This window comes from Ranitomeya variabilis, chromosome 6 (assembly GCF_051348905.1).
Source record: "Ranitomeya variabilis isolate aRanVar5 chromosome 6, aRanVar5.hap1, whole genome shotgun sequence".
In the NCBI taxonomy this organism is placed as follows: Eukaryota; Metazoa; Chordata; class Amphibia; order Anura; family Dendrobatidae; genus Ranitomeya; species Ranitomeya variabilis.
Genome location: NC_135237.1, coordinates 500,532,002 through 500,676,180, shown reverse-complemented (window position 1 = coordinate 500,676,180; position 144,179 = coordinate 500,532,002). Strand labels below are relative to the sequence as shown.

At 43.0% G+C, this 144,179-nt stretch overlaps 1 protein-coding gene and 1 long non-coding RNA gene across 2 annotated transcripts; one reads left to right on the top strand and one right to left on the bottom strand.

Annotated features, from left to right (window-relative positions):
• Positions 1 to 31,247: 31,247 nt before the first annotated feature.
• Positions 31,248 to 114,769, top strand: CALB1 (calbindin 1). The gene is made up of 11 exons (XM_077270806.1): positions 31,248 to 31,416; positions 31,648 to 31,724; positions 38,595 to 38,669; positions 70,520 to 70,600; positions 87,306 to 87,362; positions 88,400 to 88,477; positions 99,086 to 99,141; positions 104,568 to 104,607; positions 105,033 to 105,086; positions 107,641 to 107,712; positions 111,832 to 114,769. The coding sequence occupies exons 1-11, from the start codon at positions 31,338 to 31,340 to the stop codon at positions 111,943 to 111,945; spliced, it is 783 nt and encodes a 260-aa protein (XP_077126921.1). The 5' UTR covers positions 31,248 to 31,337; the 3' UTR covers positions 111,946 to 114,769.
• A 45-nt stretch (positions 114,770 to 114,814) lies between these two features.
• LOC143782877 (uncharacterized) lies at positions 114,815 to 115,606 on the bottom strand. The gene is made up of 3 exons (XR_013217062.1): positions 115,502 to 115,606; positions 115,181 to 115,395; positions 114,815 to 115,013 (listed from the first exon to the last, which is right to left on the bottom strand). It is a non-coding gene; the product is annotated as an uncharacterized LOC143782877 (long non-coding RNA).
• Positions 115,607 to 144,179: the final 28,573 nt, after the last annotated feature.

The window sequence follows — 144,179 nt, the reverse complement described above, 5'->3', positions numbered from 1 at the left end:
TTCAGAAAACCCAATCCCCAGGTACAGACATGCAAAATGACGGAGACATATCCAGTGTTGATCCTACTGTTGTAACAAACTCTGCAATGAAAGTCTGTACGTTTGTGAAAAAATCAAACAATACTCGGAGGCCATCTGAGTGCTGTCCGCTTTTCATGGACTGATAGGAGAACGAGGAAATACCGTATTTTTCAGATTATAAGACGCACTTTTATGATCCCAAAAATTAGGGGGAAATGGGGGTACGTCTTATAAACCGAACACTGTTCTTACCGAGGGGTCAATGATGCGGGCCCAGAGCTGGGGGTGTTGCGGTGGTCCTGCGGTGTGCAGTGGTGGTACAGTGGAGAGCGATGATCCTACGGTGGTGGTACGGCGGCCACCTCCCCCGGTAAGCAATAAGATGCCTGGATTGTAAGAAGCACCACCATTTAATTTAAAGAAAAGGGTTCTTTCCTATTTTTCTCTTCAAAATTTGGGATGCGTCTTATAATCCAGTGCGTCTTATAAACTGCAAGATACGGGTACTTTTTTACCTTCTCATCAGAGATAAACTGATGAAACTCTGACAAAGCTTTGACTATACTCTGATGAAAATCTGAAGAAACTCTGAGCAAATACACTGATGTAACTCAGATCAACTTTCTAGTATGAGGAAAATCACTGATGTGTATATTAGCCCTAAGACTGTTGATGCCAATCTTGGGGTAAGTTCACACTTGGCTTTTTTTTTCAGCGTTTTTTTTTCTGCAGGAAAATAGCATGTTTTCCTTAGTTTTTCTTGCGTTTTTCTTTGCATTTTTGGTGCGTTTTTGCTGCGGTTTTGCCACCCTAGATCTGTCTCTTGTACATGCTGATAAAGTTTAGTGTTGAAAAAATAAAGTCCTATTCTATAGAATCAGGTTTTGGCACAAAAAAATCAGCAAAACCTGATACCTGCGTTTTGGTGCGTTTTTTCAGCGTTTTTTCACCACCCATTCAAGTCAATGGGTGACAAACGCTGAAAAAAAAACACTGAAAGAAATAACATGCTCTATGTCCAAAAAACCATGCAAAACACAAAATCATGATGACAAAAAAAACAATGTGTGTCCATGAGGTTTCTGAAATCTCATAGTCTTTGCTGGTACTGTAAAAAGCAGCTGAAAATTAGCATAAAGCAGCAAAAACGCCCAGTGTGAACCTAGCCTTAAAGGGATTCTGTCAGCACAGAATGACTGTTCATACGAAGTCCCGCCGCTTGGTGATTCATGGTGGGCCAATCATATATACACACCGTCCCACCGGCTTGTTGTTCCTCTATCTCTTCCCTTCTTTTCTGTGATTGACAGCTCTGGCTTCATAGAGTCAGAGAAGGGTGGAGATCGATTGAAGCCAAGCAGGTGGGAAGGTGTATATAAATGGTTGGCCACCGAGCGCCTGTACTTGGTTTGAACAGTCATTCTGTGCTGACGGAGAGCCTTTAATAAATTCTCCCCAACAACTGCGTCTGCTGCTCATTGCTCAGTGATGCTGATGTAGACGGCACGAGCCTCCGAATCCAATGATTGGTTGCAGTGGTCACTTGCGCTGTGATTGAGACATCACCAGTGCAGCCTGTCAACAGAAACCAGGAGTCAGCGGCAGAAAGCAAACAGCTGGGCAGGAATAAATGTAACCTATCAAAAACCCTTTAATGTTGCATTAATGTTTAGGTAAATGAACCCATCTAATGTATATGGCTTACCATGAACCTTTCCCCACTTTGCGTCTAATTTTCCTTTTTCCATTACTTGTAGTTTATGGAGACTACAATCATGTTATTAAGTTGCTTTTTTCAATCACACATTATATCCTCCAGGTATTATAAAGTCCCCGGGAATGAGAGCACCTTGTTTTATCACCGGCAGAAACTGATCGTTATATGATGTACTCACCCCATAAACAGGCTGTAATGAATGCGTTCCCAAACGATAATTATTGTAGCCTTTCTTCATATAAAATGTGAACTCACCACGTCAATGTTCTTTCCGAGGTCTGAGCATATTGTGGTGGAAAGTCTTGATGATAACGTTGCTTTACATATTCCATAACGGTGGTTTCCAGGTATAGGATGATTTTCCATCCAAAGTGTATGTCCTTGTGTCCTTGGAATAAACTGTTGATATTTTTTGGATGAGCTAATCAGACATGTGAAAAATAGTGATTAATGGTGAGGGTCTGGTAGAAGACCCCGGCTGATCCCAAGGACAAGATGGTGAACAAGGTGGTGCCAAAGGGGCCTGAGAAGTGACACTGAGAAGAGGAAAACTCCGTTTTTGCTTGGGTTTAGGGTAAATCTTATTTTTGGGGACCTCTACAATTTCTTGCTGATTGCATCCATTAGTGTGTATATATATATCTCTAGAATGGTTACGTTTAACCTTAATAGTGACCTTGTTGGACACTGTCACCAGATTTCCCAATACAAACTGTACGCATTATTAAATAGATCTCAAGGTCCTGATGAGACTGGTGTATTTATTTTTAAAATCCGTGTCAGAATGACTGAATAATTTTAATATTGGCGTGATCATTTTATGAGCTTGAGGGCTCGTACAGACTCACCGCATTTTCGGTCTGAGTAAACACGACATTGGATGTTATTCAATGAGTGGCCCAAGTCAAGAAAATCGCAGCCTGCAGGATAATCACTGGCCCTTGTCTATTCATGTCTATGGGTCGGATGTCATTAGGAGTGCAGACAGACTGAATGGAGAAACCTTTTTTTTAAAAAAAAATTCTCCACATCCTAGAAAAATGGATCCCACACTAATCAAAGTTTGATTGCAGTTTGACTAGCATAATGGAGAACATACGGTCCTTAGAATGAGGGAGCTCATGAGTACAAGTGTATTCAATGTCAGCCTGACTGGCAGCAGCTTGTACTGAGCAGTGTGAGATCTAAGCAGCCGGAGAGACACTAAGGAGCTGTCCAACCGCTTGGATGAGCAGAGAATTAGTTACATTTTCACAATGGATTCTAAAGCCATTCTGTCAGGGATTATCAAAGTAAGTACACCAGCCTCATAAGATCCTTTTTGTAGATCTACATTTTTCCAAAGTGAAAGACTACAAACCCTATGCAGCAATGTCTTAAAGGGGAAATTTGGCCCCACTCACATCTGAATTTGGAGGTGATTGAGCCTGATGACTCTACAGAATCTGCCCGATAGTATGCATGAGGGGCAAGTATCACAAAACTGTCCTATTCATTAGCATGAGGAATTTTATTTTAGGCATATTAATGTGCTAGGGAGATGTTTGTACTCTATTACGTCTTCACACCCTTTCTTTTGATTGGTGACCTTGCACTTCTCCCTACTCAGGTGAAGTTTATGCAGCGCTTTGGTAAAAGAGCTTAGGTACAGTATGTGCTCAATCGATAGGCATTAAGAATAAAGTCCGAATTGCTAACAACATGTAATAGAATCCAAACTGTATCATAGCCAATATCCCAATAACACAATGCTTCTTAATGAATAGCCGCATCCAAACGGTGCAGTGGGGTTAATATCTCTCATTGTCAGTGGCTGTAGCCATCTGGGATCTCTTGGGTTTAGGACACAACACTTTTTGGCTAAATGTAAAATGGTAGGTCAGTTTTAGTAATAATGTGCTTTACAGGTGCTCATATCAGATATCCTAAAGAACCAAAGCCCTACACGCACAAATGGCGCTAACAATTTCCAATTCACTGTGAACGCTGATGATCAAGAGCGAGGCTGATAGTTATAGTCATGTGTTTGCTTGGAGAGGCGAGAGCGGTCCTTACTAGTGATGAGCAACCGTGCTAAGATAAAGTGTTATCTGAGCATGCTCGAGTGCTATCCGAGTGAGTTCCCCGCGGCTGCATGTCTCACGGCTGTTAGACAACACCTGCAGGGATTGCCTAACAAGCATGTGCTGCAGCTGTCGAACAGCCATGAGACGAGCAGCTGCAGGGACTAGAACATGAAGGAAGACATGTAGTAGAAGGGACACAAATGCGATGCCCACCAGGGCCGTGGGGTACTCGGAACCGGGTTGGACAGTTCTTTTGGGAAGTCACGGGGCTGTGACACGACTCCGTGGCCCTGGGTGTGCAATAAAAAAAAGTTATAAGGTATTGATGCGTGAAGCCACCCGTGGTGTTCGGCAAGGGATGGCCGACGTTGCAGTTCAGGTCCACTGGGGCCGGTGGTGACGCAGCAAACATGGTACAGCTCCCCATGGGTAGAGCTAGGCCCCAGGCATATAACGATTATTTGATGATGGTAGCTGTTGTAGTATTGGACAGGTGAGGCAGTAAATAATTCTGAGGACACAGCGGGGTGCAGTCTTCACACTTTACTCACAGTCTCAAGGTTACAATCACCAGCTGGGTGCTGTGTTCTTCGGGTCGGTGGTCCAGCCAGCTCTCTGGTAGTTTGGATGCACTTTTCCAGGATTCCCTTCCTGTGTACCTTTTCTGACTGTCTCTCTGCACTGGCTCTCGTCCTTCCTGCCCTGCGCCTTACACACAGAGTTTCCCAAGCCAGCAGCCTCCAGTCCTGTCAGGCGACGTCCTCTTGGTCCCCTTGACCCTATGTGGCTGCCTTTTTAGTGATTATGTGTAGATTTGGCCATGGCACATACAGACACCACAGCCTCCGGTTCGCTAGCTGAGTCCTACAGTGTCTCCAGTAGTCTGGGGCCGGTCCCCACTGTGACCTGGTCCCTCCACCCAACTATGGTCGGCATGGATTCGGGCGCCACGGGTGGATTCTTCACTTCCCTGGCCCCTAGGACCCCTTTTCTCTGGAGCTCTTCTCCAACTCTCCTCTCCTCACCGACTCCCTGCCTGCCTGCCTCCGCCTCCTCCCGTTTCCATGACAACACTTCACTCCCAACTGTCACTCTACCTCCAGGTCTCCTACACTTATCTACTTCCTCCACCCACACCCTCTACCTAGTTCCCCCTCCAGCCTGAGATGGGGCCCTTCCTAAATAGGGTCTGCCCAGATCCCCTGGCCTCGAGTGGTGTGGTGTTGGATGCTAGTGTGCGGGTACCAGGTGGTGCCCCCCTCCTTATCTGAGAGTGGGGTACCACACCTCTGGCTGAGGTGCAGTACCTCTGTGGCGATTGGACCCTCAGGGGCACCACACAAACATATTTTCCGAGCATGCCGAAGACACTCGGATAGCACCTGAGCATGCTGACCTTATCCTAGCGTGTTCGCTCATCACTACTCCTCACATAATAATAATAATAATAATTTTTATTTGTATAGCGCCAACGTATTCCGCAGCACTTTACAATTAAGCGGGGACATGTGCAGATAATAAATTCAATACAAGTTAAGACAATTTAAACAGTGACATTAGGAGTGAGGTCCCTGCTCGCAAGCTTACAATCTACAAGGAAATGGGGGGGACACAATAGGTGAAAAGTGCTTGTTATTTCAGGTCTGGCAATTATAATACATAGGGATTTTCATACAAAGCTGCATGATCCGGTCATCAGCCCGTGTGTTTAAGTGCAATAGTCAAGTATCAAGTGCAATGAATAGTAGGGTGCAGATTGAGAATAATATTTGGAGGGAGGGAACAGGGCAAAGTTAGTTTACTGAGTAGTTGATGTGGTAGGCTTGTTTGAAGAGATGGGTTTTCAAAGCTCGCTTGAATAGGTCGGGGCTAGGTATCAGTCTGATCATCTGGGGAAGTGCATTCCAGAGAGCTGGCACAGCACGAGAGAAGTCTTGGAGACGGAGGTGTGAGGTTCGGATTACGGGGGATGTTAGTCTTAGATACATAAAATCATTATAAGAAACTCTGCCCTTTCAGCTATGAGGAAATACATGACTACAAACCCTCTGGTTTACTCCTGAGCTCCTGGAGTCCTCAAATCACTAATAAGGACGACAATTCATTTTACCAACATGTAAAAGACTGTGGAGAACGAAATGGTTCACACTTTGCAAACAATCCACTTTTCCTAACAGCAATTTATCCTGATAGATTTCCCAACAATATTTTCTAACACATAACTAAGTAAAAAGAAAATCTCACAGTAATGTATTGAATTTAGTATTAATTATTGTGCGATTCTGTAGAAGAGGAGCAATGTGTTGTTCTTTGTTGTGTAGGACTCCAGCATTACACAACAACCCTCTCCTGACCTTGCCTCAGTCTACACAGCAAAGCTGACAAGTGATCTGCGGGAAACAGATCAATGTGAAAACTGCAATGTTTAAGGTTTTAAGTTTTCTTTGTTTATTTACAGAATTAAAACAATAACACCGATTTGTTTAGAAGAAACTGTCATTTGCTGATGATACATTACTACCCTATAAATAATTGAGAGATAATCAAATATTCTTCTTTCCTCACATTTTGCTGGATAGTCTTGAGTCAGACGGATAAACATTACTAGAACCTTCTGCACTATATACACCATTTTGTACAAACTTATCCCTTTTAGGGTAAGGTCACTCTATCGATTTCTCTCCACCTGAGAAAAAGGGTGCTATTATTCGGATCAGACTCTTTCCAAAGTTTGATTAGAGTGGCATCAGTTTTTCTCTGAGGTGGAGAAGAAAAAAAGTTTCTCAGTCTTGTCCATGAAAATCTGTGAAAATCAATGTTTTTCAAAGACCCATAGATTTGCATTGCCGGTTTTGATCTGACACTCTGAGAGTCGGACATGTGCACATACCCATATAATGTGATAGGTATGACGTGTCCAAGAATAACACTCATCCGATATAATCAGTCCTTATCTACAGATGTGCTCGTATCACAATGGGTGGAGGACACAGTGATGCCACCACATTTTCTTCTGGTGGAATCTGCCCGGTACCTATCGGAAAAAGCACTAAAAGAACATCTAAATGAATGAACATATGTACGGTAATGTCTAAAGACTTGCTGTGCACACGTTCCGCCTTTTGTAACTTATTTTAACTGCTTCATCCAGAAAAAAAATGTCTCAAGAGACGTCCAGAGAGACATCAGAAAAGATGCTTCAGGATAAAAATCGCCAGAATTTTCTTGAAGCATCTTCTTAATTCAAAAATGATACAGTTATGCCAGCATCTAAAAGACGCGGTGTGAACATGCTGTAATACTGCGCACAGTTTCTAAGTCTCTCCTAGGCCTCATTCATTCATCTATTTTTCACATTCATGTTCTATCGGTGATTATCACAAATTGAACAAATACCCATTTTCTATGTGTATGAAGTCTCTGGGTGGGAAACTACTGAACAAAATGTAACCCGGCGTGCAACAAATAACACCGTCCACTCTGCAAAGATGGCAACAGGTGGTGCTCAGTATGCAAAAAAGACAGTCCAGTAAAAAATAAGGAAGAAAGGAAAAGCGGTTCTCATCATAAATATCTTGTAACTTTATTCTGTATAAAAAATGTAGTAGCTACAATGCAGCGGGAGGATGCTGGTGCATTTAGGCAATGGCTGTTTCCAAGCCTGCGACAAGGGGTAGGCAGGGTAGTCACCCTCCTAGGGCGCTACCTTCTGCCTCCCTGAGGGGGGGGAGATCTTTGGGGAGAAAAAAAAACTGACATGGCTGAATGCATGCAGCTGCCCGGCGCCTTCCTCCGGACACTCAGCACAGTAATGGCCGGGGCGTGGGCATACATGGGAGCCGTGTCAGTCACTCGCACTGCTCACCCCCTTTCTCTCTGCCTGAATCCCGGCTGTCCCTCCATCCCTGCACTTAATTGTGCTTGCTTCTGTAAGATGCGAATACAATTGATATCAGTGCTGCCTGGGACAGGAGCAGAGGAGCTGTAATCAGCCCTGCAGGGAAGTCCAGCAGAATGCAGGTCACTTCTGACCTGTGCTCTGCTGGAGACAGCGCACGTAAGAGACATCGGATGGCGCGATACAGTGACATCATTGCGCCATCCAGCATCCACTGCTGTACGGGAAAGAAGAGGAGACGGCGACCGCGGTGTACAGTGAGCCTGGATTAGGTGACTATATGCCTTTTTGTTTTTTAGATATTTTGCCAATGAATGGGGGATATAAGAAGGGCTGGCTATGGGGCACATAAGAGGGTCTGGATGTGGGGGACATAGGAGGGGCTGGCTATGGTGGACATAAGAGGGTCTGGCTATGGGGGACATATGAGGGGCTGGCTGTGGGGGACATATGAGGGGCTGGCTGTGAGGGACATATGAGGGGCTGGCTGTGGGGGACATATGAGAGGCTGGGTGTGGTAATAAAAGAATAGTAGGGAATATAAACGGACACTCCCAATAATATTGATCCTACAAAAAACATGGAGTTTAGGTCCACAGTATAATAATTAAAATGATTTTATTAAGTAATGAAGCATACAAAATATAATACAAAACCTGTATGTTTGGATAGCCCCCGTAGGGCCGTGGGGTACTCGGTACCGGGTCCTTCAGTTCTGAAGGGGGATGTCACACTGGCTGACCCGGTCCGTGGCCCTCGGGAGGTCCGTTGATAAAAGGGAAAGGTCTTTAAAGGGGAAATGTTCGTGACGCCACCTGTGGTATTCGGGCAGGGTGACCGACGCTGCTTAGGGGTCCGCTGGGGTGATGTTATGGCAGCTGGATGGTATACCTTCCCACAGGTGAAGTGTATCCCCAGGGCTTCCCAGAGTGTAGATGGTGGATGGTGTGAGGCCCAGTGAAGAACGAGGACACAAGGTTGCAGTCTATTTACCTTTTTACTGAAGGCTTCAGCATCCACAGTCCAGAGCACCAGATCACAGGGCAGGCAGAGTCTGGCCGGTCTGAAGGCAAATCCAGAGTCCCCTTATCCAGGTGGAAATCAGTAACCTTCCTCTAGCGCCTGGGTGCTGTAGTACCTTACTGCTGAGCTTCTCATAAGGTCCTCACAACTGTTGTAGATGTTCTAGATGTTAAGTCTCTTTCTCTGTCCCCCAGATGGATAGGAACAAACCCGTATGACTGATGGCCTGAGGCTTTTTACAGGGACTCTAGCACGCCCCGGCCCCCACAAGTTGCCACCGTGCCTCCTGGGTATAGGGCGGATCAGTAACTTGAAATTAGCTGTCCTGCCGGTCTCTGAAGCAAGGCATAAAGGACTGTTGCTCCCTTGGTGTTCCGGCTACCGGATCCTGCACCTCAGAAGGAGGCAGCCTGTGCAGGGCAGAACTCCTTCTGGTTTCCTCTCCTTTTGCTATGACTTCGTTTCTCACCCTCTACAATACAGTTCTCTGTTCGTGTCTCTTTCTTAGGATGCTGCCGCACGTGGGGCAGGTGCAGCTCCGTGGCCTTCTGTCTAGGCCTCTGACAGGATCCCACCCCTGTCAGGGACCAACTACCTGAGCGGAGCTCAGATAGCAGCTAACTGGGTGAAGCCCAGCCAGCTTCTGCCTAACTCCCTATCCAGACCACCAGTTTTACCTAATTGTGAAGAGTGCCCTAATAAATAGGAGCATAGCTCCCCCCGGTGGGCTGGAGTATGAACTGTGTTGTATGTTTGTGATACCTGGTAAAGAAATCTCCTTTATTGCCTTCAAACGTAACATCACTCCCCCCTAGAGGAGAATTATATTATTGCAATGACCAGGACCCTGGGGCGCTGCACTCCCCCCCCCCCCCCGTTAAATCCAGTACTCCACGACTGGGAAAAAACAGCAACAATACATTAGCAAGAAGACATGCAATTTTAAAAATGCTATAGAACAAGTTAATTTTACTAAGCTTCCCTTTATGGGAGGTGAGGACACTTGAACGTTACAAACAAGAACATATTTACATTGCCGACCTACTTCTATAGATGGAACACTTTAATAACAGGTGTACTTACTAACTTTGAAATGTCACTCATTACCTTTACAGGTATACTAGCTATTAAGTGCAAAGGCAGACATTTTATTTTTATTCAAGGGCAAAACAATTATTCTTTTCTAAATGCAAAACTTTTTAACTACCTAACTAACCCCCACGGGTTTACTTTATTTAAATGCAGAACAGTCTATCAACCCCCACGGGCTCACTGCATTTTCTTCAGTTTATTCAAAGTACATCATCTCAGACTATCTAACTTTTAAGTCTATAATGTTGACTACATTCTATTGACCATGTAAACACAATTGTATCTAACTACTCAACACTTTCAAACATTATCACTTTTAGGCAAAGTGCAACAAGTAAACATTCCCTTTAAGGGCAAAGTCAAGTCTTTTCTGAGGTAGTGTAACACATTAATCACATCATCAATATTCAAATCAGTTTAGCAATAAAGGTGAAGTGATGCGAGGGACCCGTTACGAACCCCCAACGTTGGTCTTGGACGGGCTACAAGACGTGTATCCTGACCTGGAAATTCTGCCACACCAACGGGTTTTTCTTCAGGTCTGAAAAGCAAAGCAATTTTTACAACAAGATTAACAGCAGTTTCTGTTAGTCAGTCTATGTAAAAGCCTCCTTTGTAAAACCAGTAGGAAGCACCCTTAGAAGGTTCCAACTATTTACAAGGACAGTTTGTGATCATGTGCAGTTCATGATTCTGCAGTTCTTTGAAACAATGATGAAACTTGTGCAAACTGAGGATCCCTTTAAGCATGGGATCACTTTAAGAAATAACCCTGGACGGGTTTAAAGTAGAAAAAAGGAAAGTTTAGTAACTTTTTACAATTTTGTCAGTGTTCTTTTATTGCAATTCTGGAAGTACAGTCATGGCCAAAAGTATTGACACCCCTGCAATTCTGTCAGATAATACTCAGTTTCTTCCTGAAAATGATTGCAAACACAAATTCTTTGGTATTATTATCTTCATTTAATTTGTCTTAAATGAAGAAACACAAAAAGAATTGGATATAATTCCACACCAAACATAAAAAAGGGGTGGACAAAAGTATTGGCACCGTTCGAAAAATCATGTGATGCTTCTCTAATTTGTGTAATTAACAGCACCTGTAACTTACCTGTGGCACCTAACAGGTGTTGGCAATAACTAAATCACTGTGTCCTTGTGTGTACCACATTGAGCATGGAGAAAAGAAAGAAGACCAAAGAACTGTCTGAGGACTTGAGAAACCAAATTGTGAGGAAGCATGAGCAATCTCAAGGCTACAAGTCCATCTCCAAAGACCTGAATGTTCCTGTGTCTACCGTGCGCAGTGTCATCAAGAAGTTTAAAGCCCATGGCACTGTGGCTACCCTCCCTAGATGTGGACGGAAAAGAAAAATTGACAAGAGATTTCAAGGCAAGATTGTGCGGATGTTGGATAAAGAACCTCGACTAACATCCAAACAAGTTCAGGCTGCCCTGCAGTCTGAGGGTACAACAGTGTCAACCCGTACTATCCGTCGGCGTCTGAATGAAAAGGGACTGTATGGTAGGAGACCCAGGAAGACCCCACTTCTTACCCCGAGACATAAAAAAGCCAGGCTGGAGTTTGCCAAAACTTACCTGAAAAAGCCTAAAACGTTTTGGAAGAATGTTCTCTGGTCAGATGAGACAACAGTAGAGCTTTTTGGGCAAGGGCATCAACATAGAGTTTACAGGAGAAAAAAAGAGGCATTCAAAGAAAAGAACACGGTCCCTACAGTGAAACATGGCGGAAGTTCCCTGATGTTTTGGGGTTGCTTTGCTGCCTCTGGCACTGGACTGCTTGACCGTGTGCATGGCATTATGAAGTCTGAAGACTACCAGCAAATTTTGCAGCATAATGTAGGGCCCAGTGTGAGAAAGCTGGGTCTCCCTCAGAGGTCATGGGTCTTTCAGCAGGACAATGACCCAAAACACACTTCAAAAAACACTAGAAAATGGTTTGAGAGAAAGCACGGGAGACTTCTAAGGTGGCCAGCAATGAGTCCAGACCTGAATCCCATAGAACACCTGTGGAGAGACCCAAAAATGGCAGTTTGGAGAAGGCACCCTTCAAATATCAGGGACCTGGAGCAGTTTGGCAAAGAAGAATGGTCTAAAATTCCAGCAGAGCATTGTAAGAAACTCATTGATGGTTACCAGAAGTGGTTCGTCGCAGTTATTTTGGCTAAAGGTTGTGCAACCAAGTATTAGGCTGAGGGTGCCAATACTTTTGTCTGGCCCATTTTTGGAGTTTTGTGTGAAATGATCAATGTTTTGCTTTTTGCTTCATTCTCTTTTGTGTTTTTTCATTTAAGACAAATTAAATGAAGATAATAATACCAAAGAATTTGTGTTTGCAATCATTTTCAGGAAGAAACTGAGTATTATCTGACAGAATTGCAGGGGTGTCAATACTTTTGGCCATGACTGTAGCACCGGTGGAGGTAGTCTTTTTGGGTACTGGCGGCTACCAGGTCCTACATATGGGGCTCCCTCACTCCAGATGGGGGTCTGAGTGCCCACTGAGTTCTGTTCAGGGGTAACCTTAGCACAGGTTACCATTGGAGTTGGTTCCGTGGCCACAACAGTTTCTGTGGTAGTAACAGTGCACACTGTGGTCCTTGTGAAGGTGCAGGTAGGAGTGACGGTAGTAGTGGTTGTAGTAGCAGTTGTCTTGACACATGGCAGTGCTGTTGTCACAAGAGATGGCATAGCATGGGTTTTAGCGTGGTGTGTCATAGTGCTTCTTTGCTTGTGTACATTCAGGGCAAACCATCCTTTTTCACCAAAGTGCCTGGTGTAGGTGACATGGTCTCCTGGATACAAGTCTCTATCTGGATGTCCTTCCCAGAGATGAGATTCTACGTCTCTGCGGTTAACAAATATTTTGGCATACAGTCCTTGTTCTTTTATGAAACCCCAAACTCCTTGTAGCTTAAAGGTGATGACTGAGCCCTGCTTACGCGGGGCCTGGTTAGCGGTGTGGTCCTTGCGGGCCTGGGCTTTGACCTGTAGATCACGTTTGTCGAAGGCTCTGCGTTGGGCTTGATGTCTTTCCTCCGTTTTTTCCCACTTGCGGGCAAGCTGGGACTGGTAGTCCTCCCTACTTAGAACTTCTACAGTCTCTCCCTTCTACTTCTCCACCCCAGGGAACCCCATGAATTTTGATCCGGGATTCACCCGGCGGTACACAGTCCGCTCTGCATATAACTAACCTGGCAGGGTGGTGGGCGCAATTGGGGCCTTCATGAATTGCACCATTCCCGGGGCCTGGTCCCAAGGCTCAAGACACTGGAGCTGGTGGGTACCGCGAGGAGGTGCCGCTGCTACAGGGCCTATCAGCAGTCCCTCGGTCACCGGGGCAGGGTCGGCGTCCTTACCTGCCACAGCGGTGTCTTCGGTGCCGGGTGGTTCCACTGGCGGCGGCGTCTGCAGCGGTGCTGGCTGTGACTCTGGAAGCGAAGCCAGGAGCGGTGTTGGAGGCGGTGTTGGTGGATCCTCCGCAGGTGTCGTCCGGCATAGGGCCTTAGCGCTCAGCCACAGTTGTAGGAGCTGGTCTATGAGTTCCTCCACGCCGGTCTGCAGGAAGTCAGGGCCAACAGGTGATGCCTGGCCGCGGTGTCTCTCCAGGTGGCTGGGGGAGTCCTCTGCTCCGACCCCACGCTCTGGTTCCGGGCGGCTGGCCATGGCGTCGTCCACGTGGCTTGCTTCTCCCTCATCCTTTTCCCGCTCTCTTCTCCATGGGTGGTTTCTTGTTCTTTGTCTCCGCCCTCCATTGAGGATCAGGAGGCGGATCTCGGCTGCTGACGGACACTTCCTCAAGGTACAGAGATATTTGGACTGGGCAGCCATTATTTTTCGCGCTTCTCAGTTCGTTCACGCCCACGACGACACGCCCTCCTTCTTCTTCTGCGCTCCTCGTAGCGCTGTAATGGTGGCAGTTTTGGCAGGAATTTTTGGCGGTCTTTTGCAATATACAGTTTTTTGGCAAATCACAGTTCAAGTACAATTCTGGCACAGTTCTTAGGTGCACATAACCCGATTTTCAGGCTTTAGTAGATCCTGTTCATGACGCCAAAGTTTGAATCACACCGTAGGGCCGTGGGGTACTTTGTACCGGGTCCTTCGGTTCTCAATGGGGATGTCACGGTGGCTGACCCGGTCCGTGGCCCTCGGGAGGTCCGTTGATAAAAGGGAAAGGTCTTTAAAGGGGAAATGTTCGTGACGCCACCTGTGGTATTCGGGCAGGGTGACCGACGCTGCTTAGGGGTCCGCTGGGGTGATGTTATGGCAGCTAGATGGTATACCTTCCCACAGGTGAAGTGTGTTCCCATGACTTCCCAATGTGTACATGGTGGATGGTGTGAGGCCCAGTGAAGAACGAGGACACAAGGTTGCAGTCTCTTTACCTTTTTACTGAAGGCTTCAGCATCCACAGTCCAGAGCACCAGATCACAGGGCAGGTAGAGTCCGGCTGGTTTGGAGGCAAATCCAGAGTCCCTTATCCAGGTGGAAATCAATAGCCTTCCTCTAGCGCCTGGGTGTTGTAGTACCTTACTGCTGAGCCTCTGATAAGGTCCTCACAACTGTTGTAGATGTTCTAGATGTTATGTCTCTTTCTCTGTTCCCCAGATGGATAGGAACAAACCCGTATGACTGATGGCCTGAGGCGTTTTACCGGGACTCTAGCACGCCCCGGCCCCCACAAGTTGCCACTGTGCCTCCTGGGTATAGGGCAGATCAGTAACTTGAAATTAGCTGTCCTGCCAGTCTCTGGAGCAAGGCATAAAGGACTGTTGCTCCATCGGTGTTCCGGCTACCGGATCCTGCGCCTCAGAAGGAGGCAGCCTGTGCAGGGCAGAACTCCTTCTGGTTTCCTCTCCTTTTGCTATGACTTCATTTCTCACCCTCTACAATACAGTTCTCTGTTCGTGTCTGTTTCTTAGGATGCTGCAGCACGTGGGGCAGGTACAGCTCCGTGGCCTTCTGTCTAGGCCTCTGACAGGATTCCACCCCTGTCAGGGACCAACTACCTGAGCGGAGCTCAGATAGCAGCTAACTGGGTGAAGCCCAGCCAGCTTCTGCCTAACTTCCTATCCAGACCACCAGTTTTACCTAATTGTGAAGAGTGCCCTAATAAATAGGAGCATAGCTCCCCCTGGTGGACTGGAGTATGAATTGTGTTGTATGTTTGTGATACCTGGTAAAGAGATCTCCTTTATTGCCTTCAAATGTAACATCACTCCCCCCCTAGAGGAGAATGATATTACTGCAACGACCAGGACCCTGGCGCGCTGCATAAGCAAAGTAAAAAAAAAAACAGAAATAGGCTCAGGTATGAAGGAGATATACAAATCACAAAATAAACCACTGGAGCACTAAGCAGAGGATGACATGATTTTGGGAGGGGGGGACCTTTAACTCTTGCAGTTTTGTTTGTATAGCGGTGTAGATTTTAAGCAAGAGTGATGTTGCTTTAAGATGAAGGACCACAGTATGTCTGTGCCTGGTGTGTTACTGTGAGGAGGGTGATGCTTATGTAGAGGAGGTAACTCTGTCTCTCTCCCTCTTTCTCTCACCAGATGAATGAAGGAAACATCACCCACTCTCCCGCCCTGTTATGATCACTGTCCTAAAACATTTTAATTATTGCTTGTATAATGATGAATGCTTTATTGTATTTTTTGAACTTGCCATTGTATATCTTGTACCAGGTCCAATTTTATCATGGCTATAAAGAGTTAACATTAGCACTAACCTCTAAGCCCAAGGGAAGGGCAATCCTTCAGCCATGGTTCCCTAGAGGTTTCCTCCACAGGGGGTTTTCCCTCTCCTGAGTGCTGTAGGATGACTCTTTGTGAGTCGGAGGTTTGCCAAGTTTAGTACCCTTAATGCTTTTGCAGGGGCTTCTAGTTTAGAAGTTTACAAAAGTGATTTATTAAAAAAAAAGGCTAATAGTGTCTTGGAGTTTATAACCCGTCACAGCTTTGAGGTTTAGGAGTCAGGTGGAAGTTGCAGACAAGTTAAGGTGGACTCATTTTAACTAATAGAAGGTGTAAAACCTCATGGTGGTGAACAAGCTCGGATATGGTGGCCAGCCTCAAGGACGTTGTAATGGCAACATCAATCAGGGGCGGTCATGGTGGTTAAGCACAGTAGTTAGGATATTAGGGTCATTGGTGCCCTGAAAGTTTACTGGCTCTGCTTGAATGGCAAGGCAGTGCGTGCCGCAGCTTTATGGCTGTCTGTCTTGGTGCTGTATGTCAGACAACTGGAGATATCACAGGACGTGTGAATCCCAATATGCTAGCACTTCACCTGACTCCTAGAGTGATTGTTTTAATCCTGAGATTTAACCCCTTAACGACCATCAATATGCCTTTTAACAGTTAAGGGTATATGTGCCCAAACAGTGGCTTTCCCCCATATACGGGGTATTGGCTTACTCAGGAGAAATTGCACAACAAATTTTGTGGACTATTTTCTCCTGATACCGTTGTGAAAATAAAAAAAATGGTTCCAAATTAACCCCTTCCCAACCTGTGACGCCACGTAGGCATCATGAAAGTCGGTGCCAATCCGACCTGTGACGCCTATGTGGCATCATGGAGGGATTGCGTCCCTGCAGATCGGGTCAAAGGGTTAACTCCAATTTCACCCGATCTGCAGGGACAGGGGGAGTGGTACTTCAGCCCGGGGGGGTGGCTTTGCCCCCACGTGGCTACAATCGCTCTTATTGGCTGTTGAAAGTGCAACAGCCAATCAGAGCAATTTGTAATATTTCACCATTGAAAAGTGGTGAAATATTACAATCCAGCCATGGCCGATGCTGCAATATCATCGGCCATGGCTGGAAACCCTGATCTGCCCCCTGCCACCGCCACCGATCTCCTCCCCAGTCCTCCTTTCTGCCCCGTACTGTGGCCGCTCCCCTCCGTCCTCCTGTCCGCTCCCCCGTCCTCCTGTCCGCTCCCCCCGTGCTCCGATCCACCCCCCTGTGCTCTGATCCCCCCCGTGTTCCGATCTCCCCCCTCATACTTACCGAGCCTCCCGGTGTCCGTCCGTCTTCTTCATGGATGCCGCCATCTTCCAAAATGGCGGGCGCATGAGCAGTGCGCCCGCCGAATCTGCCGGCCGGCAGATTCGTTCCAGGTACATTTTGATCACTGTGATAAAACCTATCACAGTGATCTAAATAAAAAAATAGTAAACGAACCCCCCCCTTTATCACCCCCATAGGTAGGGACAATAATAAAATAAAGAAAATATTTTTTTTTTCTTCCCCCACTAGGGTTAGGGTTTAGGGTTAGGGTTAGGGTTAGGGCTAGAATTAGGGTTAGAACTAGAGTTAGGGTTAGAATTAGGCTATGTGCACACGGTGCGGATTTGGCTGCGGATCCACAGCGGATTGGCCGCTGCAGATTCGTAGCAGTTTTCCATCAGGTTTACAGTACTATGTAAACCTATGGAAAACCAAATCCGCAGTGTCCATGGTGCTGAAAATACCACGCGGAAACGCTGTGTTGTATTTTCCGCAGCATGTCAATTCTTTGTGCGGATTCCGTTTTACACCTGTTCCTCAATAGGAATCCGCAGGTGAAATCCGCACAAAAAACACTGGAAATCCGCGGTAAATCCGCAGGTAAAATGCAGTGCCTTTTACCTGCGGATTTTTCAAAAATCGTGCTGAAAAATCTCACACAAATCCGCAATGTGGGCACATAGCCTTAGGGTTAGGGTTGGAATTAGAGTTAGGGTTGGAATTAGGGCTATGGTTGGAAATAGGGTTAAGATTAGGCTTGTGGTTAGGGTTAGGGGTGTGTTGGGGTGAGGGTTGTGGTTAGGGTTGGCATTAGGGTTAGGATTAGGGTTAGGGTTGGGATTAGGGTTGTGGCTAGGGGTGTGTTGGGGTTAGGGTTGTGATTAGGGTTATATCTAGAGTTGGGATTAGGGTTTGGGGTGTGTTGGGCTTAGTGTTGGAGTTAGAATTGAGGGGTTTCCACTGTTTAGGCACATCAGGGGTCTCCAAATGCAACATGGCGCCACCATTGATTCCAGCCAATCTTGCGTTCAAAAAGTCAAATGGTGCTCCCTCCCTTCCGAGCCCCAACGTGCGCCCAAACAGTCGTTTACCCCCACATATGGGGTACCAACATACTCAGGACAAACTGGGCAACAATTATTGGGGTACAATTTCTCCTGTTACCCTTGAGAAAATAAAAAATAGCTTGCTAAAACATCATTTTCTAAATCGTCTCAATCGCTGGCAACAAAAGTGAGTACACCGTTATACAAGCTGTACAGTGACTACTTTACTTTGTGTCAAAGTTTCTCATCTTCAGTGTTGTCCCATGAAAAGATATAATAAAATATTTACAAAAATGTGAGGGGTGTACTCACTTTCGTGATATACTGTTTGTGCCCATATCCTTAATCTCACTTTTGCAAGACTTTTATTGGATTTTGTCTTTCACCGCATGGATGAAACAAAACTGTTCGGTCAGAAAAAGCTGATTTCTGTGATATAGTGAGAGGGGAGTTACTGTAGCGCTGCAGGACCGCGTCCGGGCTGCTTTTCTCTGCTGTCTTTCTGACAGTATGTCTGACTGTATCGTTGCTCGAGAATGGGCTGTTCAACAACTAAGGTCTTGTCAATAGTATCGGGCAACATATCTCTAGCAGCCTGTCCACCAGCGAACACTTTGGTCTTCAAGATATCTGCATCTGTTACACATTAAGAAACATTGTGATGCCAATTATCAGAAAATAATGAAGACATGAACAATAGTAGTAACATGAAGTAGAATCCCGGCAGCGAGATAGGGGATTATCTATACATAAACTGGTTGTCTGCTTTGACTAATCACTTTAATTGTTACAGTCTAATACAATAAGATGAATAATGTGAGGTTATGTCCTGTTGCTGACAACTCCAAGGAGCTGTAACCTCTAAGGAAAGTGTTTAATATATTCTACAGTGCCAACTGAGGGCAAAAGAAGCATTACATGTGCCCCATTTAGGGTGGATGGGCTGACTGGGTAATACATAGATGTTTGGGGTACTAAGAGCAAGACGCTCCCCTTGTAGACGCTCTAATACATGAAGGTCCTGATTGTTCTATTAGCTGAGAATTTCTGAACCAGATAATCCATTTAAGGGCATCTGACACCAGGTTCTCGATACCCCATGTGAAGGGTTAAACGAAGAAAAATTAAAGCAGGCTTCATTTTGTGCTTTTCGACTATATCTTGCTGTTTTAAGATAAATTTTGCTACTGGGCTAAAGTTCACAGCTGTTATGAGACCTTGATTGTTCCAGCCTGAACAAGATATGACACTGAGGGTGTATTGTTCTACAGGACCTTGACGTACAGGCTGTTCCTGCATTCTTATAGGTTAAGAACTGTGAGAGTGTTCTTATGTTGATTGGTTGAAATGTAACTTGTTAAGATTATGAAAAGTGTGACACAATAAACGGGGTTCAGAGATCTGCTCCATCCCCCCAAACAGAGACACACATCTCCATCTGGTCATTTTAAGTTGCCGGCAACGCCCTGTGGATCAATTTGAAAATCACTGTGTCAACCGGGAAGGGTCACTTCAGATCCTCCCTCAACACCCATATGAGAGCAGCATAATGTAGGGGCAGAGACCCTGATTCCAGCGATACAGCGATGTATCACTTACTAGTCAGCTTGCTGCAGTTTTGATAAAATCCCTGTTTTTATCTACCAGTTCTCTAAATGTTGAGCTCTGTATAACCCCACCCACACCACTGATTGACAGCTTGTGTAGACTGTGCATAGACAGAAAGCGGTCAATCAGTGATTAAGGGGCGGGGTTAAACAGAAATCACGAACCGAGCAGCAGGTTTACTAATCTTCTAATTTTAATCTCATTCTGAAAAAAACTGTTATTTTATCAAAACTACATCAAGCAGCCCAGTAAGTGACACATCACTGGAATCAAGGTCTCTGTCTCTACATTATGCTGCTCACAGTTTCATTGGTAAATAGACAGCACTAACATCTTTTATAGTTAAATGAGAAATTTCACTGTGATTTTCAGTGATTCCTGATGTACCTAATGGGCCTGATCGCAACCGTTCCAGCAACAGAACATGTTGAGCAAAGAGAACACAGCAAGAAATGCCGAGCATTCTAAAGTTCAATATTGAAATTCCACGTTGGAATCCGCCATAACTGACAATCTACTGTATTCGTTTTCTTCAGTGTCACACTGAGAGCAGCCTGCTTCATGCGGGGATGATACGCCACTTTATCGCTTTCCTACAGTTGTAGCATAATTGGGAGTGATCAGTGCATCTTAAATACATTGTTAATAGAATGCTAAAGCGATGTTCACGGGACGTTTTCACCACGTCAGTGAATTTGCAGGGGTTTCCGCTTGAAACACAGAAAAGCTGGATTATTTTTCATCAATGTCCACATATGTGAGATAGGCAAAAAAAAAACACAGCCGACCACCTTTTTTGTGCCCACCTCAAAAAGGGAGACACTGCTGAAAATGAGGTCCGAGAAGTTAAAGTGACTCTGTCTGCTTCATTCTACTCAATGCTATCCATTTTTGATTATCAACTCAGTCAATCTCTTGAATGGGCAAATTCTACGCCCGAAATGGACTAAAATAGGGTATGTCTGTTTTTTAGGTTTTTTTGAGGACCACCGGTTATCAATAAAAATAACATTTTTATAATATACTGTGTCAGGTGCTGTCAATGAAAGATATGGACAACACAGGTCCCGCAAACATTGCTGAGTGATTAAGGTCTTGCATGTGGTTTGAGCTCAGCATGAGAAGTCAAATGTTAGAAATGACTGAGCACAAAAACACAGGAGACGCTGAGACCTTGTGCTGTTCAGATTATGGGATTTGCAAGGCTATTGAATTAGTGTGTAATCCATTAGTAACATGAGCAGTCACTGCAGATAACTGGATATATTGCAGCATGCTCTTACATGGGTGTTCCCACCTATGAGTATTAATGCATATCACTAGTATATTATTATTATCATTATTATTATTTATGAATAATACATTGAATACACAGGATTCGGCCAACCACGACCACTTAGCGAAGCGTGGTTGAAATCCCGCGCCAATTCACGGCCAGACTGCGCCTGTCGCTGATTGTTCGCGGCTGGCCACGTAGTAAATAGCACAGCCACGTAGTATAAAACAGCCACGTAGTATATTGCACAGCCACGTAGTATATAGCACAGCCACATAGTATATAGCACAGCCCACAGAGTATATAGCACAGCCCACAGAGTATATAACACAGCCCACGAAGTGTATAACAGCCCACATAGCATATAACACAGCCACTTAGTTTATAACAGCCCACGTAGCATATAACACAGCTCACGTAGTATATAACAGCCCACGCACGCAGTATATAACACAGCCCACGTAGTGTATAACACAGCCCACATAGTGTATAACACAGCCCATATAGTGTATAACACAGCCCATGTAGTGTATAACACAGCCCAAGTAGTATATAACAGCCCACATAGTATATAGCACAGCCCACGTAGTATATAACAGCCCATGTAGTGTATAACACAGCCACGTAGTATGTAGCACAGCCCACGAAGTATATAGCACAGCCACATAGTATATTGCATAGCCACGTAGTATATTGCACAGCCCACATAGTATATTGCACAGCCCACGTAGTATATTGTACAGCCCATGTAGTATATTGCACAGTCCACGTAGTATATTGCACAGCCCACGTAGTATATTGCACAGCCACGTAGTATATTGCACAGCCACGTAGTATATTGCACAGACCACGTAGTATATTATAGCACAGCCACGCAGTATATTGCACAGCCGACGTTGTATATTGCACAGCCCACATAGTATATAGCAATGTGGGCATCATATCCCTGTTTAAAAAAAATAATTAAAATAAAAAATCGTTTATCGATGCTCCTCGCGCGCTCCGATCCCAAGAGTGCATTGCAGTCTCGCGAGATGATGATGTAGCGGTCTCGCGAGACCGCTACGTCATCATCTCGCGAGATCGCAATGCATGGAGCGGTCACCTGAGCGTTGCGAGGAGCGGGAAAGGCCTGTTCTGGATCCGACGGGCGACGGACGGTGAGTATATAATGATTTTTTTTATTATTATTTTTAACATTAGATCTTTTTACTATTGATGCTGCATAGGCAGCATCAATAGTAAAAAGTTGGTCACACAGGGTTAATAGCAGCGTTAACGTAGTGCGTTGCACCGCGGCATAACGTGGTCTGTTAACGCTGCCATTAACCCTGTGTGAGTGCTGACTGGAGGGGAGTATGGAGCGGGCACTGACTGCGGGGAGGAAGGAGTGGCCATTTTGCCGCCGGACTGTGCCCGTCGCTGATTGGTCGTGGCTGTTTTGCCGTGACCAATCAGCGACTTGGGATTTCCGTTACAGACAGACAGAAAGACAGACAGACAGAAAGACAGACAGACAGAAAGACGGACGTGACCCTTAGACAATTATATAGTAGATTATTATAGCGCCATTTATTCCATGACGCTTTACATGTGAGGAGGGGTATACATAATAAAAACAAGTACAATAATGTTAAACAATACAAGTCATGACTGGTACAGGAGGAGAGAGGACCCTGCCTGCGAGGGTTCAAAATCTACAAGGGATGGGTGAGGATACAGTAGGTAAGGATAGAGCTGGTCGTGCAGTGGTTTGGTCAATCGGTGGTTACTGCAGGTTGTAGGCTTGCCGGAAGAGGTAGGTCTGCAGGTTCTTTTTGAAGGTTTCGATGGTAAGTGAGAGTCTGATATGTTGTGGTAGAGAGTTCCAGAGTAGGGGTGATGTGCGAGAGAAATCTTGTATACGATTGTGGGAAGAGGAGATAAGAGGGGAGTAGAGAAGGAGATCTTGTGAGGATCGGAGGTTACGTGCAGGAAAGTACCAGGTCACAGATGTATGGAGGAGACAGGTTGTGGATGGCTTTGTATGTCATGGTTAGAGTTTTGTACTGGAGTCTCTGGGTAATGGAGAGCCAGTGAAGGGATTGACAGACGGGAGAGGCCAGAGAATAGCGGGGGGACAGGTGGATTAGTCGGACAGCAGAGTTTAGAATAGATTGGAGGGGTGCGAGAGTGTTCGAGGGGAGGCCACAGAGCAGGATGTTGCTGTAGTCAAGGTGAGAGATGATGAGGGCATGGACTAGGGTTTTTGCAGATTCTTGGTTTAGGAATGTACGGATCCGGGAAATATTTTTGAGCTGAAGGTGGCAGGAAGTGGAAAGGGCTTGGATATGTGGTTTGAAGGAGAGATCAGTGTCAAGTATTACCCCGAGGCAGCAAGCTTGTGGGACTGGGGAGAGTGGGCAGCCGTTTACTGTAATGGATAGGTTAATTGGGGGGGATCGCGTGAGATGGGGGAAAGATGATGAATTCTGTTTTGTCCATATTAAGTTTTAGAAATCTAGCGGAGAAGAAGGATGAAATAGCGGACAGACATTGAGGGATTCTGGTTAGTAGGGAGGTGATATCTGATCCAGAGATGTAGATCTGTGTGTCATCAATATAGAGATGATACTGAAAGCCGTGAGATTCTATGAGCTGTCCCAGGCCAAAGGTGTAAATGGAGAAGAGCAGGGGCCCTAGGACTGAACCTTGCGGGACTCCGACAGATGGGGGCGAGGTGAGGAGGTGGTGTGTGAGTATATATGGGTCTGACAACTTATCAGCATGTAGTGTAGCATGCTCTTACATGGGTGTTCCCACCTATGAATATTATTGCACTACCCAAACTGTATGGGCAACATAATACTAGAGCTCAGACTCTAATGCCAGAAATAACGATGCCTCAAAAGTAATAGTACTCAAGCTCGGACTGGCCATAGGGTAACAGGGGAATTCCCCGGTGGGCCCCTGTGCAGATCTGGGCCCCAACACTAGACATGAGCAAATTTGCTCAGGTTCCCTCTTATTCAGCAAGCTATAGCGCTTGCCAAATAAGCTGCAGCAGGAACCCGGCTTCCTGGATCAGCTGATTGGCGCCGCAGCTGCATATGTCACAGCTATGTGATGAAAAATGGTGAAGTCGCCGAAAGGTGAGTATATGACCAGGGGCATGGGACTTGTATTTAAAGTGCCACTCCAGCGGTGAAAAAAACAAAACAAAACGCTGGAGTGGTGCTTTAAAAAAAAATTGAAAATCGGAGTGCACTCGGATGTCATCTAAATGCCGACCAATGTTTTCCACAGACCCATATACACGAATGAGCGAGTGTTATCCGCTTATCGGACAGAACTTGTGTATGCTGCGAAAATCGAATATATGCTCAGCTCTGCAAAATAACATGGCGGCGAGTGCCATCCGTCAAAACAATGGATAGCCTCATCCAGTTATCATGGTCGTGTGTACGAGCCCTAACAGCGATATTGTAATGTCAGGGGGGCACGAACAAGCAGATTCACTTTGTTCAGGTGTTTAGATACAGGGCTAGGGGCAACAAGCTGACCCTTCTCCCCTGCTGCACTTTGCTAGTGCCAATCATGGGGATGCCCATGTAACAGTACCAGTCACAAGTGTGCCCAGATATTAATTTCCAACCTTGTATTGTCTTGTCAGCCATGGTGGTGCTAAGGGGTATTGTTATATATAGCAGATCCTTAGCAGCATTGCTAACTATAGCCACGTCCATTTTGTAGTAAGTAATTGTATTATGGAGGCATTAGGATTCAGCGAGATGGTAATAAGGAGAGGAGGCCATGTCAAACTTGGTAAACTAATACATTGGAGAGCAAGCTGCAGACCTAATGAGGGTCTCACAAAGTATAGACCCACCTAGGACATAATGGTGCAGCCACACATGGGTCCAATACCTAAGGGGGTCACTTCTACCCCCAACGCTGCAAGCAGCTTCCATCACAAACACTATTGGACTACAAAGGGCCCATATATGTTTTTTGCGCAGGGGTCCTCTACTGTCAGTGTCCACCCCTGTCTACAATAGACTACTGTCTACATCCTGGCACATACATAAGAACAGGACACAAGGATGTGACTAAAAATGGAGGCAATCTTTATTATACCAGCTATGAGTATTTCTGTTATCGAGTTGGTCTCATCATAAGTTGCTCAATATCTGACTAATAATACGCTATTGGCACACAGGGCCTCATTAATGGAAAGTGTCTAAAAGGAACATTGGCTTTGTTGCCCATAGCAACCAATCACAGCGCAGCTTTCATTTCATAAACTGATCTGGTAACATGACAGCTGCTCTGTGATTGGTTGCTATGCAAAGTGTAACAAAGAGTTTTCCATTTAGAGAGAAAAAAAAGAGAAAGGGAGCGTTCTCTGTGTAAAACCGCAGGGCGATTGGGGAGGTGATAGGATGTGAACGGTTCCCCTGGCGGAGTTCTGTGCCACCAGCTCTGATATGTGTGCGAGACCAAACAATGGAAGGCTGCTGCTCCGGCTGCTGTAATCGCACCCAGCCGGTGGCGAGAAAGATCGAGGTTATAGAGAAGAAACTGTGGTAGTGTCCGGGCGCTGCCGAGGATGTCACAATGAACCAGATGTTGAAGAAATTTGTTTTAAAAACAACGCGTTTCGGGCAACCTGAAGATGGAGTTGATTCAACTCCGAAACGCGTTGTTTTTAAAACAAATTTCTTCAACATCTGGTTCATTGTGACAACCCCGGCAGCACCCGGACACTACCACAGTTTCTTCTCTATAACCTCACTGTTCCATTTACACACTGTTGTAATAGTGAAAAACCTATAGGGCAGATTTATCAAAAAGTGCAATTTTTAATTGATTGCTTTTTTTTACCATGATTTAGGGGCCTCTCTTCTACACCTTCCTATCTTCCTACATTACTGTCTTTTTGCGATATTTACATTTATTATTTATCTACACTTTTATTTTTATTGCTATTTTTGTTACACAGTTTGTATATAAGACCAAAATGTTATTAATTATTGAACTGTACAATTAATAAAAATTGTCACGGCAATCAGCGCCATACTGAATATCAGATTCCTCCTCTACAATAAATGGGGCAGGACCCTGCATGAACCCCATTGCCCAGGAGTGCCCTGGTCATCCCGAGAATGACTACAAATGAAGACTTTGCGTTATCTGTATTTCCATCAAAGTGTCTACTGTTATCACAGAAATCATCAGAGGTAGATGTAGGTTGTGCAGTTATAAAGATTAATGAGACAAGGATGTAAAGTCACTGGTGATATGTTCATGGAAAAACAATAAAACGAAGAGGTTAAAGTTTGTGGTATAATTACTTTTTTCCAGACAGTCAGCAACCTTCACATGACAGTCAGCGATCCAGGAAAATAAGAGTAGCCCAACCTGCAATATACAGGATCATTCATTCATAACTCTGCGCTCACAAGTTCATGTTGAAGAACAGGTTTTTCCAGCACTGTGTATTTTACTGCAATGTGCCGGCATGGAAATACTCAGTGCTGCAAGCGTCCGTGCACTGCCAGCATCCACTGGAGACATATATACGCTATATACTCAGCTTTATGTGTAATATCGCTCTTTCTAACAGAGGGAGGCATTTGGTATCAGGGCTACGTTTCTGGGGTTTCATTTACAATAAAGGGAAACTGTCAGGGGATTTACTCCTGTAAAGTACTAGGACTAGAGATGGGAGGATCGATCTGGGGAAAATTAAGCTGAAGTCGGATTTCCTGGAATTCGCGGTTTTATGCAAATTTAAACATTTTGAGATTTGATGCGCAGTTCGCAAAAAATGAAAAAACTTGCGCGACACCATTTCCCACACTGCTGAAGCTTCAGAGAGCGGGCTGTTTGCATTGCCACGCGTGCCTCCCTATAATGCCCTGCAGGTATGACATCCATGATTATTATACCCTGTACAGTGGTGGTCAGTGCCTGGGACGTCACAGATCAGCGGCTCCCAGTAAAGTCCAGTTTGTATGGCAGAGTCGCTTTCCATCTCCAGAGTCACTGGGTAAATCTCTCTCACTTCTGTAGAGTGTAAGCTCTTACGGTCAACACAGCCCTCTCTCTCCTGCAGAGTGTAAGCGCTCGGGATCTATTTCCTGTAGAGTGTAAGCTCTTATGATCAGTGAGGTTCTCCCTCTCTGTCTCCTATAGAGTGTAAGCTTGTATGGTCAGTAAGATTCTCTCTCTCCTGTAGAGTGTAAGCATTTATTGTCAATGGAGTACTCTCTCTCGTTTGCAAAATGTAAGCCAGTGGGATCCTCTCTGTGTCGTCTGTAGAGTGTAACTTCTCATGGTCAGTGGGGTACTCTCCTTCTCGTGTGTAGAGTGTAAGCACTTGTGGTCAGCTTAGTCATCTCTCACTCTCGTCCTTAAAGTGTAAGCTCTTATGGTCAGCAGAGTCCTGTCTCACTGTTATTCTGTAATTTCTATTATTGATTTTTTTGATGATATTCTAATTTTGTGAGATGCACATATATAAATTATATATATATATATATATATATATATATATATATATACACTACTGTTCAAAAGTGTAATGTCATTCAGACAATTTTGTGTTTTCCATGAAAACTCATACTTTTACTAATCAAATGAGTTGCCAAATGAATTGAAAATCTAGTCCAGACATTGACAAGGTTCAAAAAAATATTTGTATTTGAAATAATAATTTTCTCCTGCAAACTTTGCTTTCATCAAAGATTGCTCCCTTTGCAGCAATTACAGCATTACAGACCTTTGGCATTCTAGCAGTTAATTTGCTGAGGTAATCTTGAGAAATTTCACCCCATGCCTCCAGAAGCCCCTCCCACAAGTTGGTTTGGCTTGATGGGCACTTTTTGCACCATGCGGTCAAGCTGCTCCCACAACAGCTCAATGGGGCTGAGATCTGGTTACTGCTCTGGCCACTCCATTACAGATAGAACACCAGCTGCCGGCTTCTTCCCTAAATAGTTCTGGCACAATTTGGAGGTGTGATTTGGGTCATTGTCCTGTTGTAGGATGAAATTGGCTCCAATCAAGCGCTGTCCACAGGGTATGGCATGGCTTTGCAAAATGGAGTGATAGCCTTCCTTATTCAAAATCCCTTTTACCTTGTACAAATCTCCCACTTTACCAGCACCAAAGCAACCCCAGACCATCACATTACCTCCACCATGCTTGACAGATGGCGTCAGGCACTCTTCCAGCATCTTTTCAGTTGTTCTGCACCTCACAAATGTTCTTCTGTGTGATCCAAACATCTCAAACTTGGATTCGTCTGTCCATAGCACTTTTTTCCAATCTTCCTCTGTCCAATGTCTGTGATCTTTTGCCCATATTAATCTTTTCCTTTTATTAGCCAGTCTCAGATATGGCTTTGCCACTCTGCCCTGAAGGCCGGCATCCCCGAGTCGCCTCTTCACTGTAGACATTGACACTTTCATTTTACGTGTACTATTTAATGAAGCTGCCAGTTGAGGACCTGTGAGGCGTCGATTTCTCAAACTACAGACTCTAATGTACTTGTCTTGTTGCTCAGTTGTACAGCGGGGCCTCCCACTACTCTTTCTACTCTGGTTAGAGCCTGTTTGTGCTCTCCTCTGAAGGGAGTAGTACACACCATTGTAGGAAATCTTCAGTTTCTTGGCAATTTCTTGCATAGAATAGCCTTCATTTCTAAGAACAAGAAGAGACTGTCGAGTTTCACATGAAAGTTCTTTTTTTCTGGCCATTTTGAGAGTATAATGGAACCAACAAATGTAATGCTCCAGATTCTCAACTAGCTCAAAGGAAGGTCAGGTTTATAGGTTCTCTAATCAGCCAAACTGTTTTCAGCTGTGCTAACATACTTGCACAAGGATTTTCAAGGGTATTCTAACCATCCATTAGCCTTCTTACACAGTTAGCAAACACAAAGTACCATAAGAACACTGAAGTGATGGTTGGTGGAAATGGGCCTCTATACACCCACCTATGAAGATATTGCATTACAAACCAGTCGTTTGCAGCTAGAACAGTCATTTACCACATTAACAATGTATAGAGTATATTTCTGAATCATTTAAAGTTAGCTTCATTGGAAAAAACTGTGCTTTTCTTTAAAAAATAAGGAAATGTCTAAGTGACCCTAAACTTTTGAACGGTAGTGTATACACACAGTTAACTGGAAATATATAGAATGTTATATATAACGTATGTGTGTGTGCTGTATAGAGAGACACACACATTATATTTATCATTCTATATATTTTCAATCTTGTGTGTATTGTGTTTATCTATACACACATGCACACACTGTTCACTTTATGTATGTTCATGTATATTTATATATATATATATTTATGCATCTATATACACACACATTAGCATTATATGTACCACTCTATATATCTCCAGTTAACCATGTGTGCATGTGTATGTATATAAATATATATATACAGTTAGGTCCATATATATTTGGACAGAGACAACATTTTTCTAGTTTTGGTTATAGACAATACCACAATGAATTTTAAACAAAACAATTCCGATGCAGTTGAAGTTCAGACTTTCAGCTTTCATTTGAGGGTATCCACATTAAAATCGGATGAAGGGTTTAAGAGTTTCAGCTCCTTAACATGTGCCACCCTGTTTTTAAAAGGACCAAAAGTAATTGGACAGATTCAATAATTTTAAATAAAATGTTCATTTTTAGTACTTGGTTGAAAACCCTTGGCTGGCAATGACTGCCTGAAGTCTTGAACTCATGGACATCACCAGACGCTGTGTTTCCTCCTTTTTGATGCTCTGTCAGGCCTTCACTGCGGTGGTTTTCAGTTGCTGTTTGTTTGTGGGACTTTCTGTCTGAAGTTTAGTCTTTAACAAGTGAAATGCATGCTCAATTTGGTTGAGATCAGGTGACTGACTTGGCCATTCAAGAATATTCCACTTCTTTGATTTAATTAACTCCTGGGTTGCTTTGGCTTCATGTTTTGGGTCATTGTCTATCTGTAGGATGAAACGACGACCAATCAGTTTGGCTGCATTTGGCTGGATCTGAGCACACAGTGTGGCTCTGAATACCTCAGAATTCATTCGGCTGCTTCTGTCCTGTGTCACATCATCAATAAACACTAGTGACCCAGTGTCACTGGCAGCCATGCATGCCCAAGCCATCACACTGCCTCCGCCGTGTTTTACAGATGATGTGGTATGCTTTGGATCATGAGCTGTACCACGCCTTCGCCATACATTTCTCTTTCCATCATTCTGGTAGAGGTTGATCATGGTTTCATCTGTCCAAAGAATGTTCTTCCAGAACTGTGCTGGCTTTTTTAGATGTTTTATAGCAAAGTCCAGTATAGCCTTTTTCTTATTGATGCTTATGAGTGGCTTGCACCGTGCAGTGAACCCTCTGTATTTACTTTCATGCAGTCTTCTCTTTATGGTAGATTTGGATATTGATACGCCGACCTCCTGGAGAGTGTTGGTCACTTGGTTGGCTGTTGTGAAGGGGTTTCTCTTCACCATGGAGATTATTCTTCTATCCTCCACCACTGTTGTCTTCCGTGGACGCCCAGGTCTTTTTGCATTGATGAGTTCACCAGTGCTTTCTTTCTTTATCAGGATGTACCAAACTGTAGATTTTGCCACTCCTAATATTGTAGCAATTTCTCGGCTTGTTTTTTTCTGTTTTCGCAGCTTAAGGATGGCTTGTTTCACTTGCATGGAGAGCTCCTTTGACCGCATGTTTACTTCACAGCAAAACCTTCCAAATGCAAGCACCACATCTCAAATCAACTCCAGGCCTTTTTTCTGCTTAATTGAGAATGACATAACGAAGGGATTGCCCACACCTGTTCATGAAATAGCCTTGGAGTCAATTGTCCAATTACTTTTGTTCCCTTTAAAAACAGGGTCGCACATGTAAAGGAGCTGAAACTCCTAAACCCTTCATCCAATTTTATTGTGGATACCCTCAAATGAAAGCTGAAAGTCTGAACTTCAACTGCATCTGAATTGTTTTGTTTAAAATTCATTGTGGTAATGTCTATAACCAAAATTAGAAAAATGTTGTCTCTGTCCAAATATATATGGACCTAACTGTATATATATATATATATATATATATATATATATATATATATATATAAATATAATAAGCATTTCTTTTATTTGCAATTATGACTATCACTGATCAGATAGCCAATAAGTGTCAGAACTGCATAGCAATTAATGTGAATGAGCTTGATTCTATAAATTCTATATGATTTGTAATTTTCCATGAAGTTGTGAAAAGTTTCTCTTAGGTGAACCTTCCCTTTAGGGTCACCACAGGCAGGCAGGGAAGGTGGAGACTGGAGAGGAAAGGTGAGGTAGACATAAAGCTGTCAGAGGAGTGGAATGAGGGAGTTTGGGGCGTTGCAGGAGGAGGGTTTCCTTTGGAGCCAGTCCTATATACAGTGCTGGGTGCAGCTCCAGCCACGAGTCCCTCAGCCTGCACCCTCAGCACCAAGGACAGCAGCCTCCTCAGCCTCCTCAGCAGCAGCACAGTGCACTATGGCAGAGACTCACCTCCAAGGAGTGGAAATCTCAGCCACACAGTTCCTGGAAATCTGGCATCACTATGATAAAGATGGTGAATATCTCCTACTCTTTACATGATATCCTCTGCCTTTATAACCATTTCACTGCCAGAGTGATCCAAAGCCCTGGCAAAGAAAAGGTTAAAGCTCTTTTTCTTCTCACTGCTGTCATTTCCAGGCTGACTTCTGCCTACTGGACTACTAACATCTAGTTAATATTTTTTTTTTCTATCCCTCTCAGTGCACAGGAGTGGATTTCATTGTGTGTTGGTATCTGTTTGCAGGCAATGGGTTCATTGAAGGGAAAGAGCTGCAGAACTTTATTCAGGAGCTCCAGCAAGCCAGGAAGAAGGCTGGACTGGTATGTGTCTGCATAATATACATTCATGTAGCTGTGCTGAAATGTGGATCCTTCCTTCTGATTAGTCTTTCAGGAATGTTATAAAGTGTTAGGGCACACAGGGATGGCAGGAGCAGCAGATGCCCTGATGCCTAATGTCACCCTCCAAAACTGTCTACATCGATTTAAGTTTAACTGCAGGATCTACTTAAAGTATCACTTATCACTAGAATCCATCCTCCAGAGCCCGGGGCTGGTGGCGGTGACACAGGAGCAGCCTGGAAATGTAATGGTCTGGTGTAAAAAAAAAAAATTTACTTTGCTCTGAAATGATTATTAGTTGGCCTACAAGGACACTCACTGGTGATGATAATATTTCGTTACCAAAGAATTTCTTTTAATTACTGACTGTAGACACAGATACTATTAGGGCGAGGAGGGCGAGGAGGGCTCAGGAGCCTGATCCCTGTGACATGGTATTTTTAGCTGTGGCTTTTGATGCATTGTAAATCTGCAGAGGGAATGGCATGACTTTCAGGACTGCTCTGTGTACCCAAGTCACCCGTGTGTCCATGGGCTAGAGACGATGTTTGCGCTAAGTTACATTATTAAACTTATTTTATGTAGCTTGGGATAATTCTTTTGATTCGTTTTGTAGGTTTAAAGAGATTTAGTCACTATTAGTAAATGAATTACATTATATGTTGTTAACTGATACAGACAGAGAGACAGATGGGAAAGAAAGAAAGAAAGAAAGAAAGAAAGAAAGAAAGAAAGAAAGAAAGAAAGAAAGAAAGAAAGAAAGAAAGAAAGAAAGAAAGAAAGAAAAATATGTGATATAGAAATAGATACATAGAAGAAAAATTTGTATTGAATATTAGGTGGAATGCAATGAGCACCAATTAGATGTGTCAATACAGTACTCCCACTTTTTTTGTACACTTTATTTGGACTGCTGCCTGCATTTTAAATAGATAGATAATATAGCTATATAGACACTATAGATATATAATATAGATATATAGATAATATAGATGGATAAATAATATAGATATATAGATAATATAGTTAGATAATATAGATAGGTGATAGATAGAGAGATAGATAATAGATAGATAGATAGATAGATAGATAGACAGACAGATAGATAGATAGATAGATAAATAGATAGATGATAGATAGATAGATAGATAGATAGATAGATAGATAGATAGATAGATAGATAGATGTGGATAGATTCAGAGAGAGAGAGAGATGTTATATATTATAGAAAATGTAACATTTTATCAGTCGGTGTTTGTTTCCGGAGTCTTTTATTTGATACAAGTTATAATCTGTTGTTGTGAAAACATTCCACATTCTTTGTAAATTCTACATTCTTTCCTTTATCATAATGTGATCTTGGGAATTGCTGCTGGGGGAAGACAAGATTTAGTTTTTGTCCTACAGGTTGGCGCGTCTTCATACAGAATAGTAGGTGTCCTCTGCCAATTGAGCCCTCTGTATACTTATGTATAAATACAATATTCCTCCTGTCTGCTGCCATGTCAATGAGAATATCACTTAGAAGGGGATGGGAGGCTCCGCTGTAGCGTATATTATTAATAAAACTGAAAATTCTCAATGACAGTGTTTCAGTTGACATGAGTTCTAGCACATGTAATGCAGCATTTAGAAATGACGGACACATATGGACACTTTCATGTTTCTCGTCTTCTAACTCTTCTCCTGGGACTTCCACCAAATATTACAATGACTAAGGAATATTTGTAATGAAAGTTACTTCCTCAAACTTTTGCTAAATCATTTGTGTAGCTCGTGTGGAGGATTTTGTACGTTGAGGACCATTAAACTGTTCTTTTAGATTCTAGGACTGTGACTGATACATATAGATCAGACATATTCAAGCACCAGATATGTACGGTAGATGGGTGGCCTTGGTTTTCAGGGTGTTCAGTCTTTATTCTTTAGGCTCCCTTATTTGCTTGTTTTTGCTCATTTCTACTCTTGTAGGGGATCCATTTCAGATTAACTTTATTTAAAGCTGACTAGCAAAAAGGAATTGGGAGCCTTTTTTCTTTAGGAATGTAATTCAATTGTCTATTTCTGGTCATTAAGTCAACCATTCCAATCTCCTGATCCTCTCACTCGTTCTTTCTTTACCTGTTCGTCTTTGATGAGGATCTACTCATCAAGAAGTCTTTCTCATTTCATCACACTATCATGTTTTCTGCTTGTACTATTTCCTTCCAGTCTTTTACTTTTCCCTTCCCCATGTCTTTCCTATCCCATTCTACTCACAATATATTCCTCTCTCAGTTTTCGACTCCTACCCAGTATCCCCTCTTGCCTCCTTCTTGTCTTTCATTTTTTATTTTCCGTCTCTTCTTTTTCTTCTTCTCATTTATCCTTCTTCTTTCCTCGCCCCTCCCTTACATACTATACTCTCCGCTCTCTTATCCATGTTGTAGTCTCTCATCTACACCCCACCTTCCTCTTATTTGCCCTTCCTTCTTCAATGTATTCCCCTTCCCCCATGCATCCCTCTGTTTGTTTTCCAGGCCATCTCTTTTCTTCTCTCCCTTTCGTTTCCCACATGTATCTCCCTTATGATTCCTGCTGCTCTCCGTTTCCTCACCTCTACTTTCCTTCTATTATCTCATTTCTTTACCGTTTCTCCTCTCCTTTTCCCTGCCTTTCCACTAACTCCGATCAATCCTCCTTTCATCCTTTACTATATTATCTCCATCCCCTTTTCTTCTCCCAGCCTTCCTTCTTTCTCCTCCTCTTTAATATATTTTTCCATTTTTTTTATTTCCTACGTCCTGTCCCATTTCCACTTTGCTTTCTACTTCTGTCTTTTAATTGTGTCCTGCTCTCCATTTGCCGTCTCTTTTTCTAGTTGATGCTTCCTCTCCACGCCTTTCCTTCATTATGTTTCCCATTCCTTCTTCATTCATCACCACTATACATTCATCCATTCTAGTTCTCTATGTTCATCCTTTTTCAAAGTCTTTTTAATATTGCCATTCCTTCCCTGTAATTTCTCCTTTCATCCCTATTCTACTTTTTTTTTTCATTTTTTCCTACCTTTGACCCCATTCCTCATTTTTCCACTGCTGCATCCATCATCACATATTCATCGTAAACTGTTATTCAGCATTTAGATAGAGGCCAATACAATGACCACAAAACATTGTTACACATTATCTGGTAACTATAACCAGTGCCCTAATTGGAAATTGCTGAGACATTTATGCAAAAACTGGATAAACTGAATCTAGCATCTCATAACAAATAATCCACGAAGAAATGAATGCTAAATCAACAGTGCAAAAATACAGAATTCAAGGTAGAACTGAGGCTCGTTTCCATCATCTTATAATGAGAACCAACATGACTATCCATCTCATCTTGAAATCTCCTGCTCTGTACATGTCTCGTACAATTGTTCCTGCACTTAGAAGTTCTTCAGAACATTGGCCGTTACAGGAAGCAATCTTGAGCTTTCTTCTGTCCATGAGTTACTTTTTTTTTTGTCTTTATGGTTTGGCTTTGACAATTTCCTGACCTTGTAGAAGAAAAGTTTGCTGCATTGAAAGTTTCTTGGCGATTTCTCTTATAAAATGAAAGTCATAAAATACAGTCACAATCCTGCAATACTTTCCAGTCTAAAAATGGACTGCCCGAGGGGACCGAAAATACTCCATGCATTAAAGATCACAACCCCGATATTACGTTTGATAGCCAATGCCATTATATACTTGACTTCAGTTAAACATTGTAATATACAGGGTGGGCCATGTATATGGATACACCTAAATAAAATAGGAATGGTTGGTGATATCAACTTCCTGTTTCCTGTATGGGAGGAGGAAAACTTTTCAAGATGGGTGGTGACCATGGTGGCCAATTTGAAGTCAGCCATTTTGAATCCAACTTTATTTTCTCCAATGGGAAGAGGGTCATGCGACACATCAAACTTATTGAGAATTTTTGTTTTGCCCATTCTGCAAATTCAGCGTGCCGATCTGGGTCATCCTCGTTGAGATGCAGCAGCTGGATTTCGTAAGGGTGCCATTTGTAAATAGCTAATATCCGCTGAAGGGATGTTTGACTGATGCCGAATGGGCAAAGCAAAAATTGGAACAGGACCCTCAGTTTACACAGAACATTATGTTCAGTGATGAGGCAAACTTTTTTGGGTTGGCCATTTATATGGATACACCTAAATAACATGGGAATGGTGACAGTTTCTTGCGTAGGGTGTCTTGCTTTGAAATCTGCTGCAATGACCTGGGTACTGCGTTCACCAGACATCAACACAATTTCTATCCGCTCCTCACGTGTTAACCTCTGTGACATGTCAATGGCTGTAAACAAAGAGAAACTTGTAAATAACTCATGGAAGAATAAAGTTACGTCAAAGCCAAGCACACCATTCTTTTTCTTGTGAAATTCTCTATAAGTTTGATCTTTCACATGACCCTCTTCCCATTGGAGAAAATAAAGTTGGATCCAAAATGGTCAACTTCAAAATGACCGCCATGGTCACCACCCATCTTGAAAAGTTTCCCCCCTCCCATATACTAATGTGCCACAAACAGGAAGTTGATATCACCAACCATTCCGATTTTGTTTAGGTGTATCCATAGAAACGGCCCACCCTGTACATGTAAATACAAGTATAAAATAAAGGAGGTCATCATCTGCTATTATACCGGTCACATGGCAATATTCTTGAACAGGAAATGCCATGATAAGAGTAAATGATAGCCAGTGTCCAGGATGTGAGTAAAACCATTCTGGCATAATTTTCAAAGATACCAGGATAGAATAAAACAGCTTCACCGCTGACACATTTCAAGCCTTAATCGTACAATAAGGGTAACTAGTAAAGATACGTAAATCATTTCTAAATGATTCCAATTAACTGGAAATCTCCCACAAAATTTTTGACTTGTGCAAATCCAAATTTTGAGGGATTTGACTTGAACAAATGCTGGCTGCCATTTTACCATACTCTAAGAGCTGGGAAAGCGTTAAAAAAGTCTGCCACTACCACTCCTATTTCTTTTTCCAATAGTCTCCTCGTCCTTCTTCTATGGTCCGGTCGTCCTTCGCTTTGGAATTCCGAGAGGCGTTGTTGAGACTGACAAGGCCCCAACAGTCATGTTGGTCATGATGCTCATTAATTATGCATCCCATTTGACTATGTGGGGCACAGCACATATCACTGATGGTATCATGCCCCATGTGACTGCTTGGACCTAGATAGCTGTAGCAACTACCGGAAACCTGGAGCGCAGTCTCCCACTTAAATTAGGCTAATCTGCTGGAATCAGATTTCAGGACAGTTGATATCTATAGTGAATAAACAATCGTAAACTTATGAACTGAGTAACCGGCAGGACTTTGCTTATTTTTTCCTAAGTGACTAAGAACTTACAGACAGGTAGGTGCTGACTATCTACCTGTTCTGCCCAGCTACTATACCTGCCAACTCAGATTAGTCACAAATAGCTCCCGCTGGCTATTCTGTTGCTTTATTTGGCCTCAAGTCAACAGAGCAGCTCTTCCTCTTCTAGTCTTCTCTGTCAATGGGGCGTCACTGCCGACGTCATGCTGATTAACAACTGGCTCCCCGCAGCTAGCCAGCAGGGAGCTGACTGTCAATCAGTATGACATTGGCAGTGACACCCTAGTGACAGGTGATTAACTGATCTCTCTGTATGGAATAGACCTATCGACCTGGATCGGTGCTGGGAGAAGCCGGCTGGTGGTGGTGCTGGATTAGTCTCTGGCTATGGTCCTTGACTGGATTCTTTGCCTATATGTTCTCTGAGACGCTGGAGCATTTCAGAGATAAATACACCGGGCTGCATTTGTGCATTCAGGCTCTGACTAGTGCTGGCCATGGTTCGAGTAGCATGAATTAGATGTCAGGTTACCTTTAAATAAGGTTATCTCTGATATAAAGCAAGATATATTGTGGACTCACTGGGTCCCTTCAAATTTGCAGGTCTAAGCCAAAGAGTTTAAGGATTTGAACTCCCCATCACAGTCCACAGAGAATCCCCAGCACAGTTCCACCATCAGTCTCTAGCAGACAAATGGTTGCACACAATAGACCATTTCACGGTCCCCTTGTAGCATATTGAACTCATAGTTGGACAGGCAGAGATCAAGTTTGGGAAGTTTTTGTACACAGGCACAAAGTCTACACTAGCAGGAAAAAAAATGGATGAGGTGAAAACTAAGGTATACTGAATAGTTGATCACCTCAGCAAAGTGTACCTTAAGTAGGAACCTTAAGAACTCAAGAAATGGGGGATAAAGAAAGGTTCTCAATAAGCTTATGACAGCTAGGCATTTGTGTCATATGGTCCTTTAAGAATCCATTAGCATGCAAGCGCCTGTTACAAACTGGCTTAGGAACTAATAGGACGACAGTGGTGCCAATCTGGATTTTGGGCACATATGCCCCAAGCAGAGGAGCAGCAGAGGAGAGCAGAGTGGTGGGCACAGAGGTTCAGAGCTGGAATGTGGTAGTGGTTGGGTATCAAGAACATCAGTTAGAAGCCCAAGTGAATCTAAAGTAAATAACCCAAAATCAGCTGACAGTTAAAGTAAAGAACTCCCTAACAGTTACCATAGTACTCATCAATGGGCAGCAAACATTATTTATTCAGTAAATAATTTGTAGTAATATTCATTGGGAAAAGTTTTTTTCTGGGGCAGACTGAGGATTTCATGGCATACTCATGTTGACTTGGCATGACTAGTGATTTAGAAACTACATTTATTGTACACTAACATCAGAGATCCTCTACTATATCAGTGCAGTTGACTTGCACTTCATTGAATTCACAATAATTTTTTGCTTTATAGGAATTATCAGATGAAATGAAAGCCTTTGTGGAGCAATATGGGCACAACAGTGATGGGAAGATCGGCATAGTAGAGGTAAGTTCTCACTTTTTCCACTTTTTTCCACATACACCATGGACTAAGCAGCTGTAAATGTACAGGAAGGGACCCCAAATAAAAGAGCCACCTTGACAGAATGCAGCATTAGTGTTGCACAAGGTGGCTCTTTTAGTTAAAGTTTAGTTAAAAACACCGGGGGGGGGGGAGGCAGGTTCCCTGTAAGCAAATGCTTGGAAATATCATACACTAAGAAAGAAGGGCTCAATAAGAAATTCTTACAATTGCCCCTCTCTCTCTCCTAATATAATACTGAATCTTGTGCAGCCATGACCAAGTGAAATGCCCCAGTCCTTACTTCAGATTGAATTAATGAGCTTTCTGCATTGCAAGACAAAGAAGTCCACTTCCAGAATGTACACGAGGGGGAATTTCTGCCTGGAATACTCATATCACGAGTCTAAGGCAGTTGCACGTACTGCCCCTATAGTTGGCCAAGAGTGCCATGGACGGTTCCGCAACATTGTACATGCCCATACAACTGCTATGTCTCTTATCAATTTCAATGGTGTATTTAGGCAAAACCATGACCTCAAGGTTTAGAATATGCTTTTGTATGGTACTGCAGCAGGAAAAATGTCGTATTTAATGGTGCACATTAAAACATATTTAGAACCATGTAAACTTGATCTCAATGAGTGCTCCAGCCCTGAAGTCCTCCATGTTGCCATTGAATCCTCTACCTCTTTCCACTATGGCTTTTATTTTTATAACTTCCATATGCTTCATAGAATTTATGGATAAGGGTTATTAAAGGGTACCTATTGATTTTAACAATTTGTTATAAGTTTTGATCAGTAGGGGTCTGGACTTTAAAACTCCCACTGTAAGGGTGCACTGTACGTGTAAACTTGGCAGCTTTTGATAGGGCCTCCACAGACAAACTTTGTGAAAGCCACTCCACTTACCAAGTCCCAGAGGAACCTGAACCTTCAACCTTTAACCCCAATATAAGGGTTTTTACTTACAATAGGGTCTCCTGGGTTGTGTCAATGGAATAGCTGCCAGTCGATTAAATGAGCTGGCAGAGGAAGGTGAAAAACCAGAAAGGGATGATACAGGACAAAATTTGGTGAAAGGGACGAGATCAGAGAAGTAGCCAGAGACAGAATGCTCAGGCAGGCACATTCAATCCAATGTTAGCAATGCTAATCAAGCAACCAAGGACAGGTATCAGGGCAACAGGAGAATTAACCAGTGTAAGTATGTACTAAAAACTGGCAACTCTCAGCAGTATCTGGGAGGTTAAGTAGGGTGTGGTACTGCTCGGCCACAACAGGGAGCTAATTACTCCTGCTGAGTTGCTGGACAGTACACTAAAGCCCCCGTCACACTAAGCGAGGTCTCTAGCGAGATCGCTGCTGAGTCACAAGTTTTGTGACGCAACAGCGATCTCAGTAGCGATCTCGCTATGTTTGACACGTAGCAGCGACCAGGCCCCTGCTGTGAGATCGCTGGTCGTGTCGGAATGGCCTGGACCTTTTTTTGATCGTTGAGGTCCCGCTGGGTAGCACACATCGCTGTGTTTGACACCTTACCAACGACCTCGTTGACTACAACGTCACACAGGACGTCCTTCATCGAGGTCTGAATCGTCATAATAGCTGCCATGTGACAGGGTCACAACGACCAACGACATCGTTGCACAGGTCGCTACAGGTCGCCGCCATTGCTGCTGCGTCGTTGGGAAGATCTCACTGTTTGACATCTCACTAGCAACCACATAGCGACGCAGCAACGATCCCTGACAGGTCGTATCGTTGTCAGGATCGCTTTAGCTTCGCTAAGTGTGACGGGGCCTTAAGGCAGGCTTCACACTAGCGTTCGGCAGGGCTGCAGATGAAAGCCTTCTTCCTCCGTGAAGCCCCGCCCACTGCCGCTCCTCTTCCTTTAGCTCCGCCTATGTCTGCATGCGTTCTGCGTACCTTATCTTTAACATTGGGTACGCAGGCCATGCAGATGTATGCGGCCGCAAGCGTCGTCTTGATGCTGCGCTGACCTGCGTCAAACACAACATGTTAGGATTTTGTTGCGGTCGGCGCAGCTTCAAAATGATGCATGCAGAGGCATCCGCATACATTCGCATGGCCTGCGTACCCAATGTTAAAGATAGGGTATGCTGAACGCATGGAGACGTAGGCGGAGCTGAATGAAGAGGCAGTGGGTGGGGCTTCACGGAGGAAGAAGGCTGCCGTCCGCAGCCCTGCTGAAGGCTAGTGTGAAACTAGCCTAAGTGGCACCACTGGACTCAACTACACACAATCTCTGACCAGACAAAGCCTGCCCAGCCTAGTGGTATTGGCCATGATATCTCCTCCATTACCCGAATGAACAAGACAGCGCCGAATGACAGAAGCAGACCTAGCAGGAGAAGGTCCAGGTGTAGATGTGACTCCCACTACGCACTAAAATACGAAGGTAGAAGGGCTCAAGCGGAGCATTGTGCAGCTTCATTTGTGATCAGCTCTATTCAACTCTCCTCAGAGAGACGATTTGCATGGATCCATGAAAAAGCTTAAGAGAAATGAGGGGACTCAGTTGAGTGGTTCTGTTTCTTCATTTTAGAGATTGTCACGGTCTCGTCACCCTGACCTCCACCCATCAAAACTTCCTACGTTTCACTATAACATGGTAAAAGTATTTTAAAATGATAAGTATACTGTACTTCCACATATGTGAAGTGGCTGAAGCTGTTAGGTACATGCTAGCCAGGCCATATAGATATTCACATGGCCTCATAGCACTAAATGGAGGCACATAATAGGATTTGTCACCTGCAGTTACCTTATCTATTCATGGCTTCCAAGTCACAATAGGAAATAGTCTACACACATTGCACACAGAGAAAGGGGCATGAAAAGTGAGATAATTCAGATTTAATATAAAGATGCTGAACCGTGCTGTAGATTTGTGAATGTACAGGACCGGACTGGCCCACCAGAGTAGACGAGAGTCCTCCGTTGGGTTCAGGTTCTGAATACATTAGTGGGCAATGAATACAATAGTGAACTACAGGTCCAGCAGAAGATAACCCCATTATTAGTTGACTTTGAGGTTAATTAATGTCCATAAGATCTATTTGTCTATTTTGTATGTGATGATTCAGAAATAACCCATGGACATTATTGATATGTCCTGTGACGGATGGAGGACATATATACAGTATATGTATACCGTGGTGGGGGTTCTGGTCCAAATCTTGCATCGGAGTCCATCGGACTCTATTAACGCCACTGCCTGTGTGTAATGATATTAGAAGAAAAAAGTCATAGGCGTGGAGCTGAATGCCAAACGCTGCCGAGGGAAGGATGAATGGGTAAAAAATAAAAAGGATGATGTACTGCTAAAATATATGAAACAACAAGTTTCGGTGCAATGATAACGATCATAAAGAAATAAAACTGGAAGTTCACTGCGCAGCTCAGAAAACCATGAAAGTATACAGTTAGGGGCTTGTAATAACTGGATGCAGTGAAATAATAGATAACACTGTATAACAACTATGTATATGAATGTAAATAGCAATCATCAGCCAGACTACATAGCAAGCACTAATTCTACCCAGAACCCAATGACAGATACTTCTCTTCTCTGGAATTGTACCTCTTATTTAGAATCATATGTATACATTTAAAAATAGTCTTAAAAGGATTTTCCATTAAAAAAAATGATAAAATAATGAAAGAAGCAGCTCATACATGTTTGATACTATAACATTCCAATGTCACTTTTCTGGTGCTTCCTTTGCTGCTCCAATTCCCTATTTATTTATAACCAATGACATGCCATCCAAACATGTGACCACTGCAGCCAATCACTTGTGTCATACACCACCAAAGCCTGTAACTGGCTACAGTGGTCATGTTCATCTGGTCAAAGGCAGATCTAGGTTTTCCAGCACCACGGGCAAAAATTACGTTTCACGCTGCCTCCTTCTTTTCCCGCTCAAGCAGTTCGAGTAGTCATCATGTGACCGTCCTTATGCGATTTGCACACTTACAGTCACGTGCCGACGAGCTGCTGTTCCTAATTCTCTCAGTGTTCAGAGAGAAACTACAGTCCCTGCTTCATTAAGGAAAGCAGGAAAAAAAGCTACTTGACACATGAACATAAGTATGAGAATCGCATGTGATTGGCCATGTGATAACTGCTCAAACCAGCGAGCAGAGCTGAATCCTCACAGTGAATATATTACATGCTGTTTAGGATTAGGCATACTACAGTGCTTAATTTTTATAATGAAAGGGGTTGTCCAGGTTTGTGATGAAAGTCTGCAGTCACTCTAAGTGACTGCACACTTCTGAATTCTCATAGTGCACGCACTGCAAGAAGTGACAATTTGCTGGTGTCAGGACCGGGAACATATGACTACTCCCCACCAGAATCCAACTAGACTGTTTCTGGCCTCACATAATACATTTGTGGCGGCAAGAGTGGACAGTCATGTGAGTGCAAGTATGTGATTTCCACACTTCCGGCAACATTCCAATATGACGTATCAGCGTCGCTCAATTCACTTGCATTGAGTGAGGCCACACATGTCAGCACATGACACTTTGCATGCAAATAGCATACTTGCAGTTTCGTGACCTTTCACTTTCATCAAAGAATAATGATAGCCTGCAGTGCACAAGTTGTGAGAATTCAAAGTCTGCTGTCATTTCATCATTGGACAACACCTTTATGTACTTAACATAACTTTATTAATATAGCCATGTATCACGTAATCTTGAAGGTTATGGATTGTTACATGTGTTCAGGATCAGAACTAATAACATCACAAGAATTCATCACCAGTACCACCATCAGTACAGAAATACATCACCAGAGACACCAGCAATTCGGAAACACAACATAACAACCCTCATCTGTTTAGAAATACATCGCCAGAAACATCAGCAGTACATAAATACATCATTAGAACCCCCATCAGTGCATAAATACATCACCAGAACCACCATCAGTACATGAATATATCACCACTACAGAACAGTAATAAATCACTAGAACCCCCATCTGTGCAGAAACACTGCATCACAATTGTCATCACTACAGTACTGAATAAACAGAACTACCAGCAGTACAGAAATAAATCACAAGAACCACCATCAGTACATGAATAAATCACCATAACCACCATCAGTACATGAATATATCACCATAACCACCAGCAGTACAGAAATAGATAACCAGAACCACCAGCAGTACATGAATACATCACCAGAACGACCATCAGTACATCATGAGGACCACCACTCGTATAATACTTCAGCACCATAACCACAATCAGTATAAAAATACATCACCAGAATAACCGTCATTACATGAATAAATCACCTGAACAACAATCAGTTTATGAATGCATCACCAGAATCACCATTTGTGCATTAATTGTAATGTCAGGTCAGCCATACATACATTTGTATCACATGAACCTACAACTCCCAGTATGTCCCCTGAATGACGTGAGAACAGTTGATTGTTGGGAGTTGGCACACTACTTCTTCTGTGAGTCAGCTGTCAGCTTGATAGCCGGCTCAGAGAATGACTGAACCCCATTACAGGGGAGTGGCAAAATTCAGTTGTTGGGGAGACACCTTGGACTGCTGCATTATACTATCCAATGGTGGCCCCCTGATGACTGCGCCCCAGGCAAGTGCCCCGCGTGTAACCCCCAGATATAACCCAGATGTGGCAAAAATGCAGAGTGGCAGTATTGGAGTATCAGGAGATTATTTAGTAAATACTGAATCTTTTCTTATTTTATCACACATCACCATCCATTTTTTTTTTTTTTTAAGTTTTTTTGTTGTTATGAAAATACAATGCAAATCGTAATTATTTGACGTTCATTTCCTTTTGAAGGTGTCCCAGAGTAGCTGAAGGGGATTCATGATGGGGGCTGTAGCTTACTGTTTACAGAGAATGCAAATTTAATGTTGGGGATCGAACAACTTTGATTTAGAAGAAATCCAAATTCTGCCCCATTAAGTCCTGTGCGACTTTCCCAATGTTAGGTGTGTGTGATGCTTTAGCACAACTCTTACTGAAAACACATCGATATGTTTTTAATGAACTGAATCTGCAGCAAAGCACAGAGCCGCAATGACTTTGAGCAATGTAGGGCATATATGGATTCTACATACCCTATGTAAAAACAATTCTAGGAATAATACAGGAAAATATAGGCGCATCGCCAAATGTATTCTCGAAATTCTATTATTATATCACACAGCAATATCAGATGTAAAATCCATCCATATCCTGCGCTGTAACTACAGCATGCTTGACAAGGTGCATCAATATTGCATATACATGTACATTGCAGGTCTCATGCATAATGTATGAGCTCATATTAAGGCAATGCGTCTGTATTTACATGACGTCCATCTCTCCTAATGAGCACTATAATATATAACGATTTTTATTATTTAACATACAATGCCTGCAAGCTAGTTTATACAATCCGGTTTTCTGTGGAGCCCTTACATTTAATGTAAATGTATACAAAAAATAAAATATTACAGGACCACAATATTTCAGATTGAGGGTACCCTTCTCAGTGGTCAAGTGCAAATCACCTCCGTACTGGGGCTGGGGGTGTAACATGAAGGATTCCCACCCAGCATTCACCATTTATATTAATTCTGTCTTATTATATGTTAGAGGGCACTTCAAGCCCCCTCAGGTATTAGCGACTAGTGATGAGCGAATATATTTGTTGCGCGAGTTTTCCCGAGCACGCTCGGGTGGTCTCCGTGTATTTATTAGTGCTCGGAGATTTAGTTTTTGTTGACGCAGCTGTATGATTTACGGCTGCTAGCCAGCCTGAGTACATGTGGGGGTTGCCTGGTTGCTAGGCAATCCCCACATGTAATCAAGCTGTCTAACAGTTGCAAATCATGCTGCTGCAACAAGGAAAACTAAATCTCCGAGCAGTCACAAATACTCGGAGATCACCGAAGCAACGAGTATACTCGCTCATCACTATTAGTGACCTTTTGCAACTACACCTTTACCTATACTTTTGACTGGGACCCCTGATAAGCTCATTGTAAGAAAGAAACGAAGATTCAGGGCCTGATTCTTCATTTCTGTTTTTTTTTTAAGTGAATCTGTCAACAGGATTTCTCTCTCCAAACTATTTATATCTGCATGTAGGCTTTCAAAGACAAGTCCAGCAATACCTTCCCATGATCAGACCATTCCTCCATTACTGAGAAATCACTGTTTGTATTGAAATGCAAATTAACCTGAAGTGCTATGGTAGCTCTAAAGCCTCTGTCACTCCAGCTCTATTCCTTCCCTACTACTTGACTGACGTCTCGTTTGCCTGAAGTCACGCAGCATAGAGGCAGCAGCTGTGGGCTGAGAATAGAGCTGGAGTGACAGAGGCTTCAGATCTGCAAATAGTCTTTCAGCCTCTTTTACATATCAGTTCAAACGTATCTTGGGGTATTTGTTGATGTTTTTTGTGCCACATTTTTCAAAATGGTTCAGGAATTTGGTGCAAAATAAAAATGTTCCTGTTCTACTAAAATGGTGCAAACTTTGAGCAAAAAAATAACTAAATTAGACATAAATAAAATGAATCCGTGAGGGAATTGAGTACATTTGCATACCTTTTAAAAAGTCACAATTGGTGAATCAAACAGAAAGATGATATTAAGAGATGTGAAATTACAAATGAAGAAGAGGAAAAATAACAGGAAAACACATACTGTGTAATGTGCAAGTCTTAAGCAGGAGGCAAAATAGAGAGGAAACAAGTGGAGAGTGCTACCTGAACGCGGGAAGTATGATAGTGGAGAGCCAACACGAGCCCGGGAAGTATGATAGTGGAAAGATCGACCTGAATGCAGGGAGTATGATAGTGGAGAGCCAACACGAGCCCGGGAAGTATGATAGTGGAGAGACTGACCTGTGAACGCAGGGAGTATGATAGTGGAGCGCGCAACCCGAGCCCGGGAAGTATGATAGTGGAGAGACCGACCTGAATGCAGGGAGTATGATAGTGGAGAGCACAACCCGAGCCCAGGAAGTATGATAGTGGAGAGACCGACCTGAACGCAGGGAGTATGATAGTGGAGAGCGCAACCCGAGCCCGGGAAGTATGATAGTGGAGAGACCGACCTGAACGCAGGGAGTATGATAGTGGAGAGCGCAACCCGAGCCCGGGAAGTATGATAGTGGAGAGACCGACCTGAACGCAGGGAGTATGATAGTGGAGAGAGCAACCCGAGCCCGGGAAGTATGATAGTGGAGAGCGACCTGAATGCGGGGAGTATGATAGTGGAGAGCGCAACCCGAGCGCGGGAAGTATGATAGTGGAGAGAGCAACCCGAGCCCGGGAAGTATGATAGTGGAGAGACCGACCTGAACGCGGGAAGTATGATAGTGGAGAGACCGACCTGAACGCAGGGAGTATGATAGTGGAGAGCGCAACCCGAGCCCGGGAAGTATGATAGTGGAGAGACTGACCTGAACGCAGGGAGTATGATAGTGGAGAGCACAACCCGAGCCCGGGAAGTATGATAGTGGAGAGACCGACCTGAACGCAGGGAGTATGATAGTGGAGAGCACAACCCGAGCCCGGGAAGTATGATAGTGGAGAGACCGACCTGAACGCAGGGAGTTTGATAGTGTAGAGCACAACCCAAGCCCGGGAAGTATGATAGTGGAGAGACTGACCTGAACGCAGGGAGTATGATAGTGGAGAGCACAACCCGAGCCCGGGAAGTATGATAGTGGAGAGACCGACCTGAACGCAGGGAGTATGATAGTGGAGCGCGCAACCCGAGCCCGGGAAGTATGATAGTGGAGAGACCGACCTGAACGCAGGGAGTATGATAGTGGAGAGCACAACCCGAGCCCGGGAAGTATGATAGTGGAGAGACCGACCTGAACGCAGGGAGTATGATAGTGGAGAGCACAACCCGAGCCCGGGAAGTATGATAGTGGAGAGACTGACGTGAACGCAGGGAGTATGATAGTGGAGCACGCAACCCGAGCCCGGGAAGTATGATAGTGGAGAGAGCAACCTGAACGCGGGGAGTATGATAGTGGAGAACGCAACCCGAGCCCGGGAAGTATGATAGTGGAGAGACCGACCTGAATGCAGGGAGTATGATAGTGGAGAGCGCAACCCGAGCCCGGGAAGTATGATAGTGGAGAGACTGACGTGAACACAGGGAGTATGATAGTGGAGCACGCAACCCGAGCCCGGGAAGTATGATAGTGGAGAGAGCAACCTGAACGCGGGGAGTATGATAGTGGAGAGCGCAACCCGAGCCCGGGAAGTATGATAGTGGAGAGACTGATGTGAACGCAGGGAGTATGATAGTGGAGAGAGCAACCTGAACGTGGGGAGTATGATAGTGGAGAGCGCAACCCGAGCCCGGGAAGTATGATAGTGGAGAGAGCAACCTGAACGCGGGGAGTATGATAGTGGAGAGCGCAACCCGAGCCCGGGAAGTATGATAGTGGAGAGCGTGACCTGAATGCGGGAAATATGATAGTGGAGAGCGCAACCCGAGCCTGGGAAGTATGATAGTGGAGAGAGCAACCTGAATGCAGGGAGTATGATAGTGGAGAGCGCAACCCGAGCCCGAGAAGTATGATAGTGGAGAGAGCGACCTGAACGTGGGAAGTATGATAATGGAGAGCACAACCCGAGCCCAGGAAGTATGATAGTGGAGAGAGCGACCTGAATGCGGGGAGTATGATAGTGGAGAGCGCAACCCGAGCGCGGGAAGTATGATAGTGGAGAGCGCAACCCGAGTGCGGGAAGTATGGTAGTGGAGAGACCGACCTGAATGCGGGAAGTATGATAGTGGAGAGCACAACCTGAATGTGGGAAGTATGATAGTGTAAAGCGCAACTCGAGCGCGGGAAGTATGATAGTGGAGAGCGCGACCTGAATGTGGGAAGTATGATAGTGGAGAGCGCAACCTGAATGCGGGAAGTATGATAGTGGAGAGCGCGACCTGAATGCAAGAAGTATGATAGTGGAGAGCACAACCTGAATGCGGGAAGTATGATAGTGAAGAGCGTGACCTGAATGCGGGAAGAAGTATGACAGTGGAGAGCGCGCCCTGAACGCGGGAAGTATGATAGTGTTAATACAAGTGAGATCGCTTACATGGGCTGGTTGTGCTAAGTAGGCACAACACTAGTAGAAACTTTGCTGGTAGATGGGATCCTTGTCTACGGTTTGTCGCTCGCCCGAGACGCATGGAGATATGCTTGACTGGCGCAACCACGCATCCATGTTGATGAAAAGAAAGGTGGAGATTCCGGAGGCGCTTCCTACTAGCAGGCAGGATCCCAATGTCTCATGTCATGTGCAGACAGTACCTCCAACCATGCACTGATTTAGACCACGGTGGATCAAAAATGTTAGAACTGTTTATTCCAAAAGGTTTCAGACACCAAAGATATACTGGATACCTAAAGAGATTACATGAATAGAATATTAATAAAATTATAAAAACTAAACACTAAGGGAATCTTGTGAGAAGCGATTATATCTAGGAAGTAGGCTGGCTAGCCACTGTTGGGGATCTTTTTTTTTATAGGGCTAAATATAGATTATTTTTGCAATTGGGTTTCATTAAAAAAAATTGTGCCATTTGGTTTTTACAGGCTCTTTGTTTCCTTGATGCTGTCTGTGGTCAAATCTCAGCTGAGAGGAGCTGAGGAAAAGGGAGATAAGAATTAGGCTACTTTCACACTAGCGTCGTACTCGGCCCGTCGCAGTGCGTCGGGCCGATGTACCGACGCTAGCGTTGTTTGCGCTGCACAACGGGTCCAGCGGATGCTGATTTTCAGCGCATCCGCTTCCCCATTGTGAGGTGCGGGGAGGAGGGGGCGGAGTTCCGGCCGCGCATGCGCGGTCGGAAAAGACATTCTCGACGTAGCAAAAAACGTTGCAAGCAACGCTTTTTGCTGCCGACGGTCCACCACAACACGACGCAACCGTCGCATGACGGTTGCGACGTGTGTCAATGCGTCGCTAATGTTAGTCAATGGGGAAAAACGCATCCTGCAGACAACTTTGCAGGATGCGTTTTTTCGACAAAACGACGCATTGCAACGTATTGCAAAAAACGCTAGTGTGAAAGTACCCTTACAAGCTCTCCTTTCAGACTGAGCTCACTGATGGATTCAAAGTTAACTTATTTTGTAACCAGTAGTGTGAGCGAGTATACTCGTTGCTCGGGTTTTCCTCCGAATATTTTGGCGTGCTCAGAGATTTAATTTTTGTCGACGTAGCTGCATGATTTGCGGCTGCTAAACAGCCTGAAGACATGTGGGGATTGCCTGTTTGTTAGGGAATTCCCACATGTATTCAGGCTGTCTAGCAGCCGCAAATCATGCAGCTGCGTCGACCAAAACTACATCTCTGAGCACTACAAAATACTCAAAGACCACCCGAGCGTGCTTGGGAAAACCCGAGCAACGAGTATACTCGCTCATCACTAGTATCCAGCAATAGACAGTGTAACACAAAGGCAGTAGAATAAAAAAAATACAAAAATATTGAAAAAATTTTTTTTAACCCAAAATACATTAATTTACACACACACAAAAAAGAAAAATTGTTATCAAAGGAGGACAGTCCCTTTAATTTGGAGATGTACGCAGGGATCAGTTTATGCATGGCCTTCTAAGTTGTTGTTAGTAATATTATGTAGAGCATTATAATAAAGAGCTCATGATTTAATACTACAACGCCTGATAATACATGCACACATTCATTCGTACTTAATACTTGACAGTTCTTATTGTGCAGACTTATCAAGCTATTAATCATTTTGACATGCCAACTTTCCTATCGATTGTTACTGAGGAGCCTGTAATTGGACTGCTGCGGGGAGCGTGATGGAGCCCTAGCAGAACATGTTATCTCTTCCCCATGGTCTATTATTATTATTATTATTGTTTATTTATATAGCACCATTAATTCCATGGTGCTGTACATGAGAAGGGGTTACATCAAAATACAAATATCACTTACAGTAAACAAAACTAACAATGACAGACTGGTACAGCGGGAAGAGGACCCTGCCCTTGCGGGCTTACAATCTACAGATCTACAAATCTATGAATCTTGTACTAGGGAAGATGCTTCACCCTGTGCCAGATCTGCTTAACAGCATTGATGGAGACATCTGAATATCACATTTGTATCTGTCGGCTAAATGTTTCATTCATTTTAAGAAGGTCACGTATAGAAAGATCCAGCTGCTCGTCCAGAGAGCCAAGTGATCAGATCTATGTCCATTTTGTAGCTCATTTGTTTAGGCAGGATGCTAAAGCGGCATGGAATCTGTATAGTGGCACCTGGGCTTCTGGGTCCACTGTGAGTGCTATGTTGTGGGTCTGTACAAATTGGAACATCTGCATAAGAGCCACAGTACAGGCCCCATGCACTTTGTCGCAGTAACCCCTTCCAAGAAGAGCGGTTTTGGGTTGAGATACAAACGGTCTCCAGATCTGCCATTATTTGTCCAAATGAAATAAATACGATCCATCAGAGATAAGAAAATAAGACACAGCCAGTATCTATCAGTGTGCAATTCTTGTCTGGTTCTCAGATGCCCATTCACAATGTATTACAACCACAAAGATAAGGAAAGTAGGAATGGCTTCTTACATTACATTACCTATGAAAGAAGATATTTGAGTTGGGAATAACAAAGTCGTAAATTATGGATTCTGCCAAACCTACAGTTCTTACTGTTGTTATATGAATATAATATGTTCTGGCCATGTATGTAGGGTCATCTATAGAAGAGCATCCATGTTAGCAAAAAAAATTGTCACTTAGCCTTCTCATTGCCTCCAAATATCGGGGTACATGGTTAAAAAAAAAAAAAATTCCATTATAGGTCCAACTTTTGTTAAATGTTCTGATTTGTAACAATGGGGAAAATGTTTGCCAACTCTATAGGGGAGAGTAATTATCATATGTGTGACTATATCAGTTGTAACACCGACGACATGGTCTTTGTGTCTAAGGGCATTGAGTGCCAAGATCTTGTATATGAGAAAGGTTTTGAAAGGGTTGTCTAGCAGTTTAAAATTGAAGACCAGGATAGGTGATTAAAGAGATTTTCCAAATTAAAAAATATGACCCCAAGCACATTGCACAAATATAAAATAACAAACAGCAGTTACTCACCTTATTCCAGGTGTTGTTTCTTTTTACAGGCTGCAGCTGTGACATAATGACTACAGGTCACATTGCTCATTGCTGCTGCAGCCAATCCACTGAGCTGAATGAGTGGCTGCAGCAGTGATGTGACTTGTAGTTGTGATATTACTTCTGCACAGTGCACAAAGACTAAAGCAATGTGAAATACTCAGCACTGGACCCAGGGAAGGTGAACACCTTTTTAGGATATGTGCACATGATGTCTTGACGAAGGCGTGCTACTGCTGGAGCTTCGCTAGGCGAAACTAGTTCAAGAAAAAGCTGGCAGTCTTCAGTTCTGCAGTCTTTTTTCCTGCTATTTAGATTTTAACTAGTAACAAAAGACTGAATGCGTGTATGGCAAGTCATTTTTACATTGCAGCATTTTCATTTTTTCCAGCAGTTTTGAGGCGCTTTTTCAGGTGGATGCCACACAGTCATGTGCACATACCTTTTCTCTCGGTGATCTGATCAGTGTAAACAGTGTTTGTAGCAGAAGAGCCCAGTGCAGCCAACAAAGGAATAGTGAAGAATAGTGCAGTTTCTCTCTGTACAGATGTTGCATTAAAAATATAGTTTGCATGGTTGTTCCTGATGCTGGTCTACTCTTAGTATTTCAATTCTCCAAGTTATTTTTTAATAAAGTTGGCTTCACATGACCTAGATTCTCGGTCCCTGTACAGAGCACCATTCCTGGAATGATCATGGGTCTCCTGACCTACTGAAAGCCTCATAGGGATATATAAGGCTCTTGAGTTCAGGTCAGGAAACCAAGTGGAAATCACAGTCTGTACAGGGAGCATGAGACTTGGATGTAGCCGGCCTTAGAGTTATGTTATAGAATCATAGAATGTTAGAGATGGAAGGGTCCTCCAGGCTCATCGTGTCCAACCCCCTGCTCAGTACAGGAGTCACTAAACCATCTCAAACAGATGTCTGTCCAGCCTCTGTCTGAAGACCTCCATTGAAGGAGAACTCGCCACCTCTTGTGGCAGCCTGTTCCACACATTGATCACCCTTCCCTTCAAAAAGTTTTTTCTAATATCTAACCGGCATCTTCTCCCTTTCAGTTTCATTCCATTACACTGACAGCCCTTCAGATATTTGTAGACAGCTATTACATCCCCTCTTAGCCTTCTTTTTTGCAAGCTAAACATTCCCAGATCCTTTAACCATTCCTTGTAGAACATTGTTTACAGTCCGCTCACTTTCCTGGTAGCTCTTCTCTGAACTTGCTCCAGTTAATTGTTTTAGTATTCTGATAATCCTCTTTATCCCACTAGTTTAGTAGTCTGTAGATATAATTATTCTCTTACTGCTGTAATATAAATCAGTTCTCCGTGCACTGAGCCTGTGATCGACTTATATTTCTAGAAAGTGAACGATCGGGGGACGCAGAGCTTCTGGGTGAGGGAGGGGTCAGCAGTCTAAACCAATGATAAGACAGGGCTGTGTCTCAGATCTCAGATTCCTTGTAAACACTGGATCTAAAGTCTAGGCACAGATCACACCATTATCCTCATTTATTTCAAGAAAAGCTGTAGGCAAACCTAAAGTTACCTATTTCTATCCCCTGAATGTTGAAAGGGAACGTGTCATCAGAAATGACCTATTGTTTAAATCGGGTTTATGTGTTAAATGTATAGTTAAAATATTTTGGCAATCCCCTGTTTTTTATATTAAAGCATCTACTGAGCACATGTGAAGGGAGAGGGAGCAGGTGAGCTGTGACATCGCCTATTGTGATTGGTGGATCCTGTGTTATCAGCTGTGTATAGAGGTGTTACCTGTCTGTGTATTCTCTGTTTTAAATGATTAAATCAGACTTCTTCAAAACTCTTTCAGTGTCCAGTGTGAGAATTGCAAGATTTTATTTTTATTTAGTTTTTACTTATTTTTTTTTAATAAAGATCATAAAGTGAAATAAAAAAAAACCTCAAAATTTAAAGATAATATACATTTAAGCAAAAAAACCTGATTAAAACCATAGGTCATTGTTAATGACACATACACTCTACTTGTCCTGCCTATTAGGTGTGTAAACTGTGGAAATAAAAAGGATCCTCTCTACTTACCTCTACCTTCTCTATCCCATGAGAAACCATGCTTGGACAATTATCTGTCATCAAAACTGTGTATTATAGTGCACCCCCTGTGCCGTCCAGTGGATAAGTGTCAGTAATACATGTTTCCTGTGTGTAGTAAAATACTTACGAGTGGCCATCTTCTACCGATTCTGTGCCGCACCGGTCCCTTGTGACGGTAGTTTTGGCTGGAAGTCACAGCTAACGATTCGATCTCTCTTGATGTATCTCTGAGATTCTTGCTCTGACTCTCATAGAGTTACATTGAAAAGTGACTTCAGGTCTTGACCGCCCAGCAAACACTGGAGTGATTAGACCAGTTACGATGCCAGTCACTAGTGATGAGCAAGTGTACTCGTTGATCGGGTTTTCCCAAGTATGCTCGGGTGACCTCCGAGTATTTTACCGTGCTTGGACTCAGAGATTTAGTTTTCGTCACCTCAGCTGCATGATTTACGGCTGCTAGACAGGCTGAATACATGTGAGGAATGCCTATTTGTTACGGAATTCCCACATGTATTCAGGCTGTCCAGCAGCCGCAAATCATGCAGCTGAGGCAACGATAACTAAATCTCCGAGCACGCCAAAATACTCGGAGACCACCCAAGCATGCTCGGGGAGACCCAAGTAACAATGCTACTCGCCCATCACTATCAGTCACGTTGTGCAGCAGAGGACCAGAATGGGTGACCAGTAAATATTTTGCTACCTAAACAGTGGTAAAATAAAAAAAAACAGAATAATACCTTAAATATCCTAGAAGTGTTACTTAAGGCTCCTCGAATTCAGTGCAGAGTCCATACCACGAGAAGCCTACCTGCCAGGTGACTTTTGGATCCCTTAGGCTACTTTCACACATCAGGTTTTCAGTGTCAGGCTAACTCCGGCGAATTTTCAAAAAACCAGATCAGGCGAATGTTGCCGCCAGATCAGGTTTTTTTCCCATAGACTTGTATTAGTCGGATTGCACTGGATGACATTGCGTTTCGTCCGGTTTTCGCCAGATCCGGCAAATCTGCTGCTTCCGGTTTCTTGAAAAAACGTCCATTGCAACGTTTTTTGTCTCCAGCGAAAAAGCCTGAAGCGCCGGATCCAGCGCTTCTGGCTGTTTGCTACAATGAAAGCCTATGGGAGCCGGAAGGTGCCGGATCCGGAAAAAGGCAAATCCGGCGGCCTGATCTGGTTTTTAAAAATGAGCATGCTCCAATTTTTTTTTTTATCCAATAATCTAGATAGGCTAGCCGGATCCGTCAAAAAAACGCATCCGTCGCATCAGTTTTTCAAAATCTTTTCCGGATCCAGTTTTTCCAACATTCGCCAGATTTAGCCTGACACTGAAAACCTGATGTGTGAAAGTAGCCTTAGACTTGAGGTCCTAGCTGCCACTTTCACCTCTGACTGCCCTATAAATTGGAAGGTAGTTGCCGATCTCTTCTGGCAAAAAGCGGTCCCAGATCGCTCCTCCTGGTGATTCAGTGGCTTCCCCTGACGTCAGGTCGGCAGAGCAGCTTCTTCGATTCCACTCTACTCTGCAGAAGTCATGCTGATTGACAGCCTGCTACCTGCTGCCCAACAGCGGGGAGCCATCCGCAGTCACGCCCCATAGACAGAACAGCCCGTTGACATGGAGCGGTCAGTGACTACTTGTCGCCAGCGTCAGGTTTAGATTTTAGACCCATAGTAAAAATAATAAACAAATAGTACTTAATTAATAGTACTTTGTTTAAAAAAAAGCATTTGTTTAAAAGCCCCCCGTTTGGAGGATAGGAAGAAGCTGTTCTGGGCAAAAAAATGAACTTTTCTCATTATTAACTTTACGTGGAACCCTTGCGGAAATGTAACAAAATTTCCAAACCAACATCCAAGGCTTTTGTATTGTTATTTCTTTTTCTTCCCTGTTTTTCTTACATTTTGACAGGACATGGTATATGTGATCTTCAGAAATAACGGTGTGCTAGAAATCATTTATTAAAGGTCAGAATAACAGCCGTGCCTGGAGGGTAATTAGAAACGCTCGCTGTTAAGATCTGGTGCTCACAAATTAGGAGTAAAACACCAAGGATCCAATACATTTTTTTCTTTTTGCACCTCTTTTGTCTACATTTGGAGTTTTTTACACCAGTTTTTCATTTAAGTCTTATTCTTCATTTAACGTGTGCCTTTTAAAGTCTACTTTATGTTTTTTTTTGCCTGGATTCTTATGTTTGTCTTTGAGGGTGAAGTTCCAGATGTTTCAGCTGTTTCATCAATTCATATTTTTTTTTTTTAAATTGGCACAAAACGTACTCCAGTAACCTCCTGGAGTGATTGTATGTACACCAGACAGATATTTTTGGTTTAAATGTTGTGCCATTTAAATGGAGCCTGCAACTTTTTCTGTGCTAAAATGTCACACAACTGGTTAAACATAAAATTAAATAATTTTTTATTTTAAAAAAAAAAAAATCATGAAATTTTGAAAGCTTTAAAAAGAAAAGTGACTTAAAAAAAATCACAAATGATGAATCGGGTCCCAGGTGGTAAATGGTTGAGTGGGTGCAGAAAACCAGGCTTCCCTCACAGCTATTGAAGCTTAAAATTGAATGAATTCGTAAGAAGTTCATTATATAGTCGGCAGTAATCTTTCTGGGACGCTGCGCTCTACAAGAAATCATCCTCGTTTTTCTCTGTTCTGATTAGAATTCTGAAAAATAATGTCTCAACATAATCTCAAATTGGGAATTTTCGGAACAATGGCATTGGTTAACTTGTAATAATTATCCTCCATCATTGAGGGGTAGGGTGTCTGACATCAGTTCATTAAAAATTAGAACTCCTTAAAATAAGCTTCTTATGTGTTAAACTCGCGATCGTGCACTGATCTGCCACCATCCAAGGTAGAATGTTGAGAGAACCATGGAAAAAATGGAGGCTTGTTGATGTCTTGGCATCCGGTGGAGCTGGAGAGTAAGGCCGGGGTCACACAGAATACGGCCGAGTGCTATGCGATAAAACATCATATAGCACTCGGCCCAGTGTTACTCTATGGGGCAGATCACATCTGTGATTATTTTCTCACACCGAGTCGGCATTTGAGAACAATGGCAGCATGCAGCGATTGTCAGAGAGACTCACTCATAGACTTGTATGGGTGCGAGTGACACAACGTACAGCACTCGCATATCACCCGAGTGCGGTGCAATGCATGACGACGCCAGCAGTGGAGGAGATGGAGAAGTTACTTTCTCCGTCTACTCCGTAAGTGTGCTCCGATCCTCTCTGTGAGATAGGCTCGGAGCACAGTAGACTGACACTCGACTCCCACTCGCCGCAGAACAGGAGCCGAGGATCATTATCAGGAGCCTCCAATGTGATACACTGGTGTGACTGCAGCCTAAGGCTAAGTTCAGACTAGAGTGGAACTTTATGGATCAGTCATGTTTTCAGGTGAATATCTAGGTGGAAAAAAATCTCAGCCTTTAGGTCCATGTGGAATTAACCTCAACATCTGGTCAGATTTACGGTTGTCCACTACTAGGACAACCCCTTCTTGATCAAAATGTTTGGCGCCAATAAAATTATAAAGCCTATACTCACCTTCCGTGCTGGTGCCGTTCCCGCGGAGTGGGCATTTGATCTCCCCAGGGCTTTCATACGTTTGTTGTGACACGTGACGGCAGCACTCAATCAGCACTGGTGTCAATGTCTCTGCCTTTGGACAAATCAAACCTGAGGAGGAAGTCCGGGTTGCAGCTGATCTCGGACTTCCTCTTCCTGCTCAATTCAACAGGAGGCGAGGACAGTGACGCCAGCGCTAATTGGGCACCGGCATCTCATGTCACAAGAACAGCACGTGAGCCCCGGGAGATGGAGTGCCGACACTGTGGGAACCGCGCCGGCACAGGAGGTGAGTATAGGCTTTATTATGTTATTGGGGACAAGCGAGGGGCATCAGAACAAGTTGTCCAAGTGGTGGACAACTTCTTTAAGGACCAGCCTTGTGCATAGAGATAGCAGGCGGCTCCTTCACTTGTCTGATTTGGCAGCACACACACTGAGCTGCGACTTGCTGATATCACTTATTCCCAAAGATCCGCACTCATCTGAGCTTAGCCTTGGGGTTTATTTGGGGAGGCAAAAACATACAGCTAATTGTATGCCCCAGTCGTTAGGAAATTCTAAAACTGATATGGTGTTTTTTATCTTTTTTATCTTTGTGTTTTACTAATATTTTGAATGATTTTACTGACAGATTCTCAGTTAGCTCTTTCTACAGCCAGCAATGTGCAGAGAAACAAAGATCCCGTAAAAGCCAACGTTGCAACATTTGTAATTAAACCAAACATTAAAAATTATTGTAATGTTAATCCAAAATGCATGAATTTAAGTAAAAAAAATTCCAGAAGAGGTCCATATTCTTTAACCCTTCAAAAAAAATCCTGAGGGGTTTTAGGTTTCACTAAATAATAGCATTATCTGTCCACCACTACATGACAAGGATTGTATATAGGTCACCCGAGCTCTCTGGATAGTAGATGTAGGTCAGGGCAATGTTCCATGCGCTGTATATAGGAATATGGGTCACTAGACTCGTATGATTCAGGGGACACTGGAATATTCTTTATGTTTAATATTTGACACTGAAAGAAATTCTCATTGAATACATATCACGTTAGCAAGCAATAAGCACTAGTGATGAGCGAACGTGCTCGGATAAGGTGTTATCTCAGCATGCTCGGGTGATAACTCGGACCAGAAAGACCAGACAAACTAATGCACCAGTTTAGACCTGTGAGGTTAAAGTACAGGGTGAGCTATTTATCTGGATACACCTAAATAAAATGGGAATGGTTGGTGATATCAACTTCCTGTTTGTGGTACATTAGTATATGGAAGGGGAAAACTTTTCAAGATGGGTGGTGACCATGGCAGCCATTTTGAAGTTGGCCATTTTAATTTTTCAATTGGAAGAGGGTCATGTGACACATCAAACTTGTTGAGAATTTCACAATAAAAACAATGGTGTGCTTGGTTTTAACGTAACTTTATTCTTTCATGAGTTATTTACAAGTTCATGACCACTTATAAAATGTGTTCAAAGTGCTGCCCATTGTGCTAGATTGTCAATGCAACCCTCTTCTCCTACTCTTGACACACTGATAGCAACACAGCAGAAGAAATGCTAGCACAGGCTTCCAGTATCCATTGTTTCAGATGTTGCACATCTCGTATCTTCACAGCATAGACAATTGCCTTCAGATGAACCCACAAAAAGATAGAAGTCTAAGGGGGTCAGATTAGGAGACCTTGGTGGCCATTCAACTGGCCCATGACAACCAATCCACTTTCCAGGAAACTGTTCATGTAGGAATGCTCGGACCTGACACCCATAATGTGGTGGTGCACCATCTTGGGTGTCAGGTCCGAGGATTCCTACATGAACAGTTTCCTGGAGAGTGGATTGGTCATCGTGGGCCAGTTGAATGGCCACCAAGGTCTTCCAATCTGACCCTGTTAGATGTGTATCCATATAAATGGCCCACCCTGTACATTTCCCATCTATCTGCAGTACACTCCCTGACAGAAGTTATGTCGCTTATCCATGTTATCTAAATAAAAGCTTATAACCTGACGTTAAATTCATCCATTGGTTGTATAAATTATTCTTTTGAAAGCTGAAACCCTCTGAAATGTGGTTTAGGTTAAGAAAATAAATTGGCATCAATGCAGAAATATTGATCAGTTAATGGACACAGAATGGTCAGATTTTGGCAAGACAAAAGTTTTGTCGCCCACAGAAAGTAATGTGATATTCAAACAAATAATTAAATTAAAATCCAAATATATGTTGCATAACATTGGTGAATGAAGTTGTGGTGCTTTTAGAGTCATATTTAATATTTTGTATGACTTCCATGAGCTTGAAGGATTCAACATGCGGTTCAACAATGATTCATACAATTTATTAATGAAGTCATCAGGAATAGCAAAGAATGCAGTCTTACATGCCTCCCAGAGTTCATCTAGATTCTTTGGTTTTGTCTTCCAAGCTTCCTCTTTCATTCTACCCCAAACATGCTCAATGATCTTCATGTCTGGTGACTGGGCTGGCTAGTCCTTGAGCACCTTGATCCTTTTTGCCTGGAGGAACTTTGTTGTAGAGATGGATGTATGAGATGGAGCACCATCCTGCTGCAGAATTTGACCCCTTTATGATTTGAAATATAAGAGGTAGCTAATACTTCTTGATATTTTAGGCTATTGATATTGCTTTCCACCTTGCAAATGTTTTGCACACCCCCATACAGAATGTAACCCCAGACCATGATCTTTCCACCACCAAATGTAACTGTTTTCTGGGTGTATTTTGGATCTATACGGGCTCCAGTAGGTCTCCTGCAGTATTTGCGGCATATGTGGTGTAATTCTACTGAAGATTCATCAGAGAAATCCTCCTTCTGCCACTTTTCCAGCGTCCATCTGTTTAGCAGGCTGTGGGACTTTGCAAATGCCACACGTTTTTTATTTGCCTTTTGTTTAATGCTGGCTTCTGGGCACTGATTCGACCATGGAGGCCATTTCGAGACAGAATCCTACAACTGTTCTAGTTGACTCAGAAGAGGCAATTTGCGTACTAGTTGACACAGGGATTTGTGGTGACCAGGCCTGTTGGAGCTCTGCTGCAGTGGAAGAGGGGCTTGCTTTGGATTTTCTAACCAACAAACATTCCTCTTGAGCAGTTGTCTTGCGGGGTCTGCCAGACCTGGGCTTGTCAAACACATCTCCAGTCTCTTCAAATCTTTTTTTAATTCTTTGTACTTGATGCTGAGACACATTAAAGGTGCCAGCCACCTCTGCAGTGGATCTGGCGCCTCTTGATAATCCAGGCTTTGGTCGCAGGGTGGATTTTTGGCATGTTGTCAGAGCTCAAGTTGCAGTTCAAGTGAAGGTCTGGGGTGCTGGATTTCTTTTTATACACACACACTAATTTTACAGATCATTTACTGAGCACAGGTGAGGATGTAAACTAGGATTGGGTGCATTATATGACCAGGCGACAAAACTTTTGTCTTGCCAAAATCTGACCATTCTGTGTCCATTAACTGATCAATATTTCTGCATTGATGCCAATTTATTTTCTTAACCTAAACTACATTTCAGAGGGTTTCAGCTTTCAAAAGAATAATTTATACATCTAATGGATGAATTTACTGTCAGATTATAAGCTTTTATTTACATAACATGGATAAGCGACATAACATCTGTCAGGGAGTGTAGATCAGCTGATTGCCATAGAGGCTGCAATCTTTAAGGGGCTGTCTCAGAAGTTTTATACCATGAGATCCAACTTTTATGCTCATGCAGACAACCATATTCTTAATCCAAGTGCGACAAAACATCAGCTTGCACTCAGACCAATGTTATTCTTTAGGACCTTGCACATGTTTGCTTTTTTTTTTTTTTGGTTGGAGAAAGAAATTGCAGCTTGCCCGAGTTGGAGCCAATATTTTCTACACACTCAGCTATGCAAGCTAATGAGTGCGTCAAAAATATTGGACTGCACTCGGCTGACATCTGAGCGCCGTCCAATTTTAACGGACTGATAGACTGGAGAAGATGGAGATTTTTTTCTCTATCTTCTGCTCATCTGAGAAAATCTGACCACAGTTTGATTTGCAGAATTGGCCCAATTCAGAAGAGCTCTCGGATGGATTCTCAGTTAACACATTCTGCAGCCAGCAAAAGGCAGTATAACACAAAGGCTATAGAAGGCAAACGGTAATATTTTTAATGAAGTAAAATTGCAAAAATTATTTCTAGCCCCAATTCCATACAAAAATTGTCCACTTTTAGGGAACATTGTTTTTCCTATGTAACTGCATGTAATTGGATTAAAAATCATTTTTGTAAATGGGTTTTGTTAAAAATGCTGCACCGTTTGCCATCAGTAGCCGTTGTGTTACATTGTCCATCGCTGGCTGTAGAGTGCATGAACTGAAAATTCACCAGTGAGCTCATGTTCATAGGGACTGTACAGTGGAAAACTTTGTAACTCCTTTATGTCTTTTCTTCTGAGCTACTTTTAGCTGATTTTTGACCACATCAAAGTTGGATTTTCAGAGACACAAAGTCTAAAAATCTAACGGTGCAAAATTTTCAATGAAATTGAATTGCAAAAATAGTGTTTAGCCCCAAATGCAATACATTAAAAAAATTGTCCCCAGATGAGTACATCTGCTTTAATATTCTTATTAACTTTTCCTTCCCATGTTGTGTGTCTTCCCTAGATCGCACTCTTTCTTCGCTCTCCATAATGCTCCCGCTTTCCATATTCCCTCTTATTATCGGCCCTCTTCTCCGTGCAGACGGTGGATGCTCTGCAACAATGTTTGTCTTATACCGTATTTCAGATTCATAGATAATACATAGTAAGAGGGAATAGATAATATCGCAACCTGTTGATGTCTCATTAAAATCCATCATTAGATGCGGTGCCTAAAAAATAAAAAGTCTCGGTTTGCAGAGAAAGTGACACTGGAAATAGCCCCGGGTGATTTGTGCTTCACTCCAAGGCAGACAGGGTCTAACCTTCCGTTCTGTTGGAAGAGGAGCGAAGATTTGGCCATTAATGACTAGTAGCTGGGGACAGGGAAAGTACAGTGTCATGAAATGAGGTCATAAATCTGCCATTCACTCCGGAGCACAAGAGGTGATTCAGGCCATTATTAGCTCTCATACCACTAAGGGGAAGAACAATAATTAAACTATTGTGTGACCCCGGCTTTACAAATCTGCCGGCGGAGGAAAGGCCTCGCATGCAAATTATGACGATAATCTAGTATCTATTTTCACAGGAAAAGGCAAAAATGCAAATGCTGCAGAAACTGGTTGTTTGTCAGAAGATTGTGAATTTTGTCTCTAATTCGTTTTCGGGATGTCCCTTCCACAAATGCGTTACACAGAGGTAGAAAGGATAGATGTGAGGACAATTATACATGATATAGTGAGGCAAAGCTAAAGCAGTGGTGGGGCCAGTGGTGACCAACTGGATGGCTGCCTTCAAGTGTAATATGGGTATTATGGTGAGGATTAGATTGAACGGGATCGGATAAGGTGTTATCTGAGCATGCTCAGGTGCTATCCGAGCGTCTTCAGCGTGCTTGAAAAATACGTTCCAGTCCCCGCGGCTGCTTGTCTCGGGGCTGTTAGACCGCTGCTAGATTACCTGTTTGTTAGGCAATCCCTGCTTGTGTTGTGGCTGTCAAACAGCCGGGAGACATGCCTGTCTTTGGCACGGACTCAAACACATTTTTCGACCACGCCGAAGACGCTCGGTTAGAACATTAGCATGCTTATCCGAGCATGTTCGCTCATCACTAGTTAGGATCTTTCTTCTACTTTTGCAAAATATGTAGCATTCCCAATTCTAGGATAAAATTGTGATGACTTCTGACAGACCCCCATAGACTTTAGTCACTGTCACTTCAACTAACTTTGCATAAATCAATAATAGAAGCAAATATTAGAAACTTTGTAATACATGTTGTCAGGGAAATCTGCTTCTTTCTCTTATGAGACACTTGTTCTTGTCACTCTCCCTCTGGAACTCCTCATTCACTTTGAAAGAAAACAGTGCAAATACTGAGAAATATTGAATGAAGAAGGTGTATGGGAAGAATCAGAGAGACACAGGCAAATCATGCTGCTGCTTTATCACAATACAGTGCTAGAGTCACAGCAACACTGCTCAGTACTGCTGTCTAATGTCCACCATGTTATTGCTTCTGTCTGTGAATTAAATTGAGATAGAAGAGCAGTGATTCCAATGTCTCTGTGAGACATCATAGCAACTAGTCTTTATCCACTAGCTCAGAGATAACAGAAGCGTAGAGAAAGTGCACGCAGAGAAAAAAAACTGGTGAAAAAAATGCAGGATACAAGTCATACAATGATGTCAAAACCAAAAGTAAAGGCAGGAGTATAGTCGGGAAGTCAGGACTAGGAATAGCACAAAGTCAGAATGGTACAGAACAGTAAGTGCTTATTCACAAGACACAAGCAGAAGCCAAACTTGCTGAACTCTGTGTGATGTTTGGCTTTTCCTTATGTTTTTTGGCTGATAATCTTTACAACAAGAGACATCACAAATATTAATTTCCGCAGTCAATGAGGCAAATGTTGATGTCTTATTTGGGTATCGTTCATTATCCGATTTTCTACTGCTTTTCTAAATTCAGCTGGTACATGCTACATGCTATATGGCCACATATAGGCGCGTCCATCACACCAATATACGTTTTTTTAGACATCTTATTTCAAAACACTGCACATTAATATAGAATTAGACCTTTTTGTTGGCCTCCATACATCTGACCAGGCTTTCTATAAGATTCTGGTGTGTGTCTGTGGGAATTTGTGTCCATTTAGCCAAATGATCACGGTCAGCCTCCATATCCCACTTATCCAAAATGGACAGACAATGATTTGGGATAAGGGAACTTTCAGCGCTCCAAGTCATAGGTTTTCAGTGGGATCAAGGTCAGGGCTCTGTACCTAATGCTGGCCCTTCGCAGTAGATGACTGTTGGCTGAAGATGATTGTTCAGCCATCTCAGTAGATTCTTCCATACACAGTAGAGGAAGAAGGTTTGTTCCAGATCCTTGTAATAAAATCCAAAATGTATTTAGGCCATGAACGTCTATGAAAAAACACCCATCAAAGAAAGAAAGGCGACGTGTTTCAATTGCAATCATGCAAACTTATCTAATCAGGCTCAGATTAAGATTGTAGGATCGCGATCGAAACGTGTCACCTTTCTTTCTTCGTTGGGTGCTTTTTTCATAAGAGTTTTCTCACTATTTTAACGTGGCCTAAATAAATTTAGGATTTTATTACAAGGAGCTGGAACAAACCTTGTTCTTCCTTCGTTGCTGCTTACTGGTGATGAGTGAACGTGCTCAGATGGCGTCTTATCCGAGCATGCTCTGGTGTTATCCGAGTATTATGTTCGACTCCCTGCAGCTGCTTGATTTTCGGCTGTTAGACAGCCCGCATACCTGTGGGGATTTCCTGTTTGCTAGGGAAGCCCCACATGTGTTTAGGCTGTCTAGCAGCCGCAAATTATGCAGCCGCAGGGAGTCAAACATAATATACAAGCATGCCCAAGATACTCGGATAACACCCGATCATGCTTGGATAAGACATTATCTGAGCAAGTTCGCCCATCACTACTGCTTACGTCTCATCTGAACAGGGTTCCGCTCACCTGCCACCTGTGAACATTTATTTGGTAAGCTGGCTTTTTTTCCTTTTTCAGCTTGTTTAGTACAGAGGAACATACACTCGGCTAAGCGCTCTTTATGTGTTCTCATGTATGACATGTTAGCCAGCAGCTTATCTCGAACAGAACAATGTGACAATGTGATCAGAAGACCATACCCAACCAATACCTCACCCAATGATCAGTCATCTGGCGCCCCCCAAAAATTAGATTGCCGGCTGAAACCTGTCAATGTTGGCGAGTTTGACCAACATTAGTCATATGTATGAGGACCCTTACACTCGAGTTCCTCCACACCAAACCCATCTATTATTGTAACAATGTACAGAGCCCACATCTCATTTTGAGCAGTTCTACGGGACACTCATACATTGCGCACACAGGGTGTCCGCGCTGCAGACATCTTAGTTGTGAATGCCCTTTACGCTAGACCCAAAGCTCCCGTAATATTGCACAGAAGTTTCCTGCTCTGCTGATGAGCTATGTACATCGTTTGGCCAGATACATGGACTGTCTATATGCAGAGCTTTACTGAATGTAACCCTGCAATATCGTTGTAATATTTTCCTCCCAAGCAGTTATGCAAATTTCCTACATTCATTCAGTTTACACAAATGTTTTGGAAATGAGCTTTGTCACACTGGATTATCTTCCCGCATCCTAGTAGTATTTCATTCAAATATACCATTTGCAAAACTAATGTCATTCAGCCATGAGCTGCTAATGATGATAATGATGACGCAGACCTTCCAGGGATTTCCTCCAGTGACTTAAAGCGTCCAAACATAAGAGAAATAAGTTTAGCATTTTGGGGGCAAGAATGAGATAAAGTAAAATGACAAATGTTTTATGGCCTGGTCTGGGCTTCCATTGATGGGACCCAGATCTGTCGTTCAGCATGGTCAACTTTTTAACTACAGCAGCCAATAAAGACCCCAAAAATCCAACAGCAGATCAACGTTTCTACACATATCTGCCATTTATTCGATCACATAAATATGTCGATGATTGGCAGAAAGCGGTCTGATATTGCCTTTTCAGTGGTCTAAAATGACTGCATTGTGTCTGGCCACTTGACATTGACTCCAAATTCCAATACTCATCATTTATCACTGTCCACATTCTAAATTTATTTCATATATAAAATAGTAGACACAAAAATGTAGCAAGAAACAGAATAGTGCGTAGGCTAATAATTACGGTACAACCCCTGGCAAAAATGATGGAATCGCCGGCCTTGGAGGATGTTCATTCAGTTGTTTAATTTTGTAGAAAAAAAAGCAGATCACAGACATGGCACAAAACTAAAGTCATTTCAAATGGCAGCTTTCTGGCTTTAATAAACACTAACAGAAATCAAGAACAAAAAATGTGGTAGTCAGTAATGGTTACTTTTTTAGAACAGGCAGAGGGAAAAAATTATAGAATCACTCAATTCTGAAGAAAAAATTATGGAATCATGAAAAACAAACAAATAAAAAAAACACTCCAACACATCACTATATTTTGTTGCACCACGTCTGGCTTTTATAACAGCTTGCAGTCTCAGGCATGGACTTAATGAGTGTCAAACAGTACTCTTCATCAATCTGGCTCCAACTTTCTCCGATTGCTGTTGCCAGATCAGCTTTGCAGGTTGGAGCCTTGTCATGGACCATTTTCTTCAACTTCCACCAAAGATTTTCAATTGGATTGAGATCCGGACTATTTGCAGGCCATGACATTGACCTTATGTGTCTATTCTCAAGGAATGTTTTCACAGTTTTTGCTCTATTGCAGGATGCATTAACATCTTGAAAAATGATTTCATCATCCCCAAACATCCCTTCAATTGATGGGATAAGAAAAGTGTCCAAAATATCAACATAAACTTGTGCATTTATTGAAGATGTAATGACAGCCATCTCCCCATGTACACTGTGCATAAGCAGAAAGTTGACCATCAGTGGTGGGTGGGGCTATACAGAGCTCATGAATATGGAGGACTACATAGCAGCAGGTTTACTAGTCCTCTAGTGATAAAGTCGTGCTGATATAACTGTGATTTTACACAAACTACGGCAAGTAGCCCAGTAAATGACACATCACTGAAATCAGTTATTCTCTACATTGTGCTGTTCTCAGGTCAGGTGGTGCGAGATTCTCTTTAAATTAGTTTATCAGCCGCCACGGCTCTTGTCATCCTGCTGGTCTTGCTGCCTTGGCCAGCAGTGATGATGTGTTTGTCATGTTCACATGACCACTGCAGCCAATCATTGGCCTCAGCAGTGATGCCTGTGTGTACAGGTTCTGAGGCCAGTGATTGTCTGCAGCTCTCAAGTGTACATAGTTAGTTGGTTAGTCATCCCTTCTGGATAAGTCAAGAAGATCGCTTAGACCACCAGAGAGGCGACTCTGGAGTGGTGGGACTTTTATCTGGTGACTCAAAGGTATTTCGTATGGCAGTTCCTCATTTCTTAGGAGACCCCTAAACTATGGACCGCAGGAAGAACTTGAAAAATATTCAGGCAATAGTCGGGTGGAGCGTTTATTAAAAATGAGCGTTGCGCCCAACTACATACTGTTGAATCACTCCTGTACAGTTACCGTTGTTTGCTGGCCACTAACATGTCAAAGGGGCTACTTGTCCTGTTTTCTAGGGAATGACTTTCTATTAAACGTGTCCTCCTGCCAATCAGGAGCATAAGAGGAGGTCAGAACGGTCAGAACCTCGGGCAGTCGGGTGTTCAGATGGATGTTCGGAAACGTGACGGCAGCTTGTGTTTCACTTGCACATCTCGAACAATATAAAGTATAATTGCGCAGCCAGGAAAAGCTCCCCAGATGTTCGTAAAGAGGGATTTTACATCCATTCTCATTTATGTGAACTGTGAATGGCTTTTTGCATTTCGCAGCCTTCCTGAAATATGCCCAGGTAGAGGGGGAATCTTCCAGTCGCAGAGGAGAACAGATGTCATCTCACTCTCTGAAAAGACTCATTAGTTGCATCATCCGCGCCTCCTAATAAATTCACTTAGTAATGTTTCTCTTTATGGCACAATCCATGTGTCGTCTTTTCTTTCTATGTCCCAAAGTGTGTCATAAATTGTCTCGTATGGGCGACATTCCTCAACTCTCTGACATCTCATATGACAAAGCAGATTCCCATAGTTATATAGCCATTTTATGGGCACATATAGGTCCTTGAGTCGCCCTCTTCTCTGAAACTTTTGACACTGGTAGAAGCTACTGGAATGTGATGGGACAAGTTCTGTATGGCTACGACGACCCATCGGGGTTGGGCTGTATGACAAATTAGATTAGTTCTGCCCTTTAGCAGAGATGAACAGAAGAGGACCCCTGTGCAAGGACTGTATATGGGGGCCCTTTGTAGTCCAATAGCTCATCGTAATGACAATTCCACCTGAAATGGGCCCCTAACCTCTTGGGCCCCACGGCGATGCACAGGTTGCATCAATGATATGTCTACCCCTGTAACTGACAACACCTGTCCTCTATAGTTGTCAGTCATTGAACTTTCCCACATAAAAGTAAAAAAATTGGTTACAAAATTGTTACCCATGAATGGGAAACTAAAGGACATCTTTGGGGATGAGTGGATTATGGTTTCTGGTTACATCCAACTAGTTTTTGAGTGTTCTTTCAAACTAGTTGAAACCAAGGATATTGTTGAAGTGGTCGGGAAAGACTAATTATTGTGGTTTTTGCCAGACTTTTGCCATTAGATGAACCAGAATTGTATTCCGATTCATTCTAGTCAAACTTATTAATGAAATGGATCACATTTGTCACATTCTACATGGTCTAAAAAAGGAGGTGGATGTGGTGCTGCCAAATAGTAAAATGCATCACACTAACTACTGGTGTGTGACACATTTTAGGCACAAAATATTCGTCTAAGTGCTTATTCCACATCACTATTTATGCATCAGTATTTGTAGCCCAAACCAGGAATGGAACTTACAGCGAAAAACGATCATTGAAAGATTCACTCTGTTTAATCCCGCCCACCACTGATGTACCTCCTAGTCTACTGCTCTGTATAATCCCACCCCAGCAATGATTTACCTCCTAGTCTACTGCTCTGTATAATCCCACCCCAGCATTGATTTACCTTCTACTCTACTGCTCTGTATAATCCCGCCACACTACTGATTTACCTCCCAGACTACTACTCTATATAATCCCAGCCCACCACTGATTTACCTCCTAGTCTACTGCTCTGTATAATCCAACCCCACCACTGATTTACCTCCTAGTCTACTGCTCTGTATAATCCAACCCCACCACTGATTTACCTCCTAGTCTAATGCTCTGTATAATCCCGCCACAGCATTGATTTACCTCCTAGTCTAATGCTCTGTATAATCCTGCCCACCACTGATTTATCTCCTAGTCTAATGCTCTGTATAATCCCGCCACACTACTGATTTACCTCCCAGACTACTACTCTATATAATCACACCCCACCACTGATGTACCTCCTAGTCTACTGCCCTGTATAATCCCGCCTCACCACAGATTTACCTCCTAGTTTGCCCCTACATTGTGCTGCTTACAGATTACATAGCAAAATCTGCTGACAGATTACATTTTAACTTGGTGAGGGGCCAACTACTAGCACCACTGTCAATCTCGAGACTGAGTCTGGTGTTGGAATGCCCTGTCAGATTGAAGAGGTGGTTGCATTGTTTATAGGGTTGCTGCAGAAAGCAGAGCGCTGCATTTTTCTATCTTCATCAGTCCCATGAATTTTGAATGGAGCATGAGCAAGCGTGATATACCAGTGCTCCATTCGAACAGGGAGGGATTTTTTTTTTTTCTTTTTGCTCTTTCCTGACAAATATACAGTGAGGGGTCTTGTCCTACAACAAAAATTTAATCCAGTGACTCTCAAAAGTGCACCAATCTGTAGATACAGTACCGACTTTCCCAACTGTTTTCTTCATGTTGGTGTCATGGCTTCCATTATTAGGATCGCTGATGTTACAGAGCCTAATACCAAGTATACATTCTCAATATAGCAGCATAGGCTTAGAGCCAAGTTTCTATACAGTTCCTCTTTTGCAAGCATTACGCCATGATGTATAAATGTGCATTCAGCGCTTTCTATTCTAGAGTTTCTAGAGTTAACGATAAGGGACAGTGACTAGGAAGAAACATTCATCCATAGCAGAGAAATTGTATGCTCTCTCATGCGCCTCTTTACCTGCACAATGTAGAACTGTGGAGTGAAAGCTCTCTGGTAATAAATGCATCTCATTTCCATTATCTGCCTTTTTTTCAGCTCGCCCAGATCTTGCCGACCGAGGAGAATTTCTTGCTGTTCTTTAGAGAGCAGGTGAAGTCAAGCGAGGAGTTCATGCAGGTATGTCCGAATTGTGCTGAGAGCATATAGACCTTCAGTCTGATATTCAGATGAGCTATGGGGGTCACTAACGATAAGAAAACATGCTGCCTATAATAAATGTATGTCACATGTTCGGAGGTCTGATCTATCTCGCCTCTGTTCACATGTGTCCATTCTAAACAGACATCACATCCTTCTTCACACGGTGGCCAATGGACCTCAGTGACTTGTCACAGAGCTTCTTGGGTTCGGTCGAGGTGTACTTCATTTTTCCTATCAAAAACAACCGAATTGGTAACAGAGGCTCCTAACACAACCTCCAATGCAGATGTGAACATAGCCTGAGTCCTGGACATCCATCCAGGGTCTGTACATGGCAGTGGTGTCCAACTTCCTGCTCCCAAGTAGTTGCCAAACCTCAACATATGTTGTAGCTTGCATTTAGTTTTAGTTACCGTAGAGTTATTTTATCTACTAGGTGAGATAATATGAAATAAAAATCCATGAGAGGATATTGAAGCATTATTGGGGTCTCTAGTTAAAAAAAGAATATAAATTAAAGGGTTATTCTCACCATTCTAAATTGTTAAATTTGCCAAGTATATATAAAAAACAAATTGGCAAAAATGGAGGGATTTCTAATTGTATTGTTTACTGCTTGTTGCGGTGATAGACTGCAGCGATGATAGTCTCCTAGTCAAGGAGCTCAGTGCTTACTTACCAGTTCTTTGCATTAGAACTTACAAGCTGGCCACCCCAGGTTCGGTGGTCCGGCGCTCGTCCGATGCTGCAGAGGGCAGGATTCAGTGGTGCGGTGCACGTGAAGACCAATGATGAGAACAACCCTTTAAGGAATTGTGAGCTAATACAGGGGCAGATACAAAGGTCACCTCTCACTCTGAAGGACCCAGTCGAGCTATCCATCACATGGACAGTCCATTTTTTGTAATGATTTGTTTTCCACTGGATGGCACTGCAGTGGAATTACTACCAAATGCTTTCAGCTGATTGCTGGGGAACCTTGCAGCAGGAAACCATATGATCAGCTTATTGTTAAATGAACCTTCTTAAAAATGCAATTGTCAAAACCAGACAACCCTTTACGCTTTGCACATATGGAATTTGAGCCCCATGTTTGCAGTATACAGTGTTCTGTATCCATCAGGCTCCATCCACTCAGCAGAGCCCACAATTGCATCATTCAGGCTGGTAAACATCTATTTAATCTATTTATATAATTACCTTAAATTGTCTGTCATCCACCTCCGTCTTGACGTCCTCGAATCCCACAATCCACCGCGCCGCACCGGAAGTATGCCGATCGCCATATTGGAATACCCAAGTGATGGGTATTCCAATATGGCACCCGCTTGTGGTACCAGACCCTTGCACAGCGGGGGGCTGCTGGGACTCCCAATGCCGCAAGAACCCTATGCCGCAAGGACCCCTCCCCACCACTGGGATCCAGGCCGTCGCTGGGATCCAGGCCACCGCTAGGATCCCAACCGCCGCTGGGATCCAGACCGCCGCTGTGATCCAGGCCGCCGCTTGGATCCCGGCCGCCGGTGGGATCCCGGCCGCCGCTTGGAGCCAGACCACCGGGGCACCCTCCCTGCCGGGCAGCTGTAGGAAAATGATTCACTGCGCAGGTGCAGTAAATCAGACCGCCATCTTTGTAGATGCAGATGATGTGGCCGGGCACATTAACTGCGCATGCGCAAACCCAGGTAGCGCATGCGCAGTTGATCTATCTGTTTATGAACTGGGTCACAGCATGTCTTTGTTTGACAGATGCTGTCACGCGCATGCCAGCAGCCTCTGAATTGGTGGAAGTTTAGCCTCAACTAGTTTCCCCTTGCGTTATGGCCTTGACTTAAACCTCAAGACTCACACTTAAGAGATTCTCAGTGCTGCAAAGCCTGCCCCCATCAGGATGTCACCACCCTCCCGATGCGATAGCATCAGGCCTCCATCTATTATAGTTACTGTATAAAAGTGCACACTAGTTGACCAGACCTTTCTATATAGATTCGTTTTCTCATGTTGAAAGCAAATCCTACACATTATACCTACAGGAGTTTTTTTTACATTCTCTAGTAAATCCATAGACATTAAATATGGAGTCGGTACCTCTGAAGCTACAACAACTTTCACTCTTCTCGGAAGAATTTCTATAACATTTTGCAATGTATCTTTTAGAATTTTTACCCATTCATCCAGAAGAACATTTTTGAGGTCAGATAATGATGCTGGATGAGTGGTCCTGGCTAATAATCTCCATTCTAGCTCATCACAAAGTTCTTCAGAGTTGCCAGTCAAGTTCTTCCACACCAAGGTCACCCAACCCAACCCAACTGGGGCGCAGTCATGACGAGCATAAAAAGGGCCTTCCCCAAACTGTTCCTACAAAGTAAAATTGTCCAACATGCCAAGCACTGTAAATAATAATGGGTGAGGTTGGTAATATTATGTTACCTCCATCCTCAGTTCCTTGTCACTTTTGTTATTGCTAAGTAAAATGTGGCCTGTCTTAAGATATCTTCCTCCAAATCTTGCCTTTTTACATTTTTCTTATGGGTACTTACTATTGCATTCTAAGTTATTATTATTATTATTTATTTTTAGAGCACCATTGATTCCATGGTGCTGTACATGAGAAGGGGTTACATACAAAACACAAATATAAAATATGGGGAGCAACAAACAATAACAGTCTGGTACAGAGGGGAGAGGACAGCCCTTGCCGGCTTAGGCTAAGTTCATACTAGGCGGTTTTGCAGCGTTCTTTTGATGGGTTTTTAATGCAAATTTTCAGCTGCTTTTTACAGTACCAGCAAAGTCTATGAGATTTCAGAAATCTCCTGCACACACCTTGTTTTTTTGTCATCAGGATTTTTGTGCTTTACATGTTTTTTTTCACAACGGAGCATGTCACTTCTTTCAGCATTTTTCAACCATTGAAATGAATGGGAGGTGGAAAAAACGTAGGTATTGGGTTTTGCTGCGCTTTTTGTGCCAAAACCTGATTCTGTAGAATAGGACTTTATTTCAACACTAAACTTTATCAGCATGCACAAGAGACAAATCTAGCATGCCAAAACAGCAGCAAAAAAGCAAGGAAAACCTGCTTTCTTCCTGAAGCTTCTTTCCTGCCAAGAGATCAGGTTTCGCTGCGAAAAAAAAACGCTGAAAAAACACCTAGTATGAACTTACAGCCTCCAAGATATGAGAAGGTGTTCATTTCACAAAGGTTTCAGTAAAGAAATGTATGAGATCACTCGATTCACATAAATTCTTTAGAAAAGCTTTCATTATAAATACTAGAATAAAGACTATAGATAAGAAACTTCTGTAACAAATGTACCACTTCCCAGTTCCCAGTCTTCAGAGTGACCAATGTCTAGGGCAGCATGGTGGCTCAGTGGTTAGCACTGCAGCCTTGCAGCGCTGGAGTCCTGGGTACAAATCCCACCAAGGACAACATCTGCAAGGAGTTTGTATGTTCTCCCCGTGTTTGCGTGGGTTTTCTTCCACATTCTAAAAACATACTGAGCCCCATCAGGGACGGTGATGATAATGTTTGTAAATCGCTGTGGAATATGTTAGCGCTATATAAAAATATAGATTATTATTATGTCTCAACCCGTCACATACTTTGGATTAAATTGCGGTTATCCTGATGTTCTCCACCGCTTTTTATGTTTTAAAAAAATGTCCCAGCGTAATCTAAAAATAAAAATGACAGTAAACTCACTTTCTCGTCCTCCATTGCTGCTCTGGTACCACTGTTCTGGTCCCCCGCCTGCATCTGACCTTCATATTCTGTAGGTAGGAGCATGTGACCATGGTCCCAAGTGTTGTCACATACCCATCGCTGCCGGTGAAGGATGCTAGGAGGCCAGCAGGTGACCCAGGCAGTGCCACACGATGAGCAGCAGAGGACTTGGTATTTGAGTTTAGTGTATTTTTTATTTTTAGGCCATGCTGAGACAAGGCCTCTAAGAACATTGTTGATTTTCATAGTCACTATGTGTTACATCTACTGTATATTGATCTGTAGTTTTCTTTTTATCACACAGGATACTGATACCAGTCCATAAGTAGAAACCCTATCAATTATAAATTTCATGATCAGTAATAGGTGACATTGAAAGTGACCTTCCTCCCTTGAAATGAAAAGTGACTATACGTTTCTCATGTATAGTCACGCCGCCTGGTGCCCTCTGTTTGCCTCTTGCTTCTTTCTCCGCTCATATCAGCGTTCCTTTATCCCAGCTTCGAAGGTGGCCACCAAAGTGTATGAGGAGTGCAGCGATGAGTCTAAACCACACCTTTTCTACAGGAAAGCCAGCAAAAGCGCAGTTTGGGCTTAACACTGCAATCCCCATGTGCTTTTGTGGATCCATCTTGGAATCAGGAGGAAAGGTGCGCCAAGAGAAGGCAACAAGAGGCAGGATCCCAGGGTGTAGGGTGGCTTTAAGTCGGACATACATATTAGATGATTACGGGCTGAAAAACATCTCATGCAGCTTCCCTATGCTTGCCAAGACAAGACTAGTTTTTTGATATAGGGCACCCTATGCTGCTTTATTTATCAAAGCACATCTCCTTCTTAACAACCAAAACTTTTACATCCAAAATACCATCCCACCCCGTTCAGGTATCATACCTCTTTCCATGTACCAGCTATCTTTCCTCTCCCCAGGTATATTCTCTTGCCTTGTATTCTCTTGTGCTATCTCCCTTGCCGGTATATTTTCTCACAAAGTTTTAATCCCCCAGTATGGTCTCTCCTCCCTAATTTTCACCCATCCAGTATAATTTCCCATCAGTATTGTCACCCTTCCTGCAGGACCTCTCCCCTCTCCAGTTGGTTTTCTCACCCATAGCATGCCAAATCTCAGTGACCTCTCCAGTATCATCCCTCCCTTACGTATCATCTTTACCACCTAACATCTCTAGTATCATCCCTCCCCACCTGCAGTATCTTTATTACCCAGGTATTTTCATTGTCCAGTATTTTTCCCTCGAACAGCAGCCACACAGATTGCACCACCCTAAAGTTGGCCCTGTGTTCAGACCACCCATGCATACATGACTATTTCAGTGCAGAGGAGAGGCCATTATCAGACCCATCTGGTAGCATTTACTTCACTGTTGAAGCCCACATTCGCAGTTTGTGAATCCCTCAATGGCAGATATTGGAAAACCCATTAGGCTTCCCCTATCCACCTTAGATCATTGGTGGATTGTCTAGGCTTGGACCACTGTCATGCTATGTGTACGGCCAACATTACTTGTTTTGTTGTTTACAAATGGGTCTGTTTTACTGGAAAGCCAATGGAAAATAAATTGATGCTCTCACCCTATAGGCCGGAGTTACCCTAAAATCTAACATTGATTCACACATGCTTTTTTTTCTATACACATGTATGATAGAGTTGTTTTAAGTTGTAAGACTCCAAGTTTGTGACTTAACATTTCTATATATTTTTTACAAATAGTCAAAATTGAGAGTCGTCAGTGGTTGATACTTTTCAATGGCTATCTGGAAAGATAACACATAGCAAGCTTTTGAGGCTATTAATAACAATAATCTTTATTTTTATATAGCGCTAACATATTCCACAGCGCTTTACAGTTTGCACACATTATCAAGGCTGTCCCCAATGGGGCTCACAATCTAAATTCCCTATCAGTATGTCTTTGGAGTGTGGGAGGAAACCTGAGAACCCAGAGGAAACCCACGCAAACACGGGGAGATTATACAATCTCCATGCAGATGTTGTCCTTGGTGGAATTTGAACCCATGACTCAGTACTGCAAGGCTGCAGTGCTATCCACTGAGCCATCGTTCTGCCCATTCTGGTCACTTCATCAGACATTATTCTAGCTACTGGCTAACACAGTACAAAGATATATTTTTCCTATGTTTTTTTACACATTTCCAAAAGTTAAAGTCTATACCAATATTCATTTCAATTTCTTTTTGCTTTCTACTACTATTTATTATCTTCTTCTTTTGTCCCGGAATTCATTTTTCTTCTTTATTTCCCATAATTTTTTTAGGTTTCCATAATACCTATATTCTAAAAACTCCACCTGTTTGATGTATGGAGTTTTATTATAACAATAGGTGACTACATATACAGTGTCAGTAGTTACTGTACTTAAAAGGAGATGTCATCTTGTCTTCTTTCACCCTTTTCTGCATCCCACTTTGGGCGATACTTTTCCAAAAGCAATTTTAGGCCCCCTTCACACTTCAGTGTCTCTAGTACGTGTGGTGACAGTTTTCGTGCTGGAGACACTTACACGCATAGACCTATTTAAATATATGGATCTGCGCGCATGTCGGTGTGTTCACACAGACTGTGTGTCCATGTGCAAAACACGTAGACATGTCTGTTTTTTGCTGGCAGCACAGTCCGCTATACGTCCTGCACACTTGCATACTGATGACACACGAATGACGTCCATGTGTCATCAGTGAGACATGTACCGGCATCTGGGAAAAGCAGTACCTTTTGCGCAGTTCCTAGGTGCCGGGTGCTGAATCCAACTCTCATCATCGTTGCCTGATCTCCCTGCGATCAACGCGACCAGGCAAAGCAGATGACAGTCGGAGCCAGCACCCACTGTCTGTGAATAGCACATTAATAAAATCAATTAAAAAAAAAAAATGATGTGGGGTTATTGTTATTTTTCCTAACCAGCTGAGGGAAAGCAGACAGCTGGGGACTGGTGTTATTATTCTGGGAAGGGGCCAAGAGGCATAAAGGTTCCCAGCCTATTAATAACAGCTGACAGCTGCTTGCTTAGCTTTTACTGGTTATTAAAGGGCAGACCCAACTATTTTTATTAACTAGCAAAGGCTAAACAGACAATTGCAGGCTGATATTAATAGGCTGTGAAGAGGCCATGGATATTGGTGCCCTACCAGACTAATAACACCAGCCCTCAGCTGTCACGCACAATATGGGAAGAATAAGTTCAACACAAAGCGATGAGGGGGAGTGGAGACCCCTAGGCAGATATAAAGTCGCCCTGTCTGTCCTAAACGTCCCTATATAGGTTCTGCACCTATCGCCGAGCAGGAACCTAATCCCTGCCTAACCCTGGCAATAAGCCCTGCATAGGTATAAATAGGTAGCGGGATGCAGTAACGGACCGGAGGCAGAGCAAAGGTTAAAATTAACTTTACTATAACAGGGATATACTCCACACAGGAAGAAGGGAATGTATGAACAAGTGGTATTAACACTCTCATCACGACAGAGAGAGTAGAGGCAAAAGGCATAAACAATGTTGAACAGTAATAAACTTATCGGTCCGACGGCTTCAGAATGAGGAGCCTCGGGTGTGCATGGTCATGCTTGCACGGGCAGCAGGTGATGGAAACTATGAAGGCTTATAAGCGTCGGTGGTTCGGTCCCGGCCGGTGATGGAAGGTCCTCGATGTCAGTTGGGGAGTACGAAGTAGCAGGGAGATAAGAAGTTCTGTGCACTGCCGAGGCTGCACAAAGCCCGGCAGAAGTCAGTGGGTGAGTAAGGGTAAAATTCTCGGTAAGTCACCCGGTATCTTTTAGGCAGCACATGCGCATTATCCAGGGGCCTGAGACAATTATTTGTGCAGCAGGGGCCAACGGGTGGAAAATGGTTCTCCGGTCACAGTCTTTGTAGGGAGCAGCCGGAACAATGTAACGTGGTCCTGCGTGGTCACGGTGCTCAGAGGACGGAGCACCTAAATTCCCCTGCAGCACGCTGCATCTTCCTGCCAAGTCTCTCCCTCGTTTTGCGTGCTCTGCACTTTTTATCCTCACTCCACCCCCTGCCATCAAGTGCAAAGGTCGGTCCAGGTCGCTAAGCCTTCCCCCAGACAACAAAAGTGACAGCCTCGACAGTTCCGGCCCCGGCGTGAAAAAGGTACCCCTAATCCAGGCCCTCTTCTTACATAGGGAAGGACAGGGTTTGCACTAGTCAATCCCCACAACTAAAGACAGCTGGGATAGATGGACAAGGGGAACACTTATCTTGAGTAGACTCAGAGAGGTAACACAGACATCTTCCAACAACAGCAAAGAGGAAGATGGCTGACTGCTATAGCTCCAAGCCTCAACGGGGAAAATGAAAATATCACCGGCGATTCCCAGAAGCAGACAGGAAGTCTATAAACATCCAGTCCAGGTGTGTCAATTAGAGCCCGGGGGATGTTGCCACTTGGTCCAAGAGTCAGAAGGACTATGAAGGCTTCTGCAAAGCCAATTGCAGTGACCTTCTGCAGACAGATGCTGTGCGACTGTCTGCAGCCTCTGAAACACCCGTGACATCAGCCTTCCCAGAAATGGCGCATCCATTCGATGTGCCAATTCTGCCACTTAGCCTCTGCTCTTCCCCTGAGTCGTTGGCAAGTTGGGTGATAGTTTTGGGGTTGATGTCAGCTGTATTGTGTCTGATGACATCAAGACCAGGGTTTAGTAATGGAGACGTGTTTATCAGACACCCCTATTACTAAAACTTAAAAACAGAAAAAAACATTCCCCATTCTCATTTTAGCCATTCATTCCCATAGAAATAAAAGTTACACTCACCTATTTGCCATAATTCCATAATAAAGAGGTCTCACGACGATCCCCAACTCTGCTACATCCAGATGGTGTGGTGAGTGGTGACATCAGTAACATGACACCTCACTACATCAGCCAGAACACAGTGAGAGTATCGTGAGAAATTTCCAACTGCAGTGATGAGTGGTGACGTAATGTTACCACAGGTCACAGGCAGCGATTCTCACAGTAACCATTGAACTGCTTTAACCTTACTGACGTTACCGCTCCCAGGGTGTGAAATGGCAGGGAAACAATGATGAGAGTTGGATTCAGCACCGACGCCTGGGAACAGCGCTAACTGTACTGCTTTTCCCAGACACCAGTACGTGTCATATTGATAGTGTGCACAGACGGCACACCGATAGTGCACGGATGGCACACGGATGTTACATACGCACACAGATAGCACCGGTACCGGTTTTTCCTGTACCAGAAATATCAGGATGTGTGAAAGAGGCCTTAATACATATTTTACAAATCTGAAAACAGTGACACTGAATTTTCTAAAAACAGATAAAAATGGCAGTTTAGTTTCTCGTTCAAAAAAAATAAAGCAGTGCTCAATTTTGTATTACAAATATTTTTAAAAGTGTAGGTTTTTCTAAAATTCTTGTTGTTATCCACAATCGAGGAATGGTTATGCAAATTAAAATGATCAAATCCATGATAAACTTGATAAATTTCATTCTATTTCCTCTATTTTGGACCATTTCCAATACTCTAACGCTCTGTCTCTAATTAGGCACTACAATTAGTTTACACCATACAGGGGGGAATTTATAATGACTGACATTTTAGATGCCAGTCTTAAAAATGTGCCAAATTCATTAAGAAGTGGACACATTGTGCTGCCGTGGGCTCTCCGTGTGTCATAAACAGAAATGTCCGTCATCTTCCATTGATTTTCCTATTATTTACACCAATTTCTGGAACATATTATAGTACACGTACAAGGCTGCAGTTTGACATGTCTCTCTCATATAAGCCTCACCCACTTCTCAAAAATTGGCAGGGGAGCCTTTTGATTTTTTTTTTTATTAAGAAAATGCATATTTTTCCAAACAGAATTTTGGATCACAGCTTTTGATTAGTTGCTCTCATGATTACTTTTAACTATATACTACCCATCAACTATCATATACAATTAGCTAATCATCTGACCTCAACACTGCTCATCTTCAACACATGGACATTCTCCTACACTAATTATAACAACACTAGATGTTTCCAGCCAGCTAACGCTCGGCACGCTCATTGCTATCTAATTAACGCTGCTGGTGATTAAACTAAAGTAAATAATGACAACATTCAATAGCGCTTACACAGGTGGTTAATTAACTTAAAATGAAGTTAATAACAATAGTGTGGTGATGTGGTGGGGGTGGGATTATATGTGGTAATGTGGTAATGGGGTGGGGGGGCGGGATTATGTGTGGTGATGGGGTGGGAGGGCGGGATTATGTGTGGTGATGGGGTGGGAGGGCGGGATTATGTGTGGTGATGGGGTGGGAGGGCGGGATTATGTGTGGTGATGGGGTGGGAGGGCGGGATTATGTGTGGTGATGGGGTGAGGGGGCGGGATTATGTGTGATGATGTGTTGGGGGGCGGGATTATGTGTGGTGATGTGGTGGGGGGGGCGGGATTATGTGTGGTAATGGGGTGGGGGGGCGGGATTATGTGTGGTAATGGGGTGGAGGGGCGGGATTATGTGTGGTGATGGGGTGGGGGGGCAGGATTATGTGTGGTGATGTGTTGGAGGGGGCCGGATTATGTGTGGTAATGTGATGGGGCGGGATTGTGTGTGGTAATGTGGTGAGGTGGCGGGATTATGTGTGGTGATGTGGGGGACGGGATTATGTGTGGTGATGTGGGGGGCGGGATTATGTGTGGTGATGTGGTGAGGTGGCGGGATTGTGTGGTGATGTGGTGGGGGGCGGGATTATGTGGTAATGTGGTGGGGGGCGGGATTGTGTGGTAATGGGGTGGGGGGCGGGATTGTGTGGTAATGGGGTGGGGGGCGGGATTATGTGTGGTGATGGGGTGGGGGGGCGGGATTATGTGTGGTGATGGGGTGGGGGCACGGGATTGTGTGGTAATGTGGTGGGGGGCGGGATTGTGTGGTAATGGGGGGGCGGGATTATGTGTGGTAATGGGGTGGGCGGGATTATGTGTGGTGATGGGGTGGGTGGGCGGGATTATGTGTGGTGATGGGGTGGGTGGGCGGGATTATGTGTGGTGGTGATTTTATGTGTGGTGATGGGGTGGGTGGGCGGGATTATGTGTGGTGATGTGGTGGGGGCGGGATTATGTGTGGTGATGTGGTGAGGTGGCAGGATTGTGTGGAGATGTGGTGGGGGCGGCATTATGTGTGGTGATGTGGTGCGGATTGTGTGTGGTGATGTGGGGGGCGGGATTGTGTGTGGTAATGTGGTGGGGGAGCGGGATTGTGTGGTGATGTGGGGGGCGGGATTGTGTGGTGATGTGGTGGGGGGCGGGATTATGTGTGGTGATGTAGTGCGGATTGTGTGTGGTAATGTGGTGGGGGCAGGATTGTGTGGTGATGTGGTGGGGGGCGGAGCTACTGTGCAGGGGGCGGGATTAGCGAGTAATCATGATGCCTCATATATATAGATAAGACACCACAACCAAGGACGTAACCATCGCAGTCACAGATGTTACGACTGCGACCATGTCCGTACCGGAGGGGGGCCTGCCGAGGATTTACGTCCAGCTGGTGTATTGCAGAGCAAGGACTGCATGCATTGCAATATTCGCCGTTGGCCAATCAGAGGCTGGCAGCTGATGTTGGGGTGCCAGGTAATAGTGTCACATGCGCTATCATAGCAGGCATGACGATGTCTACTGATGGCCTCTGTGCCGGCTACAGGAGAGGACGCTGCACATCGTGGGATTGGAGGAAGGTGAATAGAATGTTTGTTTCTTTAATGCAGAGGCAGAATGGGGACATGTATACCAGAAAGAGACCTACGATGGGTGACATATATACCAGGAAGGGGCCCAGGATGGGTGACATATATACCTAGAAGGGGCCGAGGATGGGGGACATATATATACCTGGATGGAGCCCAGGATGGGGTATATGTATACCTGGAAGGGGCCCAGGATGGGGTATATGTATACCTGGAAGGGACCCAGGATGGGATATATGTATACCTGGAAGGGTCCCAAGATGGGAGACTATATACCTGGAAGGGGCCCAGGATGGGGACATATATACCTAGAAGGGGCCCAAAATGGAGTGCATGTATACTTGGAAGGGGCCCAGGATGGGGGACATATACCTGGAAGGGGCCCAGGATGGGGTATCTGTATACCTGGAAGGGGCCCAGGATGGGGGTCATGTATACCAGGATGGGTGTCATAAATTTCAAAAGGGGGGACATATATACCAGAATTGGAGACATATATACCAGGATGGGGACATATATACCAGCACAGGGACCAAAATGGGGAACATATATATCAGGATGGGGCCCAGTATGGGGGACATATAAACCAGGAAGGGTCCCAGGATGAGGGACATATGTACCAGGAAAGGAACCAAAAATGGGGGACAACTATACCAGGAAGGGGCCAAGGATGAATGACATATACCAGGAAGAGGTCCAGGATGGGGGTCATATATACCAGGATGGGAAACATAAATACCAGAATAGGGGGCATATATACCTGGAAGGAGCTCAGGAGATGCGATATCACTACATAATGAAGGGGGGCTCAACATTGTGTCATTAAACTTTCCTGAAGCGTTCACGTAGAGACAGGATTTTCTTTTCTTCACCTGGAGAATCACTCTTAGATAGGTGTTGTACAGTTTTCATTGCCTTCGTCTGGTTGAATAAACTTGTTGATGGAATCAACTCTTGCACCACTTCACTTTCTTTCAGGATTGTCATAGCATTTCTGTGCAAACATTATTCGTGTTAGAAGGTAAAGCTTTTACTAGTGCAAAACGATTACAATATCCAAACTCCAGCAAGTTTTATTCAATATACTTATAAAATTAAAATAAAAATTTATTTATCATAAAATATGTTTAAAAAGTGATGCACTTTCCACAAGCTTGAGCCAGGGTTTCGCCTCACTGCTACCTCTGGGGGCATAAAGGAGTGTCCTAATCACTAAATGAAATATCTTAATAGATTAGGACACACCTTCATGCACCAGACAAAGACATGAGGTGAAACCCTGGCTCAGGCATGTGCAAGTTATGCTGTTGGTTTTTTTTTTTCATGTTTTATGCTGTATTTGGATTGTAATCTTGTGGGTATACTGAATAAACCTAATCATAAACCCGATATTGTAATAATTTTGCACTGTGTACAGCTTTAACAAATGAGGTTTGCTGAGAAATCCCACTAAGATACTGAAAGGAAATGGAAAGGTGTGAAAGCTGATTTCATTGAATTTCATTGGAAATAATTTCAAACTCGAGTTCCTAATCCCCACCAACTCGATCGAGTGCTCCACGGTTCTGGTTGATATAATTTTCTACAAAAATTGTTGGTACATTTTCATACACCCCTTATGTTATCTCACTAAAATACTATGAATGTGTTCACTCCTGCACATATTCACAAGGCTTTTTGAACAGATATGTGTTTCCTATGTACATATTCATGTACGGTAACAATCATGTTTGTTCTCAATCTGCAAATCGTAGCAGCTCCAATGCAAAGTACATGAGTGGCCAAGATATACAAACTGCTCCACTCAGGTGTGAATGACCTTTCCTACATCGGTACGTCTATTGTTCAGCAGAAATGTTTATTATCCCATTGGTATTGCTCCTTACCTTTCTCTAAGTCCCTGCCCATATTTTACATAGAATATATTGAATAGAATTTATAAAGAAATATTGCCAGTTATTCCATTCATCACACTGGTGTCTAGACAAGGAGTCCCCAACCTGGAGCTCGAGAGCCACGTGTAGCTCGTGAACCCGTGATGTGTGGCTCGCGGATTTCTGCTATCTTGGTGCAATCGCACAAGGTGTAGCAAACAGCTACAGTAAATCTCTAAATGGCGACTTTTGTGTGTAGCCCTGCACAGAAGAGTAAATCTGAATAGGGTAAAATTGGAAACCCTGTAGCTTGCCATACTGATTTCAGTGGAAAAGCTTTGGCTGTCATTATACCTGTAATAAGGGCCCTGGGTGTCACTACTGTGAATGGGGATGTGGCTCGTGACCCTCTTCTCAGCTGAATGTGGCTCGCGACCCTCTCTCTGAGCTGGATGTGGTTCACGACCCTCTCCTGAGCTGTATGTGGTTCACGACCCTCTCTCTGAGCTGGATGTGGCTCGCGACCCTCTCCTGAGCTGTATGTGGTTCACGACCCTCTCCTGAGCTGAATGTGGCTCGCGACCCTCTCTCTGAGCTGGATGTGGCACGCGACCCTCTCCTGAGCTGTATGTGGTTCACGACCCTCTCCTGAGCTGTATGTGGTTCACGACCCTCTCTCTGAGCTGGATGTGGCTCGCGACCCTCTCCTGAGCTGTATGTGGTTCACGACCCTCTCCTGAGCTGAATGTGGCTCGTGACCCTCTCTCTGAGCTGGATGTGGCTCGCGACCCTCTCCTGAGCTGTATGTGGTTCACGACCCTCTCCTGAGCTGAATGTGGCTCGTGACCCTCTCTCAGAGCTGAATGTGGCTCGTGACCCTCTCTGAGCTGGATGTGGCTCGCGACCCTCTCTCTGAGCTGGATGTGGCTCGCGACCCTCTCCTGAGCTTTATGTGGTTCACGACCCTCTCCTGAGCTGTATGTGGTTCACGACCCTCTCTCTGAGCTGGATGTGGCTCGCGACTCTCTCTCTGAGCTGGATGTGGCTCGCAACCCTCTTTCTGAGCTGGATGTGACTCGCGACCCTCTCTCTCAGCTGGATGTGGCTCGCGACCCTCTCTTTCAGCTGGATGTGGCACGTGACCCTATCTATGAGCTGGATGTGGCTCGCGACCCTCTCTCTGAGCTGGATGTGGCTCGCAGCCCTCTCTCTGAGCTGGATCTGGTTCACGACCTTCTTTCATAGCTGAATGTGGCTCCCAAGGTCACAAAGGTTGGGACCTCTGCTCTAGAGCAATCACATCGGGCTAATGAATCCTGGTTTCTGTTGCTCATTTATCATCTTCGCTGTATAGACTTGGACAAGATGAGACAAATGATTTCATTATCATTATTAGAAGGTAATTAGGGAATAAACTCAAATACCCCTGGGTCAACATATAATAAGCCAGGCAAGGGCAAGTAGTCTACTTTAATAACTTTAATTTACTAGAAAAAGAGAAGGAATATTTGTGATATTGGTTGCAGTGGTTGAAATATTAAACTTTTTGATTAGGAGCATAACTTTGTCAATATTCGTACATCCACCTCTCAAAGTTCTTTCAAGGATACATTTCCATTACTTTTCATTACATTCTGTATAAAAAGCTATGGAACATGTCAGTGCTGTATCATTACCAGAGATCATGTGGATTCAAAGATTTCTCAGAAACCTCTTGAGACAGGCCACCCAGAATATAACCATGGATTAATGTTCTTTTTTTAGCTCACTTCATTTTCTAAGTTTTTTTCTGTAAATACTCAGAAAACAGATATTTATTGATTTTTGCTCTTTAATGACTTTCTATGAGAGATGTTGAGATATTGCTATGAGAAATATTTCTTTGTAAACAATATATATCATGACAAAGTAACTGGTAAAATGCTGGAGGGGAGATATGTTTCACTACGCCTAATGGCGTCATTACCCATTACCCAGAGTTTTTTCTCCAGCACACTAAGTGTGGTGAGGGGTTAAGCTAATTTGTATAATGGGCTGGCTTTTATGTGGACAGCCATAGAGTGGGTGGGAGGATGTCCACCTTATTTCCACCTCAGGGTGTGATCTGGGGTTTAAGTAGCTGGCCTCCAAATGCAGCAGAGTTCAGTGTCTGGAAAGGAACATTCCAGAGAATTGTTTGTGTTTCGGCTTGTGTCTGAACCGTGGGTCTTGCTAACCCTGAGTGGGCTGATCCCCACTAATACAAGGACTGTGCCTAGTACTACCGTTTTGATTTTTTAGTTTTTGCTGTTTTGCCCAGAGGGCCGTGTTTTACTTTGTGCTTCACCTTGGTTTATGATGCATCTAAATAAATCAAGTACATTTCTAAAGCCAAAGTGTTCTCGTGTTTACCTCCATGTAGAGCCGAGTGAGACTATCTACCACAATACATACATGATTGGTTTGGTGTTTATTGTAGCCTGCAACATTTTGTGGAGATTAACTAAAAAAAAAAAAGTGTTAGCTTTCAAATGCAAATTTTGGCAATAAATAAGATGTATACTATGCACCAACTGTTTTGGGACTTTTATAACTTTATGCGTCTTACCAAATATCTTCTGAATGTTTTCCCTGTTTAACCTATTGTCTTCATCTTTTGATAAATTAAAAAAATATTATTAATGTTACTATTATAGAATTTATTAAGTCTCTCTTTCAATGGGAATTCATTATACTGTATGATAATTATTGGGCAAGTGAATATTTCGACCATAATCATTTTTATGCAGATTTTCCCACTCTGCGCTGTATAAACTTGAATATTTATTGGATGAAGCAGATCAGGTGATGTGTATTTGTGTAATAAGGAGGGTGTGACCTAAGAATACAACACTCTTTATCAAGGTGTTCAGAATTATTAGACAGCTTGTTTTCGTCAATCAAAAAGGGCCAAAAAGAGACTTAACTGACTCTGAAAAGTCAAGCATTGTTATAAGTCTTACAGAAGCGTGCAACATTCTTCAAATTGCTAAGTTATTGGGACACGATCACAGAACCATCAAAAGTTTTATTGGAAATAGACAAAATTTGACAAAAAATTAAAATTTGATTTTCAATAGATTCCATCATCTCTATCTTCAACCAGATGTTTTTTTATTTCAAACCAATAGCACCTTTTTAGCATTACACATGCCACAGAAAATCTGTATTGCAGTGTAGGAATTATTACTATATGTTATTTTAATATATAAGGTGAATTGTTATTTTATTTTATATATTACATTCATATTACATTTATTATTATTCTTACGTGTCTATCTATTCTTGTAGACATGGCGGAGGTATGATACTGATCATAGCGGCTTTATAGAAACAGATGAACTTAAGGTAATGTAAATATATACTATAGAGACTTACTAGTTGGAGCGGCTTGTGATGTAATTTAAAGTGGTGTCTTCTGCCTTTATGTAGAAGTAAAAGTTTATATAATAATCAGCCATGTTTGCACTGAGCAGGGGAAATACCCCAATTTCCTAGAGGAGCATTGCATGGCCAATAAGTCTCCTTACACTGGCATGCCAAGCATGCCACTTGCCACAAGGAGAGACAGTATCCCTTAGACTCCAGTCAGAGGCCTGTCATACAGCCAAATCAGATATCATGCTTTGCACTGAGGTGAGCGCAAGACCCCGAAACACGTGTCTGTAAATTGAGATTCTGGTTTGGCTTTTATCCTAAGTCATGTGGCAAGGCTCGTTAAAGAGTCAATAATGACTATTAGGATTTTTTACTTCCAATAGGTGGCACTAGAGGTCAAGTCCTCTGCCTATGGACTGCGCCACTCTTGTCCATAGGTCGTTTCTGGTATTACAGCTCAACTGTATTCATCTGAATGGACATGAGCTGCAATACCACCCACAGATTATGGAGTTCATTAGAAGCCAGGATACAAAATAGTATGTGACAACAGTATGTAGATTATGTCAATGTGTCAAGCAAAATAAAATGTTTTATTAATGACTGAGTAATTAAAAGTATAGAAAAAAAAAAGAGCTCGTGTTCTCATTTGATGTACAGTACCATTAAATTATATTATTTGCATTCACTCTGAGGGTAAATTGTCCTATATCATATTCAGATTTTCCCTGCAGGTCCCATAAATCTTGTACTGAAGTTGTAGGGTTGGAAATTCAGATATAATATAATCAGACAGATATAATAATTCAGAGACATAGCGCCGAAAACTGCCTGACCAGCAGGGTTCTAGCCCAACTACTGTAATATTTCTTGGGCTTTCGTACTGGCTGGCCTCCAATGCAAAATGTGACCTTACTCAAATGTGGTGAATCAATCAGATGCTTATTTTCTGCTCCTTCATAGATAAAGGTTTATTCCTCTGAAATATGTGTTATTTATCCCAACAGAGTTTTCTTAAAGACTTGTTAAAGAAGGCAAACAAACCATACGAAGATTCGAAGCTTGAGGAATATACGGAGACTATGGTGAGAATCAACTCAACTCTGTTTGTGTAAACTGCCCCGTCTCCCGTTCTTATGGTCCTAGTGTCAGCACTGAATATTTATTGTCATAGACAGGTCGCTGGCACAGGCAATCTGCTGCCTGTACTGCACTCCTCTCATCCCAAACATACACCGGACAATCAGACACTCGCCCCTCTGGGTTGGCCCGCCGGTGTTGAGTCGGCATGTACCACTGTTGGGTTGCTGCTTCTGCTTCTTTGGGAGTCGGTACAGAGTTGACTTTGCGCAATGAAGACAGACAGGTGGGAAAGAAGTATGTGCAGGGAATTACTCCTTTTCAAGTCAGGAAGAGTACATTATCCTTAAAGCGCTTGCCCAGTACAAAATATGAAAAAGAATTACAGACAGTGTTGAGCAGAAAAAAACATACATTTTTGGCCAAACTGTAAATTTACAGACAGTTGTGTTTCCAGAGCACACTAGGCACATGTCTCTATAGATGGCACTGGAAGGCCATGAGCAGAGGTCCTGGTCAACCACTATTGATAAAACATGACCCATTAAGAAGATTTTTTTGTCCACCGTTAACCCCTTTCTCATCTCAGACAGGATAGTACGTCCGAGATCAGATCCCCTGCCACATGTGCCCAAAATAGCGGTGGGTGGAATCATGATTCACCCGCCGCTATTAACTAGTTAAATGTTGCTGTCAAATGCTGACAGCGGCATTTAACTAGTGCTTCCGGCCATCGGGCCAGAAATGCGCGCATCGCTGACCCTATCACGTGATCGGGGGTCAGCGATGCGTCGGCATGACAACCAGACGTTTCTACTACATAGGAGCGATCTGAGCTTTGCTCCTATGTAGCAGAGGCGATCGAGTTGTCCCATGGAGGCTATTGAAGCATGGCAAAAGTATAAAAAAAATGTTTTAAAAAATATGAAAAAAAATATAAAAGTTTATATCACCCCCTTTCGCCCCATTCAAGATAAAACAATAAAAAAAAATCAAACATACAGATATTTGTATCGCCGCATTCAGAATCACCCGATCTATCAATGAAAAAAAAAGGATTAACGACCAGAATTACGTTTTTTTGGTCGCAGTGACATTAACGGTCGATCAAAAGAACGTATCTGCATCAAAATGGTATCATTAAAAACGCCAGCTCGGAACGCAAAAAATAAGCCCTCACCCAACCCCAGATCACGAAAAATGGAGACGCTATGGGTATCGGAAAATGGCGCAATTTTTTTTTTTTTTTAGCAAAGTTTGGAATTTTTTTTACCACTAAGATAAAAAAAGAACCTAGACTTTGTTTGGAGCCTATGAACTCGTACTGACCTGGAGAATCATAATATCAGGTCAGTTTTAGCATTTAGTGAACCTAGCAAAAAAGCCAAACAAAAAACAAGTGTGGGATAGCACTTTTTTTCAATTTCACCACACTTGGAATTTTTTTCCCATTTTCTAGTAAATGACATGCAAAAACCAATGATGTTGTTTAAAAGTACAACTCGTTCTGCAAAAAATAAGCCCCCACATGGCCATATTGACGGAAAAATAAAAAAGTTATGGCTCTGGGAAGGAGGGGAGCGAAAAATGGCAAACCCCCAGGTCATGAAGGGGTTAAAGAATGCATGATTGTTCTATGGGGTAATGGGTGTGAAATGTGGACTTGTGTCGAGTGCATCTACTTTTTTTTCCAAAGGAAATCACAAATGATCAGATTTAGAGAAAAGGAGGAGGCTTTTAGCGATTCTTATGCTTGAAGCCTTTTCATCTCAATTCAAAACTCTATCTTTACTGTCAAAAAATCTTTCAATGCCCGGCAATATGTCTAAAAAAAAATTAAAAAGATTCCTTTATTTCACATTATTAAAAGCTTGAAAAAATGAAAGAATCCTAGAGATTGAAAAGATTCTTTGAAAGTTTCCTGTTTTTCTGCCATGGAGTTTTTTCCGTGCACCGTCTCCAATATGAAGGCTGCTGTCTTTAATCTTAGTGGGTGAGCTAGGCTGACTTTTTCTATTTTATTGGTTCTGTCTTTATTCTGGTATACTAGTTTATAAATTCCCTCTTCTTTAATCATGAGAGTAATACCAGTGGAACACAGGGCAAAATATTTCACTTCCATTGCAGCATTTTACTTATTGAACTGTTGTGATGCCAACCAGGGCAGAGATTAGTCTCGATCAAGGTCATAGAAGAATTGGATCAGTGAGGACTTGGCAGAGAAGCTACATGTGCAGATATTTTCTGTGCTGCTTTAAAGTTTGAAAAAAGAATACGTAATAAAAATAATGAAAGGGAACCTGTTGTGTCCAGAAATGTTATTTAGCTGAAGATATTGTGATGATTTGCAGGTAAATAGTGTTGAAATCATGTCTGGTTGGATTACTGGAGCAGCAGCTACAGAGAGAAAATTGAGCTATATTCTCCCTGTAGCTGCTCACTTCTAGCCATCAGGGCGGTGCAGGCAGCGGTTACAGTTACCACTCACTATGCTCATTGTTTGACAGCTTGCTCTGTAGTATGTGTGCAGCGTGTGTGTGCAGAGCAGGCGATCAATGAAATGGTTGTTGATTGATTAGCCGCATTCACTTTGTAGTGAGCGGTGCCTGTAACCGCTCACAGCACCGCCCCAATGACTGGCAGTGAGCAGCTGCAGGGAGAATATGATTTCTTTTCCGCCCTGTAGCCGCTGCTCCAATAAGCTTGTCAAAATGGATTTAAACCTTATGTACCTGCAGATTAGCACTATATATGCAGGTTTATAGGGTTTCTGCACATGATAGGTTCCCTTTTAAATATCCAGATAATTTAATGATGGACTATCGACATTTGTTAGAAGGGTTCATTAACAATGAGCTAATCACATTGTGGCTGCCCTTGTGATAGCGAGAGAGATGCCCTCTGCAACCACTAGTTCCTTTCTATTGTAGGATATCTGACAGTGGTTTTCTAAACCAAATAAGGTAAAAGACAATGAATATTGACAAGTCACATTTCAGACACCATATAACCACAATGCCGGAGTGTCAGCCTTGTCTGTACCCGCACTGATCAGAATGGGCTCTCACTGTCCGTCTTAGGAGTCCTGACAAGATTGACTTCTTTATTCAGAAGTTCTGCATCAGACCATAAACTATATATCAATTTTATCAAGCAGATCAGCTCTTTTCACCTTTATCAAATCCTTCTCTCAGTTTTCTGGCAGCTTTGCTTTCTGCTGACATTACACTTTAGTATAAAGCAGGCAAATACATGAATTGGGGGGATCAGCAGTCACCCTAAGGTGTAGCCAGGAGGAAAACAGATTGAATTAACGTTAACGTCTACTGGGTCACTGTTTGAGATCTGCTGGTAGATTGGGATCTATTGAACCTAACCACCATTGAGCAACACTAACACTTTTTCAATATTCATTCCTGGTTTCATCCACATCCCAGGAGCCAAACATTTATTTTGGGAACTTAAAATCCTGGTGACAGATTCCCTTTGAGACCTAATCTGAGAGCAGCATGATGTAGTGACTGTATCATAGAATCATAGAGTTGGAAGGGACCTCCTGGGTCATCTGGTCCAACCCCCAGACAGATGTCTGTCCAGCCTCTGTTTGAAGACTTCCATTGAAGGAGAACTCACCACCTCTCCTGGCAGCCTGTTCCACTCATTGATCACCCTCACTGTCAAAAAGTTTTTTTCTAATATCTAATCTGTGTCTCCTCCCATTCACTTTCATCCCATTGCTTCTAGTGTTTCCTTGTGCAAATGAGAATAAAGATGATCCTTCTACAATGTGACAGCCCTTGAGATATTTGTAGACAGCTATTAAGTCTCCTCTCGGTCTTCTTTTTTGAACGCTAAACATTCCCAAATCCTGTAACCGTTCCTCATTTGCAGACCGGTCACCATTCTAGTCGCTCTTATCTGAACTTGCTCCAGTTTGTTGATGTCTTTTTTAAATTGTGGTGCCCAAAACTGGACACAGTATTCCAGATGAGGCCTGACCAAAGAGGAGTAGAGGGCAGTAATGACTTTGCGTGATCTGGACTGTATGCTTCTGTTAATACATCCCAGAATTGTATTTTCTTTTTTTCCTGCTGCATTACACTGTTGACTCATGTTCAGTCTGTGATCTATTAGTGTACCCAAGTCTTTTTGACATGTGCTGTTGCTTAGCCCTATTCCTCCCATTCTGTATATGCTTTTTTTTCATTTTATTGCCCAGATGTAGTACATTGCATTTTTCCTTCTTAAAAACCATTCTGTTAGTTGCTGTCCACTGCTCCAGTTTATTTATATCTTTGTGATGTGGAGCGCCCCCAGATGCAGGGCCAGTGGGGTACTCGGTACCAGGTCCCTCTGTCTCGGTTCTGGGGATGTCATGGTGGCCCAACCCGGCCCGTGGCCCTGCTAAGGGGCGCCCAATTAAAGGGGATGAAAGTTTGTCAAGTGTTCGTGACGCCACCTGTGGTATTCGGTCAGGGTGATCGACGCTGCTAGGGGTCCACTGGGGTGATGGAATGGCAGCTAGATGGTGTAACTTCCCACAGGTGAAGTATGTCCCCAGGGCTTCCCTTGATGAGTAGATAGTAATGGTGTAGGTCGCAGTAAATGACAAAGACACAGGGTTGCAGTCTCTTTACCTCTTTACTGAAGGCTTCAGGATCCGCAATCCAGAGCACTGCTAACAGGGCTGGCGAGACTGGCTGGTCCGAAGGCACATCCAGAGTTCCCTTTGCAGGTGGAAATCAGTAGCCTTCCTACTTGCGCCTGTGTGTTGTAGTACTTCCCTGCTGAGCACCACAGGATAGTCCTCACAACAGTCGTGTATGTTTCTGTTTCTCTCTCTACATCCCCCAGATGATATGGATAGGACGCACCCCTATGACGGGGTAGGCCTGGAGTTATTTTATAGGGACCCTAGAGACGCCCCTCTCCCACAATTTGCCTCCGTTGTCTTCATTAGGTGTAAAGGTTGGACAGCCAACTTGGGATTAACTGCCCTGCCGTAGTTCAGAGTAATGCGTAGAGCCAATCACTCCCTCGGCGTTCCGGCCGCTGGCTACGCGCCTCAGAAGGATGTTGCCGATCTCAAGGCAGGACTCCTCCCGGTCTTATCTCCTAGTGCTGTGATCTCGTTTCTCACTTCTCCACAATATACTTCCCTTCTTGTCCTTTCTTAGGATGCTGCCGCAATGGGGTGCAGGCGCAGCTCCGTAACGCTCTATCTCGTGCTAGGCCGCTGTCAGGATCCCACCCCTGACAGGTCCTCCCTGGGTCTCTCCAGTCAGCTTTCTCCCTAACTCCTATCCGACTACCAGTTTTACCAGGGTGTGAGGAGTGGCCTAATAGATAGGACCCTTTGCTCCCCCTGGTGGCCGGAGTGTGAAGTGTAGTGTGTGACTGTGATACCTGGTCAGGTGAACTCCTTTAGTGCCATCAGACGTACCATCACTCCCCCTGGTGGAAGAGCGACAATACTGCAACGACCAGGACTCTGGGGCGCTGCACTTGCGTCGCTTACGGTGCTGCTTGTGTAGTTTTCAAAAAATCACTGTTCAGCAGTTGATTATCACTAGAGGACTAGTAAACCTGCTGCCATGGAGTCCTCCATATTCATGAGTTCTGTATAACCCCACCCCATCACTGAAGGGCAGCTTTCTGCCTATGCACAGTGTACACAGAATGCTGCTAATCAGTGATGTGGGCCGGGTTATACTGAGATTAGCACTCAAAGAACTGGTAGATCTGCTGCAGAGAAAACAGTGATTATCTCAAAACTGCAGCAAGCCGCTCAGTTAGTGACACATCGCTGGAATAACACTGCTCTCAGATGATGTAGCAAAAACCTGACGACAGATTCCCTTTAAGCAAGAACCCTGTGAAAACTTTGAGAAGAGGGTTATGACTAAAGAGGCCAGTTTAAAACATGAACATTTCCTGATTTATACTACAAGTCCCCTATGAACAGTATATAACAAGAAAAAAAAATCACTCTAATCCAGGCCATCATTTTAAACATTTCCCAAGACCATTGTTCAAAGCTCATTATTAACCCACAATTCAGTGTATTTCATTCTTCTTCATTACCATCTCATTTAGAGGTTTCCCGAGTCCTTGTGGTTGTGTTTCCTGCTCTCAGTGGTATCTTCACACTACACACAGAATACAAGGCATATTCGCCATAAAATATAGTATTGTGAAGGACATGAACAGTAGAATTCAATGTGTGTTAATCTGATTGATCCAGATTGTGTAAATGATAGCTATAAGTGGTTAGATTAGATACTTGTCTCTAGGTTTTGAGTGACTGCACGACAAGTAGCTATCTACAGTTGTAGATACAATCCAAAATGTAAAGTAGAAGCAAAAATTAAAAAAAAACCTTGATATGAGGCACCAAACTCAGCTTTGCTGCCCTTGACCAATTCTTAGCGGCACACAGAAGCTAAAAAGATAAAGAATATACTTGCTGGTCCTCGAAGACTGCTAGGGAAGAACAAACAACATCTTTCTGGTACAAATGTCCATAAAATGAAATGTGACTTCTAAATCTATGATAAAGTTTGATGCATGTTATTGAGTCAGGGTTTTTGGTAGCTGTACATGTATCTTGATAACGTGATAGGTAACAGCCATAATGCATTGCTTTTAATCATATGTAATCAAATGATCAAAGTTCTTGATTCCGTGACATGTCACATTTCTACAGCAGTTTGCACCATAAAAGTGCCAATTGTTCTCTGCTAAAAGTCTTCCAGACCCAGCCAATTCCTCCTATATTCTTTAGCTTTGGTGAGTCGCAGCATACAAGGAAAAGAAGTACACGCCCCCAGTGAAAACTGTCTGATAACACCCACTTGGATTTAAAGGGGTTGTCCTGCCTTAGGGTACAAGTCTGCAGCCACTCTATGTGAGGACTCTCCAGTGTCGGCACTGGGAACGGTGAAGTATGTGATTTGCATACATGCGGCCAGATGCCGACTAAACGTGTAGAAACTGAAGTTTAATGAACTATATTAATTAAGTTGCTTGGTGCACCCTCGGCGTGGCCAATAGGCTCAGTTGTTACATGTTTTACTAATTAGTGCTCACCTTACAAGCGATGGTGGTCACATTCCCCCCAGTGCAGCCCCTCAATGTATTTACAAGCCCCGTGGTTATCCACTATTAGTGTTGGTGTGATAAAGGTCTATAATGACCGAAACGTTACCCATTGTATATGCACCATCAATGGACTACTGAATTAAAACCAGTTTCTTTAATTTATCTACTTTTGAATGCCAAATTCACCTTATTGTCCTAATTCTTAATAACTAAAATGCATATAATTTGAATAGAAAGGTTTCATCCGAGAATCCGCCGGCCTGTGAGCATTCAGGTCAGCAGCTCCATTTCTAGCATAATCAGTATTTGGATCTGCCGGAGTCCTAGTTTCTGGCACTTATTAGTTTTTATTATTGCCATAAATTTCATTAGAAATGTTCCGACTTATTTACATGTGAAAAAAAAATCTAATTCCAGTATCAAGGTGTTCAGTCTGTCTCGGTAAGATCATCGTTCTCCTGCACGATACACTCAGTCCCATTCCAACTGTTGTAATACTGAGGCGCTTTATCAGCTACTTAGCAGCCAGACGTGCTCCTTGCATAAACATGAGCAGTCTGTGGCTGGAGAATACAATGGAGCTTTCCTGCAAGGTGGCTCCCGTCTCTTTCATTTATTGATATTCTGAAGTTTTCATTTTAAGTGCTATTCAGAAGTGGTTCATCCTCTCCGGTGGCAAGTGATGTGTGTTCAAAAGCGTGCCTCTTCAAAGTCGCTGTCTGTCGAAATCCAGCCAAGTGCAGACAGGTTCTCCATGATTCTTTTCACATTGAAATCATGATGTGATGTTACTGAGCTGAATGAGTTCGGGCGTCAGTTAATACCAACTGAAATGACACAGAGAAAACAACCTGAGAAGAAGAATACTGCATCTTTGTTCTTTTGGTAGTTTCCTTGCTACAATGAAGAGGTGCAATTCACTATCAGGGCTCAATCAGATGAACATATAATATGGACACGTGCTTGACCAATGCACACTGACCCATGCAGACTGACCAATGCACACTGACCGAAGCAACCTGACCAATGCACACTGACCAATGCCGACTGACCAATGTACACTGACCAATGAACACTGACCAATGACACTGACTGAAGCAACCTGACCAATGCACACTAACCGAAGCAGCCTGACCAATTTACACTGACCAATGCACACTGACCAATGCACACTGACCAATGCACAGTAACTAAAGCAACCTGACCAATGCACACTGATCAATGCAGACTGACCAATGCACACTGACCAATGCACAATGACCAATGCAGACTGACCGAAGCAACCTGACCAATGTACACTGACCAATGCAGACTGACCAATGCACACTGACCAAAGCAACCTGACCAATGCACACTGACCGCAGCAACCTGACCAATGCACACTGAATGAAGTAACCTGACCAATGTACACTGACCAATGCACTCTGACCAATGCACACTGACCAATGTAATTCCAAAGGTCTGTTTAGTTTACAATTTTTTCACACGGGCCAAAAAACATTGCAGCATGGACTATTTTCTTCTGTACAGTATATCGGATGGGACTCGCCAATTCATGTCTATGGGGGCGCAAAAAGAATTGAATCCTATAGAGAACATCCGTATTGCATACGATTCTTAAGGATACATTGCCATTAGTAACCAAGGAAACTGTAATGGATCGGGTACTCTTGATGTATAAATGCAGATGCCACATGGGCATAAAATATGGACACAAGGATAACATAAAAATTGTCCTAGTTTTATGGATGAAAATTGAACTATTGTTCATGCCTTAGGGCATGTTCACACAAATATTTTTTGGTCTGTGTTCTGTCCATGGACGGAACGGTCTGCACACGGGCCAATTGTGACTTATGTGCACATGGGAATTTGTGCACACAGACCGCGTGGAAAAAAATCGTAACAACACCTTGCACAGAGCTGTACACAGAGACAGTCACTTCCATAACCTACAGTGGTGACCAGTCCAATAAAGTCAGGGCTCGCCTAAACTTAGCTTGGACTTTTAGCAGTGCCCTGGATAAAATGTTCATCTGTTTTTGGTCCATGTGTGTGTTTTCTACCATCCATTCGTCATTCTTTTTACTTTTACAAAAAAAAGAAACAATGGAGGTTCCCCAAGCTTGTCCACTCCAAGCAACCGGTTAGCGAAAACCAGGCAGCAAGTGGATGAGACACAAATGAGCTGGGTTTTTTAGCACACCCACTCACTTGGACAAGTGAGTTTGGTCCCTTAATTTGACTAAATTACAAAATTTAGGTGTACAGCCTATATACTGAAGATCAAAACTGTGCATTTGTCAGCTTTGTAAAGCCTCATTCACATGTCAGTTTTTACAAAAAAAAGTTTCATCAGTGATTTTCATCAGTTTCACCAGGTTATCATCAAAGTTTCATCAGAGTTTGGTCAGAGTTTAATCGGCTTTTCTCTGATGGAAAAAGTGAGTAAAAAATGGACAACACATGGATGGCAACCAAGTGTTATGTGATTTTTTTCATGGACCAGTAGACTTGCATTGCAGATTTTGATCCACTAGTTCGATCAATATCGGTCATGTCTCCGCTATTTTGCATGGACCACTCAGTCCAAGGGAAAAAACGGGCATGTGAACTACCCCATAGACTGTTTTAGGTAGGAGTGTTATCCATGAAAAACAAAGATAGTACTCGTCTGAGAAAAACTGACATCTGAATGAGGTCTAATGGAGAAGCTTCAATGAGGCTTATGGGCTCCACAAAAGTTAAAGCGGTTTCCCAAGACGTAATCATTTTCTTATGATGGGCCTAAGAACTAACAGTCAGGTAGTAAGCTACTGGTCTACCTGGTGCTCGCTCAGATCAGTCATGGACCGCTCCTGCTGGCGATTCTGCTGCTCACCCCAGAGTGATATCTTAATATAAAGAGATAAGCAACTGCTACTGAACAGTTTCTAAGTAACTAAACAATGGCAAGTATGAATTATTTTAATCATTACCTCATCATATGAATTTTAAAAGTTAAATTTTAATGACCCGAGAGAGGAGTAATATTCAGTGGGGCTCTGCCCTTCAAGTTTTTGCATATGAATTGGAAAAACACCAACTATCAACATGTATATGTCCCCAGTGACCTGCATATTCTGCTTGGATCAGGGAAACTCAAATTATGGGCCTCTTGATTCTCCTCTGACAATATCATCATAGGAGAGAAGGATCTGGCCTGTCGTATACGGAGATCGGGGTAGATACTGTAGCTGACAGCTGAACACTTGTTTGGTTGACAGCTATCTCATGTAATGGTCTCCTTTCCACCCGTAGAATTGATTGGTCCAGCTTACCCAAAAAAAGTTCTGCAGGTGGAACTGGGGTTCATCAGATTGCAGCCCTTGAGTTTCTTAGAGTTGGTTTTCGTAAAAATAATTGGACAGATTCACTTATTAAATTCCAGGGTTATAAACCCTTTTTGTTATATTACATGTCAAATATTGTAAAAGAAAATTGTTCCAACGCAATTTTTGTTTCATTCGCAGCTTAAAATGTTTGATTCAAATAATGATGGGAAGCTGGGACTTACAGAAATGGCCAGGTAAGTGGTCAATCCATTGCACGTATCGCTGCACTACTATAACTGGTGAGGATGAAATGGATTTTGTACCACGTGCAAAGATCATCTAACGCTCCCACTAGTTAGTACTAGCTAGTTTACAAACTGATGTCACTATGATAAAATTTTGATCAGAATAATTTGACCATCCTTCTCGAATGTGGAGAAAATGGTTGTGTAACCCTACACTTGAGCCTTTTTTTCCCAGTTTAGACCTGCCTCGAAATACTCTGGCAATGGCAGAATCACTTCTTGTGGCCCCAACAATTGTCTGGGGCACATAAAACCCCAGCCCCGTCCATTCCACACTTCTGCCTTTAAAGGACGGCCTGTGGGCAGGTTTTTCCTAGGTTTCTCTGGCTTAGAACAGGAAGCACAGGCCTGCTCACAGTCCCACCAAGGATCATGGGCATATTATTAACTGAAAGCTTCTAACACTGATTACACAAGAACCACAAGACGGACTTCTTCACCTCAGGTATCATTTTAATCAGTGTAACAGCAGCAACATGACAATGCCTATAGTTTACTTAGCAAAATCCTGCTGACAGGTTCGCTTTAAGTGCAAAGCGATGAATCCTGTGCTACAGGCATCAGCATGAGATAAACTGCGTTTATAGAAGCAGATCTGGAATACAAGGAAATCTTTTTTTGACCTTGTTAGAGCTATTTATGCTGTCGACATAATACCCCGTTAAAACCATTGAAATGCTAATCCCAGCAAGTGAGGAAGTAGAAATCTTTACTAGATATCACTATGGATTAAACAAGCCTCGCTAGTGATTATCTACAGAAATGGATGACTTTTGAGGACAGTGACAAACATCCCTGATGACTTAATATAACGTCTTTACTCCTGTACCTCGCTCTGGGTGGCAGGTTATAGTGAGGTCATGAAGGGGGTTAAGAACTGGCCGAAGGGTGAAGCTAAGGGAAGAAATGTACTTATGATGGGTATTAGCTGAGGTTATGGTCAGGAAAATCTGCTAGTATTTAAGCAATTACATGTCCGGCATTATTAACAGAAAGCATTTCCTGCTGGGCAGTCTGCTGTAAACATCAATTTATAATCTTTTACATTAAATTGTAGACCAAACCTATCAACTGGAGCAGATAATTCATGTTATAACCCACAGAGTAATTTGGAAATGATGTGCTGGTCATACAGTCCACAAATGTAGAGTTATATTGAAGAGGTTTTCTGTAATGAGAAATAGACCATCTAGTAAGGTTTTTTTCATATCTTACATAACCCAAGAAAACCAAAATGAACAAATACCCTGTAGTAAGTAAATAGTAATAGTAGATGTAAATAACATAGGGCACTTGGTTAACATTATTTTGATTAAAAAACAGCGTCAAAGCCATCCTACCACGACAAGGTGTACCCAATCGGGACGGCACCCAACTCTCGTAGTTCAATTTGTTTGGTTTAGTTTTTTGTACTTTGTACAAATGAGGGCTTGTCTCCCTTTTTTGGGCCGTTCATTTTGCTTACATAGCTTTCCCCGGGCATGTGTTGGAACATAAATCGAAAGAATTGGGCACTTGAATGGGGGTTTGTGGTGAAATCAGATAAAAAGTAGATTATGTGGTCCAAACTGTGTGTACAGTATGTGACGTTTCGGTCATATATAGACTTTTGTCGAACATGCACACTGATGATCCTGAGAGGTCCTGTTCAGGGTAAATTGTATGGTATCCTTCAGATAGCCTGCTGAAGAGGATTTACCAGGGGTAGCAGAGCAAGGCAGCGCAGTTAGGTAATGCGACCTCTGGGGTTGTGGTGCGGGGTGCTGAACAGTCTGGATCCAGGTCCTGCTCTGTCCTTATCTATTCTTACATCTGCTTGCACATAGTGCGGTGAACTACAAGAGATAAGTATGTCACAGTCTGGGTACACCTTGTCGTGGTGGGATGGATTTATGCTTTTTTGATCAAAGCAGTATAAACTAAGTGCCCTATGTTATTTACATGTACTATTACTATTTATTAGAGGGGTTTTGCTCATTTTGTTTTTCTCTTAGGTTCTGCTTGTTATATGGTCACAGTGTGAGTGCACACCTATGCACTATACTTATACCAACATATGCTCTGGCTCAAAAAAATTTGGATAGTTTTTCTTTTCCTAGTAAGTCATTACCTAGCCACAGTATAGGTCATAAATTGCAGTTCCCGGGGTTCCCACAGCTGGGACTTCTACTGATCCCTAGAATGAGGATAAGAATTAACTAGTGTTGGTGTAGATCGAATTACAGGACCTGGTCCATCGGCCTCTTCAATGTTCTGTGACCAGCGATTGAGAACCTTAAGTATTGTCTCCTTCCTCCTGGCATCCACTGCTCTTCCTTTGATTAGCCAGCCTAACACTTCATCGTAGTAGCGGTGTGATACACATGTGACGTCATGTAAGGCCGGCTAATCAAAAGAGGAGCCACGAATGTCGTTAGGCAGTTCTCACCAATGACCATAGATTAGTAATGTGACCACTGGATCAGTTGCTGAGAATGGATTTGCACCAACTTCAGAATTAACCCGATTAAATGGAGCATAGACGGTGCATGCGCTTAGCAACTTCACTCATTATCTATGGGGCTGCTGGAGATTGCAAGCTCTGCAGACTCTTCATTGTTTTCCTTGATTAGTCTATCTGGACATTGTCTAATTAGCTGCTGGTGTTGCAATGTATGAATTAATCTGACAACTAGGTGTTTTCAATCCCCTTATTATTTGCATTATTTGTAGGGTTACACTAAAAAAAATATTTCAGGCACATTATAGCTTAAAGATAATTTACCAGCAGGAGTTCACACACCAAAGTATTTATATCTGCATGTAGCACTTTCAAAGACAAGTTCAGCAATACCTTTACATGGCCAGTGCATTCCTCTGGTACTTAGACATCAGAGTTTCAATTGATATGCAAATGAGGCTGAAGAGCTAGTGTAGATCCGAATCCTCTGTCAGTCCAGCTCTATTTCCTGCTCAGTGCTGCGTCCTCCATGACTGACAACTCCTTTGCCTGAAGTCACACTGTCAGTCAGGCAAACGGAGGCAGCGCTCGATGGGGATTACAGCTGGAGTCACAAAAGCTTTAGATCTACAAATAGCTCTTCAGCCTCATTTGCATGGATTCGTCTATTTAAGAACTACATGTGCATATAAATAGTTTGTAGGGTAAAATCCTTCTGACATACTTCCTTAGCTTAACTACCGTTATAGTATTTTATAAACTAATACTCTGTAGATTGTCTTCGACGTGCTTGAAAAACATGTTCGAGTCCCCACGACAGTGTGTCTCGCGGCTGTTCAACACCTGCAACACATGTAGAGATTGCCTGATTGTTAGGTAATCCCTGCATGGGTTTGTGGCTGTCGAACAGTCACAAGACAAGCAGGCGCAGAGACTCGAACAAATTTTTTGAAAATGCTGAAGACACTCGATGGGCCTCAGCATGTTCCTTGTAAAAGCAGGTGTAACCATTAAAGTGCATGTGCATAAAAACTTGAGCGCAGGTCCACACGGGTTCATGATGGGTAAGTGCATCTTCTTATATAGCACTTATTTTTAGGTTTTTTTCATTTTATACATTTTCATTTTGACTTCATTACATGTGCTTTGTATCAAGTTGCAATATTAAGTGTGGTGTACTACGGTCTCGCTTTATGTTTCCAAGTTTTTATGCACATGCACTTTAATGGTTACACTTGCTTTTTACAAGGAGCATGCTGAGACTCTCTTACACTTATATGGGGATAATGACACACTGCTCTGCCTATACTACACATTCCATGTATATATAGGACTTACACCATCCACGCCCAGTATTTTTTAGTGTGACACTGTGCTACCAACACCTGTGTTATTGTAATTCTGAAGACTCTCATCATTTTTTTAACCCTGTCTGTTATTCGTTTATTCGTTTGCCTGTTCGTGTAACATTTTGCCTTAATAAAATATGATATATTTGTACATATATGGACTGGTACTCCATGTGTCTTGTAGGATTAAATAATATATCATTATCTAAAATTAAAAGGTGAATAGAGTTGTTTGGTGGAAGATTGAAGATTTTAATCCTTTACACAGAGTTGTAAGGACAGACAAAATTTACCTTTATTGATATAATTAAAAAAAAAGGTTTTGGTACCGTGTTACTTGAAAAAAGATTCTCAGTGGGAGAAACAAATTACGGTAATAATCTTGTAGTTCTGATACCTTTTAATGACTAACAAATATAAGATCAGTGATGTTACAAAGCGAGCGTTACAGATTACTTAGGTCTCTCCATCAGGCATGGTATAACAAAGTATGTGAAGAAACACAAATATATACATAAAAAGAACAGAGATATGGCGCAATAAATGGACATTTAAAAAAAATAATAAATACTGAACTATTTTACTTATGGAAGAGCTGGAGCCCAAAGGAGTAAGAAATGAAATACTGAGTGTCTAAGGCTACGTTCACATTTGCGTTGTTGTGTGTTGCGTTGGCGACGCATCGGTGACGCAACGCACAACGCATGCAAAACGCATTGTTTTGTGACGCATGCGTCCTTTTTTTGCATGATTTTGGACGCAAAAAAAATGCAACTTGCTGCGTCCTCTGTGCCCTGATGCGTGCGCCCAAAGAGACGCATGCGTCACAAAATGCAACACAACGCATGTCCATGCGCCCCCATGTTAAATATAGGGGCGCATGATGCATGCGGCGACGCTGCGGCGCACAACGCATATGTGAACGTAGCCTAAGGGATGGCTGGGGTACTTTATAGTGGTCATTAGGATAAGAAGAGTTGGAAAAAAATATTATATATTTGAGCTAAGACCTCCTAGGGTTCATAAGGGTATCCACATATGGTAATGAGAAAGCCAGCTCACCTAGTACTTGAAGTCCAGCTTGCACGGAACCAGGTGGATCCGCACCAGATAATGTACTCAAGGAAAAAAAAATTGTTGTTCCAGCGTCTGGTAAAATAGTTCTTTCTTTTTTTTAAGTCCATTAAAAATTTACGAAAATTAACATGGCTGCATAGACAGGGCAAGTGAGCAAGATGCATTTTGAACGCTCACTTGCGTTCTTTATCACAGCTTGATACAATATTATGTCACGCAATCCCTGTGGCCAGTTAGAGACCACTTCACCCCCGTTCTTTGGTCAGAACACTCTTCCTACTTCCTGACATAACAATGTCACACAATTTCTGAGAGAATCAGTTCCGACACCGCTGGAACGGCAGAGGCGCAGGATGGAGTATAAAGTATAAGTGTTGTTATTATTTTACTAGGGGGGAAACAATGGGGTTGTCCGAGTAGTAGACAGCCCCTTTATTCTGAGTACATTCCTTTTCTGTATTATCCCAAGAATGTAATTACTAATATTAAAAACTTTTTTTGTTCCTAAGATTGCTGCCAATCCAAGAAAACTTTCTTCTAAAATTTCAGGTATGAGTTCAGTTCCTTCACATACTCATAAAAATCTTACCAGTTCCAGCTCTAATCCGATATGAGAATTCTCCTTCTTATCGATATCTATATTTACAAGAATTTTCTTTTTGCTCCTTTTATCCTATAAATTCCAAGTACCATAAAGACCTCCCTTTAATGCAAGACTCACCTGCCCCAATACAATTCACAATGACCCCTATGGCTCCCAGGATGGCACTGGGTTTGTTCTATTAGTAGTGGCCGTCAATATAACACGGGATGTTTGGGAAATTCCAGCCACGTAGTATATACCCCTTCTAAGCATTTTTAGGTGCTGAGATGACCTCCCAATTTTCTTTGCATATATTATTGCAGATTGTATAGACTATTTATATTACTGCAGACATAATATTATTATTATTATTATTATTATTATGTTATAGGGTGTGAAGATGTGTGGCAAAGAGTTTAACAAAGCCTTTGAATTATATGACAAGGTATGTTACTGATTTTTATATAGATCTTGTCCTGTGATATGTTTCCCATTTATTTCATTACATGCTAGCTTGGCTAAATATATATAATATTTTTTGGACTTTCAGACAAATTAGAGAAAAAAATGTAAGCAAAAAATGTGGTCAATTCTGTACTAATATCCCCTATCCTGGTTTATACACTGCTCAAAAAAATAAAGGGAACATTAAAATCCCACATCCTAGGTATCACTGAATGAAATATTCCAGTTGTAAATATTTATTCATTATATGGCGGAATGCATTGAAAACAGTAAAACCTAAAAATGATCAATGTAAATCACAACTAATATCCCATGGAGGTCTGGAGTTGGAATGATGCTCAAAATCAAAGTGGAAAATCAAATTGCAGGCTGATCCAACTTCAGTGAAAATGCCTCAAGACAAGGGAATGATGCTCAGTAGTGTGTGTGTGGCCTCCAAGTGCCTGTATGACCTCCCTACAATGCCTGAGCATGCTCCTGATGAGACGGTGGGTGTTATCCTGAGGGATCTCCTCACAGACCTGGATTAAGGCATCAGTTAACTCCTGGACAGTCTGTGGTGCAAAGTGACGTTGGTGGATGGAGCGAGACATGATGTCCCAGATGTGCTTGATTGGATTCAGGACTGGGGAATGGGCAGGCCAGTCCATAGCTTCAATGCCTTCATCTTGCAGGAACTGCTGACATACTTCAGTCACATGAAGTCTGGCATTGTCATGCATCAGAAGGAATCCAGGGCCAACTGTACCAGCATATGGTCTCACAATGTGTCTGATGATCTCATCTCGGTACATAATGGCAGTTAGGCTACCTCTGGCGAGCACATGGAAGGCTGTGCAGCCCTCCAAAGAAATGCCACCCCACACCATTACTGACCCACTGCCAAACCGGTCATGCTGAAGGATGTTGAAGGCAGCAGAACGTTCTCCACAGCGTCTCCAGACTCTGTCACGTCTGTCACAGGTGCTCAGTGTGAACCTGCTTTCATCTGTGAAGAGCACTGTGCGCCAGTGGTGAATTTACCAATCCTGGTGTTCTGTGGCAAATGCCAAGCGTCCAGCACAGTGTTGGGCTGTGAGCACAGCCCCATCTGTGGATGTCGGGCACTCAGACGATCCTCATGGAGTCGGTTTGTAACCATTTGTGCAGACACATGCACATTTGTGGCCTGCTGGAGGTCATTTTGTTCCTCCTTGCACAAAGGCTGAGGTAGCGGTCCTGCTGCTGGGTTGCTGCCCTCCTACGGCCCCCTCCATGTCTCCTGGTGTACTGGCCTGTCTCCTGGTAGCGCCTCCAGCCTCTGGACACGACGCTGACAGACACAGCAAACCTTCTTGCCACAGCTCGCATTGATGTGCCATCCTGAATGAGCTGCACTACCTGAGCCACTTGTGTGGGCTGTAGAGTCCGTCTCATGCTACCACGAGTGTGAAAGCACAACCAACATTCAAAAGTGACTGTGGTCCCCACTCCTTTATTGAGTGTGTCTTGATAATTGCCAATAATTTCCATCTGTTTTCTATTTCATTTGCACTGCAGCATGTGAAATTGATTGTCAATCAGTGTTGCTTCCTAAGTGGACAGTTTGATTTCACGGAAGTCTGATTTATTTGAAGTTATATTCTGTTGTTTAAGTGTTCCCTTTATTTTTTGAGCAGTGTATATCTCCCTCTATGTAGGTAAGAGCAGAGCAGGATGGGGGCTCCGAATGTTAAGACACCTGCCCATGGGAAGCTATATAGATAAAATGCCTAGATCAGAAGAGGGGGCCACACTCCTGTTTGTACAAGGGGCAAGAAACTTTCAGACGTTGTCCTTGGTGGGATTTGAACCCAGCACTGCTAACTATGGATTAGCGGACCTGTGGAAGCTTGGGATCTGGCACTCAACCCAAACTTTATTCGAAAGTTCTGTTTGGGTACCAGAAAATCTGTGTTCGGCATTAAGCACCAGGGAGTAACTGTCCGTCATGAACGTCAAGCTTTAAAGTTTGGGTACGCTCATCCCCACTACTAATCACTCAGCCACCATTCTGCCCAGTATCTACAGAGTATGCAATGACAGACACTATTGACAAAGTGAATTGCAATGGCCAATTATCAATTTATGGAACACTTTCAAGAGGTATTAAAAGAATGGGACACTTGTAAGAAAATATGTTCAAGAATTGATAGTTTAAGTATTTGCATGTTTCACGAACCGTGCCATTCCTACAACCAGCCATGGTCCTAATATCCACCGATGATGAGTTGGTCCTTGGCTTTTGTGTTCTTGATATTTGCTTTACCAGTCACCATTATTTTATCATTTCTGCTGCTGCCTTATACTAGTTCCAGCTCACTGATAATCTCAACTTCCTGACTATAAAAAAACAAACAAGAAAAACTCCATTAAACTTAAGAATTCATTAAGTAAAAAAAAAAGTCAGTAAAAATTATTCATTGGCGGATTTGCATGAAGCGCGGTCTCGGAGGCAGCGGCCCAGCACATTAAACGCCTGTCTTTCTCTTGACGACTTCTCATTCATCATACAGGATAACAGTGGCTACATAGATGAAAATGAATTGGACGCCTTACTGAAAGATCTCTGCGAGAAGGATAAAAAGGTAAATCTCTGACTTTATTTTTGGAAGGGATAATTTGGTTTTAAATTAGATTTAAAAAAAAAAATTGGGCTAATTTATAAAGGCGGATAATAGGAAGAAGTGTCATTCCTGAGCCAGAGTCATAAGAATACGGGGACAATGTAGAAAAACCTATAAAAGTAATTCCGCGATAGAGTGTAAAAGTAAGGCCGGGGTCACACTAGAGATAAATACGGACGTATGAGAGGCGCAAAAACAACGCATTTCACACGGACCAATGATTCTCTATGGGGCAGCTAACATCAGCCGTATATTTCTCGGCCGTATTTTAGGGGCTGAGAAAAATGCAGCATGCTGCGATTGTCAGCGTATTGCTCAAAAAATCCGCCAATGAAAGTCTATGGGTGCGAGAAAAATACGGATTACACACGGATCATCAGTGTTTTATAGAAAAGCCGGTAATTCAGTGCAGTGTACAGTAAAATCACACTGACATGTTAGAAAAGAATAGGAAGAATAAATGTCTGCACATAGTATAGGAATATACACTCACTGGCCACTTTATTAGGTACACCTGTCCAACTTCTTGTTAACACTTAATTTCTAATCAGCCAATCACATGGCGGCAACTCAGTGCATTTAGGCATGTAGACATGGTCAAGACAATCTCCTGCAGTTCAAACCGAGCATCAGTATGGGGAAGAAAGGTGATTTGAGTGCCTTTGAACGTGGCATGGTTGTTGGTGCCAGAAGGGCTGGTCTGAGTATTTCAGAAACTGCTGATCTACTGGGATTTTCACGCACAACCATCTCTAGGGTTTACAGAGAATGGTCCGAAAAAGAAAAAAAATCCAGTGAGCGGCAGTTCTGTGGGCGGAAATGCCTTGTTGATGCCAGAGGTCAGAGGAGAATGGGCAGACTGGTTCGAGCTGATAGAAAGGCAACAGTGACTCAAATCGCCACCCGTTACAACCAAGGTAGGCCTAAGAGCATCTCTGAACGCACAGTGCGTCGAACATTGAGGCAGATGGGCTACAGCAGCAGAAGACCACACCGGGTACCACTCCTTTCAGCTAAGAACAGGAAACTGAGGCTACAATTTGTACAAGCTCATCGAAATTGGACAGTAGAAGACTGGAAAAACGTTGCTTGGTCTGATGAGTCTCGATTTCTGCTGCGACATTCGGATGGTAGGGTCAGAATTTGGCGTAAACAACATGAAAGCATGGATCCATCCTGCCTTGTATGGAGCATCTTTGGGATGTGCAGCCGACAAATCTGCGGCAACTGTGTGATGCCATCATGTCAATATGGACCAAAATCTCTGAGGAATGCTTCCAGCACCTTGTTGAATCTATGCCACGAAGAATTGAGGCAGTTCTGAAGGCAAAAGGGGGTCCAACCCGTTACTAGCATGGTGTACCTAATAAAGTGGCCGGTGAGTGTATATACTGTATATGTATGTCATTGACACACACGCACACACACATATATATATATATATATATATATATATATATATATATATACAGTGCCTACAAGTAGTATTCAACCCCCTGCAGATTTAGCAGGTTTAATAAGATGCAAATAAGTTAGAGCCTTCAAACTTCAAACAAGAGCAGGATTTATTAACAGATGCATAAATCTTACAAACCAAAAAGTTTTGTTGCTCAGTTAAATTTTTATAAATTTTAAACATAAAAGTGTGGGTCAATTATTATTCAACCCCTAGGTTTAATATTTTGTGGAATAACCTTTGTTTGCAATTACAGCTAATAATCGTCTTTTATAAGACCTGATCAGGCCGGCACAGGTCTCTGGAGTTATCTTGGCCCACTCCTCCATGCAGATCTTCTCCAAGTTATCTAGGTTCTTTGGGTGTCTCATGTGGACTTTAATCTTGAGCTCCTTCCACAAGTTTTCAATTGGGTTAAGGTCAGGAGACTGACTAGGCCACTGCAACACCTTGATTTTTTGCCTCTTGAACCAGACCTTGGTTTTCTTGGCTGTGTGCTTTGGGTCGTTGTCTTGTTGGAAGATGAAATGACGACCCATCTTAAGATCCTTGATGGAGGAGCGGAGGTTCTTGGCCAAAATCTCCAGGTAGGCTGTGCTATCCATCTTCCCATGGATGCGGACCAGATGGCCAGGCCCCTTGGCTGAGAAACAGCCCCACAGCATGATGCTGCCATCACCATGCTTGACTGTAGGGATGGTATTCTTGGGGTCGTATGCAGTGCCATCCAGTCTCCAAACGTCACGTGTGTGGTTGGCACCAAAGATCTCGATCTTGGTCTCATCAGACCAGAGAACCTTGAACCAGTCAGTCTCAGAGTCCTCCAAGTGATCATGAGCAAACTGTAGACGAGCGTTGACATGACGCTTTGAAAGTAAAGGTACCTTACGGGCTCGTCTGGAACGGAGACCATTGCGGTGGAGTACGTTACTTATGGTATTGACTGAAACCAATGTCCCCACTGCCATGAGATCTTCCCGGAGCTCCTTCCTTGTTGTCCTTGGGTTAGCCTTGACTCTTCGGACAAGCCTGGCCTCGGCACGGGAGGAAACTTTCAAAGGCTGTCCAGGCCATGGAAGGCTAACAGTAGTTCCATAAGCCTTCCACTTCCGGATGATGCTCCCAACAGTGGAGACAGGTAGGCCCAACTCCTTGGAAAGGGTTTTGTACCCCTTGCCAGCCTTGTGACCCTCCACGATCTTGTCTCTGATGGCCTTGGAATGCTCCTTTGTCTTTCCCATGTTGACCATGTATGAGTGCTGTTCACAAGTTTGGGGAGGGTCTTAAATAGTCAGAAAAGGCTGGAAAAAGAGATAATTAATCCAAACATGTGAAGCTCATTGTTCTTTGTGACTGAACTACTTCTTAATACTTTAGGGGAACCAAACAGAATTCTGGTGGGTTGAGGGGTTGAATAATAAATGACCCTCTGAAAAGACTTTACACAATTTAAAAAAAAAAATAAACAAAGAAATAACATTCTTTTTTGCTGCAGTGCATTTCACACTTCCAGGCTGATCTACAGTCCAAATGTCACAATGCCAAGTTAATTCCAAATGTGTAAACCTGCTAAATCTGCAGGAGGTTGAATACTACTTGTAGGCACTGTATATATATATATATATATATATATATATATATATATATATATATATTTATTTAATACAGAGCTAGATAGCATAAAAGTCGGTAATTCAATTGCCGGCTTTTCCTATCTCCTTATCAAACCCGACAGGATATGAGACATGGTTTACATACAGTAATCCATTTCATATCCGTTATATTTTTACACATTTCTCACCAATAATGTTAGTAGTTTGTGTTCAAAATTTGGGAGCTCTAGGTGTTAAAATAAAGGGTTAAATCACGGAAAAAACTGGCGTGGGCTCCTGCGCAATTTTCTCCACCACAGTGGGAAAGCCAGTGACTGAGGGCAGATATTAATAGCCTAGAGAGGGTCCATGGTTATTGCCCCCCCCCCTCCCCGGCTAAAAACATCTGCCCCCAGCCACCCCAGAAAAGGCACATCTGTGAGGTGCACACGCACACTACTAACATTAGTAGTGAGGAATATATAAAAAAATAAGAGATATGAGATGGTTTACTGTATGTAAACCATGTCTCACATCATCTCGGGTTTCATAAGGAGATAGCAAAAGCCGGCAATTGAATTACCGGCTTTTCTGCTATCTAGCGCTGCATGAAATATAAATATATATATGTGTCTCACTGACATATATATATATATATATATATATATATATATATATATATATATATATATATATACTGTAGACTGTATATATGTTTTCACGAATATTTGAGCCCATGGATCCATTCTATGTCCATTTTGCAAGCCGGCGAGAAAATCTTGCTGTACGGATGCCATACGGAGGATGACATGCGCAAAATACGCAGCCACACCTTGCCAATGGATGACATACGGATCACTGTTCAGGAACTTTTCTGCGTATCTCGACCGTAAAAAACGGACCACATTTTTATACGTTATGTCTGACCCCGGCCTAAGAATGAAGCAATGTGTGACATTGACCGCTGTGTATATTGGGAGGGTCACGTGGCTTTCCAATTGGATTACAAGGTATTATCTCTTCTTTAAATAGGAACTAGACATTAACAACATCTCAACCTACAAGAAAAGCATCATGGCCTTATCAGACGGAGGGAAGCTGTACAGAACGGAGCTGGCTCTAGTCCTTTGTGCCGACGAAAACTAGCCACCTGTCTGCTGCTAACTGTCTCTCACAAGCACTAGGAGAATTAGGCTCTAACACTCACCTTCTTTTATATCTGTAAATCTAACTGCGTAGACAGAATTAGCCAGAATGTGCTGCAAATTCTTCTTCTTTTTCCTTTTTAATTTGTTTCTATACTGTTTGTAATGTACAGTTTTTGTAACTACAGGGGAGAAACATAAGAATGTCTTCATAAGAGACATAAAGTATGTTGGCGAAGAGAAGTAGTGGGGGGCTATGGGCTGAATATGTCCCTAAAAATCCCTAGAAACACTGGTGAAATCAGAGCCAGGCATCCCATAGATCTCTCACTCCAGTGGAACCGCAAGTCACAGCAAACCCTGCCTCCAAAGGCCTCGGGGAAGCTGCAGCACAAGTTACTGAAGGCTAAACTGAGGCTGTGACGCACAATTTATGGCAGGGTCATCATCTTGGCACATGTATGATCTTTCTTCTATTGTATGACTTTGGTACAATTATTTGGTTTTGGTTTCTTAAATGGAATCCGTCAGCAGGTTTTTGATATGTAATCCGAGAGCAGCATGTTTGCAGGGGAAAGAGAGCCTGATTCTAGAGATGTGTGGCTTACTGGGCTGTGTTTTGCCATTTCAGTGCAATCAGTGTTTTATCAGCAGGTGATTATCACTACAGGACAACTGGCCTCGTGCCTTTTAGTCCAGCAACACCCCCAGCACTGATTAGCAGCTTTCTCTCACTATTGTGCAAAAGAAGAAACCTTTTTTATAATCAAATTGGACCACAAACAGCCAAAAAGCATGAATTTTAGAAATGACACCATGCTTATATATTAGTATTCACGTATTGATGCATTTTGTTCATGTACTGTTTTTTGTATGTTATATGCATGAATATTTTTTCCATGTATATGTCATAAATCACGATCTCTGTGATTGGAGGTTGTTACTTTTAAACAGGATATCCCATGATTCCTTCTTATACTCTATGACTAAGGGCGGAAACGCCAGAAACGCATCAGAGTAACTTTATCTCCTCCTGTCATAAATAATTTTAATCCATTTAATCAAATGGAATAATGCATTTAATATTTTTATGCACACCTTTCAAATCCGGACCTTCTTCTTTTGCCCTACTATTACTCAGCGGTCTTTTCAGATTGAAGTGGTTTGGGATTTGAGCGGTTTCCCCACATATTACATGGTGACGCAGATTTTTTTCTGCCTCTATACAGTGTACACATAAAGCAGCCAATCAGCGGTGTGGGCGGGGTTATATGGAGCTCAGCATTCAGCGCTCTGCTAGATCTACAGCAGAGAAAACGGTGATTCTATCACAACTGCTACACCCAGGAAACTAAGTGATACATCGCTGGAATCAGGGTCTCTGTCTCTACCTCTTGCTGCTGTTAGATTATATAGCAAAAACCTGCTGGCAAATTCCCTTTAAAGTAAACATACTGTATGGTCTGTGGGCAGCAGGCCGTAAATCAGGAGGAGCTGAGCAAGCTGATATATATACACAGTATATAAAATTTATTTTTACCTTGGTTTGAAAGCATTCAGTGTAACTTGTCACGTTTAATTCTGCTCAATTTAAGTTTATGAGTCCAGTGGGTGGCACTACTCTGCACTCGGTAATTAACAGACCGCCCACTTGACTCCTAAGTACCTAAGTATAGGAAAAACAGGAATTACATAAGCTAATTAGATGTTATATGGAATATTTGTCCCCATAAAAGTATATATCTCATGCTCAGTTCTTCTGCCTTATAACATGTTGCCTGCAGATCGCACTACAAATTTAATAAGACACGTTCCATTTAAAGGGACTCTACAGTATTTAGTTTTCTGGATTTCACTTTGTCATTTAATCTCAGGGAGGGCGGTTCTATGGACATGCTGAGCTTATTCACACACGTCCACTTAACGTATTGTACACATTAAGGTGAATGTCCACCCTTAAGTACCTATAGATCTAGAATTCTGAGCATATATTTTATCATTTTTCTATAGGGGGAAAGGAACTCAGGTTTTCTGACAATTGAAATTCCAACTCTGTGCATAGACTTGAAGGGGTTGTTCACTACTTGGACACCCCCTTCTGAATCCCTATGTTACCCTTCTAGTAAAATAACAACACTTGTGTTTACCTCCGGTGTTGGTGCTGTTCCAGCGGTGCTGGTGCTGTTCCAGCGGTGTCGGCACTGGTTCCCCTGGGGTTTGCTTGACATGACAGTGTCACTCAATCCCTGCTGCCAATCAGCGCTGGCTTCATTATATCCAGAGGAAGTGATAGAGCCGTAGCATAAGTGAACCTGTCTCGCGAAGCATAAAGTCTGATCTATTAGCATCATGTTTTAAAGCTGGAGGAACTAAGCAAATTGATATATAGGTTTGTGGGAAAAGACTCAGCATTACTTGTATTTTAAATCTCTGCTTATTCTGGGCTTAGGAGTCAAGTGGGCAGTCCTAATGAATAACTGACAGTTCGGGGAATAAAAGACCTTCTGTTTGTGGGCCTATAAACAGACACGGTTCCTCCACACAACCACAACCCCTGAGATCTCGGCTCTGAGACTTCATTTCCTAATCTGGTAAACTGCACATTAGTACAACTTCTAGCGTTCAGTAACGAAATGCTGAGTCTTGTGTCTCGTGAGAGCTGAATATGAGACTAATAATGTATCTTCTAATAAACATACACTTGTGGCCAGTGGTGAAGACAAGAACAATATATAAAAAACTGTACAGTATCAAGCTGCAAGCTGCCTTGGTCTTTTATTTTGAAGTCAACTAAGAAGTTGCATAATTAAACCATTTATTGGAAAGCATGGCGTCTGTGGTCATTGAGGCTGGAGATGGATGAATGTGATTGGATGGGACGGGAAGGAAAATCGCTATTCAAGAGGTGTGGAGTCCGGTCACTACAAATAGTGGTCACCATTGGCCTGATGTCCCTTGATTCTTGTTGAGGTCCATTAATTTCGGAGCAGATAACATCCGACAGAATTCATGAGGTCACCTTTTACTTATAGCTGGGGTTTTCTTCATCCGAGGCACAGATTCACTTTCCTGTGGTCAGATGGGCTAGTTAATAATTTGGGGAGAAAGCCCTACCAGAACACCCCTACCTCTCCCTGCCAATGGAATGCCTAAGTAGTTAGATAGACTTCGTTAAAAGACTGTCCACCCTTTAATGAAAAACTGCAATTTATGCCCAAAAAATAATGTATACTCACCTTATCAATTTTGGACATCAAGATGGTTGGCAGCAGTAGTAATGGGTTGGTTGGACGATGAGGCATGGAGACCAGTGGGGGACCTGGGCAGAGCTGTAAAGGAGCGGTGGGGGACCGGTAACGATGAGTGTACATATTAGGTATATTGCGCATTTTAATGCTGTCCAACTCATGAAATGTAATACAGCATCATTTTCCTGATATTAGAAGTCATCCTGGTGATTCAATAAATTACATAGTTAAAGGGATTGTCCACTACTAGGACAACCCCTTCTCGATCTGAATGTTTGCCCCTGTAAAAATAAAAACACTTATACTTACCTCCTATGCCGGCGCCTTGCCAGCACTCGTATTCCCGGGGCTCACGTTCAGTTGCTATGCCACGAGAGCCCTGCGCCCAATCAGTGCTGGCGACACTGTCCCCGCCTTTGGATGTATAACTAATTAAGAGGTGGTGAGAGCTACGGGAACAGTGACGCCAGTGCTGATTGGATGCTGGGATCATGTGACATAACAGCCTCACATGAGCCCCGATAACACCAGTACTGACAATGCTGGAACGGCACCGGAATGGGAGGAAGTTTTATTTTCACAGGGGCAATCATTCAGAGTCAGAAGGGGTTGTCCTACTAGTGGACAACCCCTTTAATCTACGCCGCTATGGTTTCAATGTTAAAAAACTATGTTCGCTTCGGCAGCCAATTTTTAATTGGTTTTATTGCTTATATGCATCTAAAATGCAACTTTAATCTTAATTAAGACACAATTCCAGTTGATGTCTGCAGCTCCTATGCAGACCTATATACCTCTATGGCATTAGACCCCTGTGTTATCTGCAGTCTTTCTCTCTTTCATTTCTCTCCTTCCTCCTACCATATGAATGTGTATATGAAAGAAATTCCCCCAACCCCATTGTGTAAAATAAGCCATATATTAGAAAATCGTTAGCTACAGAAGTAGCAAACATTTTACTATAATGTCTGTATTACTGGTCACTTTTTTAAATAGGAATGTGTCTTCAAAAAATGCAATATTAATTAAATTGGGTTTTGTGTTACACTCACAAATATACAGGGTGGGCCATTTATATGGATACACCTAAATAAAATGGGAATAGTTGGTGATAACTTCCTGTTTGTGGAACATTAGTATATGGGAGGGGGAAAACTTTTCAAGATGGGTGGTGACCATGGAGGCCATTTTGAATTAGGCCATTTTGGATTCAACTTTATTTTTTTCAATAGGAAGAGGGTCATGTGACACATGAAACTTATTGAGAATTTCACAAGAAAAACAATGGTGTGCTTGGTTTTAATGCAACATTATTCTTTCATGAGTTATTTACAAGTTTATGACCACTTATAAAATGTGTTCAAAGTGCTACCCATTGTGTTGGATTGTCAATGGAACCCTCTTCTCCCACTCTTGACACACTGATAGCAACACTATAGATCAAATGCTAGCACAGGTTTCCAGTATCCGTTGTTTTCAGATGCTGCACATATCGTATCTTCACAGCATAGACAATTGCCTTCAGATGACCCCAAAGATAAAAGTCTAAGAGGGTCAGATCGGGAGACATTGGTGGCCATTCAACTGGCCCACGATGACCAATCCACTTTCCAGGAAACTTCATGTAGGAATGCTCGGACCTGACACCCATAATGTGGTGGTGCACCATCTTGGAGGGCCATCATACTCTGTGAGGGAGGGCGATCATACTGTGTGTGGGAGGGCTGTGAGGGCCATCATACTGTGTGTGGGAGGGCTGTGAGGGCCACCATACTGTGTGTGGGAGGGCTGTGAGGACCATCATACTGTGTGTGGGATGGCTGTGAGGGTCATCATACTGTGTGTGGGAGGGCTGTGAGGACCATCATACTGTGTATGGGAGGGCCATCATACTGTGTGTGGTAGGGCTGTGAGGACCATCATACTGTGTGTGGGAGGGCTGTGAGGGCCATCATACTGTTTGTGGGGGGGCTGTGAGGGCCATCATACTGTGTGTGGGACAGCTGTGAGGGCCATCTTACTTTGTGTGTGGGAGGGCTGTGATGACCATCATACTTTGTGTGTGGGAGGGCTGTGAGGGCCATCATACTGTGTGTGGGAGGGCTGTGAGGACCATCATACTGTGTGTGGGAGGGCTGTGAGGACCATCATACTGTGTATGTGAGGGCTGTGAGGATCATCATGCTGTGTGTGGGAGGGCTGTGAGGGCCATCATACTGTGTGTGGGAGGGCTGTGAGGACCATCATACTGTGTGTGGGAGGGCTGTGAGGACCATCATACTTTGTGTGTGGGAGGGCTGTGAGGACCATCATACTGTGTGTGGGAGGGCTGTGAGGACCATCATACTTTGTGTGTGGGAGGGCTGTGAGGACCATCAAGCTGTGTGTGGGAGGGCTGTGAGGACCATCATACTTTGTGTGTGGGAGGGCTGCTGAGGACCATCAAGCTGTGTGTGGGAGGGCTGTGAGGGCCATCATACTGTGTGTGGGAGGGCTGTGAGGACCATCATACTTTGTGTGTGGGAGGGCTGTGAGGACCATCATACTGTGTGTGGGAGGGCTGTGAGGACCATCGTACTATGTGTGGGAGGGCTGTGAGGACCATCATACTGTGTGTGGAAGGGCTGTGAGGACTATCATACTTTGTGTGTGGGAGGGCTGTGAGGGCCATTATACTGTTTGTGGGGGGGCTGTGAGGACCATCATACTGTGTGTGGAAAGGCTGTGAGGACCATCATACTTTGTGTGTGGGAGGGCTGTGAGGACCATCATACTGTGTGTGGGAGGGCTGTGAGGACCATCATACTGTGTGTGGGAGGGCTGTGAGGACCATCATACTGTGTGTGGAAGGGCTGTGAGGACTATCATACTTTGTGTGTGGGAGGGCTGTGAGGGCCATTATACTGTTTGTGGGGGGGGCTGTGAGGGCCATCATACTGTGTGTAGGAGGGCTGTGAGGGCCATCATACTGTGCGTGGGAGGGCTGCGAGGGCCATCATACTGTGTGTGAGACTGTGATTGCCATCATACTGTGTGTGGGAGGGCTGCGAGAGCCATCATACTGTGTGTCGGAGGGCTGTGATTGCCATCATACTGTGTGTGGGAGGGCTGTGAGGGCCATCATACTGTGTGTCGGAGGGCTGTGAGGGCCATCATACTGTGTGTGGGAGGGCTGTGAGGGCCATTATACTGTTTGTGGGGGGGGGCTGTGAGGGCCATCATACTGTGTGTACGAGGGCTGTGAGGGCCATCATACTGTGCGTGGGAGGGCTGCGAGGGCCATCATACTGTGTGTGAGGCTGTGATTGCCATCATACTGTGTGTGGGAGGGCTGCGAGAGCCATCATACTGTGTGTCGGAGGGCTGTGAGGGCCATCATACTGTGTGTGGGAAGGCTGTGAGGACCATCATACTTTGTGTGTGGGAGGGCTGTGAGGGCCATCATACTGTGTGTGGGAGGGCTGTGAGGGTCATCATACTGTCTGTGTGGTGGGAATGCTTTTGCTGACATAATATATTGTGAACTTAAATTAATTGAGTTACAATCGTACAATATATTATGAGCAGTATTCAAGTACTTAGTAGCTAAGTGAGCCCACATGGAGTCCTGGAAGTGATAATCTGGCTCCCAAAAAGCCCTGATCTCAACATCATTGATTCTGTGTTGAATTACAATAAAAAAAAGGATTTGCTCAAGCCTACATCATCAGAAGATCTGTGATTAGTTCTTCAAGATGTTTGGAACAACCCCCCTACTGAGCTCCTTCAAAACCTGGGTGCAAGTGTCCCAAAAAAGAATTGATGCTGTTTCGAAGACAAAGTGCGGTCACAACAAATATTGTTATGATGTAGATTTCTAATTTGGTCATTCACTTTGCATTTTGTTAATTGATACAAATAAACTATTACTTCTACTTTTGAAAGCATTCTTATTTTAGAAATTTTTTTCGTAGACCCATAGATCCAGTCATAGCTCCATACACAAGTCCATAGGTCTATTCATAAGTTTATAAGGTGCACTCATAGATCCTATCTGTAGGTCTATTACTAGGCTAATAATTGTGAATACATACTGTATAGAGTTCCAGCAAAGGGAATTTTAGATATGAAATTAAATATAGAATTTTTGATGCAAAACAATTCAGATGTTTTTTTGTAAACATTTTAAAAAGGTATGGCAAAGATGAGATGAAGATTTCAGAGTCCTGTGTGAGGCCGAGCACAGGGCCAAAAGCAAGAATATATCCAGCTCAGACCCAACTTTTCTATATAGAAAAGACAGGTGTGTGTTTTAGAGAGAAGCTTCAATTCAGAATCTGGGCTATAAATATCTATGGGAATTACATTACAACTTACAAGAGCTTTATAAACTCCTAACACAGTTACTCACGAGTCCTTTGAAGTTGAAAAATTTGAAAAATACACTAATCCATTAAAATCCAAAAAAACAACCCAATGAAGCTGATACTAATTGCCCCATATTAGGGGAAAAATCCTTCCTCATTCAACATACAGCTGTCAAAACTGGTTCCCCGGGTCAATGTCCCATCTTCAAAATCTAGTACCCATAAACTGTAATATTACATTTAACAAGGAAGGTATCCAGGACTTTCTTGAAATTATATAGTGAATCATCATAATGTGGCAGAGTTCTACTCAGTCTCGCTGTAGTCTGGATCTGGGAATGTTTAGCTGTCTACAAATATCAGAAGGGATGTCACAGTGTAGAGGGATCATCATTTTTCTCATTTGCACATGGAAACACGAGACGAGAGGCAATGGAATGAAACTGAAAGGGAAAAGATACAGATTAGATATTAGAAAAAACATTTTGACAGTGAGGGTGATCAATGAGTGGAACAGGCTGCCACGAGAGGTGGCGAGTAGTGTTGAGCGATACCGTCCGATACTTGAAAGTATCGGTATCGGAAAGTATCGGCCGATACCGGCAACCCGATACCCGATACCAATACAAGTCAATGGGACTCAAGTATCGGACGGTATTCCTGATGGTTCCCAGGGTCTGAAGGAGAGGAAACTCTCCTTCAGGCCCTGGGATCCATATTAATGTGTAAAATAAAGAATTAAAATAAAAAAATATTGCTATACTCACCTCACCGAGGGAACCGGCAGCGTTGTTTGCTTAAAATGCGCGCTTTTACTTCCTTCCGTGACGTCACGGCTTGTGATTGGTTGCGTGCCGCCCATGTGGCCATGACGCGACCAATCACAGCAAGCCGTGACGTAATTTTCAGGTCCTCAATGCCTAATTCTAGGAATTCATGATTTTAAAATTACGTTCCGGCTTGTGATTGGTCGCGTCGCGGTCACATGGGCGACGCGACCAATCACAAGCCGTGACGTCACGGGAGGCAGGAGACGCGCGCATTTTTAAAATTACGTCACGGCTTGTGATTGGTTGCGTGCCGCCCATGTGACCGCGACGCGACCAATCACAGCAAGCCGTGACGTAATTTCAGGTCCTGAATGCAGAAATAGGCAGAATTACGTCACGGCTTGCTGTGATTGGTCGCGTCGCGGCCATATGGGCGGCACGCGACCAATCACAAGCCGTGACGTCACGGAAGGAAGTAAAAGCGCGCATTTTAAGCAAACAACGCTGCCGGTTCCCTCGGTGAGGTCCAGGCTGCGTCGGAGAGGTGAGTATAGCAATATTTTTTATTTTATTTTAATTCTTTATTTTACACATTAATGTTGTTTCGATACCGATACCCGATACCACAAAAGTATCGGATCTCGGTATCGGAATTCCGATACCCGCAAGTATCAGAGGCTGGACAGACATCTGTCTGAGATGGTTTAGAGAATCCTGCATTGAGCAGGGGGTTAGACATGACCTTGGAGGTCCCTTCCAACTCTAACATTCTATGATTCTATGCTTGTACAGTAAAGAACCCATAGTCTCACTACTTGCACAGTAAAGAATCGCCATCTGTTCTGATTAAATCTTTTTTACTCTAGATGTAAATTATGCCTATTCTCATTGGGGAAAGCATAGGTGTAAAAAGATCATTATACTCACCTCTGTACTGTCACCCTACAGTGGCATGTAAAAGTTTGTCAAAATTACTGTTATTGTGAACAGTTAAGTAAGCTGAAGATGAAATGACCTCTGAAAGGCCTAAAGTTAAAGATCACACATTTTCTTTGTATTTTAGGCAAAAAAATATGCATATCATATTTTTCGGACTATAAGACGCACCTAGGTTTTAGAGGAGAAAAATTGAAAAAAAAATTGAAGCAAAAAACACCCTGTTATGGGGGGATCTGCTGCTGACACTGCTAAAGGGGTAATATCCCCCAATTCTGTACTAATATCACCCATCCTGCCATATATATGTCCCCTATCCAGCTATACATGACCCCCTCATCCCCATCCTGGTATACATGGCCCCCATTCTAGTATACATGGCCCCCTCATCTCTACCTTGGTATACATGTTCCCCTCATCCCCATCCTGGTATATATGGTTCCCTCATTCCCATTGTGGTATACATGTCCCCTTCATCCCCATCATGGTATGCATGGCTCCATCATCCCTATCTTAGTATGCATGGCCCCCATCCCTATCCTGGTATGCATGGCCTCCATCCCCATCCTGGTTTACATGGTCCCCCACCAGAAACACATAAAAAATTAAACCATTCTACTTACCTTCCTGTGCTCCCTCGCAGCATCCTGTTCTGATGTCAGCAGCTGATTTATGTTTATAAGCAGCGCATGGCAATGATGTCATGCACTGCTTACAAGCTGAGGACAGCTGCTGGAATATTCACTGCTCCCTAAGCCCGGGACTATGGACGTGTGGAGCAGTAAATATTTATCTTCTTTAATAACAGGCACACTGTAGCCACAGACGCCGGTTTCCTGCAGCGGCCAGGTGATCACGTGTGCCAGCTACTAAAGAGAATGAATATTTACTGCTCTCCACTCCCATGGATGTGGGGAGCAATGAATATTCATTCTCTTTAATAGCGGGCACACACGGTCGCCCAGTCTCTGCAGGAAGCTGGCAGCTGCTGCTAATAGCGAGTCCGCTATTAATGAGAAGTGAATATTCACTGCTCCCCACGCCCCCTTAGTCCCTTCCACCTCTCGGGGCTGACTTCAGTGCAGAGAGATGGGAGGGATTATAGGTGTGGGGAGCAGTGAATATTAATTTCTCATTAAAAGTGGTCACAGGCTTTAGCTGCAGCAGCCGGTTCCTGCCTCCTGTGACCCACTCATCCGCCGCTGCCCCCCATACTCAGCCACAGCACGTACATCCGGACTATAAGGAAAAAGTGTGTCTTATAGTCTGAGAAATACGGTGTATATATATACATTTCCTTTGTATTTTAAGCAAAGAAATATATATGTATATATATATATTCATCTTTTACATTTTAAAAATTACAAAAAGAAAATGGGCCAATGCAAAAAATTAGGTATCCGTTGAGATTTGGGTGCTCAGATAGCTTTGACCAAGGTTTCAGACCTTAATTATCCTGTTAGTGTTGTGGCTTGTTCACTATCATCGCTAGGAAAGGACTGGAGATGTAAATTTCCCAGCTTTATAAAAACCCATCCTCCTCTAACCTTGTGCCAAAAATACAGCAGCCATGAGAAGTTTTCTTGTGTTGACTCTTCCATGAAGGCCATAATTGTGCAGGTGGCTTTGAACAGTAAAACAATGTTTCACAACGCCATAGTCTGCTAAAACTTTTTGAAGTCAAGTGGGGGTTCTGATTTGCCTCTCTAGCAATGCAAGAGCAGCTCTCACTGAAATTTTGCTTGGTCTTCCAGAAGGTAAAACTATGTTCAGTATCTATGCCTTTTTAAAAGAGACTCTGTCACCAGGTTTTTGCTACCTGTCTGATAGCAGCATGATGTAGGGGCAGAGATCCTGATTTCAGCGATGTCACTAACTTTACTGCAGATTTGCTAAAATCACTGTTCTATCTGCTGCAGATCTAGCAGTGCTCTGAATGCTGAGTTCTGTGTAACGCCGCCCATATCACTGATTGACAATCAATGGTGGGGGCGGGGTTATACAGAGCACAAGAATATGAATGGCTAGTTCTCTACTGATAATCTTCTGCTGATAAAACAGTGATTTTCTTAAAGTAGAGCAAGCAGCCCAGTAAGTGACACACGGCTGGGATCAGGATCCCTAGATCTATATTATGTTGCTCTTAGATTAGGTGGCTAAAACTTGGTGACAGATTCCCTTTAATTCTTTCAGATAATAAAAAATGTAGTAAAAAAATATATAAAAAATTAGTCTAGATTGAGGCTTGCCCTGGTTTTAAAGCTTGCAATTCTCACTACAATGTATTACTACTGCATAAATCTGCTGAGCAGGAGAAAAATGGGGCCAGGTTTTGTAGACCCCTAGGGAATAACCTAATAATCTGCGCATTACATTTAATTAGTAAAACAATTCATGTGTAAAAGAGGAATTATATTATTCGAAATTAAGTTTTCACCTGTAAGATACCAACTTGTGAATCTTAATGCTTTATTCCCAGGGGCCTCACATATCACAGCCAAATATGCAGCCTTGTATCCTGAGGATAATCTTGTTTCTACACTTATTTTATATGGAAGGACTTCTGTTTCCTTCTTACTCGATCCACTTCAGATTCATTTTTTGACAAGTAAAATATATAAGAAACCATACAAGCTTTTTAGAGGCAGACTCATACTGACCTGAAAAATAATAATGCCTGGTCATTATTACTTCTCGATGAAGGCCGTGAAATCAAAAGTGCAATAGTGAAAAATAGCCACTGCTGGAAAAGGTTTAAAGGTATTTGAAGTGGGTTTTTGCAGCAAAATCATCAAAAAAACTGTGTGACCATACGCTTAAATGTGCATTTTGTAAATTGCATTGGGAAAACATTGGTCATCAAGCGTCCACGTTGTAATCAATCTTTAAAAATAGTCTCAGAACTTTCTGATACAAGATGCCCAATGGATGATGAAGGACACAATTACTGTAAAAGAAAGGGGGCAATGCCAGCTCACCACTGAAGTAGATGAAGAATCCAGCATGCACGGAACCACAAGCTGACCACTCGCGTTGGCAATATGGAAAAGGAAGAGAAGTTCCAGCTTCTGGTAAAATATCAAATCTTGTCTTTATTTCATCAAAGTTTAAAAATCAAGGACAGGGCAGTCATCAAGCAACGCGCTTCGAACACGGTTGTTCTTTATCAACGTTGTTGCTGTGAATGTTAATAATGTAAGGTACTCAGACAGCATTTTTGGATCAAGGAGCGCAAAAGCCATCCAACCACGTCAAGGTGAACCTAATTATGGATGGTCCCCATCACTAATGTCCTTCCTGTGAATGTGCCAAACCAGGCCTCATCTGAACGGGGAATGAACGAAAACCAGGCGTAGCTCGCAATTACAACCTTGTGTGGGAAAGATGGGAGGATAAAGGTGCTGAGCCCTGGAGGGGGCCACACACCTCCATATGTACTACAAAAAATAAAATATAGGGCCCTCACACCATAAGTATGAATTAATGTACAGGTGCACAAATACGCTATGTGGTCAATATACAAACAGAGATGATGCATCAGCACGCTGTGATTAGTGAATACATGAACTCCACTATTGCTGTACACGTTAGTAATGTTGGGTACTTAGTTAGCATCTATGGATCAAAGATCGAAACAGCCATCCAACCACGTCAAGGTGTTCCGAAATATGTATGGTCTCTAAAAATTCAATGTCCCATATGTTACTTGGTCACACAGTCACTAGAGTAGGTTGTATAAAATACTACTCTCCTGTGTGTGGTTGCCAACATTTATGTGTTGGGACGAGAAGATTGGGATTTTTTTTGGAGGGATATGAAAAAAAAACCAGTTGCAATACTGCTGGGAAAAATAGACACATAGAACAAAAATAGATGAAAAGCGGCTTCATGTGAATGAGGTCTTAGGCTGGGTGTAAATTTTCATTTTTATTGTAAGAGAAAAACATTAAAAATGACAAAGTGCCAATCAGTCACATAGACATTAATGGCGCCCAATGGATCCTAATGGCTTGTAAAGGAATCCACAGAGCTTCCTTGTAGCATCCATAAATTTGACTGCGTGGTATACACAGGTACTATACTCCTGAGATGTTTTTGTGTCCCAGTTCATGGTGTCCTTTTTACCGAGTAATTGTCAATGTGACAAATAATGCATTACGGTGACGCAGCAGAACTACAAGCCATTGAAAGTCTTGGTCCTATCTTGTTATTGACTAGTGTGACTCTGGTGCTGACCATGACTTTCTTGGCTCCTCTATTAAATACACTAAACCAGTGATTAATCTGAAGATCTAAATTGGGAGTCCCAACATCGAACTCCATATCTCTGTATAGGTGGTAACCTTTTCTGGACATAAGATATACTGGAATATCCAAGTACGGGTCGCAATCCTTAGTACAGGCTCAGAAGCTGAGCCTGCTTCATTCACAACAGGTAGTGGCTTTGTTATTCAGCCAGCATCTGCCTCTAATAGCAGAGATGAGCTTCACAGGAGACCATGATTTTGACCATATACTGCAATACTATGGTGTTGGTAAAAGAAAACTGCAAAAATTCAAATTGTCCACAGTTGGAAGAAGCTATTTGAATTGTTTTCCTACTGCCATGGGGTTTTCAATATTTGTGAGCTCTTAATGGCAGTTTTCTGCCTATGCACAGTGTACACATAAAACTGCCAATCAGTGGTGTGGGCGGGGTTATATGGTGCTCAGCATTCAGAGAACTGGCAGCAAATAAAATAGTGATTTTATCAAAACTACTGTATATTAAACAGCTTGCAAGTGATACATCTCTGGAATCAGGGTCCCTTACCCTACATCATGCTGCTTTCAGATGACGAAGCAAAAACCCTGTGACAGATTCCCTTTAATGTATGAAAACCATGGAAGTCCTTAGATTTTGCTAAAAAGAGAGGTCAACACCAAGTCCATTTGTGAAATCCTGTTTCGAGTTGCAGGTGCCATTCCAGATGAGAAGAATAGCAATGCATGGTGGGGCATTCTTTCTAAGAAATATGATGGGGTCTTCTGTGTGACTCCTAACAAAGCCTCCATCACATGTGGGATTTCAGCCGAATACCGTGTTTCATATTTCTCACTTTAGATGGATGCACATAACGTGATTTTTCTGAATTCCATGAAATAATATTCCTAAAATGCCCATTAGCCGCGCTTTGCTTTGGTGCTCCGTTTCCTCCTTTTAATTTCTGACCCACAACCTTCTCCTAATATGTTGTGCATTATGGGTTTGGTAAGTCCTGATAATACTATCACTGCTTCATGTTCCAGCATTTACTGTGCACATATTAGATAAAATAACAAGTCCAATCTGAAAATTAATCTCAGACTCACTGTTTTGTAGGGAATATTCTTAACCTCTGCATCAACCTACAAGATTAATGTTACAGACTTGGAGAAATAGCTGACATTGAGGAATGTTGCTGCGGCATTCGCCTCAATAATATAATAACACAGCAAATTGAGGAGAGACTTGAGTTTTTTCGGAATTGAAAGGTTATGTACACTTAAAGGTTATCGAAGCCTCGCACCGAAAATAATATAAAGGAAAACCTGCAGTGTACATCCAAACACTGCTGAGTCAGGGCCAACGCCTGCATTGGGTATCACATCAACATTAACCTATTTCACACTTGGACTGAATATTCTCATTTTTGTTTTTGAAACTTCACCAATAAATTCAGTCTGTTCAAGCCTTAAAGGGAACCTGTCAGCTGATAGATGCTGCCCAAACCGTGACTGTAGGATCAAAGCTACAGTATGTGATTAATAGCTGATGGGTAACAAGCCGCGACTAGTCATAGAGGCAGGGCCCCACCATCTTCTCCGAACCCATCTACAAATCTCAGCCCACATGCACGTATAAGTAGAGATTAGTGATGAGCGAGCGTCCTCAGATAAGGTGTTACTCGAGCATGCTCGGGTGCTAATCGAGTGTCTTCGGCGTGCTCGAAAAATATGTTCGAGTCCCTGTGGCTGCATGTCTCGTGGCTGCAAGACAGCTGCAACACATGCCTAACAAACAGGCAATCCCTTCATCTCTGTTGTGGCTGTTGAACAGCTGCGAGACATGCAGTCGCAGGGACATATTTTTCGAGCACGCCAGTTAGCACCTGAGCATGCTCTAATAACACTTTATCTGAGAATGCTCGCTCACCACTAATGGAGACCTGTCAGCCTCTGTCAGAGGGTGGGGAGAACCTGCCGGGGACCCGCCTGTATGACCAGTATACAGCACGGCTCGGTCACTGGCAGCTATTGAAAGTGTGTGTCTCTGAAATACTGCAGCATTACAGAGACAAGCATACACAGCTGTGATCATACAGCCAGGGGCTGTGGCTGATACCCACGGTTTGGGCAGCATGTACCAGCTGAAAGGTTCCCTTTAAATGGGTGGTTTAAAACTAACATTTATTTTAATCGTAAATATCTGCATATTTAATGTCATAATCTAATCTATTTTCCAATATACTGTACTTTAATTAAAGCTCCTATTGTTCCCTCACTGCTTTAACCGCTTTATTATTTTTTTTTACCTTTTTCCTGTTTGATGATGCTTTGTTTGAGAACCATCAGTGCATGCAGGGATACTCAAACGAACTGTCATCAGGGGCAGAGGCTGCCCCCACTCTGAAACGAAGAGTCATCAGTGACGTCCATTTCTTCAGGGGTTGGGAAAAGACTCTGCTTATTTCCTGACAGTGCGCTCTCTTGCCGGCTCGTCATTTCTCATCAGAGCTGGCGAGCGAGCGCACTGTCACTGTGCATATTGCTGTGCATACAGCAGGGACTAGCCCAGCCACTGAAACAGATGTCACTGATGACACTTGATTTCAGAAAAGAGGCAGAGGCTACGGCAGTGACCATAGACTCTGCCCCCTGATGACGCATCGTTTGAGTATACCAGTAAGCACTGGGGGTTCTCAAACCATCATGAAATGGAAAGCAGGAAATAAGGTAGAAGGGAATAAAAAGAATAAAGCAGTTAATGAGGGAACGATAGTGAATTTTTAATTAAAGTATATCAGAAAATAGGTTAGACATTAAATAGACAGACATTTAGGATTAAAATAAATGTGTGTTTTTGTACACCCCTTTAACGATAGAGCTCTACCTTAACCCATTCAGGATGCAGGTCTTTGGGGACTTAAAGACCCTATCTTTGTGTGTAAATTCTTTTTTTTTTCATAAAATAAAGTAAAAAGACGTAACCGTGCAAAAAAAACAAAGAATAAAAGAGGGAGAAGGTAACTATAAAGAAATATTAATAAAGGTTACAATGGACCTATAATAATGTTATAATAATTACATTTGTTTCTGCTAACTCAAGTCCAAATATAGAATTTGGCATTTTCAAGTCCATCCTGTAAGAATCGTGATATTTGCACCAATTATTCCAAGTATTAATATACAGATTAAACTTATACTCAATTTGCCAGTTTTTTAGATTCTCATATAGCAATTTTCATAGGCTCTTTTATTGTAGGGAGTTAGGAAAAATATCAGCAATTCTGCATTTTTCGCTTTTGTTTTTGAGCTTTTTCTTTTTCAGGTCTGAATTAAATTAGTGGTCTTCAAAAAGACCTCTCTCTATCACCTTTGAATTGTATAAAAGATTTCCTATAAATGCAGTTATCTAAAGAAAAGCATTCATCATCAATCCCAGGAGGGATAAAAAAAATCCAAAGAACAGGAGGGAAAAAAACATAGCTATCTGGACGTGTATCTCCAGACAGTATGTTCCCACACATAGCCCTGCAAACAGTGTAATGCCCCCCACATAGACCTGCAAACAGTATAATGGCCCCCACATAGACCTGAACACAGTATAATGGTACCCCATATAGACCTGCACTGCAAACAGTATAATGGCCCCCACATAGACCTGCAAACAGTATAATGGCCCCCACACAGCCCTGCAAATAGTATAATGGCCCCCACATAGACCTGCAAACAGTATAATAGCCCCCACATAGCCCTGCAAACAGTATAATGGCCCCCACATAGCCCTGCAAATAGTATAATGGCCTCTCCACATAGTTCTACAAACAGCACAATGCCTCTCCACATAGCCCTGTAAACAGTATAATGGACCCTACATAGTCCTGCAAACAGTATAATGGCCCCCATATAGTCCTGCAAACAGTATAATGGCCCCCATTTAGTCCTGCAAACAGTATAGTGGCCCCCACACAGCCATCCATATAGTATAATGGTCCCAACTTAGCCATCCATATAGTACAATGGCCCCACTTAGCCCTCCAAACAGTAACTGTCTAATGACCCTCAAATAGTCCTGCAAACAGTTTAATGGCCAATCAACATAGTCCTGCAGACAGTATTATTGCCCCATATAGTCCTGAAAACAGTATAATGGGCCTCACATAGTCCTCCATATAGTACAATGGTCCACACATAGCCCTCCAAATAGTATAATGGCCCTCATATAGCCCTCCCAATTGTATAATGGCCCTCTTATAGCCCTCCAAATCGTATAATGCCCCCACATAGCCCTCCCTATAGTATAATGGCTGAAACATAGCCCTTAATACAGTATAATGGCCCCCACGTTCCCCCACATAGCCTTGTAAACAGTGTAATGCCCCCACATAGACCTGCAGACAGTAAAATAGCCCCTCAAATAGACCTGAAAACAGTATAATGGGATCTCCACATAGACATGCAAACAGTTTAATGACCCCCCACATAGACCTGCAAACAGTATAATGGCACCCACATAGCCCTGCAAACAGTATAATGGCCCCCACAAATTCCTGCAATCCAAATAATGCCCCCTACATAGACCTGCAAAAAGTACCTCTTTGGTAACAATGATCAAAGGTGTGTGTGGAGAAAAAAAGGGCACATAATTTTAGGAAAAGAACATATTGCCAACCATTAAGCATGGGGGTGGATAAATCATGTTTTGGGGTTGTGTTGCTGTCAATGGCTATCACACTGGGTGAGGAAGAAGCTAGGTGCACAACAATGGGAAAAGGCTGGGGAGCCCAAACACTAGGAAAGGGGTGAGTGGAGATCCCTAGGAAGACCTGACAACACCCTGTCTGCCCTTATGTCCCTAAATAGGTACATCCCCTATCGTCGAGCAGGAACCTAATCCCAGTCTGCCCCTAGCAACAGGTCCTGGATAGTGAGGGGACGGGGTGAGCAATAGTCAGCCCCCACTACAATTAAAGACAAAGCAGGAAGACAAATGAGGGAATACAATTAGCTTGAGATGACGCAAGAGAGCTCATGCCAGCAATCCTCCAAGAGACTCCAAGAAGAAACTAGAGAACTTCTAGCACTTTTAACAGACAGAGGTAAATAGAGCTATCACTGGCCCCTTGCTGAAGCAACTAAAGGTATTTAAGCCTGCAGTAAGGGTGTGTTAATCAGCAGCAGACGGTGGAGATTACCGCTAAGTCCTAGAGGGAGAAGCATATCACTCAACAGCAGAAATGCAAGATCCAGAATGTGCTTGCAGAGCCAGGCGAAGTGACCTTCTACAGCTGGATCCAGAATGACTGTCACACCTGACACACCCATGACAATGGCACAGGGAATATTTCACAGGTAGAGTGAATAATGGATTCAATGAAATTTTAACAAATTATTGATTCAAACATAACACCATTTGTAAAAAAAAAAGCTGAAGTTGAAAAAAGGATGGCTTCTACAAATGGATAATGATCCGAAACACACGTCAATAGACTACATCAAAAGGTGCCAGCTGAAGGTTTTACAATGGCCCTCACAGTCCCCTGATCTGAACATCATTGAAAATCTAAGTCTAGACCTCAAAATAGCAGTGCATGCAAGATGACCCAGGAATCTCACAGAACTGGAGGAATTTTCCAAAGGAAGAATGGATGAAAATCCCTCAAACAAAAATTGAAAGAGTCTTGTCTGGCTACAAAAAGTGTTTACAAGCTGTGATACTTCCAGAAGAGGGTGCTACTAGGTACTTACCATGCAGGGTGCCCAAACATTTGCATCTTCCTATTTTCCTTTTTGCAATTTTTTAAAATGTAAAAGGTGAAAATATATTTATATTTGTGCCTAAATCCAAAGAAAATGTGCCATGTTTAACTTTAGGCCTTTTAGAGATCATTTCATCTTCAACTTGCTTAACTCTTCACAATAACTGTAATTTTGACCACACTTTTACATGCCACTGTAAGTGGCTGAAATCATGCAGCCAGCGTCTGATAGCTACAGCCCGTGTATTGGGCAGCATGTATCCGCTGTCAGGTTTACTTTAAACCTGCAAACACATTCATGAGAATATTGGTGTCTTACTTGTTTAATGGCAAGTTTTATATCAGAATGATATGTAGAACGTCTCTAATTTGCGGAGACAGCCTTCTCCTATAGTAAATATGCTAATCTGAGAGGCAATCTTCACCAATTGTCCTTACCTGACGAATATAGTGAATCATGGGGCTGAAAACTGTTCTTGATGTCTTTAATTCTTATTCATTTCAATCCACAAAATGTAATTATCTCCCTGTAATTACACGGAGTATGTCAAGTTGTTTACAGAAAATACAATCTACATAATAAGTGCCAGATTCTTGCCAAGATTATTTACCTACACATAATTAATTTTGTGAGCGAAGAAAGAGCTTTATCACGTCATGTCGAATGGAAGAGTGAGAGAGAAGAGCGGATGAGCAGAGAATATTATGGGACGATAATCACAACACACTTTTGTACCTTAAAGGGAACCTGTCAGTAGGATTCTGCTCAGTAAACTACAGACTGTCAGGTTGGTGTCGTTATACTGATTAAAATGAAGCCTGGGTTGATGAAATCCGTCTTGTGGTTGTTGTTTAATTTTTATTTGTAGTTTTCAGTTAATAAGATTCTTGTTCTTCGGGGCGGCCGCGAGACTTGCAGCCATGGGGACTTGAACATATTATTCGAGCACGCCGGAGACACTCGGTTAGCATACAAGCATGCTCAGATAACGCCTTATCCGAGCATGGTACCTCATCACTATTCATAAAATTTCTTCCTAAATATTATGCAATCAGCTGTGAGTGATATTATTGAAAAGTGGAAGGAACCACAGCATCTTAGCCAGAAATCAGAGACAGCATAAAGTTACACAGATCTGTGGAGCATAGTGCATAAAAGTCTCCAACGCTCTGTTGACCCCATACCTGAAGAGACTAATCTTCCTCTGGCATTCACAACAGCACCCAAACTGTGCAAAGGGAGCATCATAGCTGGTATTTCCTTAGCCAAGCAGCTGCATGAAAGCCATATATCACCAAGCAAAGCATCAGAAGGAGTGATGTGAAGCGCGCCATCACTGGACTCAGGAGAAATGGAATCGTGTTCCATGGAGTTGGTGAATGCTAGGAGTACGGTACCAACCTGGCTGCATTGTGCCAGCTGTAAAGTTTGATGAAGGCTGGATATAATGCTGCGGGGTGGTATTTCAGGGCTCAGCCTACACCCCTTAGTTCCAGAGAAAGGAAATCTTAATGCTTTAGCAGAACAAGACAATGCGTGGGTACAGTTTAGACAAGAGCCTTTCCTGTGCCAGCATGACTGTTTAGCTGGTATTCTTACTGGGACATGTGATGATCACACAGGGGCTAATACCTCCTTACTAACCAGGTTGCCATCACATGGCCAAGACTAAATGTAAGACTCTGGGAGGTTTCCATTCAATGACTCCAAGCAGAGATCTTCAGAAGTGAGGAATTAGTATACACAGAGATTATATTAGAAAGTTGCTTCTCATAACAGAACGAATATCTTGTAGTTAGCGTTCCCCTTTAGCCAAGGAACGTTGTTGATGGGAATAAAAAAAAGAGGCCTGATGGCAGAGGCTTTTTCCAAAACTTTATTGGACCCACTAGTTTAGCTTTAATAGAGACTGGTGTGAAGGAGCTTCTCCTACATACTGACTGCATGCAGTTTCCAATCATTTCCATCTTACAAAGTGCATCAAAGTAAAGGTAGAACATGAGCGTATAAAAAATCATTCAGCGTTTCATCCAGAAAAGTGGAAAGACTTTATGGATGAGTCTCACTCGATTTACAGAACAAATTAGTGCATTTTCTCGGATGATAAAAAATTACTTTCATCTGTACCTACCGTGAAGTGGATTTCTCACGGAAACCACAGCAGGTTACTCACACGGATTGGCCCCACTAAAGTGCGGATCTGCAGAAAACGGTATTTTTGTGGCAAAAAATGGCAAATATCAATCGAAATTTTCCAAATTAAAAAAAAACTGTAGTGTGAACATAGCCTAAAAGTATTCTCAGTGTATAAGAAATATAGTACACCTGCGTTCTCCATGAGCAAGGTGCAGTCCGGTGTGTGCTCCACACAGCAATCATTGTGCATTTCTAATATGGGACGATTCATGGCTTTTTGCAGCACCCATGAGAACTACCTGCACTGAATTTATGGATGATACATTGAAATATTCACATCTGTATTATGCTACTACTGAATCTTTCTCCCCTTTGGGTTAATCACTTTGCACTTTTAATATATTGGTAAAGAGGCTTCCTTGCGGTCATTTTAAGGGCAGAAACCATTTCTTAAGATGCAGCTTTCCTCCCAGTGATTTATAATAAAATGTAGGCAGGCATAATGCTACGGAGGCTAATAAGTGAATGCGCGCGGAAACTTCAGAGAAGCACGAGAGAAGATCACATCGAAAAGATAACCTTCTGGTCACCTGAAATGATGCAGTCAGGTGTTCTGGGCAGAAAATAATTCCTCTCCATCTCGAGGCTTAATGGAAAATAAAAACTGCTGACATATTTTATTAAGCACGAGATGAGAGAGCATAGACTGCCAGATAACATCTAAATTGTGCAGTTTTGCAGGACACAGTAATAGTAAATTTAAAGATTCATGGAAGCCACCAAAACACAGCAATCTTCTCTTGGCTGCACCCGTAGAGGTCAAGAGCTACAAATCAGAAGGAATCCTGTACTTGTAATATGGCGCGGGGCGGTAGCCATGGGCAAGGCACTTGTCTTTCATGCCCGGCAATAGGGGACCTGGCTGGGTGAGTGAGCTTCGTCCATGGGGGCGCTATGCCGGTGGCTTCGGTTGACCAGGACCAGGCATTGAGGAGTTTAATGAGGGAGACCAGCAGCCAACAGTAACGTTTTTTACTGTACAGTAACTTGGCGGGAACTATGTAAAGTACAATAGATAGCGAGTGTATAACTTCACAAGCGTTTTTTTTTTAAACATGGAGCATTTTCTGCTTTCCTAAACTTTGACTTGCCTCTGCCTCAGCTAGCATCTTTATCCTCGCCACCGCCCAGCGCAGTACTTCGGGAGTCTCTCCAGTCCCCAATAACGGAACAACCGTCCAATCCGTGACAGTCCTATACGTCAACCCTTGTCCTTAGGGGAACTACTTTGCCACTATGGCCGCTATTTCACTTCTTTACTTGCTGAGGCCTTGGAACTACTGCCCGGGGCACTCTTCATCTCACGTCCCCTGTTCCGTCCTGGCCCATTACCTCTGTCTTGCAAACTCTGGGACGTACGGCTAGGCGTCCTGTCCAAGGAGGTGTCCCCGACGCATCACTCTGTCCTTCCGTCACTTTTCCTTTCTCTACTCCAGATCTCGCTATTCACTGTATCGATCTCAAATCTCGTCAGGGACACTCACGTCATTCGGCTCTGCTGACTAGTCAGACTTTAGGTCTGCTTCTGTTGCATGCTGAGCCTTATCAATCAGTGAATGAGATCCCTGAAGTCTCATGCACACGCTGCTTATTTTTTCCTCGCAGATTTCCAGCATATTAAAATCTGCATAATGTCAATTCTTTCAGTGTACAGGGTGGGCCATGTATATGGATACGCCTAAATAAAATGGGAATGGTTGGTGATATCAACTTCCTGTTTGTGGCACATTAGTATATGGGAGGGGGAAAACTTTTCAAAATGTGTTGTGACCATGGCAGCCATTTTGAAGTTGGCCATTTTGGATCCAACTTTATTTTTTCCAGGGGGAAGAGGGTCATGTGACACATCAAACTTATTGAGAATTTCACAAGAAAAACAATGGAGTGCTTGGTTTTAACATATCTTTAATCTTTCATGAGTTATTTACAAATTTCTCTTTGTTTATAGCCATTGACATATCACACAGGTTAACATGTGAACGCAGTGCCCGGGTCATTGCAGCAGATTTCAATGCAAGACACACTACGCAAGAAAATTGTCACCATTCCCATGTTATTTCGGTGTATCTATATAAATGGCCTACCCAAAAAAGATTGCCTTATCACTGAACATAATGTTCTGTGGAAACTGGGGGTCCTGTTCCAATTTTTGTTTTGCCCATTCTGCAAATTCAGAATGCTGATCTGGGTCATCCTCATTGTGATGCTGCAGCAGCTGGATTTTGTAATGGTGCCATTGTTGAATAGCTAAAATCCGCCAAAGGGATGTTTGACTAATGCCAGATCAGCGCGCTGAATTTGCAGAATGGGCAAAACAAAAATTTTATAACGAATACAGTTACGTTACACCCAAGCACACCATTGTTTTTCTTGTGAAATTGTCAATAAGTTTGATGTGTCATATGACCCTCTTCCCATTGGAAAAAATAAAGTTGGATCCAAAATGGCCGACTTCAAAATGGCTGCCATGGTCACCACCCATCTTAAAAAGTTTTCCCCCTCTAATATACTAATGTGCCACAAACAGGAAGTTGATATAATTGACCATTCCCATTTTATTTAGGTGTATCCATATACATGGCCCACACTGTATTTCACCCATACTAATGAGTGGGGGAAAATACGCAACAAAAGCATGTAAAAATGTGGAAAAAATGTATTTTATGCAGTGTCTTCCTGCCAACACATTAGAATATGCAGAATTTTGGCCTGCAAATCCTGAACGTGTGCACCTAGCCTTAGTCCCTGTCCTGTGTCCCCTCATCATTTATTATTAAGTACTTGATAGCATCATAATGAATTTGAGAGTGCGAGAAGACATTAACAGGTACTGAGCATCCTGCACCACCTCCCAATTCATTACAAGTCCCTGATCGTGTCTTGTCTTACCTTTCAATTCATTATAAAGTGTCCTATGCACCCCCTCTCCCACTCCCTAATATTTTAAGTTCCTGATAGTGGCATAATGAATTGTGAGATGGGGAGGATGCTATCAGGGGCTTAGCACCTTCTCCATCACCCAATTCATTTTACATCCATATCTAACGTCCTCCTTCCCCTCCCCTGTTCATAAGTCAATTATAAGTCCCTCTTACTCCCATCCCACACCCCCTTATTGTCCTCTTCCCCACCCACCTCATTGTCATCTCCCCTACATCCCTCATTGTCATCTCCCACATCTCTCTCATTGTCCTCTCCACCCCATCATTGTTCTCCTCCGCCCCATCATTATCCTTTTCCTATATCATTGTCCTCTCCCTCACCCTATCATAGTTCTCCCTCACCTCCATCATTGACCTCCCCACCTCAATCATTGTTCTCCATTGCCCCATGATTTTCTCCCCCACCTCCCTCATTATCCTTTCCTTCACCTCCATCATTCTTCTCCCCCACCTCTATCATTGTTTTCCCCACCTTCATCATTGTTCTCCCCCACTCCATTAGTGATCTACCCTGCTCCATCATTGTTCTCCCCACCTACATCATTGTTCTCTACCACCACCATCATTGTTCTCTACCACCTCCATCATTGTTTTACCCACCACTATATTGTCCTCTCCCCATCATTATACTCTCACCCACCTCCATCATTGTTCTCCCCAACCCATCATTGTTCTCTCCCACCCCATCATTGTCTTTTCCTCCTCCTCCCTCATTATCCTCTCCCCCACCTCCATCATTGTTCTCCCCCCGCAACTATCATTGTTTTCCCCAACTTCATCATTGTTCTTCCCCACCTTCATCATTGCTCTCCCCCACCCCATCATTGTTCTCCCCACCTCCATCATTGCCCTCTCCCCACCTCCGTCATTGTTCTCCCCCGCCCCATCGTTGTTCCCTCCCACTCCATCATTGTTCTCCACCACCTACATAATTGTTCTTCCCCATCCCATCATTGATCTCCCCCACCTCCATCATAATTTTCCCCCACTTCCATCATTGGTCTCCCAATACCTCTTCTTTGTTCTCTCATCACCTCCCTCATTATCCTTTCCCCACCTTCATCATTGTTCTCCCCTACCCATATTATTGCTTTTCCCACTTTCATCATTGTTCTCCCCCACCCCCATCATTGTTCTGCCCTGCTCCGTCACTGTTCTTTCCCACCTTTATCATTGTTCTGCCGACCTCCATCATTGTTCTCCCGACCTCCATCATTGTCCTCTCCCACCTCCATCATGGTTCTCCCTCACCTCCATCATTGTCCTCTCCACCTCCATCATTGTTCTCCCACACCTCCATCATTGTTATTCCCCATCCCCATTATTGTTCATGTCCGTTTATTAGTTAAAAAACAAAAACAATAATGATGAGCAAATATACTTGTTGCTCGGGTTTTCCAGAGCACGCTCGGGTTGTCTCCGAGTATTTATACCTGCTCGGAGATTTAGTTTTCGTCGCCTCAAGTGCATGATTTACGGCTTTTAGCCAGCCTGAGTACATGTGGGGATTCCCTAGCAACCAGGCAACCCCCACATGTACTTAGGCTGGCTACCAGCTGTAAATCAAGCAGCTGAGTCAACAAAAACTAAATCTCCGAGCAGTCATAAATACTCGGAGACCACCCGAGCGTGCTCGGGAAAACTCAAGCAATGAGTATATTCGCTCATCACTAGTGATGAGCGAGTGTACTCGCTGCTCGGGTTTTCCCGAGCACGCTCGGGTGACCTCCGAGTATTTATGACTGCTCGGAGATTTAGTTTTCATCATGGCAGCTGGATGATTTACAGCTATTAGCCAGGGTGAGTACATGTGGGGGTTGCCTGGTTGCTACTGAATCCCCACATGTAATCAAGCAGGCAAGTAGCTGTAAATCATTCAGCTGCCGTGATGAAAACTAAATCTCCGAGCAGTCATAAATACTCGGAGGTCACCCGAGCGTGCTCGGGAAAACCCGAGCAACGAGTACACTCGCTAATCACTACTCATCACTAAAAAACAACAACACCTCTCACCTCACCGTCTGTTCCTCCTCAGTATCGACGTCGATGGCAACTTTCTCTCTGACTCAGGCGCACACTGCATACTGACGTCATCAAGCTTCATGCGCCTGTGTCAGAGATAAAGCTCCGGGCAGGAAGGGGAGTACAGATTCCTGAGCTCCACTGCCATTTTCTCCTGTAGGGAGTGGAGCCTCAGGGATTGTTCCCTGTCCACTGCACATGAAATAGCCGTCATTATTAGCTGCCCTGCAAGAACCTCCCTGCATCTCCGGGCCCCAAAGCAGCTGCACTGATATGTCCGGCACTGAATATTTTATTAACAATGAAGTGTACATGCTGTAAGTCTGTATATAGGTGTATATGACAGGTAAAGTTATAAACAGGGAAAATGGACAATTGTAAGGATCTGAGCACCTCGACATGGGCCAGATTGTGATAACTTAGACGTCTGGATCAGAGCATCTTGCAAATATCAGGTTGTATGAAATCTTCCCATAAAGCAATGGATAGACATTAAAATAGTCCAAGGATGGACAGCCAGTGGACATGTGACAAGGTTGAGAGAATGTAACCTTTTTAATACCTGGCAATTTTTCTCCATTGAGATAGTGGCTATCTGCCCACCTTGAGTTTTCGAGGCTGCATCCAAAATGCAGCGTCTTACAGTTGCAGCAAAATGGATCGGATTTATAAAAATCTTATGCCCACTGTGTTTTTTTACCTTAACGTAAACTGATCTGCATAAAACTTGCTGTGGAGACTGCACTCCATTGGAAGGATATTCATTGAGTATTTGAAGCCGTTTTTGATGTGGATTTTGAGATGGATCTGCATCAACATCGACCGGGGGAATAAAACCTTTGTGAACATATTTAGAATTGAAAAGTGTTTAACCCCATTCCTAATTAATAGCTAAATGGTCATTTCCATCCATTTACCTGGATAGCATGCTGTCTATTTCCATAACAGGGAAACCTGAGAAGACAACCCTTTGTCACGCGTGAGTGCTCCTATTCGGGTTTTCTGCTTTGCAGCTGCTAAATTCTATGTAGATGCAAATATCAGGCTGACACAGCACACCGGCGCATGTCCTATATGACATAAATGCTGAGAGGAATATGTAGACGCTGATGAGGAATTTGCTCACGATATAGAGCATGCGAAATATATATATAAATGTAGCCCCTTCCAAGGAGAGGTAATTTGGGTTGAGATGCAAACAATCTCCAATATCTCTGCCATTATTGGTCCAAATTAAAATGAAATAAAATAAATATGATGCATCAGAGGCAAAAAATACACACAGCCAGTGTCTGTCAGTGCACAATTCTTGTCTGCCTTTAGATCCCAAGTATCTTATTACACCCACAGATGAAAGGGGAATGGCTATGTACATTATCTAGGAAATAAAGTATTTTAATTGGGAATAAGAAGGTCATAAATTATGGATTCTCCAGACAGACGTCCTTGAAACTCCTGTCCAGTTTCCTGTGCCTTCTGTAACAAACAAAACTTAACACAAAGACATCAGATACGAGGCCCAGTGTTATTGCTTTTATGAGTAACTCTTATAAAGCTAATATTAAAAATATTAAATTATCAAAGATATATGAATTGACTGAATGATAATAGCAAAGTACAAATATTTGCCATAACAGTACAAAGAGAAACAAGAGAAAGGGCTCTAACAGCTGAATGTCAGGGTTTAGAGAAGCCGACACACAACGTCTTCTCTACAAAGTAGGTTGCCTTCAATAGATTCAAAGCAATAAAAAAATAAATTCCAATTGTTACAGATGCAGGATTAGCACCAAAGTTTTGGTCATTCTGGAGCATTGTAAATATATCTGTACAGCCAGTGGGAAGTAACGATCACGGTTACAGAGGTCGCGACCGGGTTCGTGCAGGCGATGGGACTGCCAACGCCAGGGCGAACTTCAACTGGATGTGCGTCCTCGGACACATTCAGCTGAAGTGTATTATGGCACAGCATTGCAATACACACTGCTAGACAATCAGAGGCCAGCAGCTGATATCTGCATGACTGGGGGCGCATGGCAGTGGCATAAGGCGCTCCTGTCGCTTTCAAGCTGAAGTCAGCTGCCAACTTAAGAAGACGCCATGCAGCGGGGAGGTGAGTAGAATCATTTCTATTCTTTCTATGCATTAAAGAACAGCGGCAGAACGGAGGACATATATACCCGAGTGGGGGATATATATACCAGGATAAGGGACATATACCAGAATTTGGGATATATGCATACCAGGATAAGGGACATATATACCAGACTGGGGGATATATCATACCAGGATTAGGGACATAGCTCCAGAGTAAGGGACATACAGTGGTGTGAAAAACTATTGGCCCCTTTCCTGATTTCTTATTCTTTTGCATGTTTGTCAGATCACCAAACAAATTTAAATATTAGATAAAGATAACACAAGTAAACACAAAATGCAGTTTTTAAATGAAGGTCATTATTATTAAGGAAAACAGAAATGCAAACCTACAGGGCCCAGTGTGAAAAAGTGGTTTTAAAACATGTATTAACTATGGTTTATGGTATTATCTTTGGGAAGTTGAGTTAACTTTCCCTAGCCACACCCAGCCTGATTACTGCCACACCTATCCTTAATCAAGAAATAACTTAAATAGGACCTGGGTAACAAAGTGAAGTAGACCAAAAGATCCACAAATGCTAGACATTAGGCCTCGATCCAAAGAAATTCTGAAACAAATAAGAAACAAAGTAATTGAAATCTATCAGTCTGGAAAAGGTTCTGAAGCCATTTCTCAAGCTTTGAGACTCCAGCGAACCACAGTGAGAGCCATTATCCACAAATGGCAAAAACATGGAACAGTGGTGTACCTTCCCAGGAGTGGCAGCGATGACTCATCCAAGAGGTCACAAAAGACCCCACAACAACATCCATAATACTGCAGGCCTCACTTGCCTCAGTTAAGGTCAGTGTTCATGACTCGACTGTAAGAAACTGCAAAAATGGCTTACGTGGTAGAGTTCCAAGATAAAAACCACTGCTGAGCAATAAGAACATAAAAGGCTCTTCTCAGTTTTGCCAGAAAATATCTTGATCCCCAAGATTTTTTGGAGAATGGGACTGACAAGACAGAAGTTGAACTTTTTGGAAGGTGTATGTCCCATTACATCTGGCGTAGAAGTAACGCAGCAATTTAGAAAAAGAATATCATACCAACAGTAAAATATGGTGGTGGTAGTGAGATGGTCTGGGGCTGTTTTGATTCCTCTGGACTTGGAAGACTTGCTGTGGTAAATGAAGGAGAATGTCCGGCCATCTGTTCGAGACCTCAAACTGAAGCGCACTTAGGTTATGCAGCAGGACCATCATCCAGAACACACCAGCAAGTCCACCTCTGAATGGCTTAAGAAAAACAAAATTAAGACTTTAGAGTGGCCTAGTCAAAGTCTTTACCTTAATCCAATTGAGATGATGTGGCCTTAAAAAGGCAGTTCATGCTCGGAAACCCTCCAATGGGGCTGAATTACAATTCTGCAAAGGTGAGTGTGCCCAAATTTCTCCAGAGTGTTGTAAAGGACTCATTGCTAGTTAATGCAAACACTTGATTGCAGTTTTTGCTGCTAAGGGTGGCCCAACCAGTTAGTAGGTTTAGGGGGCAATCACTTTTTGACACATGGCCCTGTAGGTTTGGATTTCTGCTTCCCTCAATAATAAAAACTTTCATTTAAAAACTGCATTTTGTGTTTACTTGGATTATCTTTGACTAATATTTAAAGATGAGCGGTGTTCGAGTCGAACTGTTCGCCAATTTCAAATTCGAGCTGTTTTGGGTGGTGTTCGAGTCGTTCGTTGAACTCGAACAATTTGGGCCCTCTTCTTTTTAACATATTTATTAATGACCTTGTAGGGGGCATTCAGAGTAGAATTTCAATATTTGCAGATGACACTAAACTCTGCAGGGTAATCAATACAGAGGAGGACAATTTTAGATTATGATTTATGTAAACTAGAAGCTTGGGCTGATAAATGGCAAATGAGCTTTAATGGGGATAAGTGTAAGGTCATGCACTTGGGTAGAAGTAATAAGATGTATAACTATGTGCTTAATTCTAAAACTCTGGGCAAAACCGTCAATGAAAAAGACCTGGGTGTATGGGTGGATGACAAACTCATATTCAGTGGCCAGTGTCAGGCAGCTGCTACAAAGGCAAATAAAATAATGGGATGCATTAAAAGAGGCATAGATGCTCATGAGAACATAATTTTACCTCTATACAAGTCACTAGTGCGACAACACTTAGAATACTGTGCACAGTTCTGGTCTCCGGTGTATAAGAAAGACATAGCTGAACTAGAGCGGGTGCAGAGAAGAGCGACCAAGGTTATTAGAGGACTGGGGGGTCTGCAATACCAAGATAGGTTATTACACTTGGGGCTGTTTAGTTTGGAAAAACGAAGACTAAGGGGTGATCTTATGTTAATGTATAAATATATGAGGGGACAGTACAAAGACCTTTCTGATGATCTTTTTAATCATAGACCGGTGACAGGGACAAGGGGGCATCCTCTACGTCTGGAGGAAAGAAGGTTTAAGCATAATAACAGACGCGGATTCTTTACTGTAAGAGCAGTGAGACTATGGAACTCTCTGCCGTATGATGTTGTAATGAGTGATTCATTACTTAAATTTAAGAGGGGACTGGATGCCTTTCTGGAAAAGTGTAATGTTACAGGGTATATACACTAGATTCCTTGATAGGGCGTTGATCCAGGGAACTAGTCTGATTGCCGTATGTGGAGTCGGGAAGGAATTTTTTTCCCCAAGGTGGAGCTTACTCATTGCCACATGGGTTTTTTTTGCCTTCCTCTGGATCAACATGTTAGGGCATGTTAGGTTAAGCTATGGGTTGAACTAGATGGACTTAAAGTCTTCCTTCAACCTTAATAACTATGTAATTTGCTTAAAATTCGTCTGTTCGAGTTTCTGTTCAATAACTGTTAGTTCACCAAAAGCCTAACTTGATTTGCATATTAAAACTGTTTATCATTGTTAATAGACTTTCAGTGTATAGTGGGCGGGGAGGGATAGATCGGCGCTGAAATAATGCCGATCTCCATTTTTTTTTCTTTCCCGCATTTACAGTGGGGCGGTGCAGTCTCTCAGCCTATCAGCAGTGCACACACACAGCAATGTGCATGTGATGCACACAAGTAAGGCCATGTGTCAGTGGCTGTGTATGTCACATGTCCTTGCCCTATAAGAATCAGCCATTTTCCCCATTGCTACCATTTCCTCACTGCTGCAGCTTAGTGTTAGACGGCACCGCTGCTGCTGTGGGCGCTGTACACTCAAAGAGTCTTTTTTTGCGAGCAAATTTTCTGATAGGTTTAGGGAGTCGGGGCTAGTTGTAATATCAGCCCTTTTCAGAGTAGGTTACAGCAGTTCATAGCACTTTTTGCAAGGCAGGTCTGTGCCACTGCTGTGCAAGTGTTTTTCATAGCATTTGGTGTAATCTAGCTCAGCCAATCCTTTTGGGCTAGTAGCATTGTCTGGTAGTCATCTGAGTAGCCCGCCTGTGAAGCTAGCTACACCGCCTGTGTATCTAAATTTTTACTGCATCTAACCCAGTAAATCGTTTTGGGCCCAGGAGCAGTGTCTGCACGTCAGCGGAGTAGCCCGCCTGTGAAGCTAACTACACCGCCCGTGTATCTAAATTTTTACTGCATCTAACACAGTAAATAGTTTTGAGCCTACGAGCAGTGTCTGCACGTCAGCAGAGTAGCCCGCCTGTGA

Bases quoted from the DNA above. Each gene is read 5' to 3' on its own strand.
- CALB1 (XM_077270806.1), top strand. From the start codon at position 31,338: ATGGCAGAGACTCACCTCCAAGGAGTGGAAATCTCAGCCACACAGTTC. The intron at 38,670-70,519 runs GTAAGTTCTCAC...CCTTTTTTTCAG, and splicing joins GGAAGATCGGCATAGTAGAG to CTCGCCCAGATCTTGCCGAC. The intron at 99,142-104,567 runs GTAAGTGGTCAA...TTTGTTCCTAAG, and splicing joins GGACTTACAGAAATGGCCAG to ATTGCTGCCAATCCAAGAAA.